This window comes from Rosa chinensis, chromosome 5 (genome assembly GCF_002994745.2).
Source record: "Rosa chinensis cultivar Old Blush chromosome 5, RchiOBHm-V2, whole genome shotgun sequence".
NCBI classification, from domain to species: domain Eukaryota; kingdom Viridiplantae; phylum Streptophyta; class Magnoliopsida; order Rosales; family Rosaceae; genus Rosa; species Rosa chinensis.
Window position 1 is genome coordinate 64,250,430 of NC_037092.1, and position 129,930 is coordinate 64,380,359.

The 129,930-nt window shown below is 37.1% G+C and overlaps 9 protein-coding genes, 3 long non-coding RNA genes and 1 other non-coding gene across 15 annotated transcripts; 9 read left to right on the forward strand and 4 right to left on the reverse strand.

Annotated features, from left to right (window-relative positions):
• The first annotated feature begins 6,404 nt into the window (after positions 1 to 6,404).
• Positions 6,405 to 15,915, forward strand: LOC112167131 (ankyrin repeat-containing protein NPR4). The gene is made up of 6 exons (XM_040519612.1): positions 6,405 to 6,479; positions 6,753 to 7,046; positions 8,875 to 9,348; positions 9,468 to 9,617; positions 14,769 to 15,202; positions 15,290 to 15,915. Exons 2-6 carry the CDS (start codon positions 6,767 to 6,769, stop codon positions 15,905 to 15,907), a joined length of 1,956 nt encoding a protein of 651 aa, XP_040375546.1. The 5' UTR covers positions 6,405 to 6,479; positions 6,753 to 6,766; the 3' UTR covers positions 15,908 to 15,915.
• Positions 15,916 to 36,444: 20,529 nt separating this feature from the next.
• On the forward strand, positions 36,445 to 38,173 carry LOC121049011. Its single transcript, XR_005799127.1, has 3 exons — positions 36,445 to 36,737; positions 36,899 to 37,027; positions 38,059 to 38,173. It is a non-coding gene; the product is annotated as an uncharacterized LOC121049011 (long non-coding RNA).
• Positions 38,174 to 38,943: 770 nt separating this feature from the next.
• On the forward strand, positions 38,944 to 40,413 carry LOC121049010 (origin of replication complex subunit 3-like). The gene is made up of 3 exons (XM_040505403.1): positions 38,944 to 39,249; positions 39,842 to 39,999; positions 40,256 to 40,413. The coding sequence occupies exons 1-3, from the start codon at positions 39,146 to 39,148 to the stop codon at positions 40,258 to 40,260; spliced, it is 267 nt and encodes an 88-aa protein (XP_040361337.1). The 5' UTR covers positions 38,944 to 39,145; the 3' UTR covers positions 40,261 to 40,413.
• A 736-nt stretch (positions 40,414 to 41,149) lies between these two features.
• Positions 41,150 to 41,596, forward strand: LOC121049247 (secreted RxLR effector protein 161-like). Its single transcript, XM_040505925.1, has one exon. It carries the CDS (start codon positions 41,150 to 41,152, stop codon positions 41,594 to 41,596), a length of 447 nt encoding a protein of 148 aa, XP_040361859.1.
• Positions 41,597 to 42,195: 599 nt separating this feature from the next.
• LOC112166873 lies at positions 42,196 to 45,226 on the reverse strand. The gene is made up of 5 exons (XR_002923446.2): positions 45,068 to 45,226; positions 44,726 to 44,860; positions 43,330 to 44,534; positions 42,594 to 42,915; positions 42,196 to 42,422 (listed from the first exon to the last, which is right to left on the reverse strand). It is a non-coding gene; the product is annotated as an uncharacterized LOC112166873 (long non-coding RNA).
• Positions 45,227 to 50,750: 5,524 nt separating this feature from the next.
• LOC112166301 (protein disulfide isomerase-like 1-4) lies at positions 50,751 to 56,211 on the forward strand. The gene is made up of 12 exons (XM_024303106.2): positions 50,751 to 51,352; positions 51,433 to 51,562; positions 52,633 to 52,798; positions 52,910 to 53,028; positions 53,170 to 53,250; positions 54,414 to 54,500; positions 54,624 to 54,698; positions 54,860 to 54,928; positions 55,011 to 55,091; positions 55,176 to 55,310; positions 55,591 to 55,647; positions 55,765 to 56,211. The coding sequence occupies exons 1-12, from the start codon at positions 50,799 to 50,801 to the stop codon at positions 55,930 to 55,932; spliced, it is 1,722 nt and encodes a 573-aa protein (XP_024158874.1). The 5' UTR covers positions 50,751 to 50,798; the 3' UTR covers positions 55,933 to 56,211.
• A 3,190-nt stretch (positions 56,212 to 59,401) lies between these two features.
• LOC112201599 lies at positions 59,402 to 63,079 on the forward strand. Of its 3 annotated transcripts, none has more exons than XR_002936817.2 (6): positions 59,402 to 61,247; positions 61,630 to 61,776; positions 61,929 to 62,041; positions 62,128 to 62,182; positions 62,309 to 62,397; positions 62,643 to 63,079. It is a non-coding gene; the product is annotated as an uncharacterized LOC112201599 (long non-coding RNA). The 3 variants fall into 3 exon arrangements; XR_005799975.1 differs by having other exon boundaries at positions 59,402 to 59,767; positions 62,643 to 63,076; XR_005799974.1 differs by having other exon boundaries at positions 59,403 to 61,776; positions 62,643 to 63,076.
• Positions 63,080 to 73,233: 10,154 nt separating this feature from the next.
• On the forward strand, positions 73,234 to 74,131 carry LOC112165806 (proline-rich receptor-like protein kinase PERK1). Its single transcript, XM_024302474.2, has one exon. It carries the CDS (start codon positions 73,346 to 73,348, stop codon positions 73,841 to 73,843), a length of 498 nt encoding a protein of 165 aa, XP_024158242.1. The 5' UTR covers positions 73,234 to 73,345; the 3' UTR covers positions 73,844 to 74,131.
• Positions 74,132 to 77,671: 3,540 nt separating this feature from the next.
• On the forward strand, positions 77,672 to 78,292 carry LOC112163831. The gene is made up of 2 exons (XM_024300084.1): positions 77,672 to 77,888; positions 78,027 to 78,292. The coding sequence occupies exons 1-2, from the start codon at positions 77,672 to 77,674 to the stop codon at positions 78,290 to 78,292; spliced, it is 483 nt and encodes a 160-aa protein (XP_024155852.1).
• A 587-nt stretch (positions 78,293 to 78,879) lies between these two features.
• On the reverse strand, positions 78,880 to 79,936 carry LOC121049248. The gene is made up of 3 exons (XM_040505926.1): positions 79,601 to 79,936; positions 79,253 to 79,453; positions 78,880 to 79,164 (listed from the first exon to the last, which is right to left on the reverse strand). The coding sequence occupies exons 1-3, from the start codon at positions 79,889 to 79,891 to the stop codon at positions 78,880 to 78,882; spliced, it is 777 nt and encodes a 258-aa protein (XP_040361860.1). The 5' UTR covers positions 79,892 to 79,936.
• A 14,817-nt stretch (positions 79,937 to 94,753) lies between these two features.
• Positions 94,754 to 95,779, forward strand: LOC112163832 (CCAAT/enhancer-binding protein 2-like). Its single transcript, XM_024300085.1, has 3 exons — positions 94,754 to 94,768; positions 95,042 to 95,182; positions 95,444 to 95,779. Exons 1-3 carry the CDS (start codon positions 94,754 to 94,756, stop codon positions 95,777 to 95,779), a joined length of 492 nt encoding a protein of 163 aa, XP_024155853.1.
• Positions 95,780 to 103,351: 7,572 nt separating this feature from the next.
• On the reverse strand, positions 103,352 to 104,137 carry LOC121048908. Its single transcript, XM_040505928.1, has one exon. It carries the CDS (start codon positions 104,135 to 104,137, stop codon positions 103,352 to 103,354), a length of 786 nt encoding a protein of 261 aa, XP_040361862.1.
• A 1,724-nt stretch (positions 104,138 to 105,861) lies between these two features.
• LOC112163833 lies at positions 105,862 to 106,741 on the reverse strand. Its single transcript, XR_005799121.1, has 3 exons — positions 106,410 to 106,741; positions 106,167 to 106,259; positions 105,862 to 106,074 (listed from the first exon to the last, which is right to left on the reverse strand). It is a non-coding gene; the product is annotated as an uncharacterized LOC112163833 (transcript).
• Between the last annotated feature and the right edge of the window lie 23,189 nt (positions 106,742 to 129,930).

Sequence of the window (129,930 nt, forward strand, 5' to 3'; positions counted from 1 at the left end):
ACTAAGGTACCGAAAAAGAACAAGCAGTGTATGTACTGATAGTTTAGTCTTCTTCCTCTTATTTTTCTCTGCCGACATCTTATTGTTACTATGGTTTGATTTCTTGTAGGGAGAGATGGTTTGACTCACAATATGCTGAATGATATTCATAACAATTGGAAACATGAAGAAGCAGTGAGGATAAAATGTCAAGGTGGTCCAACTGCTGACATGAGAAATGTTTGCACCCAGCTCGAGGTATGTTATGTTCTAATCATGGCTCTAAACTTTACTGGATCTATCTTTCTTTATATTTCTCTTTGCTCCCTTATTTGCTTCAATTAGTTTCTATATCCAGAGAAGTAAGAATTTAGTAAAAGCTTTATTCTTTCATGGTTTAAGAGCTTTGTTTTTGTTACTGTTGGAACAATTAAGGTTCAGATAAGAGAGCTTGTTCTTGTCTTGGCTTTTAAGATTTTGGAAGTTACTTTTTTACTTCTTGCTGTAATTCAGCTCTGCAAATCTTTGTGGTTTTGAGCTAAAAATGGAGAGGGATTTCTTGGGTTTGAGTTCAAATAAGAGCAGTGTGAATGTGAAAGATGAAGCCAATGATGAACTCAAGAATTCAGGTTTGCTTTATTTTTTATTTTGTTTACTTTACTTCTTGCTTGTAGTACTATTGCTATATCAATTGAATTAAAACTTGCTGAAATTCTTGTAATTTGTCTGCAAATATAGGGCTTCACTATTCAGTACAGACTAATGGTAGATGCATACCTAAAGATTAATTGGGGATGCTGGTACTGTTGACTTGTGGGTCTATCAGTCAGTCAGATTTTACAGATTCAAAAACAATTGCATGACCAACTTGTGCCACGTCATGCTTTAGCTACGGCTTTAAGTTATCAGCACATATCATACGATGCTACGATCGAAGACTCACTCCCAAATGTAGTCTCTTATGTTAATGCAACATCCGACAGTAAGCAAATTGGTGTCATATTTCAACTTGTTCACCAAAAACTCCTCTCGAGAACAAAATCTCGAACTAGAACTGTAGATTCATACCACTTCTGACCTTTCTCAATGCTGGAGGTAACTTGATATGAAAAAAATATCCTAAATGGTAGATAGCTTCTTATATTTGTCCTTACTCTGATTAGGTTACTTAAAGTTATAGGCTTCTCTAATTTGTGGCTTCTATGTTGTCTCTTCAGCAAGCGCAGTTTGGAACTTCAAATTTATATGCAGAAGAACATCTTGGAACTTATTTCTCTGATAATGTTCCAAAATCACCAAATTGTCTTTTTGAAGAAATGATCAAGTGCATTTCAGCAATATATTGTGAACTTGCAGACCCGCCTATTATCAATAACGGTTACACTTGTTCTCCAATCACATTCTCAGCACTAATGCATGACTTTTCTCTATTTCAAATCCTATTTCTCTTATCTGCATTCAATCTCCATATGCTCATGCTTTCTTACAAATGTATGAAATTTAAGTCTTTAGCCTTCAGGCTTGTTGTCATGTATGCTATATTTGCCTTTCAACTATTGTATTTTTCAGAGTCTATCATAACCAGGCTAAACATAATTGTTTATGCAATAGGTAGTTCCCCAATTGACGTCAACGCCTTGGAAAAAAACCCATCTCTATTCTGCCTTGTCCTGACCCCAGGTAACAAACTGAACATGTGGTTTTTTGGTTTTTTCTTTTTTTCTGTGAAATTTTTGCAAATATATAGTTTCATTTCAACTTACTATCTCCTTTATTTCTGCATTGAAGGCATTTGCTGATAAATATCTCTGTGCAACCACATCCTATCGAATTGAAGCATAAATGTAATTGTATTTGTCTTCCTCCTTATTCTAACCTCATTTATTCATACATATTGCTGACTATTGATCAGATCTGTTTCTTTCAAGCCATGACTCTCCTGTCTAACAACACAGCCAAAGCTAAAGCAATAGCACTAAGGATGAAGGCACTGCAAATGATCTGTTTCTGTGGGCCACCTAAATCTGCCTTCACCAAACATGATCAATAGTATGAGATATCAGTGTTTTTTGAGTTCCATTTGTTGATCATGCCAACTGTTATGGGTTATTGAACTGATGTTTACTAAGTTTAGCTCCATTATGGATGTATGTATAGCTGCAGTAACAGATTAATCAATATTGGTATTTTTATGAATGGATTCCATATTTGATGAATGCATTGGGTAGTTTTCAGATTTACATAATTGTGGCGCAACAAGAATACAAATATGTCATCTGAATTAGAAAGCAACAACAAAATGAAATCCAAATATGTTGTTGGACATATCTAAGAACAACAAAAACAAGAAAAAAAGTTGTTACTTGTGCACTCAAACAACAGAAAATTGTCATCTGAAATAAAAAGCAATGACAAAATGAAATCCAAATATGTTGTTGGACATATCTAAGAACAATAGAAACAAAGTTATGATAAAAAAAAATGTTAAGTTGTTGTTCATGGTAATTTTTCTATAAAAGGAGGAGTTACTGTGGCAAGTTTCCATTTTCGAAAACTTACCATGATACTCTCTCTCTCTCTCTCTCTCTCTCTCTCCCCCCCCCCCCCCGACCCTGTTATCTTCTTCCGGCAATTCTCCTCCGTTCGGCTACTGATTTGAGCGCCGCTGGTATCATTGGAAAGCTCTCACCGTCCTCTTCAATTCTAGATGGTTTGGTAGCTTGGTTTGAACCGTGGAAGATGCAGCAAGAAGAGGAAATACATAGAGTCTCCGTTTTCGAGTTTTGGTCATAACTTGAGTTTCCAGCCACCTCCGGCGATAATACTTAGTGGGTCTCGGAGCTCTTGCAACACACATCAATCCTTCCAAGCCTCTTGATCTAATTTGAAGTGTGAAGCACGAATCGAAGCCATGAAATTCTAGGGTTGCAAATCGACCCTCTTTGCTTTCGAGGTAAATTCCAGACTTTTGGCTTCAAATTAGACTTTGTTATGGTTGTAAAAGTTGTTCCGCTTGATGAGAGGAAGATTTTGGCATAAGTGTTGATACCTGGTTTGGGGGGTTGGCCGGCGGCGCGTGGACCCAATGTGCCGCCACTATTGGAGGATCGTAAGGCTGGTTCTGACCTTCTAATTTGAATGGTTGTGTGGCTTTTAACGTCTAGGACTCGTAGATATAATGTTGGTGGAAATCGAAGTTGTTTTGATATAGATTATAGGTTTCCGAAGTTTGAAGTTATGATTATCGATTTACGAGAATCCGACCGTCGGATTTATCTCAGTTATGTCCTAGAACCTTTAAATTAACGAAATGGTGTTAGTGGTGAAGTTTGGTTGAATCCAAGAAGATATGACAATGTTGGTTTACGAGAGGTTTTCGGGTTTCGTTTTAGAATAGTATTTAATTTACGAATAGTTGTTTATAAAATATAATTTTGTACAGGATGAGGATCCATACACTTGAGTGCCACATTAGCCATATACTGTGAGTGGACTTTTGATTTTAAATGATGCAGGCATTTATTTTCTGAATTAAGGATTAATTTATTTAATTATCGTTTTACTTATCGAGCATATGATTTGTTTTTAGAATTTGATTTCTATTTATCTCGTGAGTTACTTTTGATGATGATTTCAGAGAATCAGTTGTGATTTATTTTGATGTTGACCTTTGGAAAAGATTTTAAATTACCATTCGTTTGACTTTGAGCTTTCGAGAATTTATCTCCGAGAAATGGTTATCATTTGGAATCATGAACTTATTTTTAATCTTGCTTATTTATTCATTGATTGATTTGGGAATATCTAGATGTGTGGGACACGTCGTTGAATTTCATTGATTTATTCTTGAGATTTACCTAGTACGGTTGGGAATCGTACTCGTGTTTTCTACTGCAAGATTTTGGAAAGTTTTATGGGTTTATGGATTTACTGGTTTTCGTTTCCTTCACCATACTTGGGTTGCTTTATTTTAGTTCTCATCCTCACGTGAGTTGCAGTCGAGGCTCCTCCTCACTTATTTTATGTTTGTGGGTCAAAGTCGAGGATAGAGCTTGGGAGACTCCGACCCGAGCCTGAGAGGCTCCTTTGTTGTATAGTGATTCCTTCTTCCCCATACTCTACTATTACTTGACTAGTGGAGCTAGTCCGATTTCTTTTAACTAGTGGGGCTAATATGTTTTTATGAGATTTCGAGCTTAAAGAAATATGGGTCCAGATCCTGGGACACTATATTTTACACATATTTTTACACTTCTTTTTAGCCATTAGATTTAAGTACTTTCAATGGTCTTGATTCATTATAAACATGATGTGGTAAATGACATGGAAATAATTATATAAATATTTTTTTCACAAAAAAAAAAATAGATAAACTCCAATTAAACTAATTTTATAAGGAAAATCAAAAACCAAAAAATAGAGGTTGAACGTCTTTCTTCTTCTTCTGGAAAATATGAGAGATTAAGAGACCTTGCTGCTCTTCTTTTAGCACCATCTCACCTTTTCCTTGAGTTGAACAATCAACTTTTTTATTTTTTGAATGATACCTTATTGATTTCATTTAATTTAATTAGGTTTCACATGATTTGCTACAAAAAATCTTCTCACCCAAATCATTTTGTCTTACTGCAGTTTGTGTTGTAAAAATACATCCTCCCATAATCCCCTTCTTTTATTCCATCAAGTTAGTATTAGTAATTGTACTACAAGTCTTTAGATCTCTCTTCTCCTTGGGTCTTCAATTGTTTGCATACCCCTCTTCTTTCTTTTAGATCAAAATCACAACCTATCATTCGATCTAGATCTAGATGAAGAAGATTGAGTGGTTTTTCTATTTCTCATTCTACACAATCTTACTGAGTTATGCGATCGAAATATATTTAACAATTACATAATTATTGTTATTGAAATTAACTTGGAGAATATAAAGTTGGAGACTTGGAGAGAGAGAGAGAGAGGCCATGCCTCTTTTTTTTCTTTTTTGCGTGAAGAAGAAGAAGATGACATTCATCTTCTAATTTGATTTGATTTTCTGTATAAAATCATTTTAATTTAAGTTTTTTTTTTAAGAAAATATAATTATTTCCACATCATTTGCCACATCATACTTGAAAGTCATCAAGACCATTCAAAGCATTTAAATCTAATGGCTAACGAGAAGTGTAAAAATATGTGTAAGATAAAGTGTCCCAGGAACGGGACCCAAGAAGTATATTTTATAAACGTTGCATGCATTGAGGTTTTGACTAAACTAAATTGTGGGAAAGTATAAACTCTCGTTCTGTTTTAGTTATTACAAGTATTTATGTTTGTCCACTAACGTACAAAACGTTTTTTCATTTACTTTCCCCTGAGCCCTTCGATTTCACCTGCCCAGTTTGCATACCAGATTAGTTGAGGTTGGGCGTACATGGAGTCGAAGCATAGTTGTCATTGCTTCAGTATTGTAGGATTTATCGATCATTTATCTTTCTATTTTATTTTCTTGTATGTATATCTTGTGTACTAGATTGCTCTTATTACCTGTGTGCTAAATGTTATTTTATTGAGACTTGTGACTGTGAAATGGAAGATGTTGTGATTTAGGGAGCAGAATGGCTCCATGAGAATAAAGATGGATTGTTTATAATTGTAAATGTGTCTTCTACAGGTTTTGAATAGTCTATTTTTAGGGCCACGCTGCCGAATTTTAGGTAGAGTTATTCCTAAAGTAGATCCCGCATGACCACCTTAAATTTCAGGGTGAAATCTGAGACAGGTCATGTCAAAGACGTTCGACGCGGATTGAGTCTGTCTTAGAAGATGACAATCAAAGTCTCACGGCTTGAAATAAAAAGACCAATCACACCTTCCTTTTTTCACCTACGTTCTATTGAATTTAGTTGACCGTTGATAATTCTGTTGGCATCTGGAGAGAGACGTTGTGAATTAATTATCATATTTTCCTATCCTGGAAATCGCGTTCTCTTTTCTTTTCAAATCGCGTTCTCTTTTCTTTTCTCCTCCCTGGAAATCGCGTTATTGTCTCGCTTGAGATTGGCTTTATACACGATTGTCGTTCTTTGAAGCGATCCCCTAAAATATATCAGTATGTCAACATTTTACTTGCCACAGTGGAAACCTACTTCAAATTAATGCCTACACGTTTCCTTATTGTTTATGCTATATGCCCTTTGAACCAGTGCCATTATTTGGCGATCGTCATTTACCTACTCAATTTGCAGATAATCCTTAATTAGTAACTGGAGTACAGGAATTATATATTCCTCCTTGAAATGGAGAAGAAACTTCGATGTTCCTTCGATCATCTAACTTACCATACGTTAGATGATCGGTGTATAAAAATTTATATGCTCATCCAACCTACGCACACATATATATGCTCATCTAACCCTATATATGTAGCTAGGGAACTTTGGTTTTTTGGTGAGAATAATATATATTGAGCCAGCAAAAGCTTGTACGTAGCATCTACTTAATTTGCAACAAAGTTTTCACAGGTAAATTTTTGCAAAACAAAATCGTATATCTATTGCTTGCATGCTAGTACATGAAGGAATTGTTAATTTAGAATCCAAACGTTTGTTTAGGATTTAACTTCTTTTTGTGCCAGACATGTCCAACGGACTGTGCAAACTATCGTATATTGTTATGCAAGGGCTTTCATTACTCATGTGGTTTCATATCTCTGCTAGTGTCTTATGGGTCCCTTTCCTTTTTTGAAACGTTTGTCTCAATAATTTTAGTGTGGTTCATCTTTCTGCTTGTGCAAGTTTCTAGCAGGATCATGTCAGAAGCTCCGTCAACGGAAGCAGTAGGGTCATCGCCGAATACCCATGAAAATTTGCAGGAGCAATCCGGACAAAAAAGACAGGGGATAAGGAATCCACGGGGTCACCGTCATCCATTACCGCCTGGCCTGGGGACGCCAATTATAGCAATCATCAGTAGTCCGCCGGTGAATAATATGTATATGCATGAACCCAATAACACCGCAGATCACCCTCTACGACCACCAACACCAGCACATCCCAATTTCGTCCCAAATCATCAAAATTTCATTTCACGTGGGTTAATTCTTCCCTCCATTTTATTTTCAGATAAGGTTTCCACAGCAAAAGGTTTTTATGGTCTTCATGTGTATACTAGATAACACACGCACACACGCACTTATATTGATCTATTATATTCTAGTTACTTTATTTTAGTCAACTATACACAATAGGAAAGAAACTTATAGTCCTAAATCTCTAATTACATTGCGAATCTTTGTCACTATATTGTTCATGTCAATAATCACTGTCAAGTATAGTGAGTTCTGAAATACTTTTCCAAACAGGAGTGAAACCAGGATTAAAAGTTTGGGGAGTCGAAATATTTTTGTCATCCTCAATATTAAATTGAAGTATATTGAAGGTTGAACAAAGAATTAACCATAGTTAATTACAACCATATTGAAAGTCTTGCCGCATAAGAATTCTATGTTTGATACATATCATTTCCAAAAGGTTGCTTACAAATATTAAGGAAACCAAGTGTGGTATTAAGAGAGGGAAAATATTTGCATCCAAAATCAATATGTACTCTCTTATTTACATACAGTTGACAATCTAAATCTATAATTTAATCGTTCAAAAGTTAAATCAACATTTAAATATTTGATACATATCATTTCCAAAAGGTTGCTTAATTACAAATATTAAGGAAATTAAGTGTGGTATTAAGAAAGAGATCGGAGAATACTTGCATCCAAATCATTATGTACTCTCTCTTATTTACATATAGTCGACAATCTAAATCTATAATTTAATCGTTCAAAAATTAAATCAATATTTAAATGTTTGATACATATCATTTCCAAAAGGTTGCTTACAAATATTTTTTTTTTTTTGAAATGAGGGCTTGGTGCGGTTACCCTCTGCAACAGTTAAATCAACATTTAAAGATCATCTCTGCAACAATTTATTGTAAACAAAAATCGTTTATTCATTCGATTGCATCAAACAAATGAACAGCTATGGTGAAAATTAACATTCTCATGACAACCGTCCATTGGTTTGCTGCAATCGAATTAGTAAATGATTTTTATTTACAATAAATTTTTACAGAGATGTCAATAATGATTTATGTAACATTTGAATGATTAAATTATGAATTTAGATTGCCGACTGTGTAAATAAAAGAGAGTTTAAATGCTTATATATATACCGGGTCAGATGTAAGTATTTCTTAAAAGAGAGAGGAACGATTATATATTATGGGGGCTCAAATATAGTATAGCTTTTTAAATGCTTATATATATACCGGGTCAGATGTAAGTATTTTTCTTAAAAGAGAGAGGAACGATTATATATTATGGGGGCTCAAATATAGTATAGCTTTAATAATTAAGGAAGGTATTCAAAATTGCGTGGTCTGGAACACCCCCACCCCCCCACCACCCAAACACAGTTCCGCCACTGTTACCAACTTCTGTCTGCAAACTCCTCTTTGTCCAGCTTCTTTTTGATGAAATGTCGGTCTACTTCAACATACATGTTGTTATTCAACTAAAAAAAAAAACACATGCATGTAGTTGTAAAAAGATCATTGATTGTAACTGATGAGTTTTACTTGCCCAAAGTGAGTTTCTGGAAACTAGGTGCTTAGTTCCCGGTGCATTCATTTTAAATTTGATAAATGTATGTAATTAGCCTTGCTTCTCGAAAGGGGAAAAAAAACCATTATTTCTGGTGACATGCTCGGTAAGTCACTCCATCTGTTTTGAGAGCATTCAATCTTTTATTTTTTTCCCCCAGCTTTTTCAAGTAATTTGATAATATGGTCTGCTGAAATATTTTGTTTTTGTCTAATGGACTACATAAATCTTATATTTACTGTTTCAAATCTTGGCAGCGATGATAAGAACGGACCTAGTTACCTATGCCTCTCTGCATCTTGCTGCTCTTAACGGTGACTGGATTACTGCTTGGAATCTGTTGAAAGATAATCCGGCAGCTGTGAGGGCAAAAATCACAAAGGGTTCGGAAACTGCTCTTCACATTGCTGCTGGGGCCAAACACACAATGTTTGTGGAGGAGATTGTTAAATGGATGAATAAAGAAGACCTCGAAGTGAAGAATGATGTGGAAAACACCGCCCTTTATTTTGCTGCTGTATCTGGTGTAAAAAGGATAGCTGAGGTAATGGTGAATAAGAATGAAAGGTTACCCCGAATCCGAGGTAGTAAAGGTTCAACACCTCTCCATATGGCTGCATTGTTAGGCCATAAGGAGATGGTATGGTATCTTTACGATAAGACTGATACAATATTGAAAGACAATGATCGTGTGGAGCTTCTTATTGCCGCCATAACATCAGATCTTTACGGCAAGTATAATATAAGTCTTACGAAACTTTCTGGCCAAAACATAACAGAATAAATTTTTGATTAGTTCATGAAGATTTCTAATTCTTGACCGTTGACTCATGATAATTAATTCCAACAGATGTAGCACTGCATATTATCCAAAAGCACCCGGAAATGGCTCTGGCCCGTGATGAGAATGGAGAGACTGCACTTCATATAATGGCCCGAAAACCTTTAGCATATTGCAGTCGACATCAGCTCGAAATTTGGAAACGGTGCTTATTTTCAGGTAAGTAATGTTAAAAATTGGGTGTAATGTCGTAATGAAATATATATATACACTTCTCATTTTACAATCCACACTTTATGTTTTTTTTTTTTTTTGAATAAAGGACTGGTGCGTTTACCCTCAAGTCTTGATTAATGAAACTATCGAATACGGGGGGGAGGGGACATTAAGCTTAAACTCCTGATTACAATAGGCATCTAGAGTATGTCCTGAAATAATATCATAAATTTCTACAAAACTCATGCATTTTAACAAGCACCAACTACCAAAGAGTGCATTACTGACTACTATATTTGCTTTGACATAGCAATGACATAACGGAAAGATAACTCGATATGTAACACAATTACAACATAGCATAATTACCAAATGCACAACTTTCCCATTATGTTGTCGCCAGATGATAGATCTGACGACACTTAGCTTCACCCTACCACTAGGCGGCAGCGACAATTTGACAAAGCAAGGAACTCGCTGCTGACCTAGAGCAGGCAAGGCACTTTGAATGCACACACAGGCACATAACCCGACTAGCCCTACACAACTAATGTAGGGAATTATTGCTCGCATAAAGTGCAACTTAACTAGAAAATGTAAATAAATAAAAACATTGGATAACAAATAACCTAAGGCTGGGCCCAAAAAGGCTCCAACCCAATCTTTAGCCCACCACGGACCCATTAGCAGTACCTAAGCCCAAAAAGTCAAACCAGGAATTGGGCCGTAACCATCCCTCCCGACCTAAGGCAAACGCCTCCAAGTCCACCTCCCCAGCATTGGCGTCGGGCTTCGACACTGTCTAACCATCGACGATCAACGCCAACCAGTACTTGGAAACTCTGCCTTAAGATCCAAAACAATCGTCTAATCACCATCACCAGCCAACCCACCAACCTCCGATCTCATCCATCGAAGCCTGCCCGCCGACCGCCAACACCCACCAGACTCTGCTCTGACCCCGCAAGGTCCCAATCTCCCTCCAATCACAACCTGCAGCCACAACACAGCCAATCTCATCCACTGAGAGAGAAGATGCAAGACATCTCCCGATCCCATCCTCCTGAATTTAGGCACGCCTACCAAACAAGCGACCTGTCCGGCCGCACTAAGCATGCTCCGACTAGGCCAGAGGCTGTCGTCAACACTAGGGCACAGCCGGGCAGGCACAAGCACTGCCAACGGCGTCCTAGAAAGAGAGTTTTTATTCTAGGGTTCTTTTTTGATTTTGGGTTACCATGAGACCTTATGTTTCTTTTTTTAATATGTTAAGTTCTGTTTTTTGTAGTGTAGATTGTAAAAATGTGATGTTAAGATACTAAAAAAAAAACAAATGGAGTGTGGAGTGTAAGATGGAAAGTGTGAATTTTATTACCCAATATATATATGGTCCTTCCACTAAGGGATCCCTTGTGGGACCCACTTTTCGACATCTCGGCCGTTTAGTTTTTAGGTCATAATATGTATAGATCACTTCTGCAAATTTTCAACCAAATTGATGATCACTAAGGTATAGAACTAGATTGAATCAATGGACGAACCAAATATGTCCAACCTGAACTATTCATGTTATAATTGTAAATCGCACAGACGATCTACTCATATAGACATAAAAACTGAACGGGTTAAAATGTGGATATGTGATTAAAAAGTTAGTCTAATAAGGGATCCCTTTTTTAGTCTTTTATAGGGATTGGGCATTAGACCAACTTTTCGAACATATTTTGGTATCTCAACCACTCAGTTTTTAGGTCCTAATGTGTATATCGCTTCGGTAAATTTTCAGCCAAATTGATTACCGTTAAGGCATTCAAAATTGTCATTTAAGATTATAAGTATGAACAGTTCAAGTTTGACAGATTTGGTTCATCCATTGATTTAATCTAGTTTGATACCTTAATGATCACCGATTTAGCTGAAAATTTACAGATGATCGTTAAGATATCAAACTAGATTAAATCAACGGACGAACCAAATCTGTCAAACTTGAACCGTTCATACTTATAATCTTAAATCATCATTTTGAATGTCTTAACAATAATCAATTTGGCTGAAATTTGCAGAAGTAATCTATACATTAGGACCTAAAAGCTGAACGGTTGAGATGCCGAAATGTAATCGAAAAGTTAGTTTAATGCCCTATCCCTAGAAAAAACAAAAAAAGGGATCCCTTAATAGAAGGGCAGATGATCGTTAAGATATCAAACTAGATTAAATCAACGGACAAACCAAATCTGTCAAACTTGAACCGCTCATACTTATAATCTTAAATCGTCATTTTGAATGTCTTAACAATAATCACTTTGGCTGAAATTTGCAGAAGTGATCTATACATTAGGACCTAAAAGCTGAACGGTTGAGATGCCGAAATGTAATCGAAAAGTTGGTCTAATGCCCTATCCCTAGAAAAAAATAAAAAAGGGATCCCTTAATAGAAGGGCCCTATATATATATATATATATATATATATATATATATATATATATAGGATTTTTCTTAGGTAAGGGTATCCTTACCTAAGCTTATGGAATGGATTTCCAGGTTTTGGCCACTTTTCGATCACATATTCATATATTAACCGTTCAGTTTTTAGGTCCTAATATATAGATCATCTCTGCAAAATTTCAGCCAAATTGATGATCGTTAAGGCATCCAAAATTGTAATTTACACGAACGAACCGAATAAGTCGAACCGGAACTGTTCGTGTACATTGTTGTAAATTGCAGTTTTGAATGTCTTAACGATCATCAATTTGGCTGAAATTTTGCAGAGATGATTGCTACATTGGGACCTAAAAACTGAACGGTTAAGATGTGAATATGTGATCGAAAAGTGGTCAAAAATTGAAAATCCGTACCTAAGCTTAGGTAAGGATGTCCTTAGCCAAGAAGGACTGTGTGTGTGTGTGTGTGTGTGTGTGTGTATATATATATATATATATATGAATGTATGTATGAATTATACAGACTCTCACAAGTATATGAATCAATACATCAAAGTATCTATAATCAGATCAATATGTCAACGAAATATATGTAAGGTTGTATATGTATATGTATTCCCTCATGTAATATATGTAAGGCTGTATACATAGACATCTATCCTACAACATATAACTCTCAATTCCCAGGCGTTGAATTTTGTGGATTCTTTTTTTCTTTTCTTTTTTGAAATAAGGACCGGTGCGGCTGCCCTCAAGCCTTGAATAGTGAAACTGCAGAATACAAGGGGGACATAAGGCCTAAACCCTATAGTACCTATGTATTCTAACATGTACCAACTAGCAAAGAATGTTGTACTAGCAATTCTATTTGCTTTGACATAACAGTGACATAACGGAAATATAACTTATATACGAAGCATCAGTATAAATAATGCAGTTTTCCTAATATGTTGTCGACCGGATTTAAAACCGATGACACTTAGTGTCATTCTGCCACTAGGAGGTTGCCCATTTGACAACGACTCACCACCTCTCTAGGTCAGACAAGGCACACTGAGTGTGCAAGCCAGGACCCAACCCACTAAACCCTACCAAAGTTTGGTTAGGCCAACTTATTGAACATAAACAATAACTATTAAGCGAAAAACAAACCATAAAAAATAAATAAAACAGGCCAAAATCCCACCAACAGGAGCCCAAGACCAGAGATACGATCCATTTCTTAACTTCCCCATTAGAGAGGCAGCCCACAGTAGTCAACAATCGCCAGTCCCTCCAGAGTTTCACCACTGCCGCCGTTGAACCATGCCGCTTCATTGCACTTTGAAACTCGACTAATGTCGTCACCTAGATCGTCTTGGAACCCAAATCCCCGCTGGATCTAGGTCTTGCAGTGACATAACCACCACGCCCTGCATCAGTCCTCCAAACCCTCAACAACACGAGGGGAATTGCAGCGTTGTCCCACAGCACCAAACGCGATCTTCTCCACCAAAACCCAGCTCCGCTCCTGCGTCTGTTGCTAGCCTAGGGAAAACAGATCGGATCTTAGCAAGAAAACCCAACGCCGATTGCTGCAAGTTCTCCCCGAGCAAAGCCACCACACCCCACCTCTTGAACTGACTGCGACTCCTCCTCTGACCCATACCGATGGAAGCACAGCATGGGTTTACCGGTCCAAAGACGATGTCTCAAGGATGCACCGCCGAATAGAATCGTTTAGTTTTCTCTAGTGCTCCTCGTTTTTTGGAGAGAGAAATTATCGCACGTTTACTTAATTGGAATGGAAAATAATCATGAATCGGAAACAAGTGGAATGAGAGAAGAAATGAATCGGTATTGATTCCGGAGGATTGATTCCTAAACCCATCTCCCCCTCCTTTGTAATCAAATTCCTGAGTATTTAAGAATTGATTCCTGATAAGGAGGTGGGACCTACATCCATTCTGATTCATTCATGTGTTAGTAAACGCATAAATTCTTTTACCTGGAATTATTCCAATTCCATTATGTGTTAGTAAACATATGAATGTTTTTATCTTGTAATCATTCTCTCCCATTCCAAGTAAGTAAACGTGCCCTTAGACTTTCTTTTTATCCTTGTGGATTCTTTCATAGAACTCAGATTGTTCAGTTAAATGACAGGTTTCAACTGTTCCGATTTGAATTCAAATCAAACATTTGTGTTGCATGGCATAAAATTTCAACAATACCCAACAGTTTCTATACAAAGTTGCAAACTCCAACAAGTAACTGACTTATCCCTCAAGACTTGAAATTTCTTTAAATATGAATCTTGATGCTCAAGTTCTTTCTAATAAAAAACAAACACAGCGGAGAATTGAAGTTGGGAAAGTTCTATGATACATACCAGTATGTCATACTCACATTTACAAATGTGACAACAAATTTGTTGTCATTGTGGTAACTTGAATCCTATTTTGTGTAATCTTAGTTCTATTAATGATAATTACACCACCTAAGACCTTATTACAAATTTTTGAACAAATTTGTTGTCAATATTGAAATTTTTGTTTAACTACATGTAAATAGTGTAAACGAATGTAGTAACTTTGTTCTCAATATTGTAATTTTGATTCATATAAATTGTAATTTTTGTTCAAATAGATGTAAAATCAGTGTATGATAAACATCATAGTATCATAGCTTGTCTCTTGAAGTTGAATAAATTTGTTTAGTTCTATTGCAGTCGCCAATATTAAGGTCACCTGCGAAAAAGGTATCGTGCATGAACTTGTGGAACAGCTGTGGAATAAAGTACTGACATTAGAAATTGATTCAAAGATAAGCGATTTTATTCGATCACCCTCTCGCTTACTGTTTAGTGCTGCCGAATTAGGGAACATTGACTTTTTGATTATACTTATAAGATCATACCCTAATCTTATTTGGAAACTTGATGAGCAAAAGCGAAGCATATTCCACACTGCAGTGGTTCACAGGCAGGAGAAAGTTTTCAACCTCATTTATGAATTAGGTGGAATAAAAGATTTGATAGCATCTTATAAAGATGATGACGATAATAATATGCTTCATTTGGCTGCAAAGCTTGCACCTGCCAATCGTCTGGATGCTGATACTGGAGCAGCATTGCAATTGAGAAGAGAGTTGCATTGGTTTAAGGTCAGTACTTTTCCTAGCCTCTCTACATTGGTATTTAATTTCTTATAGTTTCGATACATATCTAATCGAGACAAGTACAAAATTTAGGAAGTAGAGAAGATTGTCCAACCATTATATAGAGAAATGAGGAACTCTGATGGAAAAACACCTCAAGCTCTATTCACTGAGGAACACAAGGAATTATTACGAGAAGGTGAAAAGTGGATGAAAGGCACCGCATCATCATGTATGGTGGTTGCGACGCTCATTGCCACTGTAATGTTTGCTGTTTTCTCAACTGTTCCTGGTGGCTACAACAATGCAACTGGTCTTCCAATATTCCTTAAATCAAAGGTCTTCATTGTTTTTGCCATATCAGATGCAATATCACTCATCTCCTCTGCTACTTCAATCTTGAGTTTTCTATCGATACTTACATCACGATATACTGAAGGAGATTTCCTCCACTTATTACCAAAACAATTGATTGTGGGGCTTGCAACACTTTTCATCTCTATAGCTACCATGATGATCACATTTGTTGCCTCTCTAGTTATCGTACTTGGTCACGGGTTTATAGGGATAAAGGTTCCAATAGCTTTGGTTGCTGGCATTCCAGTTAGTCTTTATGCTTTGCTTCAATTTCCTCTTCTTGCCGAGATGATCAGTCAAGCATATCTTTCAAGGCTTTCTTTTCGTCGTAGTAACCTTCTGTTGCAGAAGTGAATTTCTCATTCCGATCTTTCTTAGAATATTGTTGGTATTATCTTTTGTGGACCTTTTTGCATGTATGACTGGATCTGTTGTTCATGTCAAATTGTGTGCTTGTAATAATCAAATGCATGAAGGTGGTGTCATCCTATATTTACCCTCAAAACTTCAAGAAATAAGTAGATACGGCATGTGCTTTACATGTAAACATTTGTATAGTAGAAAATAAGAATTCGATGTGTTTGGAATGCTACTATGTATTATTCATCTCCAACTAGGAGGTTAATATAGAGATACAAGTGTAATCCTAATACGAAACCATCTCCCACAATTATACAGAATATGTAATCTACACATACAAGGAAAGTAAATATTTACAGAATATTCTACACTGCCCCTCAAGTTGGTGCATAGATGTCAATCATGCCCAACTTGCCAATCGAGTCATCAAACACTTTTCTTGACACTCCTTTCGTAAGGACATTTGCTAACTGATCTTTGGTGTCCATGAAAGGGAAACGTGTAATACTCTAGAAATTCGTTATTAATTCCAAAATGTTTCATGGGATTAATAAAGTGTTCGTTTGTACGAATTCGTGGTTCGAGGGTGGAGCAGAAGTGTTTCAAACAATTATTCACTTGAAATGTTTCGATTCAAGAATTGACTTTTCGTACGTTTCCATTTTGTGAAAACTTCCTTCACTAAAGTTGTAGAGTTCGTCTATACGAGTTCGTGCATATGCAGAACGCGAGAATCGGAGTTTGTATGAAGAAGTTATAAGGGATTGAAAATTTGGGATTTTTCTATAAATATAGAAAAAAAAATCCGAGATTTGGGGTTGTCCAGCTTATGTCTAAAGACTAGAAGCAGGCAAGCTTGAAGCTAGGTCAAGCAAGTGTTTATTTATGGGATATCCTAAAGATAGTTAAGGATATTATTTCTATCAACCTAAAGAACAAAAGGTGTTTGTTAGCAGGAATGATACTTTCCTTGAAAGGGACTACATCCTTGATGGAAATGTTGGGCAAATGATAGAACTCAAGAAAGTGTCCGACAAGCCACAAACTAACACTTCATTTCCTGTTGAACAACTTCCTGAACCAACTATAACACAAACTCCAAGAAGATCTAGTAGGATCCTGATACCTCCCAAGAGGTATGACTTGTGTCATGATAGCCTTGGGGAGTTAAATCTCCTTGGTGACAATGAAACCTGCATGATCCTTCTAATTATAATGAAGCAATGTCAGACATTGACTCAAAGAAATGGCAAGAGGCCATGGAATCCGAGATTGACTCTATGTATACTAACCAAGTCTGGACTCTCGTTGACCCTCCACCGGGTATTAGACCAATTGTAAACAAATGGGTCTTCAAGAAAAAGATAGGCTCGTATGGTAAAATAGAAACTTACAAAGCTAGGTTGGTGGCAAAGGGCTATAAGCAAAGAGAAGGCATTGACTATGAAGATACGTTCTCTCCTATTGCCATGGTTAAATTCATTCGGATATTGTTTGCTATAGCTGCTCATTATGATTATGAGATATGGCAAATGGACGTAATGACTGCCTTTTTGAATGGCAACCTTGAGGAAGACCTATATATGGATCAACCTGAAGGCTTTGCGTCCAAAGATGACATTCATAAAGTGTGCAAGATTCATAGGTCCATCTATGGACTTACGCAAGCTTCAAGGAGTTGGAACATCCGTTTTAATGATGAAGTCAAATCGTTTGGTTTCACGCAAAACATGGATGAACCTTGTGTTTACAAGAAGGTTAGTGGGAGTGACGTTGTGTTCCTTGTACATTATGTAGATGACATCCTACTCTTTGGGAATGATATAGGAATGTTATCTTCAATTAAAGTTTAGTTGTCCAAGACCTTCCTTATGAAGGATCTTGGAGAAGCTGCCTATGTACTAGGAATAAAGATCTATAGAGATAGATCAAAAAGATTAATTGGATTATCTCAATCCTTGTACATAGACAAAGTGTTGAATAGATTTCACATGGAACAATCTAAGAAAGGTTTTCTGCCTGTCAGACATGGCATGCACCTTTCTAAGAAAATGTACCCACAAACGATTGAGGAAGTGCAAAAGATGAGCAAGATCTCATATGCATCTGCAATCGGGAGCCTCATGTATGCGATGCTATGCATAAGACCTTATATCAGTTATGGCGTAAGCATAACTAGTCGATATCAGTCCAATCCAGGTTTAGAACACTGGAATGCTGTTAAGAATATCCTTAAATACTTGAGAAGGACTAAAGATTTATTCCTCGTTTATGGAGGTGGTGATTTGCAATCAGAGTTGCAAGTGGATGCATACACAAATTCAGATTTTCAATATGATGTGAATGACAGAAAATCCATATCAAGATTTGTTTTCACCTTGAATGGAGGTGCAGTAAGTTGGAGAAGCTTCAAGCAAAGTGTTACTGCAGATTCCACTACTGAGGCAGAATATATTGCAATTGCAGAGGCTGCAAAGAAAGCGGTTTGGATGAAAAAGTTCATCACTGAACTTTGTGTGGCTCCTACCATTAAGTCACTGATTCCACTTTACTGTGACAACAATGGGACAATTGCTCAAGCCAAGGAACCAAGGTCTCATCAAAAATCCAAACACATCGAAAGACGCTTCCATATCATAAGGGAGATTGTTAATCATGGAGATGTTAACATTCTCAAAGTAGCATCTGTTGATAACATATCGGATCCATTCACAAAGCTTTTATCACAAGTGAAATTAGAACGACATCTTGAGAAGATGGGTATACGTTTCATGGCTGATTGGGTTTAGTACAAGTGGGAGATTGAAGGAGTTGTGTCCTAAAACAATCATTTTGATGTAATGATTATTGTAATTATTATTAATCAAAAGGGAAAGGTTATTGTCCATTGCTTATATTTAATATTTGAATGAACAAGGTCCAAGGAATATGAGTTAAAGAGAAAATAATCTAAAGAGTTAGATGTGTGAGACCTTTACTCTTTTACACTCTTATCCTAAAAGGTTCCTAGTCATAGGATTATCATTTAGACATTGATAATCCGGAAAGACTAGCACATACTATGTATGTTCAATATGGAGGATGATATGTCTCTTGTCATTCATGTAGAGACACTAATACAAGTATGTGGGTGCTCTTATCTTAAAGAGTACACTGAACACGATCGTTAGAGTTATTGTATGGAGTTTTACTTACATGTCAAACTTGAATTCTAAATTGCAATAATACAAATTAGTCATTTGACCTGAGACACCATGGTTGTCTTATGAGTGAGTGGATTAACTCTTGATGATGCAATAATATTATGTTCCTTAATGGATATGATTGATGCATTCATTGGTGTAATCAATCCGGTCATAGAGACATGTGAGTGTACAATAAGGAATCTCTAACCTTAAGTAAATAAGGTGTATGTTCAAAGATGTGATTCAAAAATCTTTGGCCAAAGCATTGAATGAGATTAAAAAGGAGTTTTTAATCACATTCTACGAATCACATAAGAATGGAAATCACATTAGGGGGTTGACATATCAATTCCATACCCCAATGATGTAATTTAGAACATCGTGTTAGAGAAGGACCGTATTGTATTGTAATTCCAATCGAATAGGTTATTCTATATTAACTAGGGTAGTCATGATATGTTGCAAGACGTCACTCATGACTGGTGAAATCCCCGAGGATTGATAATCATTCATGATCCTAATAACAAGGGAGAATCAAAAAGGAGTTTTGATTTGTAAACAAAATAGAATGGTTCTATAAACTTCACTGCCTTGTTAATTAGAACCTAAGAGATCGCACCATATAAGTGGATCCTTGATATTGTATATGAAGAAGATTAAACAAGAGTTAGTTATGACCAAATAATTAATTAGATTTATTATTTGGACATAATTAGATTTTTCGGGTAAAACTGAACCTATTGGGCCTAAACGATTGTCGAGTTTTGATGTGGACTTGAGGTTCACTAAGTGAGACTTAAATGAAAGCCCAAGACATATTTTTAGTGCCCAATAGCATGTATAGACCAGCCAACATATTGACTTTGTGAAAGTCAATATTTCACTTTTAATAGTTGGAGTTATTTGCTATTATAAAAGGTGAAAGCATGGACAAAGTAAGTAAGTAAGCAAGTGAGAAGTGTGTGTCTTCACACTATCATCTTTTAGTTGAAAAGAGAGAATTCTCCCTTTGTCTAAATTGCACAAGTTGGTGTTATCACAAGGAAGGAAGAACACTTGCATACTTCTTCCTTTCCTTTCATCTTTCTTCATCCCTTGATTCACTTGGTGAAGATCCTTAGAGGACACATCCTTTTGTGGCTCTAGCTACTTGTAACATCAAGGAGGAGTCTACAAGCACAAGAAGGAGTACAAGAAGAAGTTCTTGATCCAAGGTGCTTCAAGGTGGAGGAGACACACACAAGGAGAGGAACTTTGGTGGTTCACTTGGATCGGATTAAGATCACGCTTCAAGGGTGAGTAAAACATAAACTTCCTCTTTGTTCTTCCTTACTAAGCATGTTATGTTTATATACTTATCACAATAAGCCAAGATCATGGGTTAAAGGAATGAGTTTTATGTTTAATTAGTAGTTTAATGGTTAAACTAATTCCACACTAATTAAAAAGCGTTGAAATCCATCCATTCCTTCACGAAGTTCCTAGGGTTTGAGAAAAAAAGCTGTGCGGCTCTTTTATAGAGTTTAATTGAGATCGTTCGATAGTATTTTACGATCTCGTTAATTATTAAAGTACTCGAGAATATATTTTAGAATTTTTCACAAGGTGAAATTCTTGATTTAAGAGTTTGATAATAAAATAAATGACAGAAGAGTTCGTGAGCATTTTTGGGAAATTTTTTGGAAACCCAAGCTATTTTTAGTGATTTTCAGAAGTTTCAGAATTAAAGAAATTGTTAAAGAACAACAGAAAATCACGTTGTGCGATCTGGGCCGTCAAAATTCTCGACCGCTTGATCTGAGCCTTTGGATTAAATTCACCTTTGGGTTAAATAGAGGTAGATGGATCGGACGCCCCAGATCGAGCCAGAACCTTCAAGACTGTTCGACCTGGATCAACGACCCGACGACCCGTGAAGTAGATCTGACTGGAACTCCGCCATCCAGCCACTTCACAGCGGCGCACCGGTCGCATTTGGATTGTCTCGTCATCCTCTACCTCTCTCTGGTCACGGATCATCCATATGTGGAGCGAAGAGAGAGAATAGAAGCTAAAAAGCTTTATCTAGCGGGTTCTGGAATTTTTCGGCTCCTCCTGCTCATCGTTGGCTGTGTTTGAGATATCGAAATTCATTCATTCATTGAGATCTACGTCTGGGTGTAATTAGTTTTCGAGTAAAACCCACCACTAGGGTCAAAACTTTTCTTCACCGGACAAAATGATACCCAACTTTCAAAAGTGATCAAAATGATACCTAAATTTTTAAAAGTGATCAAAATGATACCTAAATTTTTAAAAACAAATCAACTTGATACCCAACTTTCAAAAGTGATCAAAATGATACCTAAAGTTTTAAAAACAAATCAATTTAATACCTCAGTTTATTTTTTAGGGCTAAATACTAGTTACTACTCTGTGGTTTAGGTCCAAAATCAATTCAGTCACTGGACTTCTAATTTCAATAAAAACACCCCTGTATTTTCAATTTTGATCTAATAGGTCCAATTCATTAATATTCTGTTATGAGTTCAAGTTATAGTTAGATTATTTGTTGAAAAACTATTTATTTAATAGATTTCTAATAGTAGGACTCACTCCAAAATTGACTATGCAGGCCACCTCAACACTACATCATAAAACATAGGCCATATATGAGCCACGTCAACAAGTTAAATGACTCAATCGTCTGAAGACTAACAAATTGGACCTATTAGTTCAAAATTGAAAGTGCAGGGGTGTTCTTGATGAAATTAGAAGTTTAGAGATTGAATTGATTTTGGACCCAAACTACGTAGTAGTCAGTATTTAGCCCTTTTTTTTAACTTCTTTGTTAAATCAAATGCAAAATCAAGCACAAAAATTGAAGTGATTTGTGGTCAGAAGGCCATCAATCATCTATAACCCAATCTTCTTCTTCTATAGAATTAAAAAAAATATATATTCCATTCAATTTCAATTCTACCATCAATCGTAGAAACAAATAAAGTTCGGATGTTTCCCAACTTCTAAAGAAACAAAGAAAAATGGGAAGAGAGAGAGAGGCAGAGATAGAAGAAGAAGAAGAGAATTAACAAAGTAAAATAAAAAATAATTGAAAAATAGTTTTTTGTGTAAAATATTATTATAACCCCATAAAATACTGCACCACACGTGATCAATTTTAACAAAAAGTTACAAAAAATTAAACTGAGGTATCAAATTGATTTGTTTTTAAAACTTTAGGTATCATTTTGATCACTTTTGAAAGTTGGGTATCAAGTTGATTTGTTTTTAAAAATTTAGGTATCATTTTGATCACTTTTAAAAATTTAGGTATCATTTTGATCACTTTTGAAAGTTGGGTATCATTTTGTCGGGTGAAGAAAAGTTTTGACCCTATTGGTGGGTTTTACTCTTAGTTTTCAATTTGGATTAAGATTTGATGGATGACGTTTTGGTGGTTTTCGGGTACCGGACGAGTTACTGTTCACAGCGGCCTTTTTCCAGCTTCTTGTTCTATTTCGATGGTGGTTCTTGTCCTAGAGTCAAGAAATGGTGCTCGGAGATGCTCCAATCCAGATTTTGTGAAGCTGGGCGTGGTCAGAGAGGGACCGAGTTATGTCTTCGTCGTCAGTTCTTCACTCAGGCTTGTGTTTGAAAATGATTTCAGAATTGTCAACTCGTTAGTAGCACCAATTGAGGTATATCTCGATTCACGAATTCAAAATTTTTTGTGATTGTTCTTGATAGTGAAATCTTGAGTCGGTACCAAAAAGTGAATTTGTTCTTGGTGGTTAAAATTTGAGTTCGGGTTGAATTTGTTAGTTTGGGCTTTGCATTCTGTATGGCAAGAGGTTGGACAGAATTGTTAAACGAGCTGTGCTAAAGACACCAAAAAATTATACCAAAAAGCAATACCAAATGACATAGAGTCTGAGTTGGCGTCTTACGTGTCACGATATTCAATTTAATAATTTTCAGCAAATTTCATTGATTTTATCTAGAGAACTAATTAATCAGCAAAAAAGAAGAATGTGATTCACTAAACAACCAAATCTGCTACCGCCGTTCCTCAAACAAAACAACCACATCTGCAAAATTAAAAGAGCAAAGAAATCTAGAGAGTAGAGCAAAGAAATAGTTGTACTATTTCTTTCTCCATTTAACAATATGAGAATTCATCTTAAATTCATTTGAAACTCATTTGAAACCCATTAGAGATGGATCTGGCCATCAATTGAAAATCACCATTTCTCATTTACTTCATCACTACATATCTCTATTTCTAGCCGGATGAAACCCACCACCACTAGTAGTATATAATAGATCATTATTCAATTGCCAATGAACTAATGAATTGTTCTTCATTCCTTTTGTTGTTGTTTATCATATACATTTTTTTTTCTAATTAAACAACAATAACTTTTAATTATTGATCTTTCCATTTTAAAGAATAAAAATAAAATATAAGAATACATGCTAAAAATAGTTTGATGACATGGCACCTGCCACATCATTTGGTATTGAAATTTGGTATAATTATTTGGGATCTCAAGCATTTTTGTTCTTCAAAGGCAGAACTTGTGGTGCTGGAATTGTTGTAGACTTGTAGTATTGAGGTGATATTGTCATCAGAAAAATGCTAGAGATCCCAAAAATTTATACCAAAATAAGATCCCAAATGAATTGGCACTTGCCATATCATCACCCTATAATTTCCACATGGTATATGTTTTTGTAAAATTATATTTTTCTTAAGAGAAAAAAAAAAGTGTTTAGTTATTAAATAGTAATTGCAACCAAAACTTCCTCCATTGCATCCCATTTTTAGCTAGAGAGCGAAAACTTTAGGGTTATTTTCTCCAATTTGGACAAAACCTCTGCAATCAAACTAGTATTTTCAATCCACGTACGTCCTTCCTTGGTGTGTTAAGACCCTCAACCACACCAATTATGATCATATGGTTTTCACTCAGGTCTCATCTTCTTGAAGCCCCAATAATTAGATTATCATTGGAATTATTTAAAAGAAATGGAATTATATTAATATCTATGTATAAGTTTACTTTCAAAACCCTAATGATCACGAAGCTTCTTGCCAAATCCCCCAACGTGCTAGCAACCGACCAACCCCAATAACTGTTTCTTAAGATTATACAAACAGTGTTTTGATCGAGAATCTTCACTTGAAATGGAGCTATCTCCTTTACAATTGTGCATGTTGCCATTCAAAATATTAAAAAGCTCAGATGATTCCTTGAATTAGATCAAGTGAAATTTTTCACTTTCTATTAAATGGAATTATTTACATATGAGCTGCATTAAAAAATTGATGACAATAACTTGTGATTTTAAGAATCAGTGTTATCAGTAGTGGGATTGTTGGAATTTGATTGTTTGTGTGGAGGGTTTATTTCCTCTTCTGTTTTGCTAATATTAGGATTTTAATTCAAAAAGTATATTAGTTCCTCAAATAAATTAATTTTTATTTACACATTGGAAGTTACTAAGTTAAAAGAGATTATGTGGCAGCTGCCACATCATTTGGGATTCATATTTGGTATAATTTTTTGGGGTCTCTAGCGCTACTCTTGTCATCATGGTCTAAGTATGTTTACTGTCAAATTAATTGGGATTGGATTGTGAATTGAATCCTAGTTAGAAAAGAAAATGAGGGTTGGGTGCCCTTAGTAATTTTGGGGGTGCACCCATGGTATGATTTGATCCTGATCGATTGAAAAGGTTGTATGTGATAGATAAATTACGACCAATGAATGGTGGGTACCTAAAGTGGATTGTATCGATGGGGTCGTGATTGGTCAAAAAGGGCATTGGTTGTGATTGGTCATACATTGGTCAAACCTTTGGCCAATCCTTGTCAAACCAGGAAAAGTTGGTCGGACAATTAATTAATTGTAGAAGCTTTAATGTTGTTCAACGAGTTATTAACGAGTATTGTGTCAGAATCTAGGACTTTAGTTACCCGAGAAACCGAAGGTTCGTGATTTTCGGACAACATGAAATGGTAAAGGTTCGGAATCTATGTAGGGGACTTGGGATTCACTCTTGGTTAGTAATTTTTTGTTTCGATTTATGTGTGATGCATGACAAAAGTGCTAGTTAAAAGTTCAAGTGTTTAAAAGTTAACATGCGCGGGAGACCTGTTATTAGCTTGAGAGCAAAGGGTGGCACTGGCCTCCTTGAGTTTGATCCCTTTAACCTTTAGAGGGTTATCTCCACTGGTCGGACGGTGCTTCGATTGTAATAACGAGTCGGTTCCTCGTGTGTAGTTAGGTAGCGGACGCTCTCGCTACGCCTATCTAGTTTAAAATTTATGCAAAGTAAGGTCGTGTAGTGGGTCTATAGGACCAACCAACAAGTAATTTGTGGCATCGTGTTTATTTGAGTATCATGCATCAGGTTTTAAGATGGAAAATATTTTAAGTTTGTCGGTCTTATATATAGTTTTCATACTGGGATCTCAAAATATTATTCGTTGGTATTGGTTTTCAAACATAGCCGAGGTAGGTCCCAAGGCAGCGAGGACGAATCCTCACCTCTATAACAGTGTGTGTGCAAGTACTGTGAACTAGTGAAGGGATTGGAGAACGGAGCTGGGTGAGTGGAGCCTTTTCCGACAATTTCTCATTTAATGGAAAGTAAGGTAAACTAATTTTTACTTTCTTTCATGTGTCGATTATTGTTCGGAACTTGTTGACTTTTAGTTGGTCTCTATATCAATAACTTATTAAGTCAATTATTTCTGGACTTCTTGTTGGCTCGAGTCTTAGACGAACAAAAAGTTTGAAATAAGCGATTTAAAGTTTTCACCTCAAAGTACATCAAGCGTTTTCACCTTACAGTTTTTGAAAATTTTTATTTAACTAAATGCCTTACGGGTTCCTAGGATGTAAACTGAATATTCAGTTTATGTCGTAGAGACACGCGGCACTGTGACGTGCTCAAGCTGATCAGGTGCAGTTTGGGGAGTTACAATATTCAAGCTTCTAGTTGCCTTGTTACTGGAATCATTCATAGCTCGATTCTTGATCTTTGAGTGTAGAAGTGTTTTGGGGCCAGGTGTAATCCTCATTGAGTTCCTAGAGTTCTAGAGGTTAATTAGGACCCTCCTCCTTCTGGATGGGTGAAGGTTAGCACTGATGGGGCTTAGAGAAGAGGTCTAGGTGTTGGAGGCTATGGAGGTGTTTTCACGAATGATCAAGGGTGTTTTATTAGAGCTTTCCCTTCTTCTCTTGATATTCCTAGCTCAATTGTGGCAGAGGTAATGGCGGTCATTAAGGCAGTTGAGCTTGTTCGAGTGAGAGATTGGAAATATGTTTGGTTAGAGGTGGATTCTCAAATTGTGCTAGACCTTGTTCATTCTCCCATGTTAGCTCCTTGGCAGTTTCGTGTGTTGTGGAAGAATTGTTTGCACCGAATTTTAATGGTGCATTTTCGCTCCTCACATATATATTGGGAAGGAAATCAAGTAGCCGATGCTCTTGCAAGTTTTGGCACCTCATCTTCTGGTATGACTTGGTGGGACACGCCTCCGGATTTTGTTCATTCTCTTTACAATCGGGATATTTTGGACTTCCTAATTTTCGATTTTGATAGTATGTGTTTCTCTTTTTGTATGAGAGGTTTTGGTGTTTCCTTTTTATCATCTTCAATAAATAACCTTGTTCTTACGAGGCTTAAAAAAAAAACCTAGCTAGTATTCCCAATATGAAAAGGAAATAGGCTAGTGTTCCCAATGTAAAAAGGAAACAGAATGGTAGTCCAAATATAAGATGAAAACCGACTAGTCCCAATGCAAAAAGGAAACAATTATTTTGATAAGTAAGTCGGCATTAGAATCCCACACCAATGAGAAAGAGCAACAGTAGCTAGCCTTATGTCTATAAATAGGTCCCTCGCTGGCTTGGTTACTAAGTATCATTCATCTACAAAACCCACGGTCCCTTTCAGTAGTTAAACATCCCGGCCTCCAGTCCTTCCAATTGGAAGCTTATAAACTGTGACTATGATGGAATCCCAGCACCGCTCTGGCGATATTGTTCCCACTGTTCAGAATGTGATATCTACGGTTAACTTGGATTGCAAGTTAGACCTTCATCATATCACTGTGCTAGCTCAAAATGCAGAATTCAATTCCCAAGTGTTTGCATTCCTTGATAATGAGAGTGAGAGACCCAAAAGCCACAGTTTTGATTTTCGCTTCCGGGAAAATGGTGTGCAGTGCCAAAAGCGAAGAGCTGTCGCAACTCGCAGCTAGGAAGTGTGCACGTACCATCCTGAAGATGGGTTTCAATGCTAAGTTTAAGGACTTCAAGATCCAGAACATTGTTGCCAACTGTGATGTTAGATTCCCGATCAGACTCGAAGGTCTTGCTTATGCAAACCCAGAGGTTACAAGTTATGAGCCGGAATTTTTTTCCAGGGCTGAGGTACCACGTGAACGAGCCCAAGATTACTCTTCTTGTATTCGCGTCGGGAAAAGTTGTTATCACAGGTGCAAAGTGTAGAGAAGACTTGCATAAGGCCTTTGAGCTCATATACCTTGGCTATGTTTGCATAAGGCCTTGGACCTTGTTGCCGGAAGTTCGCAAAGAGGTCACTGGAGACTTTTATTAACCCCCAATAAATTTTTATTGGGGGGCAATAAAAAGTTTATTAGGGGGCAATAAAGTTTATTGGATATTATTGAGGGTAATAAAAAGTTTATTGGGGGTCAATAAAACAAGACACTGGTCGCCAGATTCCGGCCGTCGGTGATTAGATTCCGGTGGCTAGCGACCGGAGTCCAGTGAAGTCTCTCTCTCTAAGTGACAAAGGGAAAGAGGACAAAATTGTCCCAAAAAAAAACAAAAATTAATTAAAAAAATAACTTAATTGGGTATTAGGACAAAAATATGTAATTTGTTGGGTAAATGAGCAATCTTATAAGATGTTTGGGCAAATGGGGTTTGTGTGGCTCAAATTTGAGTAAATGGACATTTTCCCTATTTTTATTTTGTGTTTATTTCTCTATTTATGGTTTAACAATTTTATGTTTTAAATATATGATCATTTTTTGACCGTTTTATGGTTAATGAGGCTATTGATGGTCATGGTAAGTGTGGCCTATATAAGGGTACATGGCTAGAGTTGGAAGGCATATGGTTTGAAAGCATGTGTGGTTAGACATATTGTTGGATATGAAATGTCAACATGGTCAGATACATATGAGGGATATCGTAGGAAGAAAAGGCACTCCACCATCATGCAACCACTCTAGCACAACACCCTATCCACCTAATGTCCTCTTTTATATTATACATATATCTATTTTAAATATACACCGTTTTGAGTGCACGGGTGATTAAGGTTCAATGGAGATTCTTAGCTGCATGACGGAGCTCAAAGAGTTGTTGTATCTTGGGGGAAGTTCGCCATTCGACCCTGTGTAGTAGGGGACGAATCTTCTCTTAGGACAGTGCGTTTACATGCCTCGACTTGATAAGTTTTTGTATATAAAAAGAACTCATATAAAAATCTATATATTATATTATTTTCTTACTTTATTTTATTCTCTTATCTGTATTATTATTCTTATTTCCCAAGATATTATCATATTATTTTGTGTTTTTATTTTACATAAATTTCGTCCCATATTTTTTACAACAGCAGGTTTCAAGAAATGAGTCATTTGTCATTTTATTTTATTTATTTTACTGGACATTTAAGCACTCATAACACTATTTAAATTAAGAAATACTTAATTAGATTTTTACTTCACAAATTAGAATTTCACATCGATCAAATTTCGTGAACCGATCTCCCTGTTTATGTTATGATATGTGTATTGGAAGAGTAGAATATCTCATGCTAGTTTATGAGCTCTAGCCTCTAAGACCATCTCCAACAGATTGGTCTTTTGCCACCTGGCCTTGCAACGATTACTTTTAACTATCCGAGGAGTTCTCCAACCGATATGCCATTTCCATTTGGATTAGACATAGGCCTCTCCTTTGACAAATTTAATAGCGTCTTCTCTTTCTGTCTTTTATTTTTTTATTGTTTCTCAGTGCATCTCCCTCTCTTTCTTTCTCGCGTCTTTCTTCCTTCATCTCACCCAGGACTTCAAAATTTCAGGGAAACACTCTTTCTCTCCTCAAATTTCTTCTCTCTTCTTGAGTATCAGGAACATGGATCAAAATTTTTGGACTTTGGAGAGAGAATCAATGCCGAGAAGACCCGACTGCTCCGGTGACTTCGTGGCTGTTTCCGACCACCGATTGACTTGCATGAGGTAGGAAAATTAATCCTCTTGTCGTGCTCTACCTCGTACTATCATTAGTTTTTGATTTTGCTGGAGTTTTGAACAATTGATGTTTTGGGTATGACGTCAGTCACCGTGTTCGTGATTTCCGACAGCTTAATACCAAAACAAAATCAGAAACTTTACTAATGGAGAAAAGAAATTGAATAATGGTTTGTCAAACAACCCAAGGCCACCAAGCATGAATATATTGATAGAAAGCATTTACAGGTGCATAAATAGTTATTGGGTGCCCTTAGTGTTTGCAGGTATTTGATCAAATGCCTCACTCAGCTCTTTTGATTTTTCAGATTTTGTTTTGTGGTTCTGTTGTGCAGATTGTGATTGATAGAATGTAAACAACATGACTGTATTGGCAATAGATAACTATAAAGTGGACTCATTCATCACTAGTGGAACATCCGAACTATTTTCATATACTTTAATGTGGGAAAATTGACATTTTAAATTGATGTATTGGCAATAGATAACTATAATTAAGGTGGATTTGTATACTATTCACCCGTTTGTTGAATTCAGTATATTTATTGAGTGATATATTTGGTCTCAGACGATAGGTGATACAGCAGGACAGACCACCAAAGTAATTCAAGATGCCAAGCCTATTGCTTCATCAACTGTCGAGACCATTTCACCAGCGGATCTTGTCGTGATTACTGTGTTAGAACTAAAATGGACCTATCATCATCTATGTTTAGTTTACAAGTTGGATTGGAACCTTGTTCATAAATAGGGGTTGTATGTTAAGTACAAAACCTAGAAACCTATTGAGTTATTTATATTAGCTCATAGGTTAGGAATCCATTAGTTGGATTACATTGTAATTCGACTTAGTGTTGCATTAGGCTTTCTTGTTGTTGGTCACTTGGATTCTAAGAAACATCTTTATGGGAGGATTCTTAGGATCATAACCAATATATATAGATGTGTTGGTCCCTGCTCTCTTTGTTACAAAAGCATTAAGTCCTGCCCCATAGTAAGGAGCTAAAATCCAGAGCTGAGGAGAAGATCAATTCGTGTTTACTGTCAAGTCCGTTTAGTGCTACAGCAATGGCTCCCAACATAGAAGAAGGTTAGTTAATAAATCTTGTATTTTGGTTCATGTGGCATTGATTAATGTCAAGTGTGTTTATGTATTTGTGAATTGATCATGGAATTTGGTTTTGCTCATTCAGTCTAACAATTGGTATCAGAGCATCAGGTTTTCACAAACATAAATCAATTTTGATTGATCAATTTTAGGAGAACCAAAATTTTAATTTCAGCAAAAACCTATAAAATTTATTCTATAACCTTGCTAAAGAAAAGGCCACGAATTGGCCAGTTTTTATAAAATCGTTCGGCCCAAACCTGCAGAAAAGCTGACCCGGATCCGACCATTCAGAACCCTTGCAGATGACCGTTGTATTCCAACGGTAATATTTGTTTTGGGAATTAGGGTTCTATCCGGGATTGAAAGCGAAGGAGACGTTTATGTCCTCTATGGAATTCAAGACACCAAATTCTGCGGATTAAGAAGCCGAACTGATTGATTGTTGTTTTGATTGAAAATCATGCTTCCGCGATAAAGTTTTGCAGCAAATTAAGAAAAACAAGGTTAGAATTTCTGGAAATTTTGGGTTTTTAAATCTGGGATATTTTTTATCATCGTTTTATACAAGAACAATAGAGGCATTCCCGGCGTGCACCTAGGCTAGAGTAGATGGTGACTGGATGAAACTTACTTTTCAAATTCTGTGATATGATGATTTTGGGATATGTGTTTGAATATCTTGATGTTTTTGATGTGATTGTTTTGCACACTGAAGAAGAAGGTTCTATGCTTTAATGATCTGTGATTTTTCGGTACATGCTTGTTGTGTTAAAATTGCAGTTTGAACAAAAAAAAAAAAAATTTCAACTGACAGTACATTGTTTTTAAGAAAGAAAATTTTTGAAAGAAACTTCTTCATGGTCTGAGAATTTTGAAGAATCAAGAAGACATGTTGCACAAAGCAATTGTCTATCTATCAGTTTTTTTTTTTTTTTTGACTTTGTCAAGGGGAACCCAAAGGCTTCCTAGGCCCAAGATAAACCCCTTCGGCGCATGTGAAATGCTTCAACTGTGCATTGCAGCACAGTGCCTGGCCACTTTGACAACTTCGGGGTTCGAACCTAGGTTGGGGAGCACACCCAACTAGGCAAGAACCACTAGGCCACTTGCGGTGGTTATCTATCAGTTAAAATTCATTGAGTCGATAAAGGACCTGATTTTGTGCTTGTTTGTTTTTAAACTGTGCATATATTGTCTTCCAAAGAAGTGTGGATTGTATGGTTTAACTTGATAAGCAGCATTATGCATAATTTTGGATTCAGCTGAGGATTCTAAAGACTTTTCTTCTGTCATAAAGATGTTGATTGCCGTTAGAATAAATTGAATTCATTGTTGTGGCATAATGATTGGTAAAATTTTTGAATATCATGTTTTCTGCTAAAAAAGTGATCCTTGATATTGACTGCAGAATTGGGGCAAAAATCTTGGTATTGTTTGTTTTGTTAGATGTTTTGTTTTGCTTGTGTGTTTACTTGAACTGTTTTAGAATTAACACATATATGCAGAACATTTTTGACAAAACATGTTATTGAGAACTGTTAAAAACTAAAACTTATTTTTCTTTTGTTTTGCTCCCTAGGAATCACCTACATGAACCTGAATAACATCCAAATGCTTACTGGATCAAATTTTAAGGCTTGGAAAAGTGGTGTGGAGTTTTATCTCATGATGCATGAGAACATGGATATGTGTTTTACAGATACAGAACCCTATGGAATAGATGCCAATAGCTCACCTGATGAGAAGAAATATTATCGAGATTGGCATAGAGCAAATTATAGGCTAAGAATGTAATGAGGACCACCATGTCTGATACTGTGAGGGGTAGCATAGATTAACCAGCCTTAGCAGTTGATTATATGGATGCTATAGCCGAGAAATTCAAGGAGAGCAATAAGGCTGAAGCAGCAAGACTCAATAAGGAGATGAATGAATTAAAATACACTGGTAGTGGATGAGTTAGGCAGCACATTTTGAAGCTTACTAAGTTAAATGCTAGGCTCAGAGATCTCGATATGGGGGTTAAGGATGACCAACTTGTTCACAATGCCTTAGACTCCCTGCCACCTAGTTTTAACACCCTGAGGACTAGCTACAATGCACAGAAGGAGAACTAGACCTTGAATGAGCTCATTGCCATCTGTGTGGATGAGGAGAGTAGGATGAAGAAAGAGAAGCAACCCTTCACCTCTATCAACCTAGTTGAAAAGCCAAAGAAACAGAACAAGTTTAAGCCTAAGAAAACTATAGCTAAGCCATCAAGTAGTACTGCAGCAGCTAAGGTTAACAAGCCATTTAAGTTCAAGTGCTACTTTTGTAACAAAGTAGGACACATGAAGAAGGACTGTACAGGTTTTAAGGCATGGCTTGTGAAAAAGAGTAAGATTAATTTATTTAATCATTTAGAAACTTTTTCATTAGAAGTTAATTTTGTTAACATTGAACCTCATTCTTATTGGTTAGATAGTGGCAGTCCCTTACATATTACTAATTCTTTGCAGGGATTCATAAGGAAGAGGAAGCCAAGAAGTGATGAAGCTAACATCTGCGTTAGCAATGGAATGAGGGTTGCAGTCAAAGCAGTAGGATCTTTAAGACTGGATTTGAGATTAGGAAATTTTCTGGTTTTAGATAGTGTTTATTACATTCCCTCAATTAAGAGGAATTTGCTTTCAGTTAGTCTTTTGGTTAAAAGTGGATGTAATTTTTATATTGGTTCTAATGGAATAAAAATTTTCAAGGGTTCTCTTGATTTCTTGCCTAAAGATTATTCTATTTTTGGTTCTGGTGTTATTGTGAATGATTATTTAAGATTGAATTGTTCATTAGGTCAACAAGAAACTTTACTTGTTGAAAATAACAATAACACATCAAGTATAAATACCATTACTGGTGTAAAAAGAATTCTGCATAATGAAAAATCTGCATACTTGTGGCACAGGAGACTTGGCCACATATCCAAAGATAGATTGAAAGTACTCGTGAAAAATAAAACACTTCCAGCATTGAACTTTGATGATCTTGAAAATTGTATTGAATGCTATAAAGGAAAAATGACAAACTTAAGAAAGAAAAATGCCATCAGAAGCAAGAAACTGTTGGAATTAATCCATACAGATATATGTGGACCATTTAGACATAAGACAATATGTGGAAATATCTACTTCATTACTTTTATAGACGATTTTTCCAGGTATAGCTACATCTACTTACTGTCAGAAAAATCACAATCACTTGAGGCTTTTAAAATTTTCAAAACTGAGGTTGAACATCAACTGGATTTGAAAATTAAGGTTGTGAGGTCTGATAGAGGGGGAGAGTTTTATGGCAAATATATTGAGCAAGGACAACAAAAGGGTCCTTTTGCATTATATCTGCAAAGTGTAGGCATTAAGGCTTAGTATACAACACCATATAATCCCCAACAAAATGGGGTAGCTGAGAGGAAAAATAGAACTCTATTAAACATGGTGAGAAGTATGATGTGTACTTTTGGATTGCCAAAGATGTTTTGGGGAGAAGCTTTAAGAACTGCAAATTACCTTTGCAACAGATCCCCAAGCAAAGCTGTAGATAAAACACCTTTTGAATTATGGTGTGGTTGGCAACCAAGTTTACACCACTGTCATGTCTGGGGATGTAAAGCTGAAGCAAGGATTTATAATCTAAATTTAGGAAACCTTGATCCAAAATCTGTAACTTGTCATTTTATTAGCTACTGTGAAAAGTCTAAGGGTTATAAACTTTATTCACCTCATCATTCACCTAGAGTTTTTGAAACTCATCAAGTTAAATTTTTAGGTGAAAGTGTCTGCAATACAAATTTTGAGGACTTGTCTTCAGATTTTGAAGAAATTGTAGAGACTGTGGATAATATAGCAGTAATGCCAAGCATTCAAAATAATTCATTAAGTTCAGGATTAGTTCAAAGCCAAAATCTAGTTAAAGATCAAAATGCAGTAGATAATGTTTTTGAGGCTAGTGACCATGATTCTAAAATGGCTTAACAAATTTTAGAACAGGAACAAGTACAAGGAACACTAGCTGAACCTCAAATTGAACCACAAGCTCAGCCTGAACTTGAACCTCAACCTCAACCTGAGCCACAACAAAATCAAGTTGTGCAACCTAGGAGATCACAGAGAGTGAGGAAACCAAGGTTTGGAGGGGAGAATGACATTTATGAAGTGTACCTAAATGAAGTTGAGTCTGCGTTGTCAAATGACAATGATCCCACTAGTTTTAAACAAGCCACTGAGAATAGAGATTCTGATGCTTGGACTGAAGCTATGATTGCAGAGCTTGACTCAATGTATAAGAATGGAGTTTGGGAGCTAGTAAAGCCAAAAGAAAATCACAAACCAATTGGCTGCAAGTGGGTTTTTAAAACTAAAAGAGATGCCAGTGGAAACATAGAAAGACATAAAGCTAGACTAGTTGCTAAGGGTTTCACATAGAAGGAAGGGATAGATTTTACGGAAACCTTCTCACCTGTTTCAACTAAAGATTCATTCAGAATCATAATGGCTTTAGTGGCTCGTTATGATATGGAATTACATCAAATGGATGTGAAAACAGCCTTCTTAAATGGAGAGCTGAAGGAGGAAATCTTCATGGCACAGCCTGAGGGTTTCATTGAACCAGGAAAAGAAAATATGGTTTGTAGGCTTAAGAAATCCATTTATGGACTCAAACAAGCCAGTAGGCAGTGGTATAAGAAATTTGACTCAGTGGTTTCATCTTTTGGATTTTCTGAAAATCTTGTCGATGAGTGTGTTTATCTTAAAGTTGTTGGAAATAATTTTATCTTTCTTATCCTGTATGTAGATGATATTCTTCTTGCTAGCAGTAATGTGAAACTGCTGAAAGATACTAAAGCTTTCTTGTCAAGTAATTTTGACATGAAGGATCTGGGAGAAGCATCATATGTACTAGGAATTGAGATTAAGAGAGATAGGAAGCAGGGACTGTTGGGATTGTCTCAACAAAATTATATTTCAAACACTATTACAAAAAGTGCATCACACAACACCCATCAGACAAGAGAATAAAAGTTTACTGTCGTCTGATAACGTGAACTCCATTGTACAACGGTGTTAACAAAGTTCTGTTGTGGGAATGCTATCAAATTGAGAACTTTTTCTTCAAAGTTCAATTACACAACAGAATTATGCATGTTCTGTTGTATGAATGACACAAATTTAGAGACAGATATCCCGCTATCACTGAACTCAAAATTCTCTCCGAAGACAAGTTCACCAATTTTATCACACAACAGAATTATGCGTGTTCTGTTGTGGAAATATGCTGCAAGGTACAACAGTCTAGTTTTTTCCGTTGTGTGACAATTTGATAATTTCTACTAGGTGTACCTAGTGCAAGATGAAAAATCTTGTACAACAGGTATTGTTATTCTGTTGTCTGAATGAGGAACACAGGCGGCAGCAATGATTTCATTTTGGCTCAAATTGATTTGAATTCCTTCCACCAAAAGCTAGGCAGCGGCAAATTTCCCTCCCTTCTTTGGCCCATATCATTTTATGCATACTCTTACAACAGTTTTTTAACTATCTGTTGTGGGATGAACTAATTATAATTGAAGTCCACCACCAAACCCATATGTTCGAAAGAATAGAAAAACAAAAGAAGAAGAGAGAATCACTTAACCTATTCCCCCCCCCCCCTCTCTGTGTCAAAACGCTGAGCATAAGCCTCTTTCTCAGTCCAGCTCCTCTCTTCTATTCTTTCTTCCCTGATATATCGACCCAAATCCTCTACTCCGATTTACCCTTCTCCTTGAAGCCCCAATTCACCAGTTGTTCTTATTCTCCAGCGAGAAATTAGGGTTGGAATTGGGGGTCGCTCTTCACTTCTCCAAACCCGCCTCCAACTCTGTCTACCTAATTGGTAATCGAAGCTCCGCTTTGCGTTACCCTCACTCACTCTCTCTCTCTCTGGCTAAAGATCTGAATCAATTCAAGGCTTTTTGATCTTGTTGGAGGGACGACATCAACGAGAGAAAAAGAGAGAGAAGCCATGAACACGATGCACAGCGTAGAGGTGAGCACCACCGGCGAGCTCAACTAGGTCGACATCGAGTCCGGTGAGGTCTTGTGCCCTGGCCTCAGTAGCGAGAACCAGCTCCGTTGGGGTTTCATACGCAAGGTCTACTGCATCTTATCCGCTCAGCTTCTCCTCACCACCGACATCTCCTTCGTCACCGTTCTCTACACTCCCGTCAAGGTTTGGTTTGCACAATTAAAGTTGTGATTTTTAGGATTGGGTTTTCTATTATGAAGGAGATTGGGTTCTAGGTTTGGAATAGATTTTGAAATTGGGTTGTTTCTAGTTTTGAGTCTGTTGATTGTGGTTTAAATTTGGGTTCTTTGTGTTTTGATCTGTAGGATGAGATGGAAATGGCAAAGGCTGGTGGGGAAGTTGTGGTGGAGAAGTCTAATACATGTGAAGAATGTGGTGCTAGTTTCAAGAAACCTGCATATCTCAAGAAGCGTATGCAAAGCCATTCTCCTGAGGTATTGTGTTTGTTGATTTTGTTTGTGTATATAGATTTCATGAGAATTGCTTGATCTTATGAGTTGGGTGTAACTCTTTTATGGAGAGACACAGCTGATTATATGTCTGGTTGTATGAGAATTGCAGAAGGAAAAGTATCTAATTGCCTGATTGGCAGTGAAATCAGTGGCATCTTGCCCAACCCCAATCAATGGCATTTTCGTGTAGGCTATAAAGTAGCCTCACGGTTTTTCTTTTTCATATTGTTTATTCAAGTTTTATTGTATTCTTTTTCTTTGCTTTCTGTAGTCTAGTCCCTGTTAGTTGAGCATGAGTACTAGTATTTGCTTTAGCATATGGGTTAATTACTTCTGTGAGAGAATTTCATAAGGGTCAGGTCATTACATACTTGTTGAATTCTCCAAATACATGGGTCTGTAAGAAAATTACATGGGATTATTTTTCTTAAGAGCTTTTGTTACAGTTCTGTAGTTACCTGGGAGCTTATGGATGGTATTTACATTGGTAGAGAAAATATTTTGGAACTCGGTCCCTCCTGTTTCATAACCTAGGAGATACTTGGATTCTTTGAGTAAAATGGGTAAACAAGAACAGTAGTTGCTTGACAAGTTTGCCTCTAGGAGAAAAGAAGACGACCTTTTGTGAAAGTATTTGAAGGAATTAAAATTCTGTCACAGAATATGTAATTACCATTTGAAAAGTTGAATATGGACAGATTCACAGAAGATAATTTGGAATCTGATGCACATGTTATCCTTTTGTCTTTTATTTTAACCCAACATATACTTTGTGCCTAACTCTTGTAGAAGAAAGTTTATATATGCTTCTTTACAGTTATATTCTACTGGGTGGCCTATGCATCTACTACTCTGAATGCCTTGTAGTGGCTGAGTAGTTATAAAATTGTTACCTCGTTAATTTCATGTTTCTCATCTAGTTGTTGCTCTTACCTACTTTAAACTGTGATATTTGTTGATACTAAATTTGTATGGGATCGGTTGAGTGATCATCATTCAAGTGCTGGAAATAGATTCATGACAAGTTAAAAGGAGCTACAGTCAATATTAAAATTTGACGAAGGAAGTTGTGAATCAGATTTGAAGGAGATATCCAGGTATTATTTCATTTCACCTCTCTCTCTCTCTCTCTCTCTCTCTCTCTCTCTCTCTCTCTCTCTCTCTCTCTCTCTCTCTCTCTCTCTCTCTCTCTCTCTCTCTCTCTTCCTCTCCCTCCCTCTCGCTCACTCGCTCTTTGCCCTTTTCTTTTCCACTAAAACTTATATGACAAATATGTTTGAGAGTTGGAACTTCTGTTTTTAGTGACAATGTTGCTTTGTTCATGTGACAGAAGACATACATCTCGGAGTCCCTTAAAGATTGGTGAATCACAATCAATAAATGAAAAAGCTTTTACACTAATGCATTGCATGGTTAGGAAATTATTGTGACAACACTCGTCTTTTTTGAAGCTTACTACTTAAAGTCTTATCTGCATTTGAAGAAACTTTTAAAAGAAAGGGTTTAGTTCAACTCATTTTCACAAAGCATTCCCTGTACTCTTGAGTCAGTAGAGTTTCTTATGCATTATATGTCTATCTTTAGTCATCATGAGAAAATTTTGCGCTGTGTCTTTATATGAACTGACTTTTGGAAGTTGAGGCTAGACCAAAGTTCGGGGCTACCCTCTGAGGAAACCAAGTTTCTTTTCAATATTTGTATTTCAACCATGACTGGGATTAAGATATTTCCATATTCTTTTTAAATCCTTCCTGACAAGGATTTCATGAAGCTGATTGAGTGTACACCTTTTCATGAAATTGTTTACTATAGAAATGTTGAAAACCTTCAATCGATAAGCATTCTGATGGCATCTCTCACTAGTATATAAGCAACCTGTTATAATGAATTAGAATAGGTATCTTTTGGCAGGTTTGTGTTTATATCATGTTCACAAATTCAATTGATTAGCATTGACATTTCTTGTATCAATGATATTGTGTCTTGATCTAGCATGCCTGTCACTTCTGTATTTTGTAACTTAGTTCTGGAACTCTAAAAACCTCCTTTCAATTCTTAATTTCTTACTTTATTCAAGTGTTAATTGGAGACTCACGGAAAATGATTCAAGTGGATCTTTTGGAGTTTCATAAAACCCTACAATGCAGTTGCTGCAGGAGGAGTGACAACATACCATTGCCATCAATGCCTGATACCTCTATTATGTGAGTGATTATAGCTATGAAGCCTATGATGATGCAATTGTTGATGCAGGCTATAAGCCGCAAATTAAATTTGCATTGTACTTTCTGAAAATTGATGGTAGTTTCATTGCATTGCCCCTATAGCCAACTAATTTGTAGTCTAGATGTGGAGGTTTTTTCCTACATTATCAGATGAAAAATCAAAATGTCTACTGCCTGTGTATTGTTAATCAATTATTGTAAGTCTTTAGTCTTTCCCTACTCTTCTGTTTGTACCTTACAATATATTTTCTCACAAGGATTTCCTTTGTATCAATGAATAACGTAATAACTTATTATCTCTCTTGAGTAGTTTTTATTTTTTATTTTATTTTATTTTTATACACAGTTTCTTTTGTGGATAATTACTCGGTCAAGTACTTAAGAATAGATGGATATATATAGGTCAAAAGCCCATGTACATTGTATGACTTGCCTTTTCAAATTCTGATTATTACCAATGTGACTTAAAATCCTTAAGATAAATGAATTTCCTTCATTTAGCAGTTAACTTGTGCTCATAGTTCAAAGGCTGCATTGTGCACTTGTTGATAATGTTCGCCATATCTTTTAGGTACACTCTGGCTCAGGAGCATGGCGATCTTATCAATCTTCATGACTGGTTCCAGTCTTTCAAAACCATTGTCATTCAGTACAGCAGAAAGGGGACAAGCAAACTGGAAAAGTCCCCACTTAAGAAAAGAAAGGAAAAGAATGAATCTGAAAACAAGAGTGAGGCATCCATTCAGTATCTTTTTTATTTTTGTTCTGCACAATACTGATTATCTTTGTATGCTTGGCTATTGTTAAAAAAGAGTCCATGGGAGTCTGAATTGGTATTTCATCTATCTCACAAAATTGAGACAAACATATTGGACAGTCGATTTGATGCTCGACAATCTAGTTAATCTTCTCTCATTAGAGATACAAAAATTAGAGTTCTCTATTCTATATGAGCTAATTAATAGTATTAACTTTCTTTTTGCAGGTTGAGATTGAAGTGTAAAGGTTGGAGCAGCCAAGTCAAGTAAGCTCAAAGAGATCATTCTGAAAAAGAAGTTGGAAATGGAGGACAAGCTGTTGGATGCTCCACTGGACACACTAGGTGCTGCTGCCTTGGCACTACACTATGCAAGTATGAGAGAACATTAGTGGCAAAGTTTCTCTCGATCGCGACTATTTGATTGTATCATCTTTTGCTATCTTTTAATGTAATTAGTTAGAATGCAGCAGCCATCAAGCTAGCTAGAATGCCTTCTGGATACATGAATGTATAGATGATTGACATGCTAGCTTTTTTGGCAATTGACATATGCTAGCTCTTTTGGTACATTAGATGGTTGAATTAGAGTATTCCAATGCCTAAATATTATATTGTGCATTATTTTTTAGCAAATATTTCAGGTAAAGAACCGAAAGTAATCAAACAATAGTCAATTACATTACGTTGTATGAATACACATATATCGTTAATCACACAACGGTATCTATAAAATTTTGTCGTCTCATCAATACTTACACAACAGAATAAATAGGTATCAGTTGTCTAATGTTAAATCACACAACGGTTCTTATATTTTTCTGTTGTGTGAGAAGTTAACCAACAACGGTCCATACTTACTTCTGTTGTCTAACCACCATTGAAACAACAATTGAATGCGCCGCATCCAATTTCTGGCATTGACATGCGCAGAATCGGCGCAACGGTTATAACTAAAGCGTTGTGTCTATGATATACACACAACGGTGATTCACCGTTGTTGGAGTATGCTCATCACACAACACCGAGATAGACGACAGACATGTCCCAAATCACACAACAGATTTCCACCGTTGTGTGATGCATTTTTTGTAGTAGTGAAAGATTCTGAGGAGATTTGGAATGGAAATCTGTGCTAATGGTGAAGTTCCAATGTCTAAGGGAGATAAACTAACCAAGAATCAGTGTCCTAAAATGGATATTGAGAAAACTGAGATGGAGTCAATACCACATGCTAGGCTGGTAGGGAGTTTGATGTATGCACAAGTCTGTACAAGGCCAGACTTGTCTTTTGCAGTTGGAATGTTATCCAGGTTTCAGTCAAATCTTGGACATGAGCATTGGACAGCTGGTAAGAAGGTTCGAAGATACCTGCAAAGGACCAAATACCATATGCTTGTGTATAAACGTGTGAAAAAGCTAGAATTAGTTGGCTTTACAGATTCAGATTTTGCTGGGAATTATCCCACGTCTATGAAGTCAACCTGTGGCAATGTTTATATGCTAGCAGGTGGTGCAGTAGCTTGGAAAACAATGAAACAGTCATTGATAGCTACTTCCACCATGTAGGCAGAAGTGATAGCTATATATGAAGGAGTGTGTGAGGGATTGTGGATCAGAAATTTTATTTTGGAAACCAAAGTGTTGAGTGATCTTTTAACTGGAAGTTTGAAAGTGTTTTGTGATAATGAGGCTGCTGTGTTCTTCAATAAACGCTAGTAAACGCTATGTCTGCCCGAGCTATAATAGGTACAGGGTTAGTCATAGCGTTTCCAAAAACGCTATAATACGTTTGATATTGATAGCGTTTTTGAAGCGCTATTGCTTGACCTCTAATAGCGTTTGAAAAATGCTACAGTTGAGTTAATAATAGCATTTTCTAAGCGCTATTGTTTGGCCTATCATAGCATTTAACAAATGCTATTGTCTTGGTTTCCACAGCATTTCTCAAGTGCTATCAATTGACCTCTTTTGGTGATAGTAAACACTATTGTTCAGTTTTCTGTAGCACTTATCTAGTGCTATCAAATGAAAATTCATAACACATTTACATATCCTGTTTCATAGCATTTAAGAAACATTGTCATTGTCTGGACATTAATTTTATCGCTAGCTAGTACAAAATTTCATATAAAGCATGAAGAAAATACAAAAATAAATGTCAATCGTCTCATTAATACTCAAACTTCATATATGAATTTCAAATACAATTCAATAAAATTGTCTCCAAAACTAGCAGTTGATCAGTTTGCATAACTAATCTAAGGAAAAGATAAACAGGTACTACAATGTCTCAACCAAAAAGTACTTGTGCGCAGCTCCTAGCATTCATGACCACATCAGTCCATTACTAGCTTCTAACCTTCATATATATAGCTCTCTTAGCATCTTTGAACTGTCACAAAATAAGAAATAAAAAGCAAAGGCAATCAAACAAGTAATCATTATTCATTAACTTAGTTTCCTACAACAACTTACTGAGAACCAAGTAGCTAGAGAAATTTTGTCAATGTTAACAAATTATTTGGGAAACAATATAATCATATATAGGAGTTTAAATGCATACCGGAGCTCTAAAACATAACCACTTTGTCTGCTGGCCATGCTTCTGTGGTACTAATAACATCTTCAATAATTTCCAGCTCAGATGATGGCCTCCAAAGGGATGCAATTGGGACTTTCAGTGTATCTACCCAAACTCTCATAGCATTAGGACCCAAGGGAACAAAATGAACAAGCATATTTGGATCACTTGAGGACCAACGTCCTTCAGCAACTATTTGTCCCGATCCACTAACATCTAACAACTTGCACCCTTTCTTTGATTTGGAGTTCACACTACTGTTTTCACAAAATTCCATGCTCCTTTCTTGTACTCGGGATCAACTCTATGATCAAACAGAACAGAAAACAAAAAAACAAAAAACTGTTGTTCTATAATCCAAGTACAATAGTTTTACCTGTGAAGACGCACCCAACCTTTATCCAACATCATATATTCATGTAATTCGTAGGCAAGCAAATTCTAAAATTCAAACAACTATTTATGAGTTATGGAAGTGCATAAAATTTGAACAAGCAATTTTTGAAAGTTGCAAACTATTCATTGTGGAATTACATATAGCATCTGAGGTACATGCATAAATTAAAATCTATAAACATATTTATCATGCATATATAGAATCTGGAAACAAGTGAGACAACAGGATATTCTCATTATATTTTCAATTAATGTACCATAGTTCCTTACGTAAAAGGGTAAAAGGAAGAGAGGGGGGGGGGGGGGGGGGGGGGGGGATTACCACTTGTGTTGAGAAAACAATTTCAAACCAGCTCTGCCACACAAACCTATTGTCCTTGAATATCCTAGCAACAATGTTGAGATTTAATTAAGTAACAAATAATAAATCTAAAGTGTTAAGAAATTATGAGGTGTGTGAACATATATTGGACTAAGAAAGAAGTAGCATTATAGAAAGAAAGAAAGAAAGAACAAAAAAGGATCTAACTGAGAAAACATTCAAGGGGTGTGTGAACAACAAAATAGGAATATGATAGAAGAGAAAGATACTCAAATAGCTATGAACACACACATACCAGATCCAAACTCGGAAAATGTACTGAGACAGTAGAAAGATACTCAAATAGCTATGAACGCACACATACTCGCACAAAAGCACAACCATTAAAGTTGCAGCTTCCATACCTAATTGAAGCACAGTCATCTCTAAGTTGATACGGAACAGTTATTTGATGGTAAAACCCAAACTCCTAAGTTTAACAATATTCAATGAGCATGTAAGGAGTAGGTCCACATGCGATCCCACTCTTTTGTATGTAATGTGCCAAAGTACACATAATGATCTACTTATCCAGAATGCGATAGAAAGATCTTTCAATTTGAAGGTATCCAACGTCGGACAGATGGGACAATTTAGTTGTGGCTAAAGCCAATACCCACTGCAGTCAGTCCCTAATAGAGCCATGATAGCCATGAAATTAAATCTAATTATGGCCATAGACCTGATTACTACTGGTGAGAATCGCTATCTATTATTATAATCTCATATACATCCAAGGGTGGATTCAAGATGAAGAGGGCGGACAATTGCCCTTAGCTCTCTTACATTGCAGCTCACCACTATGTAAAAGTATCATGAATATTAACCAATTACAACTGAAATTAACAAAAAAAAGAAATAAAAACATAGCTCTACAATTGATAGGAAGGGCTTTATAGGAAGTGTCCCTTAACAATTTCACGAGTATATAGATCCCTTGCTCCATCCTCCTCCTGTACTTATTTGATTCTATCTTAAAAATAACAATAAAAATAAAAATAAAAAAGAGGTTTAGTTACAAGTAAAATAAACATTCTTTTTCACTTTGTATTATCTGGAGTTTTGAAGTACCTATGTTGCTTACAAGCTCAGCCCACAACCCACCAGCGCTAGCATGGTTAATCTCCTGCTGCGAAAAACATTTGAATACATCCAGAATCAATACACTGCCATTGAACAAGCAACCACAATGTTACTCCTATAAACGATTTAAATAGTAGTGAACGTTCCACTAAAATTAAGCAATAAATCAGTGAGGACATAACGACACACAGAATAAGCAAAAGTCAAAAATAAGCAAGAGAAAGCTATTGGAACAGAAATCGATCATGACCAAACGAAATGAAAGGAAATGAACCTCGAAGAAAATTCCAAAGAGAGTTGGAGATATTGGTCGTCCGGATAATTAAGAAGCATCAACAAGCAGCTCTGCTGTCTGGTTTAATTTGAGAAAGAGCAGAGAGTCCCCTCAAATCGCCTCGCTCAATCAGATCTGCAAAAACAATTAACAAATAACTTTCACAAACCAGTACAAACACGAAATCAAAGCACCCAATCTTCAAGAGATAGAAAAACCCATCAAAGAAATCAAGGGAAACAAAAACCCAAATAGATTAAAATCAGTCCAAATACCCAATCTCACTTGTAAAAGAAAACCACCAGAACACGAAGCTTAGAAGAGCAAAACATATAAACTCACTTTTTCTGGTGACCTCACAAGAATTGAAGAGAATGGCGATGACAGCAGCGGCGATGATGAAGAGGAGTGAGGAGGAGGAGAGAGAATGGCAATGACGGCAGTGGATAGAGAAGAACTGCAGTGAAAAGGCTCTAATAAACCCCCCCCCCCTGTTTTTTTATTCATTCGATAAGCTAAACCAAACCGCGAAACCAAAATTTTTAATCCCGCCTTCACTTTTGTATTGGCGGTAACTTTTCCAGTGAAACTATAGCGTTTCAACATTGTTTTTTTTTTTTTTGGTCTTAAAAGTGACAAATAATAGCACTTAAGGGAAAAACGCTATTAATTTGTGCTATGAATGAACAATATTCTTGTAGTGGATGATCCAAGTGGGAGAATGTTAGAACTAAAATGGACCTATCATCATCTATGTTCAGTTTACAAGTTGGATTGGAACCTTGTTCATAAATAGGAGTTGTATGTTAAGTACAAAACCTAGAAACCTATTGAGTTAATTATATCAGCTCATAGGTTAGGAATTCATTAGTTGGATTACATTGTAATTCGACTTAGTGTTGCATTAGGCTTTCTTGTTGTTGGTCACTTGGATTCTAAGAAACATCTTTATGGGAGGATTCTTAGGATCAAAACTAATATATATAGATGTGTTGGTCCCTACTCTCTCTGTTACAAAAGCATTAAGTCCTGCCCCATAGTAAGGAGCTAAAATCCAGAGCTGAGGAGAAGATCAATTCGTGTTAACTGTCAAGTCCGTTTAGTGCTGCTGCAATGGCTCCCAACACAGAAGAAGGGTAGTTAATAAATCTTGTATTTTGGTTCATGTGGCATTGATTAATGTCAAGTGTGTTTATGTATTTGTGAATTGATCATGGAATTTGGTTTTGCTCATTCAGTCTAACATACTGGAACTGCTGGAGTAATATTCCTCACATACTTCCTTCTTCCTCCAATTTGGTTTGCTATCTCTTTTAACCTCAGAGGATACAAAGGTAGTACAAGCTTATTGTGATATGATATTGCTTTAAGAAAATCCATAAATCAACAATTCAAGTACCTAGTCTTTGGAAGATATAAACCAGTTTAAAGATTGCATGTTAACATACATAATTTTATCATCATTTGAGGCTACATATTTGTTCTGAAGCTGTTTGTATAACATGGATGTACTAATAGCTGATGTGCTATGGTTGTACCACTCAGGTGCTCTCACTCTTGCTCAAACCCTTGAAGATTTTGTTTTGTCGTTCTGTTGAGCAGACTGTGATGGATAGAATGTAAACAACATGAGTGTTTTGAGAGAATTTCTTATGTATTTCTTCTCTGAGTTCAATATCACATTTACATCAGGAGCATAAGGTTGTGCTTTGACACTGATGTGAGCAAAGACCTGCATATTGTCTAGTCTTGGATCACTATTGCCTCTCAATCCCGTATCAGGATTGTTACCAAACTTCAATCCTGTATGTTTGAGATCTTGATAAGGAGTGTCATCGAATTCCAATCCTAAATTAGGATTGTTTTTACTTTCCAGTCCTATATCTTTAATAGTGATAAATGCAGATGATTAAAGCATGTTTCTATTGCTGTCATGTTTCTATTACCCAACATAAAGGAAAAGAAAGGTTGTGCAAGTCTTTAGGTCAATTCAATGGACCTTCTAGTAAGCCTTCTAGAAGTTTAGTTTGTATCAAAAAGCAATAGTTTGTTTGGGGATCAAGAAAGCCTTCTAGCTTTTGTAGTTTGTATCAGTACGTTTGGTTTCCAGTGAAGTACTATATGTTTATGTCTTCATCTATTTAGGTTTCCTGCCATGTATTCCCATATCTCAAATTCTCATAATCTCAATTGCATCTTTTATTGGAAGCATTCATTGTATGATCTTTGATTTACAAGATAAAAAAAAAAAGGGAAAACAACATAAATAGAATTATATATATATATATATATATTAAAATAATATTCAAATTTGACATCTCCATTGGAGCTAAAATTAGTCAAAATGTTAACATGTCAATTTTGCCATGTCATATGTCAAATTTAAATTTGACCAAGGCTAAAAGACATAACCATTGGAGATGCTCTAAGGCATCATATCCTTACAAGCTGATTTTGTAAAAAGACATTCTACACACAGAGCTCTATCTATTGGAATATGCACATGTTTTATTACTCAATTAAGTTAGAGAAGACATAAAACCAATAGATGAAAAGTCAGTATTACGTACGAGTATTTAAAGTTTCTTGAACAAAATTAAGTTAGAGCCTAAACTTCAACCAATAAACTAAATTTCTTTAGGCAAATACTCTCATTTTTTTTCACAAAACAGTGCTAATTCATTTCATGAAAAGATGAGAGAGAGAGAGAGAGAGAGAGAGAGTTTGGGCAATCAATCTGTAAGTTTTTTTTTTGTTACAATCAAACTGTAAGTTTAGATCTCTGATAAAAAAAAAATTGTGTTAAAATAAAATGATAATTGGAATTGATCTACTCATTTCATATCATAGTCCCTTTATATAGGGAAAGAATTACAACGGAAATATTGATTACATTAATGATACTAAATGTTGATTGATCCGTAATTGTGTTGATTGATGGTAATCACTAATTCCTTGATTCCCTCTCCGTCATTTGCTTTGACGAAGGCACACAATATGTTTTTCCTTTAACACTCCCCCTTGTGCCAAGTCAAAGGCGAAATGGTGCATGAGTTGTTGCCCCACTAAAAACCTTGCCAAGTAAGAATAAAAACCATGTGGGACAAAAAATACTCCTTGGTCGAAGGAAAAGATCACAACACACCTTTTACATTTGAGGATGACATGTGTGTGTTAGACTCCCCCTGACGTCTACACCTCCCCCTGATATGTGCATTAATCAAGGAAGTTTGGAAAGACTTCGCATTCCTATGTTTTTCACATGTTTCTCAAATGTGGCCTTGGGCAATGATTTGGTGAACAAATCTGCCACGTTCTCCTCAGACCTTACTTGATTCACTTGAATCTTGAAGAGAGCCTGTTGTTGCTGATTGTAGAACAACTTTGGCGATATGTGTTTTGTGTTTCACCCTTAATATGACCTAGCTTCATCTGTTATATGCAAGCTGCATTGTGTTCATAAATGCAAGTAGTCTCTTCAGTGGTAGAACTCAAACCACTAGTCCCTCGAATATGTGCAATGATAGTTCTTAACCATACACGCTCATGAACTGCCTCATGTAGAGCAATGATCTCTGGGTGGTTCGAGGAGGTAGCCACAAGGGTTTACTTGGTTGATCTCCAAGATATCGCCGTGTTCCCATTGGTAAATATATAACCAGTTTGGGAACGATCTTTGTGTGGGTCAGAGACTTATCCAGCATCAGCAAAACTGACCAAAACGTCATTTGGCATTTTGGTGTAGTGAGTGGCGCCTTTCGCCATCATCATTTCTTTTAGGGACTGCAATTCCATCTGCGATCCCTCTTGTCTCTCTGTAGGGAAAGAACAGTCCCAAGTCAATGGTTCCTTTTAGGTATCAAAAAATGTTCTTGATACCATTCCAATGACACTGCGTTGGCGCTGAGCTAAATCTAGCTAACAAGTTCATTGAGAATGCAATGTCTGATCGAGTACATTAGGCTAAGTACAATAATGCGCCTATTGCACTTAGATAGGGAATTTCAGTTCCCAACACCTCTTCCTCATCTTCCTTTAGATGAAATGGATATTTCTTCACATCCAAGCTTCGATCGATCATGGGAGTGCTAGCAGGATGCGTTTTGTCCATGTAAAATTGCCTGACTTTTGGACATACGCAGACTAGTGGATTAGTATTCCACAAACTCGGTGTTCTAGTTCAAGGCCTAGATAGAATCGAGTTTTCCCAAGGTCCTTCATCTCAAATTCGGATTTCAAGTAGCTCGCGGTTTCTCTTATTTCATCAAGAGTACCTATTATGTTCATATCATTGACATATACAGCTACAATTGCAAAATATGTGTTACACATACTAATAGCAATAATATATCATGTGTAAGATAAAAATCACGAAACATGCTTAAAAATTCATAATAAAAATATAAGCAATAAAATATAAAGCATGCTTAAACATAATTTATATAAATAACAAGGCATGCTTAAAATAATCAAAATTATCTTAACTAAACATGCTTAATAACAAAATATAATAAAAGCATGAACAATGAAGTATAAAGCATGCGTAAAAATAGAAAACATAAATAAAATTCACATGCTTGATTAAAATCATAAAAACAAAATAAAGAAAAACATACTTGATTTCGAGAAAACAAAACGATCCTAGCGCACGCACGTGTTGATGCAGGCTTGTGTAGCGATGTTTTTTTTTCAACAGTGGGTCGGAGTTTTTTTTTCTTTCTCTTTTTCTTCTTGCTGGGCTGAGTCACCAGTAAGGCCTGCTTTTGTTTTTTTTTTTTTTCTCGGTCTGGGCCGGGTTTGCTCTTTGGGCCGAGTTTTTTTTTTTTTTCTCTGGGCCTTCTGTTCTTTGGGCCTTTTGTTTTTTTGTTTTTTTGTTTTTTGTTTTTTCTCTCTCTTCTTCCTCCTTCTACTCTCCTTCCTTCTGGTTTGCAGGTGCGTCTTCTTCCGTGTGCAGCTACAGGTGATCGGTGCTTGGGGCTGCTGGGATCGGAGCTCGGTGCAGTAGCAGTAGCAGTGCGCGGGGCTGGGCTATGAGGGGTCGCCGGGGCTGGGCAGGCGCAGTGGTTTGCTAGGCGAGGCGAGGCTGTGTTGCTGCTCGCGGTGGACTACTGCTGTTGTTCATCGGTAGAGCTGCTGCAAATCTGGGCTGAGTATGCGCGAGAATCTGGGGTGGGCGAGGGAGCAGCGCCGTTGCAAGTGGGTTGGGCTGCGACTGCAAACGCCGGAAGTGCAAGGCGGAGGCCCTGGGGTCGTTGCTGGAAGAAAACGAAGGTGAGCGACTGGGCTGTGCGACTGGAAGCAAGGTGGGCTGCAGGTGATCAACTGGAGAAGATGAAGTCGATCTGGGACACTGGCGAGCAGGACGAGGCCGTGCCGGTGAGCGGGATTGGGCCGCGTCAGAGCTGGGAACAGAAACCCGACCGAAATCTCGTCCGGGTCGGGTCGAGGTGAGGTCTGTGTGGGGCTTGGGTGTCGAGAGGGGAAACGTGGGTGTCCAGAAAAGAAATTCAGACTTTTGGGGTTTTGGTTTTTTTTTTTTTTCCTGGGCTATTGACTCTGAGCGTGCTGATAACGTGTTAAAGTAAAATGATAATTGGAATTGGTCTACTCATTTCATTTTATAGTCTCTTTATATAGAGATAGAATTACAACGGAAATATCGATTACATTAATGATACTAAATATTGATTGATCCGTAATTGAGCTGATTGATAGTAATCACTGATTCCTTGATTCCCTCTCCGTCATTTGTTTTGACGAAGGCACACAATATATTTTTCTTTTAACAAATTGCAAGTTTACTAAAAAATATAGAATAATTTTATGTAGTAGCTAGTGGATCCTTGATGGTTAATGTAATCTCAAGAAAATATTGTGGATCCTTCGATGGTTAACGTCAGACGCTTCTAAAAGGGTATGCTTTTAAAACCAAATCTTGCAACGGTTAGCTTTTCCGCAACTCCAAGAAACGACGTCGCATAGAGGCATTGACTCCTCGTCCTCCATTTCTATTAAACCCCGACTAAAACCAGATCTCACTCTCTAGCTCATTCTTCTCCTCACTCACTCCAAAATGGCGAGTCGACTCGTTCTCGTGTTCACACTCAGCGCCCTGCTCCTCCTCTCCTCCCGCCCAGCTCTCTGCAAGGACGCCGCCGTCGACGACGACGACGAGGATCTCAGCTTCCTCGAAGAGCCGACCGAGCAGCAGGGCCACGGCCAAGACGCCGCGCCGCACTATCCAGATCCGGACGAATTCGACGCCGATAACTACGACGACGCCGACGACTTCTCCGATTTCGACGAGGGCGATCAGGAGGCGTACAAGGAGCCCGAGGTCGACGAGAAGGACGTCGTCGTTTTGAAGGGGGCGAACTTCAGCGAGACGATTAAGAAGAACAGGTTCGTCCTGGTTGAGTTCTACGCGCCGTGGTGCGGACACTGCCAGGCCTTGGCTCCGGAGTACGCGGCGGCCGCGACGGAGCTCAAGGGCGGAGATGTAGTTTTGGCCAAAATTGATGCGACGGAGGAGAACGAGTTGTCTCAGGAGTATGATGTGCAGGGTTTCCCGACTATCTTCTTCTTCAGCGACGGTGTTCACAAGCCTTATACAGGGCAAAGGACCAAGTGAGTCTCGTTCTGCTTTCCAATTTTCTTTAGAGGATGAGGATTTCAAATTGTCTTATATTTGCAAAATGTGAACTCAGAGAGGCTATTGTTACCTGGATCAAGAAGAAGACGGGACCTGGTATCTCTAACGTGACCACAGTGGAGGATGCAGAGCGCATTTTGACTTCTGAAACTAAATTCGTTGTGGGATTCCTCAACTCTTTGGTGGTATGTTTCGTTTCTCGTTATACTACGGAAAATTTTGCTACTGTAATATATATGATAATTTATTAGCCTATGATTAACATTTAGTCATTTAAAATGCACTAGTTGGCCATTTGATTTGATGGCAATAGCGAGGAGAATAATGAAATATCTTGGAACTTTGATTTAATCCTCTTTGGTCTAGGAAGGGAATCGGTCTGAAATTCAAATTTCGTGAAAGATTTAGTTGACGTCCCACCACCCCCCAGATCTGTGTCCAGTATTTGTACATTCAGATGAAAGTTGTCCATTTTATTACAGCATGCTTGTTGTCAAATGGAAACTGAGTTTTGCTTGCTATTTGATTGCACACAGAAATTATCTACAGTAGGAATTTAAGACTAGGTATACTTTAATCGACAAAAGAAAATAGAGTTTTTATCACCCACAGAGTCTAAACTTTTGAGCACCGGACAGAATGGTACTCAACTTTTAAAAGTGATCAAAAAGGTACCTAGTTTTTCAAAAACACATCAACAGACTACCTCAGTTAACTTTCCGTCAATAAGCCCTTAAATATAAGGGTATACAAGTCATTTAACCCAATTTTGATTTAAAATTAGTTGTTTACCCTTTAAAGGTTTGAAACTATAATTTCTTCTTATGCATTATTAGTCTATCGCTTCCTGAGCTCATTATGGAATTATGCATTTACATCCTAAATTATCATTCTTTCTCATGTTAACACTTATGTTTTATTAATGAAGATTTCGGTTCTTTTTTTCTTTTTTTTTTGCCATACACTTGTGTTAACACCATTTTTCCGAAATCTTCATTATTACACTTATCTTCATTATTCTGTTGATGTGCTTTTGAAAGTCAAGGTATCTTTTTTATCACTTTTAAAAGTTGGGTACCATTTTGTCCGGTGCTCAAAGGTTTAGACCCTATGGGTGATAAAAACCCAAGAAAATAAAATGTTTGCATCATATAATGAAATGGATATCTACAGAGGCTGAGCTAAATAAAGCAATACGAGTTTCATTGTCTGCCTCCATGAGATTGTTACTCATGTCACTATGCCTTGATAACAGGGTCCTGAGAGTGATGAGCTTGCTGCTGCTTCAAGACTTGAGGATGATGTCAACTTCTACCAAACAGTGGATCCAAAGGTGGCAAAACTTTTCCATATTGACTCTGAGGCCAAACGCCCAGCGGTGGTCCTGATAAAGAAAGAGGATGAGAAGCTGAGCTATTTCGGTTAGTTTTATTTTATTTATTTTAATTTTTTAATTTATTGTTTTCATAGTAAGATCTGACATAAGATTTTTGGGTTGCATTACTTATATGCTCTGCTTCTAAATTCTGCAGCCGGTAAATTCGACAAGTCTGCAATTGCGGAGTTTGTCTTTGCAAACAAGCTTCCTTTGGTTGTCACATTTACTAGGGAGAATGCCCCTTCCATTTTTGAAAGTGAAATAAAGAAACAGGTAGTTTGGTGTATGTTTCATTCTGTTATAGATGTGACTTCAGAATCATGAACTTTCTCTTTGCTTAAATAAGTAAAAGTAAAAATGATAAACTTCATTAATTTAATGGTCATTGACATATATGAATATTTGTATACTCAGCTGTTGCTCTTTGCCACTTCAACCGACTCAAAGAAGGTTCTCCCAGAGTTTGTAGAGGCAGCAAAGTTATTCAAAGGAAAGGTATAGTTATTAGCAGCAAGTACCCTAATATATGTTCTACAGTCTACACTTTTTATTGTTTTCGTAGACTATCTAAGATAACAATTGTACAACAATTGTACAACCTTATATAAAGAACAGTAGTAATGTATACACAAGTATGTTCTTTTGCTTTCTTTTTTAATCACAATCTAGCTTTGCAACTTTTTGTAATTTCAGTTTGTACTCAGATCTAGTGTGGAGGTTATTTTGGTTTCTATTATCAAGGATGTATTCAGTCGACCTTGGACCAGAAAATCTAGAGAAAAACAGGGGGTCCGGTCAAAATTATTCATAGATGCATCTGGTTTCTGTTTTGTGCTGAACCAGTATACACTTGAAATACCCTTTACTTGTTTCCATTGGTGCTGAAAGTGCTGTTCACTTGTTTCTTCACTGCCCTATTCCTTACACCCTAAGTTAATGTTGCAAACTGTGTGGGGGAAGCTGGGTAGTTTTAGGATATTGTATAGCATTATTTATAAAGGCATAAGGCATTGAGGGAAGAAAGGAGGGTGTAGTGCCATCCAGACGCGGAGTGTCCTTACACCCTAAGTTAATGTTGCAAACTGTGTGGGGGAAGCTGGGTAGTTTTAGGATATTGTATAGCATTATTTATAAAGGCATAAGGCATTGAGGGAAGAAAGGAGGGTGTAGTGCCATCCAGACGCGGAGTGGCTAGAATGAAATAGAAGGAATTTTTCACCCCTTGCGGAGAGGGTGTTTGTCGGTAAAAAGTTTGGTCTTGGCTGTCCTTGTGGGCTTCAGTTTCTTTAGAATCCAGGAAATTCTGTTTTTTGGCAGTGGACCCCTTGTGCTCTGCAACTTTCTGTGATTTCAGTTTGCACTCGTCTCTTTTTACTGATGAGCTACCATTTCTTATGGAGATCTGAAAGAAATGTAGTTGATGTAGGTTGGTCATATTGTATTAACTATTAAGATGTTGTGTCATGTATTCTCTATGATGACTAAATATGAGCTGAATGCATATGATCATGTGATTCCTTATAGTTGCTAGGATATCATATACAGTATTCCAAGACAGAAGACAAATCATATTGCTTAATAGAAATTGAAGAAAAATATCAACTTTTTGAGCCTACTTATCTCTATATGTTTCTTATTTGTATGTTGGTTACTTGCAGCTTATCTTTGTATTTGTGGAAACGGATAACGAAGATGTCGGAAAGCCAGTTTCAGATTATTTTGGTATCACTGGTGATGCTCCAACGGTAATTTTTTTTTACCTTTCCTCCTAACCTCTGATTTTTTTTTTCCCCATTACTTTCCTGTAAGAGATGGTGTTTACAGTTCTAATATGTAGTTGTTTGCGGTGGAATTAAATTTTTTCATAGGTTCTCGCATACACCGGAAATGATGATGCTAGGAAGTTTATTCTTGATAAAGAAGCAACCTTGGCTAACATAAAGGTTTAAACTAACTCTCTCTCTCTCTCTCTCTACATATATGTAAACTTTAGTATGTATATATATATTTCTATTCATTGAAAAGTACTGGGATTTACCTATGGTAATTAATTGCACCTGTTGGTGAGTTTGAAGGGTACTCTAACATAGTGAATTTATCATAGGCTTTTGGGGAGGACTTCCTTGAGGATAAACTTAAAGCTTTCTATAAGTCAGACCCGATCCCGGAGACTGTAAGTTTTGAGTTTCATTTCTCCATCTAATTCTGTCTTCTTGGTTCACTATTCTAACTTATGTATCTTGTGATTGGCATAGAATGATGGAGATGTGAAAATAGTGGTTGGAAATAACTTTGATGATATTGTCTTGGATGAGTCGAAGGATGTTCTTCTCGAGGTAATGAGTCAACAAAGTAACGAGCAAAAAATTGATTGAATTTTATGTTTGTATGTTCTCAATTTGAGTCCTATATAATCTCAGATTTATGCACCCTGGTGCGGGCATTGCCAATCTCTGGAACCAACCTACAACAAGCTTGCCAAACATCTACGAGGCATTGAGTCTATTGTTATAGCCAAGATGGACGGAACCACAAATGAGCATCCCAGGGCAAAGGTACATTCAAAATATACTGTGGTTAAAGAATTATTTGTCTTCTTTTATTTATTATTTATTTATTTATTATTATTATTTTCTTTTTCCTTTTTCCATATTTCATAGAAAATGTAGAGGTCCACTGTCCTCAAATGAATTGGAAATGAGTATGAAAACTTAATTTCCTCTTTTAAAAATATGCAACTTATCATTGCATTTTCTGTTCAATACCTTACGTCTGTATGGACATCTTGGGAAACAATTGAATGTTTAATGCTATAAACTGCTCGTCATATTGCAGGCTGATGGGTTCCCTACACTTCTATTCTTCCCAGCTGGAAACAAGAGCTTTGATCCTGTAAGGCAAAATTGGGAATTGTTGAAATTATTCTCTCTAATTTCCTTCACTTCTGCGTGTTTTTTCTTCCTCATTTTGTATCTCATGTAGAATTTCTGGCTTCGTTGGTGTTGACAGATTACAGTAGATGCTGACCGTACAGTGGTGGCGTTCTACAAGTTCCTCAAGAAACATGCATCAATCCCTTTCAAGCTCCAAAAGCCAACTTCAACTACAAAATCCGAGGAATCTGATGCTAACTTGAGCCAGGAGAGCAGCAAAAACGATTTGAAGGATGAATTGTGATGATTTAGATTTTTGTATGCTAAAATGTCTGTCTAATATGTGCCATCATCATCAATGTGGTAGAAAAAGAGATAGTTTATCAGATAGAAGAAATATAGAGAGACCTGACGAGGGGGAAAAGAGAATCTCAAACTGCAGTTTAAACCCCATCCCATGCCTGAAAAACATTGGAACAGGGAGAGATTAGGTGTTTCAGCTAAGCAAGTTTTTGTATTCTATAATTTAAAGAACTCACGATGAAAATTTAATAAGATATGCTTTTCTTGTTTTAGGGATGTATCTGGTTTGTTGTGGTCTTATGATTGTTATGATGAGAAAAATGGGCAATGGTGCTTCTCAAGCTGTTCTCACTTGGTTTAGCTGCTGCGAGAAACTAAAGTTCAAAATAAACTGCTTTTCATTTTTGATTTTAGAAAATGATTAATAAAATTGCAACGTACCCTCATGGGCTCCAGTCATATTTATTAGTTTAGGAACAGCAGAAAAATGTTGAAAATTTAAATACTTTTTGCTTCGCGAATAACTTACCAACTTCCAATTCATTCAATCTTAGTCTTGAATGCAATACGGTTTAGATTTCGGTTCATTGGTCTTCAGCTCATCTTTTAATTTAACAGATCTTTAATGTTGAAAAATATGCATGACAGAGTTATCCTTAGTTTGTTCAATGCATTTCCTTCAAATTAACAATACTAAATAGTTGATCTAATACAAAAAAAATCCTGCATTTCCTTAAAACTATCTAGAAGTTGATAGACGTTAAACTACTTGAAATTGAAATGTTCCTATACTAGCACTGATGCTATCCATCTTCTCCTTCAATCACGGTCATACATTAGACAATGTTAATATGAAGAAACTTTTTGAAGTACAGAAACATAAGCTTGTGCATGTTCAAGTTCACAAAGAAGAAAAAATACATACCCTGCTATTCATGTCATTGGTAGATCAGTGCTGAGTTGCTGACCATGGATTTCTGAAAGTAATAGAGCCATATTGACAATCAACAAAACATAAACAAAATTGAGTAAGAAATAGCACAAAAGGAAATGAAAACCACAAAGCCAAGTCTTGATTATGGCTAAATACATACCAAATATCATTCAGTATAATCTGATTCAATTCAAGCATTGTTACAAGCTTTAGCAAGTCTTGGGGAAGTATCTGAAAAGAAGGAAAACCCAAATGAGAATCATAAAACAACTTAAGTTCATACAAGCATGAAAGCAACAAAATTGAGAGATTAAATACGAAATGGGATATAAAAAAGGATCTATTTCATTGGTGGAGGCTTGGATATCTTGTTGACACTCGTCTATGGTTATATATCATCCATGTTAGCTCCCTTGGGTTGCAACTTGAAATGACTACCAACTATAAATTAAATGTTACCAAATTCCATCCTCTGTTAAAATGAATGTTCACAACCGGCCAACACAAAAAAGTGGAAAAGAATGATAGGGTTTGCGAATTTCTGACCTTCACATCACAAAGGATGTCAAAAGGGGAGATGATGGAATCTATCAACTCAACATTGTGGAAATGTTTTTGAGGAATTATATGTCAACTTTGTATAGTCGGAAACAAGAATGATGGATGTCTTATTAAATTGGTGTTATAGAGCTGTTTTTAAGATAAATGCTTGTAAATGGAAAAGAAGAATTGTAAAATTCAATATTAACTCCTTTTCTTCTCTACACGATTATCCAGCCAAAAAGAATCACGCATGTAAGTATGTAAAACATTTACCTGCTCAATATGTCAATAAAGGGTCCTTTTGATTGACACTGAGGGCAAGAACCAACTTAACTTCTTAGAATTCTAAAAGAATAGCCCCAAGACTGCTCCATATTTGTTACAATCATACTCTACTTATTGCAACTGGGGAAACAACTCAGTGCAACTGGTCACAACCCCTCCAGTATGAATAATGGTGTTCAAATAAATCAGCCTGCACATCATTAGAACATGATGAAACTAAGCTAGCTAGACAAATTGCTTGTAATTGATCTCTAGACTACACTCATTCGGGGAAATGCAACAAAGAATTGTTTCATATTATGAAATAGAGGAAATGTTCATTTACCCAAATTTGAGCTACACTAACCCCATTTATCCAAACATCTTATAAGATTGCCCACTTACCTAACAAATTACATATTTTTTACCCTAATACCCAATTAAATTATTTTTTTAATTAATTTTTGTTTATTTTTGGGACAATTTTGTCCTTTCTCCCTTTATCATTTAGAGAGAGAGAGAGAGACTTCACGGGACTCCGGTCACCGGTAACAGGAATCCTGTCAAAGGCCGTGGGACTCCGATGACCTGCCGCAGGACTCTAGTGACCGGTCGCGGGACTTCTGTGACTGATTGCCAGAATTCGATCACCGACGGCCGGAATCCGGCAACCAGTGTCTGGTTTTATTGCCCCCCAATAAACTTTTTATTACCCCTAATAATACCCAATAAACTTTTTATTGCCTTCCAATAAACTTTATTGCCCCATAATAAATTTTTTATTGCCTCTAATAAACTTTTTATTGACCCCTAATAAACTTTTTACTGCCCTCCAATAAAAATTTATTGGGGGTTAATAAAAGTCTTCGGCGACCTCTTTGCGAACTTCTGGCAACCTCTGAACCGGTGACCAGAGTCCCGTGTCCTATTTTATTTCCCCCTAATAATACCCAATAAACATTTTATTGCCTCCTAATAAATTTTATTACCCCCAATAATACCCAATCAACATTCTATTGCTCCCCAATAAACTTTATAAAAATTTATTAGGGGGTAATAAAAGTCTCCAGCGACCTCTTGAGAAACCTCCGGCAAACAGTGATCAGATTCCCGCGGCCGGTGACTGCTGACTGGATTCCGATGACCAGTGACCTGATTCCAGAGTCCGGCGAGGTCTCCAATAACTTTTTAATTATTTAAAGGGCAAACTTGTCTTTTTACATTTAAATTGGGTAAGTGGGTCCACAAATTTTTTAGTGGAGTAAGTGAGCATTTATTGGGCCCAAATTGGGTAAATGGTCAAGAGCCCTATGAAATAATGTGATACTTTATGTAGCTTACAGGACCTATTAAGATAAGAATTTTTATCACAGGTGAGGTCTAAACTTTTTCAGACCGGACAGAATGGTACTTGGACTTTCAAAGTGATCAAATAGGTACCTGAACTTCCAAAATCACATCAATAAGGTGCTTCCGTCACTATTCGAGCTATTAAATTCAATAAAATTATGTGAGAAGATCTCTTGGATTTAGACCCATATTGGCTTTGTCATGATAGGATAGGTCACTACTAAAAACAATTGCAATTGCTTCGGAAATTTGCAACGGAAAATTTTACCGTTGCATCTCAGAGAATTTTTATGACGGACGTAACTTTGCTGTCGCATAATTATACATCTATTGCGATGGTACAGTCACCCCGTCGCTTGTATAATTAAAAATAATAATAATAAGACTATTCAATCCTTTAGATCTAGACCAAAACTGATTTTCTTTCATGCCTCCTCTCTCTCAAGACCAAGAGAGACAGGAGCTTCGATGAGCCGAGGCTGCGTGGCTCGCCGAGAGTCAGTAAGGATTTGGGGACGGTTATAAACGGGTCGTCATCCGGGTTCTCAGGTTTCAATTCCGATGGCGGCGGCTCCAAGGGACATCCGCTGCCATGGCTGTCGGTGTCGTCGGCGCAGGGAGTGGGAAATGATCAGGGGATTGGGTTGGGATCTGCGTCTGGATCGGTTTCCAGTGGGACTTCGTCGGTGTCGTCCTCTGATGAGCAGCCAATTGTGCACGACCCCAGTCAATTTGGGGCTTTCAGGTTGGTTTGGATTTTTGGGGCTTTTTGCTATTTTTGATCAAATTGAGTTTCGCTGAATTTGATTCAATTGAAGTGAGTAAGATGTGCAAAAATGAACAGTTTTGGCTAAAAGCAGTTGTGAATTTATTGGATTTGATGAGTGTCAAAATTAGTAATTTGTTGGCTGAAACCTGAAAGTCTGGGTTTTGCTGTCAAATTTGGATTTCCGAGTTACTTGAGTCTGCTACTTTTTCTGAGTTAGCAAAATTAGGAATTTACTACTGGAAAAATCGAGTCTTTTGCTTTAGAATTGGTTTGGTCTGTATATGGGGATTTGTTATCAGTTACAGTCCAACTCCCCTTGTTGAGTTTGCTACTTTTTCCGATTTTTGTTTTGGCCTTTTCAACTGATTTTTCCTTCTTTCTGCAATTGGTGTGTCTTCATTCAACAACAACATCATCTGATCCCGCTTTATTTCTTCTTTTTGAGCGTCTTATACTGATTTCAGTCTCAATATGGTTGTCTCTAGACTACGGATAGGCTTTTTTTTTTGTTTGTTTGTTTTTTTTTCTTCTCTATCCCCACAGAAGGTTGAAATGTAATGGAACAGTGAGTGGAAGAAGTATTTTTGTATTTTGTGATTACAAGCTCTAGATGTTAAAGTCAAGGTATGCAGCTTTACATTTTTCATTTTTGTGATTACAAGTGATATCATGTAAAGTTATATTATTGATTAGCAAATGGAGGACTTTGAGATTTCAAACCACTGAGCTTCTCTCTATTTTGCTTCAATTCCAGAAATTTTCTTTCCTTTCGGTAAGAACTTCTACTTTCTGTTAAATTCCAGTTCTTAAAGCTATTCAAGGTTGTAATGGAATGCACTTTTGATTATTACATTTTGGTAAACCCATGAGGATGGATAGGACTGGAAAAGACCAAAGTTCAATTACTGCACTCCCAAGTGTTTGATGTTATGCCTCAAAGGCAACACCCAAGCTGAACCAGTGGGCTATTCCATGATTTTTGAAAAACCTATACTTCTTGTTTTACTCTCAGTTTTTAACAGCTTAAAATAGACTCTTAAATGATCATTTTGAGCTTGGTTTCAAGAAAAACGGAGTTAAAATGAGATACTTGTGCTATTTTGAAGTTACTGCACTGTTTCAGGATTTCTGCAGAATCAGCGTTTCTGTCCATTTTAGATTCTTGTTTGACCCTCCATTTGAACTTCGATTAGCATGAAACTTTGCAAAATAGTAGCTTCGCATGTCTACTTCAAATCTGGAAAGTTTTGCTTGAAATGACTGAAAGACTAATTGTTGGTGAAATTTTCTTGCTTGTTACCAGTTTTCTGAAATTTTCTCAAAACTTGCAGCTTATTGTTACAAACAATTGATTTGAGAACCTTTACACTTGTTTTCTGTCCTCGATCTTCACTTGATTTGAGAACCTTTACACTCGTTACAAAAAGTGGAATTGAAGGACATCAAAATTGTTGTGGTTAGTACATACATATTCATTATGTTAACTTTGTTTTTGGAGTTCAATTTTCTACTCAAGCATAGAGGGAGGGAAATATAAGGGAGAAAGCAAGGAGGGAGAGATGCAGAAGAATGAAAACAGTAGCCAAGAAATGGTTTTGTTTATGTTAATTTGTAGGCACTGATAGCAATCGCTCCAAATTTCAGCCCTTGTCTCTTCCTAATGTCAAAAAGAGTGATATTATTCTTTTATTCTCTACTGATTTACAATTTAATTGTTTCTATGAACAATGGAGTAGTGTACTGATTGTTTGTTGTTATATTTGGTTGATTGAGTTAACGAAAAGTTTGAGAGTTTTGATCAACTAATCCCTTCCTTTATTTTTGTCTTCCCTTATCAGCAAATGGAGAAGCATATCAAGACACTCATTGTCCTATCTCACTACTTGGAGGTGCAGTGTTTTGATACAAAATTGTTTGACTAATCCGGCTATTTTCAAGTGGTTGAGGTGGAAATACAGATTAGATTCTCCACCTCAGAAGCTATGGTAATTATCTAAGAACTTCATTATTATCTCTCACCATTGAAATTGTACTTGAATTTAGTTCTCTTCTATTGTTGTTGTTGTTCTCTCTTTTTTTTGCCCTTCCCTTTTTATGGAAATTGTATGATTCATTTGGCTATTTTCAAATGGTTCAGGTGGAAATCTTTCGATTTTGCAGCTCTCAAGTACAGTTTATCTCATTCTCTGATGTTGAGTACCTGGAATCCGCAGTTTTCCTGTGGGCAAGGGTTAGGACTAGGCTGCAAAGGTTTGTTCTTTTTGTTTATACATACTTCTTTCTCATATTTCCATAGTTTATTAGACATTCATTCTAATAATAACACTTTGTCATAGGTTTGTTTGAGGATGAGAAAGCACACAGTTAATTCTTCAACATTGGCTTGAAGCTGTAAGTTCACACTTTATGTGTGACCTTTAATAAGCCCATATATTTCTTTTGAAAACCTATATTCCTTGCAATATAAAATATGCATGATCTAATATTAAGCCATTTACTTCTTGATGTGCTCTACAGATTGATCCACACCATCAGTATGGACACAATTTACACATGAACTATGATTTATGATTTGAAAGTGAGAGCAGCCAGCCTTTCTTCTACTGGTAAGCGATTGGTCGTAATCTTCATTTATTCTCACCATATAATGATCAAATACGTTGGTGAAACCTTTTCTGATGATAGATGTCATATTTGAGACTTACCGACCAATATGTATTTATTTTCACCATATAATGATCATATACTGCTTTGTGTTGTTTATATATTGCAAATTACTCTTTCCAATGCTATTGGTGATAAATAATGTTACCTCTGATTATTTTTGTGTGTCCTATGTATGATTATATAGACGGATACCCATCTGAATTGTGGGAAGGCACTACTGGAAATGCTATTATGTATTTATGTCCCCCTGCCATCATATGTTGCAAAAGACTTGGGACTATGTTCAAAAGCCGTGATGGGTCCTGCTGGAATCTGTTTGCTGTGTTTTTGAACATTTGATGGAACTATGGGCTTATTTGGGAAGAGAAATGATTGAAGAATGTCATTGTGTTATGTTTGTGTACTGGTAGCTTCTTCTTTTTTTGAGGCAAGCGACATTTTACTGATCTTTGGCTGTAATTAAAGAGTTGGTGTATGAAAAGCAATTGGATAGGCAAGAAATGGATGACTTGCTGCAGATGGTACTAGCTTTGGTGTGCAATTCACACCAATTTTTTTATTTTATTTTTTATAAATGAAATATTCTTTTGCGACGGCAAAGTATCCGTCGCAACAAATTCACCCCAATTTTTTTTAAAAATGAAATATCTTTTTGCGACGACAAAGTATCCGTCGCAAATAGTTTAACCATTGCGACGGCAACAGTTTTCCGAAGCAAATACTTTTTGCGACGGCATTTTACCGTCGCAAATGGATTTTGTGACGCCACCTATTGCAACGCCAACATTTCCGTCGCAAAAGGCTCAATTTTCGGTCGCGAAAAGTTTTTTCCGTCGCAAAATAGGCGTCGCAAAAGCAATTCTTTTCAGTAGTGGGTCATCCTAGTCATGATATGATGATCTGTCTACTAAAGACTTCACACGGATATCCATTCTTTCGAGCAAAATGAAGCGCGAATCAAATATTGATTCCTAAACTAAATGTGACCGCCACCGCTGCCGCCTGACCCTGTCGCCGTCCACCACCAACCTAGGGCCACCAACGTCCCTCCTCCTAACGCCATGGTAGGCATCTCCCATGGCCATGGCGCCATGGTGACAATTCCCTTGGCTATGACGCCATGGATGATAATTCTCATGGTCATGACGCCATGTACTTCGAATATCATTTCAGACTCTCAGGCCCAACCAAAATCCTCATTAGTTGCTTCTAAGGCCTCTAGCTCTTTCTACAAAGCTTGTTCCTTATGGAAATTAGGACCGAGGTTTTCCTATGCAAATGATATGAAAATGCTCATTCTGTTCTTACATAAAGTCTGTGGGGATTCTATTGACTGGTTCAACCAACTTGCGGACGTTTAAATATCTCATAATGTTGGTTGACATGCAAACACGATGGTCACGTGTTGTGCCATTGTCCACTTGTAAGCTTATGCTATACTCCTAGCACATATCATATGACAACGGGCTCACTTTCTAGATCATCCTATCCAGTCAATTGGACTTGACAATGCTAAAGAGTTTACATCGAAGACTTTTGATGATTATTGCATATCATTGGGACAGATGTTGGACATCATATTCTCATGTACACACCCAAATGGTCTCGTCGAAACTACTACGATGGTAGTCTGGAATTTGGTAATGCGCACCAATATTCTTATATCGACTTGGGGTAATGCAATATCGTATGCAGCTATGTTAATTCATCTATGACCCACTGTCACTCAATCTATCTCTACGTTACAGCTAGTATCGTGTACTTACGCATATTTGAGTGAGTCATTTATGTGCCTATTGTGCTGCCACAATACACTAAGATGGGTTCTCACAAATGAATGGACAAATACATTGGATATGAGAGTCCAACAATCGTCCGCCATTTAATATCCTTGCTAGGCGATCTCTTTACCGTATGTCTTGTCCAGAGTGGTCTGTTCCCACTATGTCTCATCACGATCCCCACTTAAAATGACTAGATCACACATATCTGCTGCAAATATGCCTACAAGGATGGACGTTCCTACTAGAGGACGTAGAGTCACCCTACACAGAAGTAGGCATGACACCAACGCCATTCTCAATGGCACTCTGGTGTTACAAGCCATGGCCCCAGCTAGGATGTGTAGGAGACCCGTGGGTTTGAAGGATACTTTGGCACAATTCAATCCTTTGATCATCGACACTCAGAATCCGTCTCATGAGAATCTTCCGGATTATGGTTATTGTTGGGGGATGCCTCAACTTCAAAACCAATTCTTGAGAATATAGCGCTCTATGAAAATTACACAAGTGTACATGAGATGTGGGATAGACATTCCATCATGATTGATGATGTATTTATGCATTTCATTTAGGGGTCGTCAACGGGCCGGGCCGGGCCGGGCCTTGCTATATTTTTAAATAATTACGGGCCGGGCTTTATTAAAAATCAAAGGATCCAAGCCCGTCCATATAAAGCGGGCCTTGCGGGCTTTTTCGGGCCAGGCCTTGCGGGCTTTATTTATAAATAAATATTTAAAGACACAAGTATTTTTTTTTTAATCAAGCTTTGGAAATTCAATGGATAATGATCAAATACAACCAAAGATAACAATCTATATAACTATATTGTACCAAAAAAAATCTATATTTATATATAGATACTAATTTGTTGATAAATAAATTTTTAAAGACACTAATTTTTTATAAATCTATATTTATACATCATACACTGCAAAGAGCTACATATAGCAATTCAAAGAAAATGAGAAACCGACCGTTGGATGAGTTTATTACAATAAATTATGAGTGTGGTAAAAAATTTAGCCAATTTCACCATATTTTTGAATCCGATCGGATTGGTCAACCGTAGTCACTTATATGTTTTAGTGGTTGACCGATGGCGTGGCAACCGCGAAACGTGCATATTTTTTCACATCACGTTTGTATATATTCCATCGATGGATGTGCATGGACATAAGATAAAAAAAAATTAATTTTAATTACAAACACATTGGACTATACTAATTTTATTCCTAAATTTATATGACTTATACATTGCATTTAAATTGTTTACGTTCATTCTAAAGCAACCATGAAGTGGAAAATGAATTCGGAGAAACCAACTGCTCGATGGAGAGATTGTAATGTTTCATGGTGGTTGTAGAAAATCCAGCCAATTTGGTTCACGTTTCGAATTCGATCAACTAGGTCAAACGTAGTTACTCTTATAACCCTATATTTATATATCATACACTTCAAAGAGAAACCCCTATCAATTCAAAGAAAATGGAAAAACCGACCGTTGGATGAGTTTATTACAATAAATTATGAGTGTGGTAAAAAATTTAGCCAATTTCACCATATTTTCGAATCCGATCGGATTGGTCAACCGTAGTCACTTATATGTTTTATTGGTTGACCGATGCCGTGACAACCGCGAAACGTGCTTATTTTTTCACATCACGTTTGTATATATTCCATCAATGGATGTGCGTGGACATAAGATAAAAAAAAATTAATTTTAATTACAAACACATTGGTCTATACCAATTTTATTCCTAAAGTTGTATGACTTATACATTGCATTTAAATTGTTTAGGTTCATTCTAATGCAACCATGAAGTAGAAAATGAATTCGGAGAAACCAACCGCTCGATGGAGAGATTGTAATGTTTTACGGTGATTGTAGAAAATCCAGCCAATTTGGTTATCGTTTCGAATTCGATCAACTAGATCAAGCGTAGTTACTCATATAAATCTATATTTATATATCATACACTCCAAAGAGCAACCCCTATCAATTCAAAGAAAATGGAAAAACTGACCGTTGGATGAGTTTATTACAATAAATTATGAGTGTGGTAAAAATTTAGCCAATTTCACCATAATTTCGAATCCGATCGGATTGGTCAACCGTAGTCACTTATATGTTTTATTAGTTGACCGATGCCGTGACAACTGCGAAACGTGCTTATTTTTTCACATCACATTTGTATATATTCCATCAATGGATGTGCGTGGATATAAGATAAAAAAAATTAATTTTAATTACAAACACATTGGTCTATACCAATTTTATTCCTGTAGTTGTATGACTTATACATTGCATTTAAATTGTTTAGGTTCATTCTAAAGCAACCATGAAGTAGAAAATGAATTCGGAGAAACCAACCACTCGATGGAGAGATTGTAATGTTTTATTGTGGTTGTAGAAAATTCAGCCAATTTGGTTCTCGTTTCGAATTCGATCAACTAGGTCAAACGTAGTTACTCTTACAAACCTATATTTATATATCATACACTCCAAAGAGCAACCCCTATCAATTCAAAGAAAATGGAAAAACCGACCGTTGGATGAGTTTATTACAATAGATTATGAGTGTGGTAAAAAATTTAGCCAATTTCACCATATTTTCGAATCCGATCGGATTGGTCAACTGATATGTAGAAAATATATATGCACATATTTTATATAGAAGTATAATAGTATAAGAATTTCCACACACACACACACACACACAGATATATATATATATATATATATATCTCTCTCTCTCTATATACACACACATATATATATTAATATATATATATATATATATATATATATATAGATCCTATCCAGAGCGGAGCTCCGCTTTGAAAATTAACGTGTGAAGTTCGAGTTTTGGGTCACTTTTCGGTCGCATAACCACATCTCGACCGTTCAGTTTTTAGGTACTAGTGTATAGATCGTCTCTGCAAATTTTCAGCCAAAATGATGATCGTTAAGGCATTGATAACTGCCTTAAAGCTAGTACGGTTCAGGTTGACAGATTCAGTCCGTCCATTGGTTTAAGCGAGTTAGATACCTTAACGATCATCAATTTGGTTGAAAATTTGCAGAGATGATCTATACACTAGTACCTAAACACTGAACGGTCGAGATGTGGATATGCGACCGAAAAGTGACCCAAAACTCGAACTTCACACGTTAATTCCAAAGCGGAGCTCCGCTCTGGATCGGATCTGTATATATATATATATATATATAAACACACACACACATATATGATATATATCTATATATATATATATATATATATATATCTCTCTCTCTCTCTCTCTATATATATATATATATATAAACACACACACACACACACACACACATATATATATATATATATAATATTTTGCGGGCTTTTACGGGCCGGGCCTAGCGGGCTTTTGGCGGGCCGGGCCGGGTTTTTGCGGGCCTCCATCGGCCCACTAAGGCGGGCTTTTGCGGGTTTTTTGACAGGCCGGGCCTGGCCAAAAGCCTTGCGGGCCGGCGGGCCTCCATTGGCCCACTTGATCCGCGGGCTTTTTGATGAGGCCTAATTTCATTGCGCATGAGTTTGTTAAGTCATATGATATCGAACCATGCTCTGTTGATGAATGAATGCCAACATAGAGAGATTTGGCCTAAATGAAAAGATGTGAACTAGGTTAAGTTCGATTCTTTAATGAAGAGGAAGGTTTTTCGAGCCATTGATGCCAACACCTTCTAACATAAAACCTGCTGGCTAATGGGTCTTCGTTAGAAAGCGTGATAAGAAAAAGAGATGACAATCTAGACTTATGGCGCAAGGCTTCTCACAAAATGCCCTGGAATCGACTACGATGAGACATATTCTCTCGTAATGGATGTCATTGCACTCCACTACCTTGTCAGTTTGGTAGTTTCCAAATAACTGAATATGCAGCTTATAAATGTGGTCACTACGTATCTCTATGAGGATCTAGATACGAAATATAAATGAAGATTCATAGTGAACTTCATTTACCCAAGTCAAGTGGCTCTAGACCACGGAGCACATTTACAAAGAGGCTGAAACGCTCACTAAAGTGACTACTTGATTGGGAAGGGATATGCCCACGAGTTTTCATAACAAGTTTCAGATTTTATCGTGGTTCATGTTGGACATGATCTTCATTAGAAGCCTTTAAAGAGTGAAGGGAAACCGCTGAATACTTGAAATTTGAGTTTGAGATGAAAAATCTTGGGAGAACACGATTATGTCTCAGTTTGGAACTTGAGCATCGTATTGGTAAATGCTTAGGAATTTTGACAAGGCTAAGCCTTCAAGCATACCCATGATCGTCTGTAGTCTTGATCTCCAAAGGATGATGACTAAGACATGCTAGAGGCAGAACTGCCCTACTTAAGTACAATAGGCGTATTATTATACTTAGCTCAATGCACAAAACCAAACATCTCATTTGCAGTGAACTTGTTAGCTAGGTATAGCTCTGCGCCAAACGCGACGCCATTGGACTAGTGATATGGGCTTGTTTTATCCCTACAGAGAGATGATGGATTTAGACCCATCACATCCCAGGAGGGCCGCCAACAATGGCTTGCGTCCTCTATCTCCATCCCAAAATGACATTAGTGTTTTGGAAGGTTTTGCTGATACTGTGTAGCTCTCTGACCCACACAAAGGTCATTCCCAAACTGATTAAGTGTTCACCATGGATAAGACCGTGATATCTTGGATGTCTACATGACAAACCCTAATCGCTATATCTTTGAACCATGAAGAGATTATTGCTCTTCATGAAGTGGTTTGTGAATGTAGATGGATTGGATCCATAATTACCCATGTTTGAAATTATTGTGGTTTGAAGTCTACCACAGATGAGCCTACAAGAATTTATAAGGATAATGCTCCTTGTTTTGAACAAATGAAGCAAGGCTACATCAAAAGCGACAACACCAAGCATAATCAACAACAACAGACTCTCCTCAAGATCAAAGTGAACTAGGTTAGATCGGAGGAAAGTGTGGCAAACTTGCTCACTAAGTCATTACCTAAATTCACTTTCGAGAAACATGTTGGTAGCATCGTTTGCGGAAGTTATCCGAAATCCCATGACCGTAGTCATCAGGGGGAGATGTCTACATGTTTAGTCTCAAAACGTGAAGGGTGTGTTGTACTCTTTTTCTCCTTCGACCGAGGTTTATTTTGTCCCACTGGGTTTTTGACGAGGCAACGAGATGAGCACGTACCACATTTGGGCGACACAAGGGGGAGTGTTCAAGTAAATTCAAATTATGTGTCTGACCCAAACTCTAGGTTACTTGCTCTAGTTGTAATAGGGTTTATGTGAGAGATATTCGTAAATATCCAATCAATGTACGATTATATTTCCATATACAACTCTATCTCTATGCTTGTAATCCTCTATCTATATAAAGAGGCCCCTATTATTAATGAAAGTACGACTCAATTCTCTCCCAATTTTAGTTTTCCTTAAAGAGAGGGATCATTCTTGTTTTGCACAGCTAAAAGAGGAAAACGAGAAGTTAAAAAGAAAAAAAAAGCACAAAATAAATCAAGTTAATTAGGATTTAATTTTTGAAACTCTATATCTTGTGTTATTTGAATTTTTTTTTTGTTGGATAAGAGATTTTATATGGGAGCTTCTATTCATACCTCCAAAATTAGTATTTAGACCTCCCCACTTAATAGACCTCCAACCCACTTAATAGACCTCCAACTTACTTTTATAATAACCAATATGCTATCTATACCTCCCTAATTTTCCCATAATACCCCATCATCCAATAATATCAAAAAAAACCTTTTTTCTAGAGTGTTCTATCCATATACCTCCAAAATCGGTAGTTAGACCTCCATCAATTTTTGAACATTTCACAATATTATTTTACTCTTGAAAAAAAAAAAAAAAAATTCAATTGATAGCTCTCCCTATCCACCCCCCTCTCCCTATTGTTGTATTTTGTAGGCATATGCATCTTTAGAGCCCAAGAGCAGTTCATTTCTTCAACTTCCCAAGATTCCATCGTTTCATATAATTGCTCGATCGGAACAGTACGCTCCAATGGATGATTATGATTTTAAGAGAAAGTGGTCTGTTGGTGTTTTGGTTAGAAAATATTGCATATTCGAAATTGACTCGAGGAACTGCAAAGTAAGGAACTGGTCTGTTGATTTCTCTGTTGCTTGGTAAGGATGAAGACCATAACAAAAACAAGAGGGAAAAAATGGCATGAGGATGACCATTTGTTGATTTCATACCTCTAAAAGGGAAAAGACTTTATTTAATTTTGTCTTTATTGGTAATTTGATATGTGTTGACAGAAAGAATAGAGATACAGAAAGCAAGGTTCTAAAAAACGCTAGGCGCTAGTCGGGCGGTGACCCGGGGACTAGGAGGTTTTTTTTAAAAAAAAATTATTTTTATGACCTATAATAATATAAATAAAAATATTTAAAGTCTAAAAAATAATTATAAATATGAAAATAGTCAAAATATAGAACAAATTAGGGTTTAGGGCTGCCTAGTCCCCGCCTAGCCCGCCTAGTAGCCCAACGCCTAAGGGCAACGCCTAGGCCAAAATCTGATCGGTTCCTTATCGCCTAGCATCTAGGCGGCCCCCTAAGCCATTTTTCTAGAACATTGACAGAAAGTATGATGGAGGTAAAAGTTTGTCATTCATTCTCATTAGACATCTTTATATATATGGGGAAAAAATATAAACAGTACTCCAACTATGGTCCATTCTAAATTTTCATACCCAACTTTCCGAAACTATCACATTGGTACCCCAAATAGCTAGTTTGACCAAACATACGTACCCGCCGTCCATAATGGCGTTAACTTGCTCATTTCGTGGCCTCTTTAAATCATGCCAGCTGTCAGAAAAGTTAACGTCGTCATGGACGGCGTGTACGAAAATTGAGTTGGATTGGGTACTCCAAGTACTAAAATGATAGTTTCCAGAAGTTAGGTACAAAAATTTAGAATGGGTCTTACCTCAGGTACTGTTTATATATTTTTCCCTTATATATATAGATGTTAGAGTTTACAGCATAAGAACATCAATGGTGAGTATTTGCGTGGACATCACATATGTAGTGGTAGACTAGTATGTCACATTGTCGTTGGTCTACTGTCACTAGTCATGTATTGCATGAAATGCATCTACATTTACATACCTATTTCCTCATAGCTGCTCACTTAAGCGACTATAAAAGAAAAGTGAAACTGATGGTTGAGAATATATGCACAGCTCCAAACTGTTATAACTTTTCTTCTAAATTTAAAACGTGTGGCTGAAATTCATTTATCTCTCAACATTTCCTAAAAAATCTTCTCTTAAATGAAATTACATTTTTCTTATACATTACATTTAAAAACTTTAAATTAAGAGCGGACGAACTGCTTTTAGTTTCTTGGTCTCGAGGAGGAAAATGACATGCAGAAAATGATGGTAATTCTAGTCATTTAGTGAGTGATTAGCACGCATAATATTGAAAGTTGCTGGCCTGCTAAAGCTTTAGCGGCGACGTGTTACCGACTACACTTCCACATGAACTGATATATATGAATTCAACAAATCAAGACGGCTTTTCTGCGTCAACTTTGCCCCCTGTAATTTGGAAGAGCCATTAAACCCGGTTTAATTTTTTGTCCCTATCTATTTGAAATTTGCAGTAGTCATTACACATAATGGTACAAAAATGCATGTGATGATCGGAATTGTGAATACGATTAAGCATGTGAGATCATGTGTCTAAATCATAATTGATCTACTGTAATTTGTTTGTTTTCCTAAACACTTGAGGACGTCTCTAATCCCTAATTCCCTATAGTCTAAAATTTTGATATAGTTGGACAGGCATGAAAATGACATATGTGACCCTAATCATCTATGCATACCTACACAAATAAATAACGTGAAATTGGACCATACACTAAAATAAGTTAACCATTCTACCAATCATTATACCCTCTGGCTCCTTTTCTAGTTTTGTCAATTTGTTTACCTTGTTTGCTCCTACACTTGCCTACGAAGAGAGAGACATTTATTACACCTGGCCTAGATTCATATGGCTCGAAACTTGGAATAGTTCGTTTCTATTATATCCACGCTATCAATAGCTTTTTCTCTAGCGTTATGTTTAAGACTAGAGATTTGAAGAATTACTTAAATCGTAAGGCGAGGGAAAAAAAAAAAAAATTCAATGACACCGATTTGCAGACATTGATCTGAATAATGTAGAAGAAATTAACAATTTGTGATAAAATTAGGGATAATTTGGTGATACATCTATCAATTTTTTTTAATGGTATCAATTTTGCACTAGTTTGATATATAAGTACAGTAGTCTTAAATTAGTCTACAAATACATAGAGTCAATCTACTTTTATATCGAACTAGCTACTTAGGAAAATTTTTATACTTACACTAATAATCAATTGCATTTATATGCATAACCAAACAATCATGAGTCATGAGTCATGACAAACAGACCAAATGACAAATACTAGTTCGACTCGAAAACCATGCATTGTACGACTAATGATTTAGAATATTGTTTTCCTTTTGGTAGTTTTTAAAAGTCCTAATACAACTAATGAGCCTCCCCTTTTTTTTTTTCAAATTCAAATTAAACGTTTTAAAAACTATAACCAGAAAATAGAAACACAGAAAAGGAAACTTCCTCCTCCGGCGTTTATTGCATTACAAATAAAACCTGAAAATGTCCTTCATCACCTTTCCTTCACACATAAGCGATCTCCTAATTAATTTCAACTAAAACACCTCAGATTTCATATACCCGTCACACATTTAACATGCCCCCTCTCATCCCCGCATTTCTCTAGATCCAGTACTCCGCTCCGCATCCCACTCTCTTACTCCACCTACGTGTCACCAGATCCCAACCCCCTCCCTCTCCCTTCCCCTTCAATCCCGGCCGTTCACTTTTCCCTTCTCCTTTCAAATTCAGATCTCCTCCTCTTCTTTCCAAACCGCTACTCAACTCCCCTCTTCTTCTTGTTCTTCTTCAACTCCATTTCCTCAGATCCACATTTTCTCGAACCTTCTTCTTCTTCTTCTTCTTCAGCAATGGCGAGCCTCCTCCACTTCTTCCTCCTGGCCTTCCTCCTTCTCCAACTCACTGCTTCTTCATCTTCACCAACTCCATCTCCCCAGCCAGATTCCGATTCACCGTCTCCCTCCTCCGATTCACCCTCACCCTCCAATGCCCCGCAGATTTCAGTACCTCCGTCTCCCTCTGACTCTCCGGCGAACTCGCCGAATTCCGCTTCACCTCCTGCCCCGCCGACCTCCGATTCTCCCTCGCCGCTCCCGGATTCCGCTTCGGATGCTCCCGCGCCGGCGCCAGGTGCCAGCGACGTCAACCACAGCGATATCAACTCTGGCGGAGGACCTAAAACGGCGTCGTCCGACGGAGGGATGAGTGCGGGGAAGAAGGCCGGGATCGGACTCGGAGTCATCGTCGGGGTTGGGTTGGTCGGACTCGGAGCGGTTGTGTACAAGAGGCGCCAGGATAACATTCGCAGATCTCAGTACGGTTACGCCGCCAGGAGAGAGATGCTCTGAAGATTCAGTTACAAGGTCACTGTGAATTTTTCTTTTTACTGTTGCGGTTATTAAATCGTGTAGTAGTTTTTGTTATTTTACTGCGTTTGTTTAGTATATGATTGGTTTTGAGGTTTTGGGGATATGATGAAATTCAATTCAACTCGATTCTTGATTCTTTGGTGCGTCGGGAGGTGGTGGTAGTTAGATTCTCTTATTAATATACTGAAATTAGTCAATATTAGTCATTGATTATGATGTATTTCGATTTATTAGTACAATAAATGATTGGATCTCTTCTACATTCGATTCTTGATTCTTTGCCGCGTTGATCGGTTCTGCTACAATCTGATTAAGATGTAGATTCTATGTGATTTGGTGCCATTTGGCTCGAATTGGATTCTATTCATGGCTTATTTGAAATGGGTTTAATTTAATTGTGATCAACTAGAAGAAATGATTTTTGGTATTTAGAAAGTTCTGAGGCCAAGAAAAGGAATTTGAGTGAAAGGAATAGTTAGTCGAGACCGGATTGTATCAATTTTTCTGTCTGTTTTTCAATTTTTGAAATGCATATGGATATTTCGGTTGTGATTCTGGCCTAGATCTCCGGATAGAAAAGTAAGAGGTCAAAAGTTTTGGGTCAATTCCCATAGTTTCAAAAATGAAACTTCGACCAAAATAGTGGATAAAAGATGTATCTTCAAAAGAGAAAATTGAACCTTGGTCTCTCTGTCAGGATTTGGAGGCCTCTGATTAGGGTGAGGATTTGCATGGTTAGGGTTAATTTTTATTCATCATTATCACTCCGAATGAGATTTTAAACTTTTCATTGATTTGACAGCCATAGGCCCGGTGTAGTATTGCGTTTTCGGGCTAGTTTTTGCTTTTTTCACCATTTTCATCCTAATAACTTTTTAATCCCCAGCATTTTTTTTTTTAAACAACTGCGGCCTGAAACCACAAGAATAAAGAGCAGGTGTTGGCATGCTTTTTTTCATTTGCGTTCGCCAAACGCATACCGGAGAAGTGGTTCCTTTAATGAAATTTTCAACATTCCTGTAACACCCTGACTAAATTTCTCAAATGACGCATTATGTCCCTTTCTTCTAGATCCGTCATCCCTTTCTTCTAGATCCATCATTCTTCTCCTGTGTTCTTTTCCCTGCACTCATTGTTAGAGATATCATTGAGTATGAAAGTATATGCAAATGTATGTGTGATGTTACCTACTACCAAGTGTAGGAGGTCAAGTTTTAATATAGGGAAGTGAAGAGTGTCGTACCCAAAGGAATGGGGGAAACTCAAACCTAACTAGATTTCCACAAGAAACCTAGAAAAACATGCAATCTAAATTTGTACAAGTTTACAATCTTAGCCCTTTGGAAGCTAAAGATTGCAAAGATGGTATTAACAATTATGGTAGTAAACTGCTTGGTTGATTTTAGTTTTAAGATAAACTAAGTTGCATAAAATAAATAAAATAAACTAAGCTAATAAAAGTATGGAGACTAAATCAATGAGAGGAGTAGAGACTTAGGCATCACACCTAACCTTACTCATGCACAAAATGTAACCAATACTTGATGTAATAATATGCTTTGACAAATTTCCCCTTAATGATTGGGTGAAGCTACCAAGAAACCAACTAATCATGCAACTTAACAAACTTTAGTAAAACTAAGTTAAATTACACAACCTTAGTCCCATTTATATTTCATCAAAACACAAGTGGACTATAAACCGCAAGCCTAACAACCCCTTAAAGCAATTGAACTCACGGTTTATGCATTAAGTTTAAAGTAAGAAATTCAAGCAACTTAACAGTTCTCGTAGAAATCATTAAGTCACCACCTAAAGGCTACTCATGCTCACAGATTCAAGAAGTGGTCAAGTTCAAGTTTCCGATTCATTAATTTCCTAAACAAGCTTTCTAGGTTACTAAGCTAGCAAACACATTTAGTAAGCATTAAAGTTTAGAAGCCCATAGATTCAAAACATGCATAAACATCAAAACACATGGAAATTTACATTATTTGCACATAAGTTTGCCTCAAATCCAACTAATCACAACACATGTTATTACAAATACGAGTCATAAACATCAAACTAAAGAGAGAAGGAAGGGAAAATGAAGAACTACCCACGGGTTTGACTCTTGGTGGAGTCAAACCAAGATGTCAAAGCTCCCACCTAGCTCTCTAGATGTAAAATGATGAGAGAATTGCTTCAAGGTATGAGATTTTCGGTTTTTACAACCAAAAACACCATACACATCCACAAACTCAAGAACAAGCAAAAACAAAGGCTTGGATATGTGAAAGCAATGTTGTGATTGATTTAAAGTGTGTACTAACTTCAGTTTTGGTGAAACCTAAGTGCCTACACACCTATTTCTCACACAAACTTAAGCAACTATGAACTAGAACTCAAAACTAGAGAGAAACTATGCTAGAACTAGATAAAAGAGAGATTTTGGTGTTGTAAAATGAGACAGTAGAAGGGTGAACGGTTTTGGGGAGAGAGAATGAGCTATTTAAAGGCCAAGACAATTCAAATCAAGGGTGGAGATCAAAAGGAATGAAGGGCTAGATGTGATTGACAAATGTGTAAGCATAAAATGTGGATCTAGTTTTTAACTCCACATAGAAATGACCAAGAAAGCCCATAGATATTTTGGTGGAGGAGAAAAAATAAGGGTAAAAGAGTCATTGTGTATGGGAACAAGGTAATAAATGGGAGACAAAGGTGTAAGGTGTAAGAATTAGACCACTTGTCATCTTTCAACTTTTGAATTTCAAAATAACATAGACCTAAAGTCTTCCCACCTAAGGGCAACTCCAACTATTGGCACCATTTGGGGGTGCTATTCTCATTTTAGCACCCTCTTGTTGCACTATTCATATAGGACTCAATTCTCATCTCCAACCATGAGGTGCTATATGGGGGTGCTATTTTCACTATTCTTGCCTAAAATATAATATGAGTATAATTTTGATGAATATTATATTAAAAATATGTTAATTTAATTAAATAAGGTAAAAAAAAAATAATTTAATATTTTATCATAATATTTAAAAATTATTCTTATTATTTAATGAATTTAAAAAAAGTTTTTAAATTTTTTTTTTTGTGTCGGCATATACGACAAAAGTGTCGGCACATACGACAAAGAATCTAACTATTTAGAGGATATTTTGATGTTTTGTGTAGGCATATATGTCAAACAGCCAAATTTCGATGTGATTTCAGTGCCACGTGTCAATCTCTAATTGGCTGTCCAAATTACGGTTGAGTCTTTGTCCGCCACGTGTCATATCTTATCTAATGATATGAACTGAAACCATCCATAAATATGGGGTCATTATCATCCTCATTTCTCACAAATTCACAAACACTTCTCATATCCAAATCACACAAATCTTTCTTTCTTTTCCGTTTTGATTTTGTCAAACCATTTCTGCAATGAATCGTTTGACGAAATGGTTCCAGAAAGATCAAGAGGAGGCCGTCACGAGAAGCCGTCGACAAGCCTTGATGATGTCTGCCGCTGCCTTGCAAATCCAAACTTTGGAAGATGAGGATTCACAATGGGGTGGTTCTTCAGAATGTCGTACTTATAAGGCCAAGGATTGAGAGCTTATGGATCTTTGACTCAAAGCTCAATACTTCACTGATCCGTGCAGGTATTAACCAAACATATTTCGTAGGCGATATAGAATGCAATCTTGGGTCTTTGACAAGATGATGCGCGACGTGGCCAACTAGGAGCCATATTTTGTTCAAACAAGAGATGCTTGTGCTTGTGGGAGACTCAGCTTATCAACTGAACAAAAGTTGACATGCGCCATGAGAATGCTCGCGTATGGCATCACAGCTGATTTTTGCGATGATTACCTAGATATTGCGAAGACCACTGCCATTGAGATTTTTGAGCACTTCACAAAAGCAATCTGGAATGTGTACCATGAGACTTACCTCCGCCGACCAACACAGGCAGATTTGCGACGGCTGCTTGACAAAGCTGCAGAACAGGGATTCCCGGGGATGGTTGGTAGCCTTGATTGTATGCATTGGCGATAGAAAAATTGTCCCATCGGATGGGCAGGGCAGTATACTAGCTACAGGGGGAAACCCACAATCATCTTAGAGGCGGTGGCCTCCTACGATACTTGGATTTGGCATGCCTTCTTCGGACTTCCAGGTTTCCTGAATGATATTAATGTCCTTGGATGTTCACCGTTGTTCAATGACGTATGCACCGGTGAAACCCCTGAAGTGAACTACCAAGTACATAATAGGCATTATCGTCAATGTTATTACCTAGTTGATGGCATATACCCTAAGTGGGGGTCATTTGTACAAGCAATCAGAAACCCGAGGTCGCCGCAGACACAACATTTCACAAGGATGCAGGAAGCATACAGAAAAGACGTGGAGAGAGCATTTGGTATTCTCCAAGCTCGTTAGGCAATCATAAGAGGACCAGCTCATGGGTGGAGTAAGGAGAACCTTCAATACATGGTGACGTGCATTATCTTTCACAATATGATTGTTGAAGATGAGCATGATGAAGATGCAGCACAGCCATTTGATTCGGATGATATCCCAACCAGACCAAGGAAAGCAGAGATATATAAGAGACCAGTAATGGACACCGATGTTCATCGCAATCCGCAACAACTAAATCAATTCTTGCGTCGTTATAGGGAGGTTAGATGTCCAGTGATGAATAAAAACCTTCAAGACGATCTAGTCGATCACCTATGGACCATGAAGTTACAAGCTGATCAGAACCACCAGTGAACAGTTTTCCTTTTTTTTTTTTGTGCTTTCAATAAGTGGCCATGTTGTCATGATAAGTGGTCATGGCCTACTTTGGTTGTATTGTTGTGTGGTATGCTTTTACTTTGTATTGTGTGCTTTTAATTTGTGTGGTGTGCTTTATTATGAAAATAAAAGTTCAATGCTTTTTTACGAATATGATCTACTCAACAAAATAATTTTTATTATCATAAATTAAAACACAAACCATTCAAAGTAACTAACAATATTAATTACATCCAATATGTCTTGCCAAGTGGATCATAAGTGGTCAAGCATGTGTTGTCTCCTTCAGGGGGTGTAGGATCTTGAGATTGTTCTGGGATGCTTGAAGTTTCTGCCTCCTTATCAATTATTTGTTGTTGCTTCCTCTCCCAATAACTCCTCTTTCTTGGGGTGAAAATTGATGGATCCACCTGCATCGTGCGAGCATCCTCAGTGCGTTGCTCAATTAGTTGACCTTCCTCAAACTGTCTTTGCCTTTGTTGGTGCTCGCGTTCTGTTTGTTCATAACATTTCTGCATTTGAACTCGTAGGCCATCCGCATCCTGCTTATTGCCTTTTTTTCTTAGCTAGCTTATGAGCTTTCTGTCCTTGAGGACATGCCTTTCTTGATGAGGGAAGCTCATCCTCAGTAGTGGGTGTTCCATCGTCATCCAAGTTGACATGATTAGGAACACTAAAGTGGGTGTTTTCAATTGATGGCGTTTTTCCAAACTTTTCTGTATTTTTCAAGTATTGCCAACAATGCTCAAACACAAAATCACAACCTTCCGAGTCGTAGTACGTTGATTTAACATTCATGAGCTACATATAATATTAAGTAAATAAAATATTAAAAAAAAATTGGCTTAGTATAAATCGATGAATAAACTATATAACAACATTTTACTTTTAACAACTACATGATAAATAAAAAAATAATCATTATTGAACATATTTCAATATAATTACCTCGTCCTCCATATTTTCGCCGCTTCTTCGTTGAAAGTGTTCGACTTTGTTAAGAGCTTGGCGCCACTTCATACATGCCGGACTTATTTTCTTCCAACGAGCGTGGCAACTAGAATGTGTTCTATCCATGCAACCAGCCGGTTTGTGAGCATTGTACTCCTCCGCCACACGACTCCACAATAAGTCCGACTTTTGATCTTTTCCGACGCAACCATCACCCCCAACGGTGATCCAAGCTTGGCAAAGAATAACTTCTTCATTGTGCCTCCAAGAATCCCCTCTTGGAGCCATTTTTTCCAAGACAAAAAAAAAAGGAAGATATATTTAAGAACAAGAAGATGGGTTAATAAATGGAAAATTGTGACGGAGATGGAGGATATTTGGTGTGAGAAAATAGAAAAGAATGGGTTGGTATTTATAGAATTTCCTACATTTTACTGTTCTAATGGGTATATTTTTTTCCCTCAATTTTCTGGTATTTTTTTAAAAAATTTTTTGGAACAAAAATGAAATAATAACCTTTCATTTAATAAGAGCTGTTGATAAGTTTTTTTTCTCTCAAATCTGAGCCATTAGATTGAAAATAGATCCGTTCAGTAAAAAAAAATAAAAAAATAAAGCCAACATCGGACCGTCCATTTTCAAAATGGAGCGATCTCAGCCGTGCATTTAGTGACCGTTGGGACACGCAATAGTCGGCAGTAGACAAACTGAGCCTTGCGGGGCCCACTGGAGCAGACCATCTGCAGTGCTTTTTTTTCTCTCCAGCGCAAGTGGGCGCGTATTCCTTCTCCCTTGTTCTCCCTTCTGGGTGTGCTGCCCACCCAAGCCATCCAGCGCGTCACTTCAATTGTTGGGCTGAGAAATCAGAAACTGTGGTCCCGGGTCACTGTGCTGAGTCCTGGTCTTGGATTTGTCTCAAATATGAGACTCCAAATGAGCCCAAGTCTCATATTAATAGGACCAGATCCACCAAAAACACAAGGTTGGAGAAGCAAAGTCTTATAATTGGCAAAATTTTGGTTTGGCACCCCATGGTTGGAGTTGCCCTAAAGTCTCTACCCCTAATCAGCGTTTTCCTGTCCTCCATACATGTTCTTGACCGGCCAACTTGGCTGGAAATGTTCAGAATCCGGTGTTGACCACCGTTGACCCATTTTTTGTCCGTTTGCGCACTTTCTTCTCCTTTCTTCCTTCAATTAAATCTCCATTGAGAGTTCGAATTAGCCTTTGACTTCTTCATACCAAATGTTCCTCCATGAGTGCAGATCATCTAGGTAAAATTTCAGACTTTAGTTGGTCGTGGTTTGGCTGGAAATGCTGCTGGAATCAGTACAGGTCCGGTTTTGCAGTTTTAGACTTTTTGTCAGAAACTTTTGCCGATCGTTTGAAGGCCTTCCACTCCGAACTAGCTCTTGCACTCTTCATAAGAAATGATCCTTAGGATGTCTGGAATGGATATGGAAAGTTTCAACTCATTTGAAGTTCATTTGGTCAGTCTGCTGCTCCTCCTTCCTTGCCTAGCTCGGTTTCTTCTAGCAGGAGTAGGAAAATGTGCTAAAGTTGACTTTTTAGTGCATTTCCAAGCTTTTCCATCATTTCCTAGCATGATAAGGAAAAAATAATAAATATATATAAATAAATACAAAGGTTAAGCAAAAGTGCAAGATTAGGGAAATAATTAGTAGGTAATTATGGAACTAACACTCATCTCTCTCTCTCCATGGACATTTTAGTTCTTTTGTCATTGTGCTGGGATAAGAATCACATGGCCAAGAATGTCGAATCTATTCTATTGTTAATTGCTACTCAATTTATTCTTTTTTGCTCTTCCCCTCTTTTCAAACAAGGTGAGGGATGGCCTGGAAAGTTTTCTACATCATATATAGTTGCAGCTGAGTTCTACTTTGTTTGGTGTGCTTCTAATGAGGTTTTTAGTGTGGATATACATTGTTGGGTGAAGAATTAAGCATTGACTTGCCATATAACTAACATAGTTTGAGTATTTTGGTGTCATTGGTCTTCTTAGCATCGATCGATTCACCAGACTTTGGAAATCCAAACTATAAAGCATAAATTCTTCTTTTTTTTGCTTTTTTGTTTTATGTATAAGTAAATGGGTAGGTCCTATTCATATGCCAATCAACTTTGCAAGATTATGAATTGTTAACAGTTTATGCGAACAACTGAGGTTTTAATGTAATGGAGTTGTGTTTTTAAATTATCGACCGGGCTAAAACCAACCAGTAACAAAAGTTTTTTGGTCTTTACATACTTATAACGTTTTTACACGACAGGTTACCAAGCACGTTAAACATGCTTCTTATGATCTTATCATGTTCAAAATTTTTTTTTACCAAACGGGTTGTTGAGTTTTTTTATCGCTGCTTATTTTTATAGCTGAGTTTTTTTATATCTAAGTATTCTCACCGCAATATCAAATTAAGCCTTAATTGCAAATGTAACAGCTTCCCATATTCTTCAAGAAGCTAACCTTTTAGCGGATGGTATGACAATTGTAGTTCATTCACAGCAAGCTCCTTTTTAATTTCCATTATCAATTGCAAAGGCTTTTTAGGAATTTTTTTTGTCAATTAATTATGTGCGAAGGCTAATAACGGGTTTTTGTTTTTGTTTTGTTATGTACCCAATAAAGAAAAGAAAAGAAAAATAAACCTAAGCTACTTCTACCATATTATATTTTGAAAAATAATTCAATACATTAATGTACCGATACATCAAGTAGACTAGGTTCAATACATAGGTAGACTAGCTCGATACAAGGGTAGACTAAGGGGGCTGTATTCAATTAGGAGTATATTGGATTGTTTTGTATTTTAAAAGTCCTTTAAAATCTCGTGGTATTCAATTGAGATTTTTAAAAGTCCTCTCAAATCTCGTGGTATTCAAAAGCTCAAAGATTTTTAAAGATTTCATTAGATAATTGATTATGTAGGATTTTAGGGTGCTTGGTATAAATACCAAACCCTACTTTCATTTTTTTCTCCTCACCCTGAAGATGAAAAAAAACTCAAACAATATAAGACGAACTGAACTCAACCTCGATGAAGCCGAACTGACCTCGACCTCAACTTCTGACTTCGAACTGACCTCAACCTTTCTTTATTCTCTACTAACCAAGGTAATTTCTCAATCCTTGTTTTGGTATCTGGATTTCGAAACTAGCACCGAACATCTGGGTCGGCGCTGAACGTGCTTGGACCGGAGCATATACATAGACACAGACACACGATAATTATATCAATTTCTATGTACTGGGCAAAAGCAATAGGATTGGTTCATAGTTTTCAATTTCTATGTACTGGGCAGGAGCAATAGGAGTGGTTCATAGTTTTCAATTTCTATGTCCCTGGAAAGAGCAATACAAACTGGTAAAATTGCTGCTCGCACTCTGATAAGTTGTTTCTTTTTAGAGTAATTAGCTTTGCTCGGTCCAGCTTAACTTAGAACATTAATGAAATAGTGAAATAGCTTAACTTCCTTTGCTTGGATTGATAAAAAAAATCCATGAAAGCATTAATGCAGTGAAGCTGGGAAAGTTTTGTGCATTGGGATCGAGCTTGTTTTTTGTTTGAAGTCCCTTTCAAAAGTTTGTAATTCTGAGCTAGTTTCCTTGAGCTGTTTGAGTGAAGAGAAACAGAACCTAATTTGGGAAATTCATGGTTTTGTCTAGGACTTTTTGGATTCCAGAAATTGAATAAGTTTGAATTTGAATTTGGTTAAGACCATAGGGCATCCATTGACTCTTATATTTGGCATTCAGAGGTGTTGGCTGATTTGCACAAGAAATATGGCTCTGTTGTGAAGTTGTGGTTGGGACCAACTCAGCTTTTAGTGTCAATAAAGGATCCAACTCTTATCAGAGACATGCTACTAAAGGCTGCAAATAATTTGCCTAAGACTGGGAGGGCATTCCATTTGGCCTCTGGAAGGTCAAGCCTTTGGAGGTATCAACTCCTTGTTTCACTTCTTGTGCTACTTGGGTATTTCTATTACTTTGCATCATTCTTAGGTTATTGTCCTTTTAAGTTTTTTTATGTTGTAATGATCAGTGTATTCCCCATCTGTCTTTCAGAATTTCAAGGGCATTAGTACAGTGATTGTGATTCATGTAAGAATGGCTCCGTAAATGGGATTATTCTCTATGACTTGAAAGATAAACCTTTTGAGATCCTTCTACTCATGTGTGAAGTATGTGTTGACTTGGAGATTATTGGTGCGATAGTGGAATTTCTTCTAATTTCAAGTAGTGATTCCTAGAACTCTGCCTTGTGAACTTGGTAGTTTCTATCTCTTTCTACCTTTTCTTCTTTCTGTTCCTAAACAATTTGATGGCAGTAAACTAAAATCTACCTTGTGTCCATCTTACCTGCTGGTCCTACATGAAAATATTGACAAGAAGAGGGGAAGGAAAGCCACCACAAAATGAACTGATTTATTCTTACTGAAAGTTGATTTACTACAGGTCCTCAAAGATTTATCTGTTTTATGTATCAATATTAGAGTCCTTGGTCTTGAATTTTGTGGGCCACTTATGTTGGGTGTGTTTTACAACTTTTGCTCCACACAGTCCCAAATATCAGTGTAGCCACTTGGCACGGGCAATCCTAGGCAAAGCTCATAGTAGCCTCACTTCCATATGTAGCATACTCACAAATGGATCCATAAAAGAGAGAGCTGATTCAGTAAATAATGGAAGACAGTCATAATCTTTTAGAGAATACTGGGTGTAGGTCATTTATCGAATGAGATAGATTTAGAGCACCCCTTTGGGTGTGGTATGTTCTGAGTTTTGTGATTATTCCTTTAACACTACTTTTTATGATTGGAATGCTGTTATTCTTTGGATTACTCCTCTGTACTGGTTTATTGTAATCTATGGTGTTTCGAGATTAAACTATTGTGGTATGCCACTTATGTGATTTATACTGGCACCAATCGTTGTAGATTATTCATCAATTATGCAATTTCATATATCCAAAATTATTTACTGCACAAAGGATTTGGCTATATGTCCTTGATGGCTTTTCGAAGGTGGAAACCAAATTATTAGCACAGTTTTCTCTTTTACTTCTACAATTATTCTCAGTTTATACTTTTATGTGGAGATCTCAATAATATACTTCATTTGGAGGTGCAAAAGAGAAGGGATACCATTTCAAAAAAAAAAGAGAGAAGGGATACATTATTAACAGAATTAAATGGAAAACTTTGTAAGAACAAAAATTTGATCCCACCAAGGCTCTTGGACTGTGTCTTCAAGAGGATAAACAATGTAATGGGTATAGTGTGAACAGTAAAGTAGCTTCTCAACACATGACTTTTACGGTTTTACCATATTAGGAGCCTATAGCTTGGTACAAGGAGCTCCTTAGGATGATTATTGTATTCTTTTGTCCAAACAAAAAAAAAAATTAATTATATTATTTTATTTTATTTCTATTATGTGATAAGAGAATCCATTGAAATCCAAACAAATCTTGTTAAAAATAATACATTAGAATCTGTTTAAATCCATACAAAATTAAAACAATCTGTGGATTATGCATAATCTACATAAATCCATGGATTACAAAAAATCAGACAGAATCATTTAAAATCTAGATTGAATACCCATGCATGTCTACCCATGTATTGAGCTAGTCTACCTATGTATTGAATCTAGTCTACTTAATGTATCGGTATATTAATGTACTGTAGACGATCCCTTATATTTTTGGGTGTTGTGGGTTTTTTGGCTCTTTTTACAATGCCTTCATGTTTTCTCAGTGTTTAGTAGCAATGCTTAAAATTAAGGGTTTTTGTCTATTTACCCCATTTTTAGAGATTTTTTTTCCCACTTACCCCATTAAGTTTTTTTAATGGGAGCTTCTATTCATACCTCCAAAGTTGGCATTTGGACCTCCCAACTTAATAGACCTCCAACTTATTTTTATAGATAACCAATTTGCTATCTAGACCTCCCTAATTTTTCCACAACGCCCATCGTCCAATAAAATCAATAAAAACTTCTTTTTTTACGTTCTATTCATACCTCGAAAATCAGTAGTCGAACCTCATTCAATTTTTGAAGATTTCACAATCCTATTTTACCCTTCATACAATTAAGCTGCACAAAAAAAAAAAAAAATCTCCAGTTGGTAGTCAATACAATATTTTTTTCATTAAATCAATTGAATATAGAAGCACGTTGGTATACTGCTATCTGCGATGTTTAGATATTACTCTCAATTCTCAAAATTTTTAATTAAACTGAGTTTTTGGATTCAAAGTTTTCATCACTTAATTATGATTTACGTACAGATGCCCGTACTGAAAGTGGTCATGGTGTTTCAAAGCCGGTCCAACATAATGCTCCTTAGCTTGGAGAGAGACATATTTACTAATTACTTCGAGTTGGAAAAAAAGCGCAAGCAGCAATATAATAGGCAATACACAACTTAGAATTTTGCGAATTGCCTCATAGAAATATACTGTTTGTAAAGATAAGAAAATATTTTTTTCTTTTTTTTTGTCGGTGAGCTGTGACCTGTTGGTTATCTAAGATAACCGGTATCGTGGATGTCACAGTTTCAAACCTCACTGACATCATGGGAGAGGAGGGGTGGGGTGGGGTTAAAAAAAATAAAAATAAAAAAGAGGGTTTTTTTTTTCCCTCTTTTGTGTCCTTATTGGTAATTTGTCATGAGTTGACAAAATCAACTATAATTTGGAAAAAGATAGAGGTCTAAATACCAATTTTAGGGGTATGAATAGAAGCTCCCTTTTTTAATTCCCTCTTATCCAAAACACTCTAAGGAGGTCTTCCCTAATACCCCATTAAGATTTATTTTTTATTTTTAAATTTTTTTTAATACCATTTTACCCTCACCCCTTTGAGAGAGAGAGAGAGAGAGAGAGAGAAACCATAGGAGACTTCGCCAGAGCCCGGACACTGGCCATCGGAATCCGGTCACAGGACACTGGAATCAGGCAAACTTTCGTCTGATTCCGGTCACCGGGCGCCGAAATCCAATCACAGGCCGCCTCCCACAGGAATTTGCTGAAAATCTCACCGGAAAGTTTTTTTTCCCTCAATAGACCTCTATTGACCCTCTATCAATAGACCTCTATTGCCCCCAATAGAAAGTCTATTGCCCCAATAGTCTATTACTCTCTAATAGACGTCTATTGCCCCCCAATAGACAACTATCAGTCATGTATTGCCCCCTAATAGACGACTATCAGCCATGTATTGCCCCCTAATAGACTTCTATTGCCCCCCAATAGGACTTTCAATCGCTAGAATGGGAACTAATCTCCCCAAATTTAGACAAATAAAACTTTGATTACAGAAAAAAAAATCAAGGAGATTACATTAAACCTCCAAAAACAGCTCAAACCTACTTCGATTCTCAATCCTCTTCATCTCCGGCGACCACATTCTGAGACAAGTACATTCTTCGACGACTGTTTTCCTCCACGGTGAAGCAGCACCGCCTCTGCAAAAGTACTTCACAGAAAAAGCCCCAAATTTTAGGGTTTTGAAGAATTGCAGACCTTCAGTCGTCTACCTCAACCGAGTAATCTTTCAGCCTCGATTCCCAGAAACTTCTCTTACTTAATTGTGATACATTGAGATAGTGGTTAGTTTTGGAATTATAAGTCGAATATGATATAATTATTTCTGCATTTGATTATGAAACAAAACAATTCGATTCCAATTTTTGGTTTGACTAAAGATTTAAAGGTTTTTTGAGTGGAGATGATAAATGACTGTCTTTAAATTTTAGTTTGATTATGTAACATGGTCAGTGACATAGGCTACTGTGTGGGTGTGATTTGATTTTGGTGCGGCTGCGTTTTCATTTTGGTTTGATACAAAGACATGAACAGTAACATAGCCATTTATATGGAGATAATGAATGTGTGTGATGCTGTTTAGGTTGTATGATTTACTAAAATGGAAGTGCTGCTAGTTCACATACATACTTTATAGGATCATATAATGAAACTGGCTAGTGAGGTCACTGGCTAGGTCGCTAAACAAGTCATTGACCAGAGAAGTCACTGGAAAAGGCCAACTCCTTGGCAACGTGTGTTAACCTCATGTCACAGATTATGTAACTGATAATGTAGCTGATCATGTAACTGACCATGTCACTTACAACATATGTAACTGACCATGTAACTGATTATGTAGCTGATCATGTAACTGACCATGTCACTTACAATGTATGTAACTGACCAAGTAATTGAACATGTAACTGATGTTGTCATTGACATGGCCTGTGACTTCATTGGCCAGATCACTAGCTGGCCAAGTTACTGGTTATGTAACTTGCAAACTCAATGCTAACCTTCTTATTTTAAAAATTTTCAACAGAATTTAAACATTAGAAATGGCAAGACCAAAAAGAAAAGAAAGGGAACCAAGTGATGATGACGAAGACTACCAAGAGGTGGAATCAGAATATGAAGAAGATGATTGAACGATATAGAGAAAGAAGAATTCGAAGAAGACTTTGAAATCAAAAGGAAAAAAACATGAAGAAGTAGAAGATTCAGACACAGAAGAAGAAGAAGAAGAACCATCACCAAATAATATTTCCAAGAAGCATTCAAAAGAAAAAAGCAAAAAACAGAAAGTAAAACATATAGAAGATTCAGACACAGAAGAAGAACCATCACCAAAGAAGGGTTCGAAGAAGCATTCAAAGGTAAAAAGCAAAAAACAGAAAGTAAAACAAGTAGAAGATTCAGAAGAGGAAGAAGAAGTAGCAGAAAAACCTGAAGCTACGCCAAAGAGGAAGAGACATGTGAAACCAGGACATGTGCAGTACAGGTGCACATTAATAAGTTTTTTGAACACAATTAAAGATAATAAGAAGAATCTGAGTCCAAGAACATTAGATTTTCTGTGGCAGATACCATTTGGAAATATTGTCGATGCATTCCACGGTGGCTACATAAAGGAGAAGTCAGCCAAGAAATCTAATGATTTCATTACCCTCCTGCTGCAGGCCTACAACCAAGAAAAGGACCTCTTCTTCTTTGGAAAGAAGAAATTCAAGATCTCGACAAGAGATATTTCAAAGATCCTAGGACTGCCAGCAAAAGGTGAGTTGGTCCCAAAAACTTCTGAGGGTGCATATCAGTCTGACTTTGTTGAGAAGTTTTTTTCAAAGACAGCGAGAATTAACAAGAAAGCTGTGGAGAAATCTCTGCAAGATGCCATCAAGACAAGCCAACAACAGAGGAAGGGATTGAGAAGAAGGACAAAAATGTGGCAAGGTTAATCTTGCTGGACTTGTCAATCAAGTTTTTGTTCCCAAACGCAGGGGGAACAATTTCATGGGACTACGTCAAAGCATGCGAAAATTTGGATCAGATTGGATCTTATGACTGGGCAAAGGAAGTTGGAAACTTATTAAAAAAGTCTATAAAGACTTTGAAAAAGAAGAAGTCAAACAGCTCATATGGTAATACGAGGGGCTGCGTTCTAATAATACTGGTAATGCTTTAAACTTTTGGGTAGATGTAAGACATCTAATTTAAGATGCATTCATACAAAAATGGTAGGCTTGGTCGCCAATAGCTGTGGTATACATGACTGAAAAATGACCCTAACTCTTGTAAGGAGTTATTCTACCATTTCCAGAATTTATATTATTCAGAACTGGGTTATGGACTGAATTGGGTTTTGATCAGGTGGGCATCCAGGATGGCAAGATGTGTAGCCTCATGATCCTCAAGTTCAAGATGCAGCCAACCATGTTGTGAAGAGCCTTCAACAAAAGTCCAATTCATTGTTCCCTTATGAGCTTCAAGAGATTGTCCATGCTAAGGCAGAGGTCAGTAGTGATTTCCTTCAATATGTTTTTTTTTTTTTTGCTTATCTATGATTGATATGTTGAGCTCGATAGTTGGGGTAGCTATTGGTTATGTTTAATTAGCTGTCAGCTCCATCGAGTATTGGCTGATATTTTGTACACTTGTTCCTTTCTCTTCTCCCAGGTATTTATTTCCTCTATCTATAATATTCGCTTTTCGTCTAATTTATATAATTCAACCATGTTTTTTTTAGGGTTTAATCTTGTAAGAGGGTGATCCCAGGAGCCTGGTCATTTCTGTTTTATGCATGGTTTTAGGAATTGTTAATTTGCTGAGCATTTTTCTTCTAGTATTACCGATATTGGCTTATCGTCTCTAGGTTCAAGTATCTACAAGCATTTGATATGAGTGGCTAAGCCTGTTTTGATATTCTGACTCTTCCCGCGTTTGACACCCAAGCTGAACCAGTGGGGCATTTCATGATTTTTGAAAAACCTATACTTCTTGTTTTACTCTCAGTTTTTGATATCTTAAAAGAGACTCTTCAATGATCATTTTGAATATGGTTTTGTGCAAAAAGGAGTTAAAATGAGGTACTTATGTATTTTGAAGTCACTGCACTGTTTCAGGATTTATGCAGAACTTAGTATTTCAGTCACTTTGGATTCTTGTTTGACCATCCATTTGAACTGCAAATAGCATGAAACTAGGTAAAATAGTAGCTTTGCATGTCTACTTGAAATCTGGAAAGTTGTGCTTAAAATCACTGAAAGAATAGTTGTTGGTGAATTTTTCTTTCTTGTTACCAATTTTCTAAAACTGTCTCAAACTTGCAGCTTATTGTTACTCTTAGAATGCTTATGAGTATGTTTGTAGGATTTTGGGTATTTCCGGAAATTTTTATGGTTTTAGTTCGTGTTTTTTCGACTTGGAAATCAAACCCTTTTGATTATTTTCTGTATAACTGTTTTAGATTTGAAAGGGGTTTTCTTGGTCTTCATAGATGCATATAAACACGGTGCATTTTTAGCTGTTCTGGTGCTATACTTGGGGAGTTCAGTTTGTTTTCCAAATTATCCTTTGTACTATAAATGAAATTTTAATCATTCATGCTCTTTTTTTCCTAATGAAATTACCTTATACTAATGTTTACCTTTTAATATCTTTTGGTGCATTTTTAGGCTATGGATTCATTTGAGCCCTATAGAAATGGAACAAATGGATCAAATGGAGAGAATGGCGCAAATGTAGAAAACGACGCAAATGGAGAAAACAGGGCAGATGGAAACGGGGCAGAGCATGCATTGCCACCCCACCAGATGTTGTTCCATTGCGTGCTCAAGTAGATATTACACCTGAACCTTTAAAGAAGAAGATTGTGCGCCTACCAATTGCTAGGCGAGGCCTTGGAACAAAAGGGCAAAAGATTCCTCTGCTAACTAATAGATTTAAATCTCTTACTATTTGAACATATATAGGCAACAGCTATAAATCTTGTGGGGTGAGGATTCATTCAAAGAAGGGCATACAGTCAGCTTCTACATGGAGCCTAAAGTGTTTAGATTACTCATTTGATGGTTTACAATGTTTGTATTTGATGAACTACTGTTCATTTCGTAAATAGACTAAATGAATGCACAATCTAATTCCAAAATGGGATGTTCAAATGATCACACAAGAGATTAGATATAATGATCACTGCCTGTTGTCTGAATGGCCAAAAATGGGGCAGAACACATTGTAATCAATCATATCACACATTGGTTTTTAACAAATCAATGTCTTCTAATTTATACTCAGACAACAGAATTAATTGAACTCTGTTGTCCTAAAAGTTAATCACACAACAGAATTAATTGAACTCCGTTGTCCTAAAGTTAATCACCCAACAGATATAGTCCAAGAACTGAAGTTTGAAGATCAATCAGACAGCAGACAAAATAAAAATATGTTGTCTGACACGCTTAACATACAACAACTTAAAACTGGCACTGTTGTCTGAAGACAGCATCTCAATTACTGCGCAGCTGCTTTTGGCATCTGCCGAGCTATCACACAATAGTTATAACACATACCTGTTGTCTGTGTTTCTCACACAACTGAGTTCCACCGTTGTCTGAATTTTCAACAGACAACGGCTCACTCTACAACGGTGGATCTCCAACTCCCACAATGATTTTCTGCCATTGTCTGATAAGGTTTTTAGTGTAGTGCAAGTCACTATCCATGTAGCTGGCCAAGTGAAGTCGCTGGCCAAGTTACAGAGATTGCTTTAGTATATAATTTTTTTTTTTTGCAACGATCTTTTGAAAGAAATTCATGTTCTTAGGTACCTTCTAAAGTAACTGAACAAGTTATAGAGAAACTGAATGTCACTGGAACTGGTAACCTGAATGTCAAGCACTAGGTCACTGGTCAAGTTACTGTAGACTGAAATTAACTGGACAAGTCACTAGCCAAGTCATTAGCCAAATCACTAGCCAAGAAACTGAACAAGTCTATGGATCTTAGTGCAAGACATTGAACAAGTCACCAGCCATGATTTGGTAAAGTAAATGTTACAACTAATAGCATAAGCCAATATAGAACAAGTAACTGTAAAGTAATATTCCAAGTAACGGGCCAAGTAACTGACCAAGTCACACATTAGCCAAGACACAGCCAAACTGATCTTTTTACTTTAATTTGCAGTGTGCCGCTGCACTGTAATGGCAGCGTTCCGCTGCACAATTCAGAAAATCAATCTCTATGAATCATAGTGCAAGACACTCAAAAAGTAACCAGCCATGATTTGACAAAGTGACTGTGAAAAATATTGTCATGAGTCAAAACATAGAACAAGTAACTGTCTCTGTTTCAAATTACCTATCTAACCCCAGAACTACAAAAATTTACAATTACTACCAGCGACAATTATCTAACTCAAGCACGACTATTTATCTCATTGAGTTTATAGTTTTCACAATTTCAAAACTCAGAGAAACAGCTCAAGATTTTTTCTCCGGCAAAAACAGCAGAAAACGACTTATTTTCCTCCACCGTGAACTGGTGCCTAAGCAAGAGTGATTCGCCGACTAAGCCCCAAAGTCTAGGGTTTTACAAGTTTACTGAAAATCTTCAAAAATCTGTCCTCGTCAGACATACGACGGTGAACTCCTCCTCATTCTTTCATAAAATTTTGATTTGAGTAGCTTGGGTTTTGTTTGAATTAAAAAAGATATTTCAATAGCTTCGGATTCCTATATTGCATGCGAGATTTGTTTGAATTTCATGTGGAATCGGATGAGAAAATGGCGAGATTTGTTTGAATTATATGTGGAATCTGATGAGAAAATGGTGACTTTTGTTTCAATTACATGTGGTCTCTGATGAGAAAATAAATTTGTATGTGAGTTTTATTTGAATTACATGTGGAATATGATGCGAAAACATTTCAACGTTTTGTCATTCTTCAATGTCTTTGTCACTGCCTATGTCGCTGCACTAGTCACTGGCTATGATCATGTCACTGGCCAAGTAACTATTCATGTCATTGTTTATGTCACTATCATTAACATGTGCATAACTATGTCACTGATTATGTAACTATCAAAATCACTATTGACTTCTCATTTTCTTAACTGTTTACAGGATTTTTATAAAAGTTTGAAGAAATGGGCCAACTAAAAAGAAAACAAAGAGAGGAATCCGAAGAAGGACAATCTGAAGAACAAAGTCCAGAAGAAATAATTGGGGAAAAGTTGAAACTGATAAAATCGAAGAAAGCAAAAGAGAGAACAAACAACTGAAGATGAAGAAGAATCTGATGAAAAACAAGTCCATGGTAAGAAGAAGAAGGAAGATAAAAAGAAGAAAACTGGAAGGGAGAAAAGAAGAAACCAGGAAGAAGAATCAACTGAAGATGATGAAGAATCTGATGAAAAACAAGTCCGTGGTAAGAAGAAGAAAAAGGATAAAAAGAAGAAAACTGGAAAGCAGAAAAGAAGAAACCAGGAAGGAACTGAAGATGAAGAAGAATCTGATGAAGAACAAGTCCGCGGTAAGAAGAAGAATAAGGATAAAATGAAGAAAAGAAGAAACAGGGAAGAAACTGAAGATGAAGAAGAATCTGATCAAGAAGAAGTTCGTGCCAAGAAGAAGAAGAAAATGGATAAAAGGAACACAAAAAAAGAGAGTAGAAAGAAGAATCAAGAAACTGACAAGGAAGAAGATACAAATGATGATGAAGAGGAAAAAGTCCCACGGAAAAGGAAAAGATATGTAAAAGAGGGTTATGTGCAGTATCGTTGCACAATGGTTGCTTTTCTGAAAACAATTTCAGAAAACAAAAAAAAAACTGACTGAAGGGACTTTAGAGCTGCTTCAAAAAACACCCTTTGCGACACTGATAGATGCATTCCTTGGAGGTTCAATTAAAGAAAAGGATGCAAAGAAATCAGATGATTTAATTACACTTATGCTACAAGCGTACGACAACGACACATACCATTTTGTGTTTGGGAACAAGAAATTCAAAATGTTGACAAGTGATATATCTATGATTTTAGGAGTGCAGGGATCCAAGTTATCAGTACCAAAGACCAAAGAAGGGGCATACAGTTTTGAGTTCGTGACTAAATACTTTGATAAAAAGCAGAGGATCAACAAGGCGGCTGCAGAGGAAGCTTTGAAGGAGTCATTGGCAGAAACTCCAGTAACAGAGAAAGAAAAAAAGAAACGGGACAGAAATGTTGCCGTATTAGTACTCTTGAACCTTTTCATCAAACTCCTGTTCCCAAACTCTGGAGGACCAATATCTTGGGACTATGTAAGAGTCTATGAAGAGGTGTAAAGTCTGGAAAAATATAGTTGGGCAAAGGAAGTTGGCGACTTCTTAAAAAAATCAATTAAAAGAAAGGCAAAAGAATCACAAAACATGGCAGGCTGCGTGATATTGGTGATGGTAAGTTCCAGTACCTTGTTAACAATTTGTTTATGCATCATTTTGTTGTCCGATAAATAACTACGTATGCTGTTGTGAGTACAAAAACTAGATCACTGACCAAGTCACTGTTTATGTTACTGTTAAATTTATGTCATTAGTAATATCACTAATTATGTGTTTACCTATGTCATTCGTTATTTTTGTGATATTGATATTGCTAAGCAGCTGTTTGAAAAATAACTAGTTTTCTATTTTTATTTTTTATTTTCCAAACAGTATTGGTTTTGCAATAAGACGAAAGTAGTGCCACTAATCACTGGAAAGGAAACCGAAAAACACAGAATTAAAAAGTGGCACTTAAAGACCCTGATAGAAAAAAAGGGGATTTCAACACCATGGGGAAGTTGAAGGTATGTTAATTTGATGTACAAAAACTAGGTCACTGGTCTTGTCATTATTCATGTCACTATCATTCACATGTCATTGGACAAGTCAAGTTGAATATTATTCTTGTAGCGTTCCAACTGGTCAGGTCACTGAGCAAGTCATTAACTATGTCACTGCCCATGTTACTGTTATATGGTCATTTCACAGTGCATGTAACTTTCCATGTCACTGATTGTGTTGCAGTTTTATTTGTGTCACTGCCTAAGTCACTGACAAGTTTTGTAATTTTGTTTCAGAAAATCTTTTATAAAGTTAAAGAAGATGCAGAGGAAGATGCTACTCAGTCTAATACAAACACAGAAAGTCAAGAAAAACATAATGATGAGCAAGAAGAAACTGTTGAAAAGAGAACCAGCGGGAACATGGAGAAGGGGACTGCATGGAATGATAAACAGAAGAAAGAATTAGAGAGAAATCTTCAGAAAAAGGAAGAAGAGCTAAGAGATATGGAAATAGAGAAAAAGGGCTTGGATGAAAAAATAACGAAATTGGAGAAAAAATTGGAAACAAGAGAAAAGAAAGCTGACCACATTAATGAAGAGGATAGGGATGTGAATGAAGAAACCAATGAAAATAGAAACAGTGAGAAGATGGAGACAGAGATAAGGAAGAACGATGAAGAGAAGAACTAATTACAGAGAAAGCTCGAGAATAAGGAAGAAGAGCTAAGTGCTTTGAAAAGAGAAGTTGAGGAGAAAGAAAAGGAAATTGGCAAAATAAACGAAGAGAAGGGGGATGTGTTAGAGGAAAATAAGGTGCTGAAAATTGAGAAAGCCTCCCTGAATTCACGAGTGAAGCAATTGGAGAGCATAGTGATGGAACTTATTGAGAAGTTTGAGTCACCAATAGCACGTCCAGGTGATGACAATGACTCAATTCTTCCTCCCCCACCGCCCAGTTTCCCTCCGCCAAAATCAAAGGCCCCTCACGACAAGCCAACTGACAGCAAGCACTCCAAAAACACAAAATCTTAAGGTGTTATTCAAGGAACTCAATCACAACCTGCCTACTCCACAACAAGGGCATCTCATATGACATCTGCGGCACCTCACTCAACCGACCGAGGACATCAGTTACCACTTAAATGCCTTGCCCAAGCAGCTACACAAATTCATTCACCAACCTCTCTTGAGGTTAAATTGGGAACAACAGAAGATGCTTGCACACTGAATACTTCTTGGATTAATGCATTGTTTGAGTTTCCACTTGCGGCCGCATTACGATCTCCACCTCCACGAAAAGTCAGTTTGGAAGATATGCAAGCAGACCCACAGAAGTATCAGATCATTATATCACCAGAGGTTCAGCCTATTTTTGACTTTGAACCACTCAATTACATTCCTCCTACGGAACAGATGACAAGAGCTGAGTTCACCATGCCAATTTTAGAAGATACATCAGGGCAGGACTCAGAATCTATTGGCCTATATTCTTATGTAGTTAGGTTGAAGAGAAAGGAGAGAGTGCCAAAAAAAAAAATCATATTTTCTGGTAGGACGAGGTGAAAGAGAAAAGGCAGAGGGAAAAAATGACCAGAATCACAACAGTGAAAAAGAAAAAAAGACATACAGTTGAACAGCAGCCAGAGGAGGAAGTGATACATGATTTGACGATTCATGTGGATGACGAGGAAGAAACAGAAAAAAAATGAAATTGAAGTGATATATTGGCAAAAGCTACAACTGTACAAGCTTCTTGACAGCCCAACTAAAAGCAAATTAGAGAAGTAGTGGAACAAGGCAGAACAAAGGTAATGTTTCATGTTACAGCTCACCGGCTAGTGACTTCACTAGCCATGTAGCTGGCCTAGTCACTGGCCATATCGTTGGCAAGTGAAAGTCACTGGCTAAGTCACTGGATGTGTCATTGATCAGTGTGACTAACACTGTTCTATGTTATGCAGGGTATTATTGTAGGAGGGAAAAGAGGTTGCAAGCGAAATCACAAGGGCGGATGTCAAAATGTTCATCAGCGATCAATCAATAGCAAACAACTGGATTGATTGCTATGGGGAAGTGTTGAAGGATGAACTGCAAAACAAAAATTCACAAAGTTTGGGAAGATCAGCTAGAAGAAAGAAGAAATAGGGTTCTGTGTATTGGGAAGAAGGATGAGGTTCTTCGATCAGCTGAAGATTAGGGTTCTTCGATTTCTGGGTTTACAACGTCGATTTGGGGATATGTGGGCTACTCGATTTGGGGGTTTCATGGCTACTTGATTTGGGGTTTTCACGGCTCTTCGTCCTCTTTTCGCAATTGCACTTGTCGTCTTGTTCCGGCATTGAACCCATATCAAAGTTTTGCTTTTTTTCTATAGATCTTTCATATTGTCTTGGTTCTAGTTCAAAATGGTGATCTGGGTATGCTTATTTCTCTAATTTTGGATGTCTGATTGGTTTTTTATGTTTTTGTCTTTAATGTACCTTGCTTAGAGTGGAGGGTTGTATGGTTTTTCCTGTATTATCCATTTTACGTCATAGATTTAGTTCTTTTTTACACTCTGGTCCGTGGATTAGCAAAATGTGTGAAGGAAAGAGTGACTATTGAATGTGGGTTTTGGGAGTCCTTCTGGAAAAAAGGACAAACAGAGACCTGTTGGGATTTTTGAGAGCTTTTATTTTTTCTGCTTGTGAATTTTGTGATATCCATGAGGAGACACATATCCTAGAATCACTTCTTCTTGCTTCAGATTTTCCTCTGATGAAAATTCGGTCTTGGGTAATAGATTTCTGATTGAATCTTAGGAACTAATGGAGTTGGTATTATTTTCCTTGGTAGTCTTTTGTTCATTTAGGTAATTTTGTCAAGTTTCATAGGTTTCTACCATTGCAATATTGGAATTTAAATTACATTTTAGTAGATAAATTTGTGCCTCCTAAAAAGAAAAGTTCTTTCGAAGTGATCTCTGAGTCCATGCCTAATATCCAATATATGTTCACAAACTGCTAATACTTTGGTTAAGTTTGAAATCTGAGATAGTATAAAGAGTTCGGCATTTAAGAACAATACTTGACTATCCCTCTGTTTCTCTCTCTTAGTAAAACTTTGAATAACTCATCTCTTAGATATCCGTCATCTCGTATATCTATTCTACTGCCGCGAGAGAAGCTTGATGGCTTCCAGATTCCTATCTCATCAGCTTAGCAATGGTCTTTATGTGTTAGGCAAACTTGAGCAGCCAAAAGAAAGAGCACCTACAATGGGCTCAACTGCCATGCCCTATACTGTAAGCCTAGGGTTCTAAATCACTTGGATGAATTCAAATTTGTGGAAGAATTCATGGCCGCCTCAGGAGTATATCCCCAGGAACACTTTAGAATTGGTAAGCTTCTCTTCTCTCTGTTCTTCGCCTCTCTTTACTTCCTCACACAATCCAAAGATCAAAACTTTAAATGAAATCTACAATTTACTTCAAGGCACACTAGTATTGAATTTACCATGTTTGCACAGGAATTTCACTTGGTGACTGGTATTAAATTACTATGTAGATTAAATCATTCTTATTTGTCAATGTAGTTAATAGCCCATCTTGGTGTTACAGGTTAAGTGACCAAAACTGAGCAAGTTAAAACTGGGATTTACAGTATGTGATTAAAATCCTACATGTTTCTCTAGGAGGACTTATTGGAATTCATGTTTCGACCAAAACTCTGCTGTTTTGTTGTTGTAGTTTCAAAACTTCTTGTTTACAATAGAAACTTTAAAGTCCAAGCTAAACAAGAGAGCTGCATTTCTTGCTCTAAACTATGTTGCTCGCTATGAGGGAACATGTCGTGTCTGGAACCTCAAGTGTATTGTTATTCATATATCTGGCTGTTACCATTGTTAGAGTTTGTCTCATTAGTTGTCTATTTGTCATATCTAATTGATGAGAATCCTTATTCTCTGCTCAAACTGATTCGTTTTCTTTTTCTCTAGTTTGATTTTGATAATGCTACCCCACCAAATCAACCCTGGAGGAGGAAGTTAAACCGCCATGCTAATCTTCTTAAGGAATTTAGCATTACATTTAGGGAAGCAATAAAGATGATCAGTGTCTTTCAAAAAAAAAAAAAAAAGATGATCAGTGTGATTTGTTAACTACATTTTGATGACATCGTGGTGTCTGGTGTTTCTTCAGTTTTACCCAGTATTGTGGGTACCCTGCACTGGTTATCTCTTTATGAATCGGTGGATATGTAATGCAGAAGTGGCAGCACCTCATGAGGTTTTAGAGGCGGAGTTCAGGCAATGGCAAATCATTCCGGGTGTATGTGATGGTTGTCCTGTCATGGCCAATCAATTCTCTGTAAAATTCTACTCTTTATTTGCTTTTTGCTTGCCATCCTCTATTTTTGGTTTCCACTAGATTATATATGGACATTACTAGTTTAGATATTGTGATAGGGTATTAAATGTGAGACTAGTAAATTGATCAAAACTAGGTTGTCTACTTTTCTAGGTTACACCAAAGAGTACACAGCCCATTTCCATTCAATCCTACCTAGTAGTATTTTTGAATTGTAACTTATATGATGAAAGTCTCCCTCAACCTAAAAACAAAGAAAAAAATATTGCATGTTGTAAATAGTTATGGCTAATATCATGTAAATAGATGGAGAGTCATATATGCCTTTCACTATAGATTAGTGATTGATAGGATTGTGAATAGGAGTAATTGACATTGCTATTAAACGTTGCCTAGCTATTTGTATACATCATGTACTCCTATATAAACCCCCTCATGGTGAGATGAATAGATACACTCTATCTCCATGCGCCCAAACTCTCTCTTTTTCCGGAACACTTTTGCTTTCATTTTAAAACACGTTATCAACACGATACTCTAACCCAAGCTCTAGCCAGGAAAAAACCCCCCCTGCCGCAGCCTCCCTGCAGTCCTTGCTGCCCCTGCCGCAGCCTCCCTGCAGCCCCCACTGCCCCTACCGCATCGTCGCACGCCTGCTGCCCCTGCAGCACAGCAGCACGCTAGTTCCTTTGCAAATCAGCCTGTTTGCACACCCCGAAACCTCTTGATTGGGACCTCAGATTAAAATCTTAATCACAGTTGTTCGTCTCTGCCTCTTCTATCTGCCCTCCAAATTTCAGCCCTATTGGAGTCGTTTTGAGACCTGTATACCATTCGAAGTGGGAGCTGTCCAGAAGAGGCGAATAGCTCTTGGATTGGCTGAGAAGACAACCTTCTCAGTTCTTCACACATAAGCTGAAGATTCATCTGTTCTTCATCAAGTAATGTTTTCCAAAATCTAATTTTATATTCATGCTTATTGAGCCTATTGATTGAACATGAAAAATCATCCATGATGCATGAACCCTAAATTCTGATTGTTTTATTTGGAATATATATATATATATATATATATATATATATATATATACAGCCCTTCTTGGGTGCGGATGTTCGCACTTTTTCCTTCGGTGCGGATTTCCAGTTTTTCTCCACTTTCCGATCATATTTTCACATCTTAGCCGTTCAGTTTTTACGTCCTAATGTATAGATCATCTCTGCAAAATTTCAGCCAATTTGGTGATCGTTAAGTCATCCAAAACTGCAATTTACCATTATAAATACGAACGGTTCCGGTTCAACAGATTCGGTCCGTTCGTGTAAATTGCAGTTTTGGATATCTTAACGATCACCAAATTGGCTGAAATTTTGTAAAGATGATCTATACATTAGGAACTAAAAATTGAATGGTTAAGATGTGAAAATATGATCGGAAAGTGGGAAAAATGGCAAATCCGTACCTTTTTGCTTCAGTGCGGATATCCGCACCTGAGCAAAGTTTTCCGCACCTGAGCAAAGTTTTATATATATATATATATATATATATATATATTGTGTGTGTGTGTGTGTTCATGTTTTGGATTGTTTGATTGGAAAAGAAAAAAATTAGGATACTTATAATTCTAGCACTTGGTCCAGTAGCACCAATCCACAACTAGAGAGCATCAATCATTCATGCAAAAATAAAATCTGCTATTTATGGGATTCGAACCCAGCCACAGTGTGTACCAGCCCAGCATGTTGTCCACTGTGCCATTATGGCCAATTGGTAATTATCACCACCATTTAATATTAATACTGCCAGAAGCAGATTCAACTCCATTTAATTGGTGATTAATCAATTGATTCAATTCATTTTTGGTTTTGATTGACATTTATCCAAAATAATTACCATAGTAGTTTCATAATGTATCCTTTATTACTACATTTTAATATTGTATATTACGCGAATTATGGGCTTAATTTTTGGTTACACAAATTTGAATATGCCATTATAATTCTTTATGCTAGAAGCATTATGGGCTAAATTATTACGCGATTATTACATAAACATTATTCCAGAAGTATTTGCCCAATTTATTACCTATAGGAAATGCCAGAAGCATTAATGGGATTTGAACCCATTTCCTTAGGTACATAACCGCTGCATTGATTTATTTACGTTACGATTTAATAACATATATTGAATTTGGTTATGTTATAATTGAGAATATTAAATGTGGCCGAGTCAGAAGCTAAAATCAAGCCAAAAGTCACAACAATAAATCCAAGCCAGAAGCTCAGGCCCAAGGTGCAAGGCTAGCACAGAAATTCGCCACGTGTTGCCATGACAATGGTTATGAATCTTCTCCAACTAGGCTAATCCAGTTGGATGCGATGTCTAGGCAAGGTTCAGATGAGGCTGTGTACTTAAGTGAGTCTCGCTCCACCTAAACCTCATCTTTCCTTACCTAGTCGTATTCAATTGGAGCTACCAAAAGGGTTGAGTAATAACTTTTCATTCCTTGGCAGACCAGTTTGAGCCCAGCATGCCCACTCTCCCCGCACATGACCTAGCAGCCCAGCAGGCCTCACACACTCTTTGACTAGAGCATGAAAGCCTAGGTCACAAGCCTGCAGACTAAGCCCGATAGGCTTCACTATCAAGCCCACTCCTCCTTTGATCCAGCAGAATCAAAATAAAAGGAAAAATGATTTCATATTGTAAATAGATTCACCATATCTAATATGTGTAATTAATTGCCAGAAGCATTTATTTACATAATTGTGTGATAATTAATCTGTTATATTACTAGCATGCAAGTAATATCTCAATTGATTTATGATTTCCATTTATCCAATTTGTGAGATATTATTACAATTTTCTTTATTCAATATTTTTATGTTACTTGTCTAAATTTTCGCACTAGAATATATGTGTAGAAAATGCAGGTACCTAATGAATTAGAAGTTCTAAATGAACCAGTAGTTCATACATAAATCGAACTTGTAGTTTCGATAATGCCATTTAAGAAACTTGAAGTTTCTTTCATAAATTCACCACACATGATAAAACCAGCAGATTTTACATGTCTAATCCTATTTTTCATACCATGTTATAGAACCTGAAGTTCTCATTACTTGCTTATGGATGATATTACCTAAAGCACTAATATTATTTGTTCCTTTCCTGTAAGAAATGTCAAATCTCAACATGTTTGACTTTGTTGCTTTGGAGGTCTCCCGAAGAAACTATCTAAAGTGAACTCAAGATGTGAAAATTCATCTGACTGCAAAGAATATGAGATCAACAATCAATGCTAACAATGTCATCATTGAGGCTTTTAATATGAGTGCCATAATTTTCAAAAAGTAAATATATGGAGAAAACACTCCAAGTTGAGTATCCGATGAAGACGATACACAGACTCTTTGGGTCGCTCTAGAAGAGCACTTTCACGGTCAAATGACCATTTTCTTGCTTGAAGCAAGACATGATTGGCAGAACGAAATTAGCCCATATGACAGTCTACCACTTGGCCAAAGCCCAAGAGGCCATGTAATCAGGCTCCACGTGGCCAAGGCCCACGTGGTAGGAACCATGATGCCATAACTCAGCAAGCTCGAGTTGAAAGGACCACTGTTCAAGGTATTGGTCTACGTAAACTATCTGAATTACCTAACATGTAATTTTCAGGGGGAGCCGAAATCAGGGGGAGTATCCTGAAGCATACCCACTTGACCATCGTGTACTCTTTTCGTCCTTCGTCCAGGGTTATTTTTGTCCCACTGGGTTTTGTTACCTGGCAATGTTTTGACGAGGCACATCTTTGGCATGGTCATCCCACTTACTGCATCCTGAAGATGCTTTGATTTGACATATATGCATTTTGCTCATCTTTTCCCTTCGACCACGAGTTTCTCCCACTGGATTTACTGGGCAAGGTTTTGGTGTAGCAACTCTAATGCATCCCACTCGTAGACATACTATCTACTTATGATGCTGATAAGAAGAACTTCACCTATCTCTATTGTGATACGACCAGGGCCGGTCCTGAGCTTTTTGATGCCTTGGGCGAAATTTTTTTTGTGTGCCCACCAACTAACCGAAATATAAATGTAATGATTCTTACAAAATGTCATAATCTAAATCCTTTATTTAGGGGTTTGGAACCCAGTCAAGCTGGGCGGCTCATCCCCACGCCGATTTTATTACATAAAGAAATATTATACAATGGGGGGGGCATAAAACCAAAACCCCATATAAAAAAGATTACAAATCATCTGAAATGATGCCTTCTTGCATTTCTTGAAGCAAAATCATCAATTATCTTCTCATAGTCAACATTTACCAACATATTTCTTTCAATGGTTAAAATAGCTAATCCATTCAGCCTATCTTGAGTCATGGTAGTCCGCAAATAAGATTTTAATAATTTTAATTTTGAAAAACTTCTTTCGGCGGATGCTACCGTCACCGGTATAGTTAGTAAAATCCTATAGGCAACCATAACACTTGGAAACATATCCATTTTCTTTGCAAACTCCATAATTTGAATGGATGTCCAAGGCCTATCTGTTTCATATGCCTCATTCGGCAACATTTCCTGCAGAATTTGTAACTCCATAAGCAAATATTTCGCATCAATGTCAGAACCATCACCATTTCTCAAAGCAATTTCAAGATTCAAACAACAACTTTTCAAGTCATCATCATCCAAATAAGCTAACTTTGATGCATCAAACAAGAAGCCAAACATAGATTCAAAAGTTTTCATTTGTTCAAACCTGCTTTTTAATTGAGAAAGAGCTATATCAACTAAAACCAAAAAGTAATCAGTTCTAAAGGACTCTTGAGCAGATTGTTGTTCCCTTTCAGTATTTGGAATTTCATCAAAATGCTTTTTTCTGCAAACATGACGTTTTATAGGAAATATAGGCTCAACTCCCATGTCATTTGCAATTTCTTTAGCTTCAGTCATGGCAAAATTAAACCCATTTTGCCTATACTTTTCAAAATAAGAAACTAGTCCCTCTAAGTTCTTCACGGCAACATCAAGAAGCATATCTTTGGATTGTAACTTTTTACTAACCAAGTTAATTTTATACAAAATGTCATGCCAAATAACCAAACTTAAAATAAAATCAAAGCTTGAAAGTTCACCAGATATCAAAGATTCAGCATCCCTACACACTTTTCCATCATCACTAATTTCTGCCAGTTTTTTTAAGGCTTCTTTTATTTGGGCAGCTTGAGTTTTTATAGCTTTGACACTTTCAATATGACTTTCCCAGCGTGTAGTTGACAAAGATTTCAAAGTCAAGTCATCTATATATTCAAGTAAAACACTCCATCGCTTTGTAGAATTAGAGAACACCGTATAAATTGTTTGACATGTTCCAAAAAAAGATTTTGCTTTATGACAAGAGTTGGCCATGTCACACAATACTAAATTAAGAGAATGACAACCACACGGCATATAAAAGGCTCTAGGATTTATATCAAGCAATCTTTTTTGAACACCTTGGTGTTTTCCTTTCATATTAGAACCATTATCATAGCCTTGTCCTCGCACACAATCAATATCTAAATCAAGAGATTTCAAAGCTACTTGTAATTCATTAAAAAGCCCTAAACCAGATGTATCTTCCACATTTAGAAATTCTAAAAAGAACTCTTCTATTTTTATAGGAGAACTCAACACATCTACGCATCTTATAATTAAAGTCATCTGTTCTTTATGACTTGCATCAGGAGTGCAATCAAGGATTACCGCAAAATATTTTGCCTCTTTGATTTTTTTAATGATTGCACTCTTGACATTTAAGGCCAACATACCAATCAACTCATTTTGAATTTTATGGCTAAGATAATGATAATGAATTTCTTTATCTTGAATAAGCCGAAAATGCTGTTTCATTATAGGATCAAACTCAGCAATCATTTCAAGTAAGCCTAAAAAGTTTCCATTAGAATCTTCATAAATTTTTTCATTTGTTCCACGAAAGGCCAAATTATTCTTTGCAAGACATTTCACAACAGCAACTATTCTGACCATAACCTCTTTCCAATGTTCAGTATCTTTCTTAATTAACTCTTGTAACTCTTTATCAATTGTTTGATTCTTATTCAATCTCACTCGCAACTCAGCCCAAGTTCTCAAGTTAATGAGGTGTTCATAACTGTTTTCATGTAAATTTAATGTTGTACTAAGATGTTTCCAATCTCTTATCCCTTCACTTGCTAATTGACATCTCGAGCGAGCTGTTTTAAATAATTTGCAACAGAAACAAAAAACTTTATCTAGCTCTTTCGAGTAAATCAACCATTTTCTAGCAAAAGTTTCACCATTTGGTAATTTTCTAACATAAAACTCAGCAGAAAAGTGCCGACCTAATTCATCCTTAGGAAAGTTGATATCATATTCCGTAATAGGTCCTTTTTCTACAAGCAAGTCTCTCATTTTTGAATCTAGACTATCCCAAACTCTAGGATCAAAAATATTCAAATCAACAGATGATTTCAAGCATTCAAGTTCATTAGCAATAATTTCATCATGACAAAGATTTTCATTATTTTCTATTTCGTCACTTTCATTTTCACCTATATCACCAAGTTCTTCGTTCACCTCATTCTGATTTTCTACAAACTCATCAGAATGAATTTGTAGTTCAGGTTCATTTACTAAATTCTCAACATGATTTTCAACAGATTCATTTGTTTCTTTAACAAAATATCTATCTAAAGATCCCCGTTGAGATTGAATAATTTCTTCTTCTCTTTTCTTTCTTTTTCTTTTTTGAGAACCTGAGAGTTGTTTCCTAGGAAACATTATTGAAACTAGCAAGAAAAAACTCAAACAAGCAAGCCAAGACACTAAACTTTGAATGATAAACACTTTAGCATAGAACAATAAAACCTGGAAATCTGGAATCAGCTTTTTTCCTTCTTGTTTTTCTTTTCTGATCGAGATTGACTTGCAAATCCTACTTCTAATTGCACCTAATATTGAAAATTGATGAATGAGCAGGTTGTTAGAAATCACTTTGAATGATAATTGATAAACACAGTAGCATAGAACATTAAAACAATACCTGAAAATCTGGAATTTGCTTTTTTCCTTCTTGTTCTTTCTCTTCTCAGTCTTTTGATCGAGATTGACTTGCATCTGCAACTTCCAATTGCACCTAATATTGAAAATTGAAAACTAATGAATGTCCAGATTGTTCGAAATCAAAATTGATGAACACCCAATACAAATCAAAACTAGATATCAAAATTGAAGAACACCCAATAAAAATCAAAATTAGATATCAAAATTGAAGAACACCCAATACCTATTTTGATTTGTACCTCAACCTACATCAATGGAAAGCTGAAAATTTCGTACGATCACCATAGAATAACATAAACATAGAGAGGAGAAAGATTGGGTGATGGATGAGAATGAATTGAAGAATTGAGTAACCATTGAAACCAATTTAAAGAAAAAATTTGCAGAGTTTCAAGGTTTGGGACTTGGGAGAGAGCAAGAGCTTGGATAATCAATTTTCTTCCTGCCGTTGTGCGTTGGAACTTGGAAGAAGAAGAAGGAGGAGAACTGGAGAAGTAAAGATGCGTTGGAAGAAGAAGAAGAAAGAGGAGGAGTAAAGACGCGATAATGCGTCTGGAAATCTGAACTTTTTTTTTTTTTTTTTACACGTTACACTCTATACATATATAATTATATATAATTAAATATATATATATATTTATATTATATATTAAATCTTATTGCTGAATTCTGGTGCCCCCTAATATCCTGGGCCCTGGGCTGTCGCCAATAATGCCCATGGGCAAGGCCGGCCCTGGATACGACTACTCCACATTCACGCGAGTTGTGCTCTTTTTCTCCTTCGACCAAGGTTGTTTTTCTCCCGCAGGGTTTTTATTGCTTGGCAAGGTTTTTGACGAGGCAACTTAGAAGCGCTCAGCCTAGGCAACACTATTGACATGAAATATCTAAGGGGGAGTGTTGTAAATAGTTATGGCTAATATCATGTAAATAGATGGAGAGTCATATATGCCTTTCACTATAGATTAGTGATTGATAGGATTGTGAATAGGAGTAATTGACGTTGCTATTAAACTTTGCCTATTTGTATACATCATGTACTCCTATATAAACCCCCTCATGGTGAGATGAATAGATACAATCTATCTCCATGCGCCCAAACTCTCTCTTTTTCTGAAACACTTTTGCTTTCATTTTACAACATTGCAGTAATTGTTCTACCATCTAGGTATTATACTTTCTATATATCTGTCATTTAAATTATTATATTGTGAAACTGTCATGATGTCTTTCTTTCCTTGAATATTTATCTGTCTCAACTCAAAAGTGTGGCTTCATAGAACTGTATATGCCAACTCAATCAAATCTTACTTTGCCGAATTTCATCTTTTATAGTGCTTTGAAAAAGAAATTAAAGGAGAAGATGGCTGAATTTCAGGCAGTTCAAACTTACATATACTTTTAGCCTTGTTTTGTTTCTTTCATTTGATATATTTGTCATCACAACTTAAATGTTCTAAATCTGCAGACTCAAGAGAAACCATTCATCAAGAGTATCGGGAGGTTGTCAAGAGGCGAATTTTTACAGGTTTGAGCATTTAATTGCCCCTTATCTGTGGCTATGTAACTTCCTTTGACCTAAATATTGGTACCATTTCTCCTTTTTTGTGATTTTCAGTGACTGGCACAAGAGCTGATGAAGAGGTGAAACTTGATGCATTGTTCAAAAAAATTTTTTCCTCCCTGCCCCCTTGAGACCACTTTTTACTGTCAGCACTGGGATATCCTAGCCACTTTGAATAGATTTTTGACATGTTGAACAATTTGTTCCAACTTCCTATCACCCCTACAATTTTTTTAGTTTGAGCTGTTAGATTTACTAAATTGGAAATTAAGTTTCTTTTTAAAGAAAAATTATTAGTTTCTGGAGATGTCCTGTCACAGTATCTTTCTTGCATGCTTAGTTTGATATTGTCAATCTGATTAATGTTATCTTTTGCTATTGTAGGAGAATCATTGGTTCTAAATAAGCAAAGACTCTGAACATAGGTCAGTACTTAATATCTTAGTTTGAATGTTTCATGTGTTAGTAACTAAGTTCTAAAGGCAACTTGTCATGCTCAACTTGTCCTGCCTTAGATATATATTGCTTCCTATATATGGACAGATGCTGCTGATTTTGAGTTGAAAGGTTAGAGGAAAGCTCAATGTTATCAGTTGGGTGACAAGAACAAAAACTTAGTAGAGATTAGAGAACAACAAAGGAAATCAGAAGAAAGAAAAGCAAAGGAAGTTATGTTTGAAGAACAAAAAACTTAGTACCATCACTTTGTTATTATGTCCATGCCTCATTCACCAAAATGATTAACTAATCCTTTTGATATAATAAACTAATTTCACGTGTGAAATGAGTGGGGGAAGTTTGTTGTCAACACATGTGTGCATGAGCCATGAAATAGCGCGCTTGTTGCTGGTACATTTTTGACAAGGAATGCATCTTTTTTGTGTTTCTCTGTTGGTACATTGTCATGCATCATGTGTGACATGTTTTGGAACAATAGATATATGTGTATCAGTTTTTTGATGTCCCAAGTAGATGGGCATGCACTAGAATGCTTTTCTTGTTTAAAATGTTGGCTTAAATGACTGGGAAATGCACCCTTTTGCTTTTGAAATTTAAAGTATTGGTTCGATTAATCATTTGATGGTTTGCAATGTTTGTATTTGATGAAGTACTATTCATTTGGTAAATGGACCAAATGAATGCACAATCTAATTCAAGAATGAGGATGTTCAAATGATCAAACAATAGATTAGATATAATGACGATTGTCTGTTATCTAATTGGCCAAAAATGGGACAGAAACACATTGCAATCATTCATATCACACATCAGTTTTCAAAAAATCAATGTTTTCTAATTAAAACTCACACAACAGAAGCAATTGAACTCTGTTGTTCAAAAAGTTAATCACACAACAGAAGCAGTTAAACTCTATTGTCCTAAAAGTAAATCATACAACACATATAGTCCAAGAACTGAAGTTTGAAGATCAATCAAATAACAGACAAAATAAAAATATGTTGTCTGACAAGCTTAACATATAACAGCTTGAAAACTGGCATTGTTGTATGAAGGCAACGCCTCAACTGTTGCGTAGTTGCTCTTGGCATCTGCCGAGCTATCACACAACAATTATAACACACACTTGTTGTTTGTGTGTTTATCAGACAATTGTGTTCCACCGTTGTCTGAATTTTCAACAGACAACGGTTTGGTCTACAATGGTGGCCCTCCAAATCACACAACGGTTTTCTCCCGTTGTCTGATAAGGTTTTTGGTGTAGTGTCTGTTTTGTGTATTTCTTTAAATAGTATTCGACAATACATTTAACTGTGAGAAACCTGCATCAATATTTGTGTGAGCCACTATTCCAAAACCTGGGAAAAAGCAGCATGCTTTTCTTCCCAATTACCCATAATGAGGAATTTCACCACATGCTCTTGATCTTCGACAAGGACATACGACAATGGATGCATTATGATTCAATGAAACCAAGAAGAGCAGGAACAGGGGAGTGCTTTAAAAATATTTAAAAAAAAATTAGTAAGAAACTTCTTATTGACCATGTAACTAAACATGTAACTATCACTCACTGACCTTTACTAAACAGAGACATAACCAGTGACTACACTGGCCAGTGAGGTCACTGGCAATGTCACTTCATTTTATCTCTATAATTAATTCAAAGAAATGACATTATGCTCATAATGTTGGTCTGTTGAAAAATACAAGTTGAAATGGTCGAGCTGTGGATGAGAGCAATGAACGATCAAGCAGAAGATATGTTGCGGCAAGGCTGCAGAATGCAATTTGACAAGAATCAAAGCACTCACACAAAATTGAAGATGGCTGAAAGTATTTTGAGTGATGACGAAATAAAAACAATAAGTTGGATAAAGGAAAATTATGAGGGTGGAAGGATCCCTTTGAACCATGCCATAATCTGCCCCCAAGAAGAGGAAGGATCGTAAGTCTATATTCAAAAGTTTAAAATGATAACTTTACTATTACTAAGTTGGTCAAAATCATTAACTTGAAATTTTTATTTGCCAACAGATTAGATTGCGGACCTTTTGTAATGTATTACATGGACTGAATGGTGAAAGAGGAGAAGATGCCAAACAAAGTCAACAAAGGTTAGATGTTGAAATTCAAAGCTCAAATATTCAAAAAATTTGCTGAACATAACTAGAGCTGGTACTCAGCAAATTAAGAACTTTTCTTTGTTTGTTTAGTTCAGAATTTCAGAAATTTGTTGTTTAGTTCAGAATTCAGAATTTTAGTTAATGAAACATGAGTTGTATGGATCTTTTTATTCAAGTTTAATGCATCTTCTGAATTCATAGGCCAAGTCACTGACTATGTAAATGTGAATGTCATTGTTAAATTCACTACTGTAAGACTTATGTAACTGCTTAAGTCACGGATTCAAATTTGCTCACCACATTGGATTTACCACCACCCCATAAAAGTTTGCCACGTATTTTACAACACAACTCTGGTTAACTCTTTAAGTTAACTATATAGTTTTAAGTTAACTGTTATAAAAATTATACATTAATTAACTATATTTTAATATTTTATTATTTTCTTAATAAAATACAGCAGCCTCATCTCTCTCCTCACCCTTTCATCTCATCGACAAGACGACAACCATCAAGACCCCAACTCCCTCTCTGGTTCCCGAGACGCCGAGGAGGACGATCTTCTTTGATTTGGTGAGGTTGGAGATGGTGCTGCCAGGCTCCACCAAACATACGCTTCCTTCTCTCAACAAACCAATTCCCACAAACATACTAGAAATCTCAGTTTTGGGATTTGATTTGAGTATTGTAAACTGTTCAGAAGTCCCATACTGTAGTCTATACCCAACCTGTTCCAACAAAATTTCCTCGACGAAAACCCAAATCGAAATGCCACCCACAATCCATAAAAGCTTCAATTTCTCAATATTGTTTTGTACTTGGTATGGAAAGATAGATTAGTCAGCTAGTCTATAAACAGAGGCAACACGAATTCTCAGAATTCCACCAAATTCTTCAACTCTGTGAACCAAGCATAACCCCGTGTTAATTTTAAACCCAGAGAACTAATCAAGGTTGGGGAAAACCAACCAAACCCTAAAATTATAACCATGAATGATGAACAATAGATGATATTCATGAAGTGGGTCTGCAATTGAGTTTGCTGGGAGGAAGATGAAAACTCCCGAAAAACTGTTTCTGAGAATTATGATTTTCAAATGAGTTTGCTAATCCTAGAGCTCAAATAGCTATGTTGTTCCGGCCAAATAAGCATCTCATTAGTCTTCTAGGCCGAAGCTACCGAAACAAAACCAGAATCCAAGTCTTAGATTTCCTAAGCCAGATAATTAAGAAAAGTGATGAACTTGAGCACAGAACCAAGACCCGCGTAGCTTCAACGAGCAACGCCAGCGATGAGACAAGAAGCAGCGACGACAGGCTCTTGCACGACGAACATCTTGATCTTCTCCATCACCCCATCTCTGTTTGTTCTTGTTTCTATGTCTTGTCTGCGTCTCTGAACTCAGAAGCTACTGTTTCTGAGAATTGGGAATCGAAGGATGAGAGAGAGTAATTTTTATTTCTCTCTCTTTATTAATTATAAATATTATTAGTTTATTGTAATAGATTATAAAAAAGTTAACCATAGTTATGTTGTTAAACACGTGGTGAAATTTTATAGGATGGTGGTATCACCACCTAACGAAAGATGGTGAGCAATTGAGGATTCAAAGTCACTGGCCAAATAACAGGAAAACTGAATGTCATCGGCTAAGTCACTAGGCAAGTTACTTAAAATTCAAGTAATTGACCAAGTCACTGTAAAAATCAAGTAAAGTTACTAGCCAAGTCACTGGCAAAAAAACTTTAAAACTCTAAGTCACTAGAGAAGTCACCGCCAAAATGATATTTCTATTTCAGTTTGCAGCGTGCCACTGCACCGCAACGGCAGCGTTCCGCTGCCAATGACCAAATTAATACGTAGTGATCCAACTACAAGTCATTGAACAAGTCACTGCCAATATAACTAAAAACTAATGTCAATGGACAAGTCAATGTAAATCTAAAGAAAATTAAATGGTTATGTCACTGTACATGTAACTATTAAAAACCTATAGACACAAAGAATATTAATGATTTATAAAAGAAGGAACCAGATACACTGTCTCATAGTAAAAAAAAAAAAAAATCCAATGAGTAAGCACCTTACAAGCACTTCTTATTATTTATTGAAAAAAATGAAAAATCAAAACAAAATTCAAACTATATTGGAGTCACTTGCTATGTCACTGTGTATGTCACTGTTAAAGCTATGTAGGCAGACTTGAACCTATATCGGAGCTGTACAACTCTTTTTGTTGTGATCATCACATTTCCCATACCTACCACACTTGATCATCCTGGTTTTCTCACTCCTTTTTCTAAACCTCTTCTTTCTTGGCCTTCCAGGTGGTCTTCTAGTCAAAGGCGGTTGCAATATCACCACATCTCTACCAAAATCACGCACTGGCTTTGAAATAGAGGGAAGAGGATTAATTGGGAAAGAATAAGTTTCTCGGTATTTCTCCACCTTGTACAGCTCATTGACATGCAAATAGGGAGAAGAACCATGTTGTTGGATCACTACGAGGGCATGGGAACATGGGAAGCCGTACAGCTACCATTCTCCACACAAACAAAAGCAAGTTTCCAAATTTACCATGCTATTGTACTTCTGGAAGTGAACTTCATACACATAGGTATCAGACCTGCCCACTCTCTAATGTCTTCCCACTTCCAAATTCTCCTTCAGCTTCTTTTCAATCACCGAGCACAACTCAGAGAACCATTCCTGCCCATCCTCCTTTCGAGCAGCAATTGATGCCATGGACTTCACTCTAATCCCATCATTAACATCAAGAATAGGAAGACTCTTCAAAGGCAATACCCAATTGTTGAAAGACTCAGCCAAGTTATTTGTCATTTCACCAAATCTTTCGCCATTAAAGTAAGCCATACACCAGTTCTCCTTGGGGAGATCCTCCAGAAATTGTGCAACTATGTCACCACCTTCACTCCTTAAGATTTCCATGTTGAACTCATACATCTCCGGTGTGCAAGAATAAGCACAACACATAAACAAGTAAGGAATCTGATCCTTGAGGTAAGAACCAGCTGGAATTTTGTCAGTAAGGTTAGCCATCAGGTGTCTAAAACAAAACCCATGTGGATTATTAGGAAACATTATAGGGAAAGCACTAACAAGCCCAACATGATGATCATAAATGAACGTCACCCTCCTCATAGGGTGTTTTGCCAACTCTTCAGCCAAAACCTCAAGAAAAAAATCTCCAATTAATCTCATTTTCAGAATCCACAATAGCATAAGCAACTGGATACAAACCTGAACAGAAACTAATATCATGTCACTGACCATGTCACTGACATAACTGCACATTACTTGACAGTGACATAGCCAGAGACATGTCAGTCAAATCACAAGACATTTAAGTCATTGGACATGTCACTGCAATGAACATGTAACTGACCATGTTAGCAGCTATGAAACTGGCCATGTCACTTACATTACAAAAAACAGGACATGGCAGGAAATAGAGATACAAGAAAAATACAAAACTATAAATAATGAAGGGGATTCAACCTTGATTGGCGTCCTTTGCCGATGCAGCAATGATCTACCCCTTGTACTTGTTGGTAATGAATGTAGCATTAATGAAAAGAATAGGACTACAAGATTGAAAACCTTTCATCCATGCACCATAGGTCATAAACATACGCTAAAACCTGTGTGTTTCTCGATGAAACTCAATCACTATCCTAGAGTCGGGGTTTAACTTCATAACACACTCACTGAACCAAAATAGCTAAGCATAAGAATCAGCTTCATCACCATGTAGGGCTGTTTTTGCCAACTCCGTGCCATACCAAACTGTACGATAAGCAACATCCAAACCATAATCACTCTTGATCTCATCAGCTATATCAATTGCCTTTTTGTTTGGATTGGCACAAATCTTATCAAGAACAATTGACTTGACAACCTTGGATCTCATCATCTTACTCTTCTGCAAACGAATCACACCATGACATGTGTGAACATTAACCAACATTTTAATCATAAAGAAACCATTAGCCCTGCATAAATGAACATTAACAAAATCAGAATTCTAACGAACCAAATTCCTAAAAATCATTCTCATATCAACTTCACTCTCTAGAAAGCATGAAGTAGAATCCGGAGGAATAATGTACCTCAACATGAACTTGCCTTGAATCAAATCCGGAAAATGAGAACGTATGGAATTGCATAAGTCAAGAAACGACCAATTCTGCGACAATAGAACTGTCGCTGCTTCACCAGAATAAATAAACTTGACAACATAGCTAGTATCCATAACAACTGCACAAAAATAAAACAAAGGATTAATTTCAGTTTACCCCCCTGAGGTTTGGGGGTGAAATCATTTCACCCCCTAAACTTTCAATTTTGAATTTTTACCCCCTAAACTTTTCAATTTCAATCAGCCGTGTCCAATTTTTACTGTTCCGTCCAAATTGGACGTTAAGTTTGACTTTTGAGGGTTAAAATGGTCATTTCAACATAAAAAAATTAAAAAAAAAATAAAAAAAATTCTTTTTTTTTATATTTTTTTTTTTTATAATAATTTTGTCTCCAACCTATATACCACAAGTTATAATAGGTTTATAAAAACAAAAAAATACTCTAGGTAGTTGAAAGCCGCTCGCTGGTCTACGATATTTGTGAAATATCTCCGATAAAGTGAAGAATTTAGGATATATCCCAAATAAAGTGAAGAAATATTTGTAAAAAATAATTTTACACTTTATCTGTAAATAAATATCTGTATATTCCCAATAAAGTGAAGAAATATCTGTGTAAAATCATTTTTGGTCAGCGATATTTGTGATATATATCCAATATTTATCTGTAAATAAATATCTGTAAAAAATGATTTTACACAGATATTTCTTCACTTTATTGGGGATATACAGATATTTACAGATAAAGTGTAAAATCATTTTTTACAGATATTTCTTCACTTTATTGGGGATATATCCTAAAATTCTTCAATTTATTGGACATATATCACAAATATCGTAGACCAAAAATGATTTTACACAGATATTTCTCCACTTTATTGGGAATATACAGATATTTATTTACAGATAAAGTGTAAAATTATTTTTTACAAATATTTCTTCACTTTATTTGGGATATATCCTAAATTCTTTACTTTATCGGAGATATGTCACAAATATCGTAGACCAGCGAGCGGCTTTCAACTACCTAGAGTATTTTTTTTTGTTTTTATAAACCTATTATAACTTGTGGTATATAGGTTGGAGACAAAATTATAAAAAATAAAAATAAAAAAAAAACTAAAAAGCATAAAAAAAAAAAAAAACAAACAGAATTTTTTTTATTTTTTATTTTTTTATATTTTTTTATGTTGAAATGACCATTTTAACCCTCAAAAGTCAAACTTAACGTCCAATTTGGACGGAACAGTAAAAATTGGACACGGCTGATTGAAATTGAAAAGTTTAGGGGGTAAAAATTCAAAATTGAAAGTTTAGGGTGTGAAATGATTTCACCCCCAAACCTCAGGGGGGTAAACTGAAATTAATCCTAAAACAAATCACTAGCCATGTCACTACTAAGGAAATCAACACAAACAAGTCACTGCCAAAGTAACTGTTAATGACTGAATAGAAGAACAATATTAAACGTGTTACTAGCAAAGTCACTGATAATTCCTGAACAAAAGAACAATATTATAATTGTAACTGGCCATGTCACTACTAAGGAATCAACAAAATAACACAAACAGATCACTGCCAAAGTCATTGTTAATGCCTGAACAGAAGAGCAACATCATACTCGCAAAATCAATGATAATTCCTTAACAAAACCGCAATATTAAAAATGTAACTGGCCATGTCACTGATAAAAGAATCAAAGTGTAGAACACATATAGTACCGCAATAGCACAAAACATCATCAACATAGAAGTTAACACAAACAACAACAATACACTGCAAAATCCAAAAAGAACAAATTCACAGAGAGATGGCTAACTGATCAAATTAGAGAAAACCAGAGAGAGAGGAAGAAAGAGAGAGACTGTAACTAAGGACTGAGTCAGCGAAGAAGAAGAAGACAGTAACGTGATCAAGAAGAAGAGCGACGAAGCCAGAGATCGAGAAAAAGAGAAGAGAGTTGTGGAAGCTCCAAAACCACTCAAAAGTGAGATTTCAAATCGTCGCAGGGCCACAAAGCAAAATCTGAAGCTGCCGGCGGACAAAAAAGAAACTCTGAAAGAGAAGGCAGCGAAGAAAGAAACTCGAAAAGAGATCTCCGATCAAATAGAATCGGAAGCTTTCTGATCAAAAGAGAGAGAAAATTTGAGCTCGCAGATTTTGAAATGGAAGGTCATTTTTTAACATCACCTGATTAATCATAAGGACTAAATTAATATTAAAAATAATTCACAATGGACCTTTTTATTAAGTGGGAAACTAGGTGACCTTTTTATCATTTCACTCTCTAAAGTGACCTTTTCCATCATTTTCCTTTTAATCAACACAATTTTTTTATTTCCTATCAATGTTTTTTTACTTTTTATTTTTAGACAATAATATTGCCATACAAAATTTCATTGGAAATTCTCAAAATTCAAAAAAATCAGTTTTGTCAACGAAATATCGTCGGTAGTGGTCTCAAAAATTAAGAAACACCTTTTTTTGGACGAAAGTTTTGTCGGTAATTTTCAAAACTTAAAAAAAAAAACTTGTGTCATCAAAATTCCTTCAACAATTTGGAATAATTTAAAAAAGAAAAATTCCCATTCAGGTCATATTTTTATGAAAATTTGCCAATTTAATCAACACCAATTTTTTTATTTCCTATTAGCCTTCCTGCACGCACGTTTTAGCTGGTATCCTTTAAATACTTCAGCTCCATGAATGTTCTAAACAACAACTCAATGCATGGCACGAGTATTAAACTTGCATTGAATTTTTCAAAGTAAAAGGTTTAAAGTTAGTTGTACACGAACATGCCTAGAATTGTAGTGCGTGCGTTTAGCTGGCATCCTTTGAATACTCCAGCTCCATGAATGTTCTAAACAATAGTCCAATGCATCGCACTGCATAGAGTTTTTTAGAGTAAAAAATTTGAAGTTAGTTGTACACGAACATGCCTAGAATTTTTGTGACTGGTGAAGGATTGAACAATTGAATCTGATATTGGGGACTGAATCTTACTAGAAAGATTGCGACTTTTTAGCCTAATACTTGTGTGTGTGTGTTTTTATTTTTTTTATGGGCCTATGACAGCCATGCCATTACATATGTTCCACTTTATGACACCCTTGGTATGCTTCCTTTTCTTTTTCAAGAATTCTTAGTTCATTGTAAAATTTTCCAGTGGCAGATAGTGAACTTCAATAATGGTGGTCGAGTTTGATTACTGAAGGGATATTCTAAATTGTGTTAACTTTTTCCTTTCCAAAATCTGCCACTTCACCATCGTTTGTAAATCTGGATTGAGCTGTGTTCAGCGGCTGGCTGCGGAATACTTGATAGTTGTCTATCGGAAACTACTGGACAGTAACAAGTGTTTGCTAGCTAGCCACAACAAAAGTTTAGTAGCCAACCACCAAACATGCCAAACAGTTTTTGAATTCTACATATATAAGGGGAAGTTTTGGGAAAAAAATTTGGGGGGTCTAGGGAGAAAATTGGAAGGTGCATTTTCAGTTTCCCTTGAAATTTATTTGATTGACATTTCATGGTTTCTGTTGCAGTGCTAATGCAGTTTAGTTCATCATGTTAGAATCAACATGGACATATCACACATTAACATAAAGAAAATTGATAATTAGCTTAATGTCAAAAACCAGTTCAACATGGACACAAATTATAAACCTATATTGTAACTTAATGAAAGAGTGTATCAATTCATTAAGGTAAGTAATCCAAGTCTTAGTCTGCAAGAAAGACTGCAATGAAGTGTTACGTTAGGAATCTAACTAGGAAACCTAATCCGATAAGGAATGCTTTAATGGGAAGCTTCTTGAGGTTTAAGTCTCCTATATATATAGATGAATTGGTCCCTGTTGCCACCACGTTTTGCATAAGTTCTGTCCATTGAGAAGCAAGGTTGGTAAGCAACAGAAGGCCATCTTCAAGTGATCATTGTTGTGCAGCTGCAGAGTTGGAATCCATGCCAGTTATTGCTGAAGGTAAGACTTGATCCTTGTATGATTGTTGTCGAGCTTGTTTGCATATGTTGTGAGCATGAAGTTATGGTTTTACAATTGGTATTAGAGCAAATATGAATTAAGTTTTTGCTTGGCATGAAAATCGTTTTAGGGTTTTGCAAAACAAACACAAAAAAAAAAAAAAAAAAAAAGGGATTTTTTTTGCTTTACGGGTCAAGTAACTGATCAGGTACCTGATCGAGGTAAGTTACTTAATCTAGGCCCAATCACAGCACACGAACTATCGAAGCCCAAACCCGACCAAAACATGAAGAATAGGTGACTGTTGTATCACAACGGTCAGTTTTGATCAAGACGAAGATTTGGGACTGGATTCGGAAACGCACGAGATGTTTTCATCTCGGGAGGGGATTCAAAACCCCGATTACTGTGAATCAAGAAGCCAATAGAGTTGATTGTTGCATCTGGACAATGAATTCACGCTTCCACTGTGATTTTTAGCAGCAAATTGGGAAAAGGCAAAAAACAGGTTTTTCTGTGAATTTGATTTCGATTCATAGCATGATTATTGAGTTTTTGATTGTGCTCAAGAACCCTAGTTGCATTCCCGGCGTGCGTTAGGTTAGAGTAGATGGTGACCGGATGAAATTTACAATTCTTGATTATTTTGTGGTTTCTTGGAATCGAAATAATTGTCTGTGCTTCAATGTGTATGTTTTGATATGCATGTTGAATTGATTGATGATATTGCATTGTATATGTGATTGTGTAAATTGTATGAAGAACAAAAATCTCCCAGAAATTGTTTACACATTGTTAAAGTTGACAGATACAAGAGCTTATTTTCTTACTAGGATGAATTTGGATAGAATATAAAGTTAAAGAGCTCATATGTATTGTGGTTTTCTGTTGGCATAAATGATTATGATGTACAAAGCATCCTTCATTGATGTTGACAGAAAACATATGGTATAACAAAACTGAAATTGTGTTTTGTGTTTTAAAACTATGCTTTAGTTTTATCTTCCAAAGAAGTGGTCAAGTATGGTTTTAGAATACAAAACAGCAATATGCATGCTTGATGAAAATAAATCCGGATATTTAGAGATTTTTCTTTTGTCTAAAGATGTGGATAAATTTCTTTGGATAACTTATTTTCATTAAACATGGCATATTGATAAAGAACTCAATTACTCAAGGATGTTATGCTTCTGCTCAAAAGTGTTGCTTAACATTATTTTTGGTTATTGTAGATACCTCTCACTAGCATGACTAATTTATTATCTCACCAAGCATAAGTAACACATTCTTAGGGGGCCCACAAGCCATAGTGGGGCCCAACCGAGACATGCATTCCTTGGCCCGATGTCCAAGCTACGCCACGGTAGTCGGAAGCGGCTAATACCTCGCTAGGAAGCCATCTTCCCGGCCTTGCCAACATGCCTCCACAATATGACTTTCAAGACTAGAATAGTGGTTTCTTATCTCACATTAGAAAACATGTAAAGGAAGGAGCCTCCCTCCCCTATGAAAGGAGACTCCTTCCCACTTACTCAGCATCCCATTACATCTCATGTAATCCTCTTGGGCCGCAAGGCCCAACACACATAGTTAAACTTTCAAGTGGACGTAGTCTCCCGCTATGGCGGGAGACGAACCACTATACTTCTTGTGTGTGTGTGTGTGTGTCTCTCTCTTCATTTATCGTTAATTAGACCCCTCGGTCACATACATTAACATTGGCGCCGTCTCTGGGAAGCCAACACAAAGGCTTCATCACGTACCGTGAAATTTTGGTTCGCTAGCGAGTCCGCGGCGACATATTTCTCCAGTGAGGCTACCGTGTCCGGCGGTGACATCTTCCCCTAGCAAGTCCAAGGCGACATATTCCTCCAGCGAGGCTAGCGAGTCCCGCGACGACATCTTCTGCTAGCCTGTTCAGCAGCGGCATCTTCCGCTAGCCAGTCTGGCGGCGACATATTCTCCCAGTGAGGCTAGCGAGTCAGACGGCGACATATTTCACTAGCGTGTCCGGCGGCGACATCTTCCGCTAGCGAGTCCGCGGCGACATCTTCCCCTAGCGATTCTGCGGCGACATATTCCTCCAGCGAGGCTAGCGAGTCTGGCAGCTACATCTTCTGCTAGCATGTCCCGCGGCTACATCTTCCTCTAGGGAGTCCGCGGCGACATATTCCCCCAGTGAGGGTAGCGAATCCGGCGGCGACATCTTCCACTAGCGAGTCCGCGGCGACATATTTCTCAAGTGAGGCTAGCATGTCCGGCGGCGACATCTTCCACTAGTGAGTCCGCCACGACATATTCCTCCAGCAAGGCTACCGAGTCCGGCAGCGACATCTTCCGCTAGCGTGTCCGACAGCGATATCTTCCGCTAGCGTGCGTGTCCAGCGGCGACATCTTCCTCTAGCAAGTCTGCGGCAACATATTTCTCTAGTAAGGCTAGCTTGTCCGGCGGCGACATCTTCCGCTAGGGAGTACGCGGTGACATATTCCCCCAGTGAGGCTAGTGTGTCTGGTGGCGACATCTTTCGCTAGCGAGTCCGCGGCGACATATTTCTCCAGTGAGGCTAGCTTGTCCGACGGCGACATCTTCCACTAGTGAGTCTGCGGCGACATATTCCTCCAGTGAGGCTAGAGAGTCTGGCGGCGACATCTTCTGCTTGGGAGTCCGCGGTGACATATTCCCCCAGTGAGACTAGCGTGTCCGACGGTGACATCTTCCTCTAGCGAGTCCGCGGTGACATATTTCTCCAGTGAGGCTAGCTTGTCCAGCGGCAACATCTTCCACTAGCGAGTCCGCGGCGACATATTCCTCCAGTGAGGCTAGAGAGTCTGGCGGCGACATCTTCTGCTAGCAAGTCCGCGACGACATATTCCTCCAGTAAGGCTAGCGTGTCCGGCGAAGACATCTTCCGGTAGCGATATATTCCTCCTGTGAGGCTAGCGTGTCCTGCGGCGACATCTTCCGCTAGAAAGTCCGCGGCGGCATATTCCTCCAGTGAGGCTAGCGTGTCCCACGACGACATCTTAGGTTCATAATTACCTACTAATTATTCCCCTAATCTTGCACTTTTGCTTAACCTTTGTGTTTATTTATATTTATTATTATGTTTTCCTTATCATGCTAGGAAATGATGGAGAAGCTTGAAAATGCACTAAAAAGTCAACTTTAGCACATTTTCCTACTCCGGCTAGGAGAAACCAAGCTAGGCAAGGAAGGAGGATTGGAAGACTGACCAAATAAACTTCAAATAAGTTGAAACTTTTCAGATCTATTCTATACATCCTAAGGATCATTTCTTATGAAGAGTGAAAGAGCTTATTCGGAGTGGAAGGCCTTCAAATGATCAGCACAAATTTCTAACTAAAAGAAGAAAACTGCAAAACCCGACCTGTACGGATTCCGGCAGAATTTTCGGCAAAACCAAGGTGAAATAACCTCTGAAATTTTACCTGGATGATCCACACTCATAGAGGAACATTTAGTATGAAGAAGTCAAAGACCAATTCCAAACTCTCGGTGGAGATTCAGTTGAAGGAAGAAATGAGAAGAAAGTGTGCAAACGGACAAAAAATGGGTCAACGGTGGTCAATGCCGGATTCCGGACATTTCCTGCCAAAAACATGTGTGGAGGACAGGAAAGAGCTGATTAGAGTTAGAGACTTTAGGTGGGAAGACTTGAGGTCTAGGTTATTTTGAAATTCCAAATTTGAAAGATGACAAGTAGTCTAATTCTTACACCTTACACCTTACACCTTACACCTTACACATTTGTCTCCCATTTATTACCTTACTCTCCTACATAATGACCCTTCTACCCTTACTTTTTCTCCTACACCAAAATATTTATGGGCGTTCTAGGTCATTTCTATGTAGAGTTAAAAACTAGATCCATATTTTGTGTTTACACATTTGTCAATCACATCTAGCCCTTCATTCCTTTTGATCTCCACCCTTGATTTGAATTGTCTTGGCCTTTAAATAGCCCATTTTCTCTCCCCAAAACCGTTCACCCTTTTACTCTCTCACTTTACAACATCAAAATCTCTCTTTTCTCTAGTTCTAGCATAGTTTCCTTCTAGTTTTTTATAGCTAGTTCATAGTTCTTTGATTTTGTGTAAGAGAGAGGTGTGCAGCCAATTGGGTTTCACCACAACCGAAGTTTCTACACACTTTGATCAATCACTTCTCTTGTTTCTCACACAGTCAAGCCTTGTTCTTACTTTGTTCTTGATATTTTGTGGATTTGTATAGTGATTTGGGTTCTAGAAACCAAAATCCCTATACTTTGAAGCATTTCTCTTCTCATATAGCATCTAGGAGACAATAGAGACATCTTGTTCTATTGGTTTGGCTCCAAAAAGAGTCAAACCTGTGGGTATATCACTTGTTCTCCACTCTTTGCTCTCTTTTATTTGTTATTTATGATGTTTATGGCTTGTAGATGTGTAAATATGAGTTGTGAGTAGTTGAATTTGGGGCTAGGGCTTAGCCCTAGCCAAACTTGTGCACAAAACAATGTAATCTTTATGTTCTTTGATGTTTATGCATGTTTTGAATATTTTGGCTACTATACTTTAATGTATCCTAAGTGTGTTCATAGATTTATCACCTAGAAGCATGCTTTAGGAAGTTAATGAATCGGAAACATGAACTTGATAAAATCTTGATTTCGTGAGCATGTGTAGCTAAATAGGTGGTGGTTTAGCTTATTCCTACGGGAAGAACTAGGTTGCTTAAATTTCTTACCTTGAAATTAAAGCATGATGTTGTGAGTTTAGGTTCCTGAATATTTGAATGGTATAAAGATTGTGTAATTTAGCTTTGCATCGGAAGAGATTGTTAAAATTGCATGACTAGTTGGTTTCTTGGTAGCTTCATCAAAGCACTAAGGGGAAATTTATCAAAACATGTTGTTACATTAAATTTGGGTTATATTGTGTGCATGAGTGAGGCTAGGTGTGATGCCTAAGCCTCTATTTCTCTCTTATATCAAAATCTTTATTTTTATTTGCATACTTTACTTTTGTGTACTTTTAATTTGTTCGCATAAAAATTAAAATCAATCAAGCTCTTCACTACCATAATTGTTAATACCATCCTCATGATCTTTAGCTTTCAAAGGGCTAAGGTTGTGACTTTGTAAAAAGGTAGATTGCATATTTCTTCTAGGCTTTCTTGCAGTAATCTAGCTAGGGTGGAGTTTCCCTCAATCCATTGGGTACGATACTCTATACTTTCCCTTACTAAAACTTGACCTTTTACGCTTGGAAGTAAGGAACATGATACACAAATTTGCACACACTTCATACTCAATGATGTCTCCAACAACTCACATTAATGGCGAAGAGACAGGCGTGCTGAGAAGATGTACACCCACACGCCAACCCAATAGGTAGCTGACACACGTCGGGCGCTGTCAGATGAAATGACTATCCAATTCAACTATCAGAAGCAGCCATATCAATCGGCAAGTGAGAAAGTCTCCGCTAACGGAAGCAACACCGCTAGCGAAATTTCTCACCTTCATCTTGCAAGCAAGACAGTCTCCGCTAAGTGCAACACCGCTAGCTGAACTTCTCACCTTCATCTTGCAAGCGAGGCAGTTTCCACTAAGCGCAACACCGCTAGCGGAACTTCTCACCTTCATCTTGCAAGCGAGATAGTCTCCGCTAAGCGCAACACCGCTAGCGGAACTTCTTCGATTCCCTTCATCTTTCAAACTAGAAGGTCGCCCCTATGCCATACTACACCAGCGACGCTTCTCACAGCTGACGCTCAGCAGAGAGACTTCCGCCAATGGCGGCTCCCAAGGCAATGCCTCATAATGATAATGACCGCCACATGACGTTGTAGTCAAGCTCTGTTCCTCCGGGACAAGTAAGGGGACACGTCAACACAGTCTTCGACGGCCCTAATCAGACATGTTGACCCCTACCACTCAGGTATCAAAGATTGGGCTCACTACCCAGCACCCGCTGCTTAGCGCAGCTCCCCTTAACAAATAATATACCGGCCAAACAGAGGTCTATCTTAGCCAGGGAATGGGGGACTCCCTGGGGGGCCTAGCAAGGGCCCACCCGAAAGGGTATAAAGCGTTTCGTCAGAACAAAGTCCATGGTTGACAATGCACTGACGCTAATTATGCTTTTGCAAGACTAGCAGAAGTAACGCTTCAAACTGCTAGGTAACTCTCCAACTAAGATTGCCCTCCTTGATTGGAGACTTGGGGGACTTGTACTTACAGGAGCATTTTCCTAAGCATAATTAGCTACAATGAGCCATGCTCATACTGCCACCAACGGTATCAATAACTATCTAGGGTGTGACCTATGAAAACACAGCCAAACAGGCTATCACCTGAGCGTCGGCTCATCCCGAGATCACCGCTGACGCGCCACCACGTGCCGAGCCAAGGAAGAGATCAGTCTCTTCCACGCCTATAAAAGGCCCACTCCTCTCTCCTCATTAATTAAGCATTTACTACTTACCTAACGTTATTCTGTCAACACAAATACATTGACTGACTTAGACATCAGAGAAGAGAAGACTGCCAACCGCCGTCTCCTTTTGATGCCCTTTGTATTTTATTTGACAGATACCGGAAGCAACCAGAAAATCACAAGTAGCGGTTCGCCCCTCGAACCAGCCTTGACCATGGTTCAGCTACTGCTGAATCTTAGACATTAACAGTCATTTGACTTAAAAGACATTTTTATTGCAACTTCGAGGGTTTGAGTTGTTAAAAGCAGTTCATTTGGAGCCAAACCCCTTTGACATAGAGAGAGATCTCATGACTCCAACTTTCAAACTGAAAAGACCGCAATTACTCAAATATTACAAGCTAGGTATGATTTCTACTTAGATAAGAAAAGGTTGGAACTTTGATAAGTTAATCCTAAATATGTATGTTGAATTATATCATCTGCAGGACCAAGTTGAAAAACTTTATAGTGAAGCAAAGGGTGGAAAAGTATATGAATAGAGCTGCAAGCAACTATTGGATAAATCTAGCTACATCACTTTCCCAAAATTTCGATTGTGTGATCTTTTGTTGATGAAAAACTAAATATGACTATAAAAGAATATTTATCCGGGATTTACCCATATTGACGTTTGTTCTATGTTTGTGTATAAATAAGTAAAGATCGTATGAAATATTCATGTCTATTGTTTCATCCAAGATAAAATATTTCTTGTTTATTCTAGAATTCGTGTTAGTCCCAAATGTTGTGTTTGCATTTAACAAGGAGGTGTAACATTCAGTTGATCATTTCAGATGATGAAATTAGTGTGCTACTTACTCCGAAAGCGATTAAAATCATGTGTGAAAGACCAACTGGTTTCACTCTCTCTTCTTTCTTCTTTTTTTTGGGGACAACTTCTGAAACCCTAAGGTCAAAATTAACAAAAGACTTGACAATTGTGAAATTAGAGCTACATAAATGTCTTTAACCAACTGTTTCGCTTTAACCAGCAGGTGGCAGTGAACTTAATTTTATAAAAGTACGGGTTAAGTAATCAACAATAAAGTTTTATTCTCAGAAATGAAAAAAAAATCAACAATAAAATTAGTTTTTTGTTTTAGGGAATCAGAAATTGAGAGAAAAATGCTGTGTATTCTCATTGATAATAGGGGCCTCTTTATATAAAGGATTACAATGCATAGAGTCTGAATCATACAAGGAAAGATAATCTCTAGATTCTTCTAATTAAACCCTATTACCACTAGGTCAAGTAACCTAGAGTTTGGGCCAAACACAAATTAGGGTTTTACTTGAACACTCCCCCTTGTGTTGCCCAAACGCGGTGCTTCTCTCGTTGCCTCATTAAAAACCTTGTCGAGTAACAAAAACGCAGTGGGACAAAAATAACCTCAGTCGAAGGGGAAAAAGAGCACAACATACCCTTCACGTTTCGAGACCATACATGTAAACATCTCCCCCTGATGACAACGGTCATGGGAGTTCGGATAACTTCCACAAACAATGCTACCAACATGTTTCTCGAAAGTGGAATTTAGGCAATGACTTAGTGAGCAAGCCTGCCGCACTGTCCTCAGATTGAACCTAGTTCACTTTGATCTTGAGGAGAGTTCATTATTGCTGATTATCCTTGGTGATGTCGCTTTTGATGTAGCCTTACTTCATTTGTTCAAAACAAGCAGCATTATCCTATATGCTCGTAAGCTCATCTGTGGTAGACTTCAAACCACAATTGTTCGAACATGCGTAATTATGGATCCAATTCATGAACCACTTCGTGAAGAGCAATGATCTCTACATTGTTCAAAGATATAGCGACTAGGGTCTGTTCTGTAGACCTCCAAGATATCGTGGTCTTTACCCATGCTGAACACTTAACCAGTTTGGGAACGACCTTTGTGTGGGTAATGGAGATACGCAATATCAGCAAAACCTCCAAAACACATGTCGTTTTAGGATGGGGATAGAGGACGTAGGCCAGTGTTAGCGGCGTTCCTGGTGTGTGATGGGTCCGAATCCATCATCTTTCTGTAGGGATAGAACAAGCCCATATCAATCGTACATCTCAAGTACTGAAAGATATCTTTTACACCAATCTAATAGCGTCGCGTTGGCGCAAAGCTATATCTAGCTAACAAGTTCATTGCAAACGAGATGTCCGGTCTTGTGCATTTAGCTAAGTATAATAATGCGCCTATTATACTTATGTAGGGCACTTCCGCCTCTAGCACATCTTCACCATCATCCTTCGGACGAAGAGGATCCTTTTCAAGATCAAGACTATGGATGATCATGGGGGTGCTTGAAGGGTTGACCTTGTCAAAATGCCTAAGCATCTATCAACACGATGCTCAAGTTCCAAACCGAGACATAATCGTGTTCTCTCAAGACCCTTCATCTCAAACTCGGATTTCTAGTGTTCAGCGGTTTCCCTTAACTCTTTAAGGGCTTCCAATGAAGATCATGTCCAACATGAACAGCGATAAAATCCGAAACTTGTTATGGAAACGCGTGGGCATATCCCTTCCCAATCAAGTAGTCATCTTAGTGAGCATTTCAACCTCTTTGTAAAACGCGCTCCGTGGTCTGGAGCCACTTGACTTCGGTAAATGAAGTTCACCATGAACCTTCATGTACATTTCGTATCTAGATCCCCATAGAGATACGTAGTGACCACATTTGTAAGCTGCATGATTAGTTATTTGGAAACTACCAAACTGATAGGGTAGTGGAGTGCAGTGACATCCATTACGAGAGAATATGTCTCATCGTAGTCGATTCCAGGGTGTTTTGTGAGAAGCCTTGCGCCATAAGGCGAGATTACCATCTCTTTTTCTCACTACGCTTTCTAAGAAAGACCCATTAGTTAACATGTTTTATGTTAGGAGGTGTTGGCATCATTGGTCAAAAACCCTCATCTTCATTAGAGAATCCAACTTAACCTCGATCGCATCTTTCCATTTAGGCCAAATTTCTCTACATTGGCATTCATTCATCAACAGAGCGTGGTTCGATATCGTCAGACTCAACAAACTCATGCGCAACAAAATGCGCAACTACATCATCAATTATGATGGAGTTTCTATCCCACGTCTCATGTACACTAGTGTAATTTTCATAGAGCTCTATATTCTCAGGAATGGGTTTTGACGTTGAGGCATCCCCCAACGATAACCATAACCTGGAAGATACTCATGAGACGGATTTTGAGTGTCGATGATCCAAGGATTAGGTTGTGCAAAAGCATTATTCGAACACACGGGCCTCCCACACATCCTACCTAGGGCCATGGCCTGTAACGCCAGAGTGCCACTCTCTTTGGCGTTGGCACCATGCCTACCTCCGTGTAGGGTGGCGCTACGTCCTCTTGTAGGGACGTACTTCCTTGCAGGTATATTTGCAGCAAATATGTGATCTCGTCACTTTAGTATGGATCGAGATGAGACATAGTGGGGACAGGCCATGACAATTCTTGTCGTTCCTGCTGAATATTCGTGTTCTTATGTCCCCCTAATGACGGGAAGACTGTCTCATCAAAGTGACAACCCGCAAATCTAGCGGTAAGGAGATCGCCTTGCAAGGGCATTAAGTGGCGGACGATTGTTGGAGTCTCAGATCCAACGTAGTTACCCATTCGTCTGTACGGACCCATCATAGAGAGCTGTAGCGGTGCAATTGGCACACTCAAATATGCATAAGTAAGATATTTGTACCCAGTCACTAGCTATAACACAGAGGTAGATTGAGTGGCAGTGGGTCGTAGACTAATTAGCATAGCTGCATGCGATATTGCATCACCCCAAGCGGTTATAAGGAGGGTGCGCATTACCAATGTTCAGACTACCATCGTAATCGTTTCCGCGAGACCATTTGGGGTCCCAATGCATTAACCATCGAAAGTCTTCGATGTAAACTCACTAGCATAGTCAAATCCAATTGACTGAATAGGATGATTCGAGGAGTGAGCCCGTCATCATATGATATGTGCTAGGAGTGTATCATAAGCAGCATTACAAGTGGACAATGGCACAACACATGACCAGCGTGTTTGCATGTCAACCAACATCATGAGATATTTAAACGTCCGCTAGTTGGTTGAATCAGTCCAAAGAATCCCCATGGATTCTATGTAAGAACAAAATGAGTATTTTCATGTCCTTTGCATAGGACAGTCTCAGTCCTAGTTTCCCTAAGGAACGGGCTTTGTAAAACGAGCGAGAGGCTTTAGAAGCAACCAATGAGAATATTGGTTAAGCTTGAGCGTATGAAACGCTATTTGAAGCAAGTTGGTGATTGTAGCATCACCTGGGGCGCCATCACTATGATGGCGTCATGGATGAGGACTATGCCAGCCCTAGGCTGGTGGTGGACCGAGGCTGTGCCCTAAGCAGCAGCGTCAGTCACACTTAATCCAGGAATCAACTTTTGATTCATCTTTCATTTCGCTCGAAAGATAGAATGTCCATGTGAAGTCTTTTGTAGACGGATCATCATATCATGACTAGGATGATCTATCCTGTCGTAACAAAGCCAATATGTGTCTAAATCCAAGAGATATTCTCTCATAACTTTTATTGGATTAATAGCTCGAATAGTAACATAGAATCCACTAGAGAGACACATAAACTTCTCTAAGATGCGCATTTGTTCACAATCATTAGAGGTATTGCAAAGGAACTAATTTCAGTTCTCTACATGAGTTTTCCCATGGAATCCGTTAGCTATTTATAGGGTACGATTTGCCCTGAGAGCGTAGAGAATTTATGTGACAGTAATCAAGGTGCCATTTGGCAAGTGGAACTTGGGCTATTCCATGTCCTTGAATTAATACCGATGACCCAGCCATTGTAGTCACAAAGTCATATGCTCAGAATCAAAATAGAGTCATAATGAAAAGAACTCGAAATTTTATTCATAAGCCAACGGAGTACATCATTGTCTCTTTGACCGAAGAAAATCTAATCC

Bases quoted from the DNA above. Each gene is read 5' to 3' on its own strand.
- LOC112167131 (XM_040519612.1), top strand. From the start codon at position 6,767: ATGTCAGAAGCTCCGTCAACGGAAGCAGTAGGGTCATCGCCGAATACC. The intron at 7,047-8,874 runs GTGGGTTAATTC...AAATCTTGGCAG, and splicing joins TCATCAAAATTTCATTTCAC to CGATGATAAGAACGGACCTA. The intron at 15,203-15,289 runs GTCAGTACTTTT...TACAAAATTTAG, and splicing joins GAGAGTTGCATTGGTTTAAG to GAAGTAGAGAAGATTGTCCA.
- LOC121049010 (XM_040505403.1), top strand. From the start codon at position 39,146: ATGATTCAAGTGGATCTTTTGGAGTTTCATAAAACCCTACAATGCAGT. The intron at 39,250-39,841 runs GTGAGTGATTAT...CATATCTTTTAG, and splicing joins ATGCCTGATACCTCTATTAT to GTACACTCTGGCTCAGGAGC.
- LOC121049247 (XM_040505925.1), top strand. From the start codon at position 41,150: ATGGAAATCTGTGCTAATGGTGAAGTTCCAATGTCTAAGGGAGATAAA.
- LOC112166301 (XM_024303106.2), top strand. From the start codon at position 50,799: ATGGCGAGTCGACTCGTTCTCGTGTTCACACTCAGCGCCCTGCTCCTC. The intron at 54,501-54,623 runs GTAATTTTTTTT...ATTTTTTCATAG, and splicing joins TCACTGGTGATGCTCCAACG to GTTCTCGCATACACCGGAAA. The intron at 55,648-55,764 runs GTAAGGCAAAAT...TGGTGTTGACAG, and splicing joins GAAACAAGAGCTTTGATCCT to ATTACAGTAGATGCTGACCG.
- LOC112165806 (XM_024302474.2), top strand. From the start codon at position 73,346: ATGGCGAGCCTCCTCCACTTCTTCCTCCTGGCCTTCCTCCTTCTCCAA.
- LOC112163831 (XM_024300084.1), top strand. From the start codon at position 77,672: ATGAGAATGCTCGCGTATGGCATCACAGCTGATTTTTGCGATGATTAC. The intron at 77,889-78,026 runs GTATGCATTGGC...TCGGACTTCCAG, and splicing joins GATGGTTGGTAGCCTTGATT to GTTTCCTGAATGATATTAAT.
- LOC121049248 (XM_040505926.1), bottom strand. From the start codon at position 79,891: ATGGCTCCAAGAGGGGATTCTTGGAGGCACAATGAAGAAGTTATTCTT. The intron at 79,454-79,600 runs GTAATTATATTG...TATTATATGTAG, and splicing joins GCGAAAATATGGAGGACGAG to CTCATGAATGTTAAATCAAC. The intron at 79,165-79,252 runs GCATGTCCTCAA...GTTCAAATGCAG, and splicing joins AGCTTCCCTCATCAAGAAAG to AAATGTTATGAACAAACAGA.
- LOC112163832 (XM_024300085.1), top strand. The intron at 95,183-95,443 runs GCATGGAATGAT...AACTAATTACAG, and splicing joins GGAACATGGAGAAGGGGACT to AGAAAGCTCGAGAATAAGGA.
- LOC121048908 (XM_040505928.1), bottom strand. From the start codon at position 104,137: ATGCTTCTTGATGTTGCCGTGAAGAACTTAGAGGGACTAGTTTCTTAT.